At 47.2% G+C, this 143,389-nt stretch overlaps 2 protein-coding genes and 1 long non-coding RNA gene across 9 annotated transcripts in view; all 3 read right to left on the reverse strand.

The window, feature by feature from the left end:
* NEIL2 (nei like DNA glycosylase 2) overlaps positions 1–9,415 on the reverse strand; it is a 12,531-nt gene extending 3,116 nt beyond the window's left edge. Inside the window, exons 1-4 of one of the 3 annotated variants that reach the window (XM_019032848.4) lie at positions 9,235–9,415; positions 7,440–7,579; positions 4,083–4,435; positions 826–1,022 (exon numbers count right to left, since the gene is read on the reverse strand). In XM_019032848.4, the coding sequence (XP_018888393.4) occupies positions 826–1,022; positions 4,083–4,435; positions 7,440–7,579; positions 9,235–9,334 (790 nt within the window). In that variant the 5' untranslated portion in view covers positions 9,335–9,415. Of the gene's footprint in view, positions 1–825; positions 1,023–4,082; positions 4,436–7,439; positions 7,580–8,690; positions 9,213–9,234 lie in introns of those variants that run through there. The other 2 variants (XM_019032849.4, XM_004046651.5) reach the window with 2 other exon arrangements.
* A 5,854-nt stretch (positions 9,416–15,269) lies between these two features.
* On the reverse strand, positions 15,270–18,984 carry LINC02905 (long intergenic non-protein coding RNA 2905). Its single transcript, XR_008667934.2, has one exon. It is a non-coding gene; the product is annotated as a long intergenic non-protein coding RNA 2905 (long non-coding RNA).
* Positions 18,985–19,048: 64 nt separating this feature from the next.
* Positions 19,049–102,077, reverse strand: GATA4 (GATA binding protein 4). Of its 5 annotated transcripts, none has more exons than XM_031014023.3 (8): positions 101,901–102,077; positions 78,244–78,515; positions 70,131–71,203; positions 29,953–30,122; positions 28,802–28,927; positions 23,914–24,001; positions 21,969–22,117; positions 19,049–20,758 (listed from the first exon to the last, which is right to left on the reverse strand). In XM_031014023.3, the coding sequence occupies exons 3-8, from the start codon at positions 70,744–70,746 to the stop codon at positions 20,576–20,578; spliced, it is 1,332 nt and encodes a 443-aa protein (XP_030869883.1). In that variant the 5' UTR covers positions 70,747–71,203; positions 78,244–78,515; positions 101,901–102,077; the 3' UTR covers positions 19,049–20,575. The 5 variants fall into 5 exon arrangements, with proteins under 5 accessions (XP_030869883.1, XP_055205028.1, XP_055205027.1 ...); XM_055349053.2 differs by lacking the exons at positions 78,244–78,515; positions 101,901–102,077 and adding exons at positions 73,017–73,135; positions 74,727–75,751; XM_055349052.2 differs by lacking the exon at positions 78,244–78,515.
* Between the last annotated feature and the right edge of the window lie 41,312 nt (positions 102,078–143,389).

Raw genomic sequence — 143,389 nt, forward strand, 5'->3', positions numbered from 1 at the left:
TGGTCCTAACATGAAAATGCAAGGCGAGTGCCTTCTATACCACCTGGCCCCCTCCGACCCTCGTGAGGGGTGGTGAGCAGGCAGCAAGGCCATATGTTGGATATGGAGGTGACTCTGTCACCAACCTGCCTGATTGCTTCAGCAGACAATTTTGGGCACAATTATTCCCCTGCTGTGAGTAATAAGAATGGCATGCTGTCATAGTCCCACTAATTAGCTGTTATATGTATTTTTGAAACTGTTCAGCACTTCTCCCTATCCTGAAATGCTCACAGTTTCACTGCTCACGCCACTGCAATAGAGAGAGGGAAACAGCTTCTTCACTCGCGTCGCATAAGAACCCAGTGTAGACTGAGTCATCTCTGTGCCCTGGCCAGGGCAGGAAGCTCCATCCACCCAAGAGCAGCATCCCTTAGAACATGCACTCACTGCTCCGTTAGCAGCCTGCACGACTTCAGTTCCTACAGACACAGGTCAGGCACCTCCTACATGCAGGCGCTGCACTGTGCAGTGGAGGGTACAGAGGTGCCTGAGACATGACCCCACCCTTTAGGAGGTGATGCTCCAACGCTGCTGGCAGAGGGCTCACAACTGATAACACAGTTAGGGTGTGGATTCTGAAGCAGAGAGACAAGTTAAAAACTGCCTGATCTAATGCCCTCAGTCTAAAAACAAGGGAAGTAAAAGAAAGGAGATTAAGCAACTGGCACCTCAAAACCAACAACACTGGCACAACTAGGGTGGCCCTCAGGTCTTCTGACTCCCACAGCACTGACTTTTCCATGAAGCAACTCTGTGGACTCACCCCTTTCCCATGAATCATACCTAGCCCTGAGAAGTATCTCTGGTCCAGCAGTGTATAGCAGACAGGCTGAGCCTGGCCTAGAGCTTCTAAGGCTTGTCCTCGATGGAACTTCTCAGACAGGATGTCACAGGTGGGTGTGACCACTGGGGAAGAGCTCCAAGACAACTGACAATTATAAAATGCCAGGAAGCCGCCACCACCAAAGTGCAGGACCAACCTGGGAAGAAAGAACAGGTCATATGTACACATCGTCACCACAGTATAGTCAGAGCACACTCTGTGGCTGGGTCACACACACATACACACATCCCCACATCATTACCACAACATGTCAGAGCACACTCTGTGGTCGGATCATACACACATACATACATCCCCACATCGTTACAATACAGTCCAAGCACACTCTGTGGCTGGGTCATACACACATACACACATCCCCACATAGTTACCACAATATAGTCCAAGCACACTCTGTGGTTGGATCATACACACATACACACATCCCTGAGTTAACACTGGTTCATTTTTAATTTTTGATTTTATAATGGTACAAAATCAATGCACACTCAGTAAAAGCCATACTTTGAATACCTATAAAACCTTCATTTTCAGTACATTATTCAATAAATTACGTGAGATATTCAACATTTTATAAAACAAGCTTTGTGTTAGATGATTTTGCCCAACTGTAGGCTAATGTAATTGTTCTGAGCACATATAAGGTAGGTTAGGCTAAGCCCAGATGTTTGGTAGGCTAGGCATATTAAATGCTTTTATGACCTATAATTTTTTTTTTTTTTGAGATGGAGTTTCATTCTTGCCGCCCAGGCTGGAGTGCAGTGGCACTATCTTGGCTCACTGCAATCTCTGCATCCCGGGTTCAAGCGATTCTCCTGCCTCAGCCTCCCGAGTAGCTGGGATTACAGGTGTATACCACCACACCTGGCTAATTTTTTGTACTTTTAGTAGAGATGGGGTTTCATCATGTTGGCCAGGCTGGTCTCGAACTCCTGACGTCAGGTGATCCACCTGCCTCGGCCTCGTAAAGTGCTTGGATTACAGGTGTGAGCCACCACACCCGACCTAATATTTTCAATACTCCATATACCCTTTCCATATAGAAAGGATATATAAAGCTAATTTTATTTATTTATTTATTTATTTGGAAATAGGGTCTTGCTCTGTTGCCCAGGCTGGAGTATAGTGGCACAATCACAGCTCACTGCAGTCTCAACCTCCCTGGCTCAAACTACCCTCCCACTTCAGCCTCCCAAGTAACTGGGACTACAAGTATGCACCACCACAGCCGGTTAATTTTATTTTATTTTTTGTACAAACAGGGTCTTCACTATGTTGCCCAGGCTAGTCTCTTACTCCTGGGCTCAACTGATCCTCCTGTCTCAGCCTCCCAAAGTGCTGGGATTACAGACAGGAGTCACTATACCTGGCAAGCTAATAGCATTTATTTCAAAGACCAACAAAGTAGATAAAACTCAGGCCAGCCTATTAAAGAAAAAAGAGACAAAGCAAAATAAACATAAAACACGTACATGAAAAAAGAGACCTAACCAGGTAAAAAGAGATTTAAAAATAATGGCATGATACACATTCACTCTATGGCACTATATCTGAAAACCTAGGGGTGAGCCTCCTTCGGGGAGCACATTTCAATGCCTCCAGCTGGTGACTAATCCAGGACTCAGCAAAGGGCAGGCTCCTGATGATGACAGGTTTGCTGGGGGTTCTAAGAAAAGTTTCCTCTTCTGAACTTCTAAAAATGATCTTCTCTTCTTCTGGATTTTTTGGTGTGAATAAAATCCTGGAGCTGCAGTAGCCTCTTGCTGCTGGTCTAAGGACAAAACCAATGCGTGGAAAGTACAAAGCCAGGAGAATCACAAAAACAGGAAGCCAGAACCTTGGAACGGCAGCCCCAAAGCCCACCCTCCTTCTGAACTTCCAGTCATGTGAGCCCAAAATCTCCAGACCACAGAAGCTACTCTGAGTTATTTTTACAGCCCATAGCATCCTATGGTACCTACGTCAGACCACAAATAAAGACTACACTTCTAAACATTTTTACAAGTTATAAAACTTCAGAAAATAGAAGGCATGTGACTTTCTCTGGGGGCAGAAGGGGCCTTTTTTTAGCAAAAGGGGAAACCTACAAGCAACCAAGAAAAATACCCACCATTGATGATATAAAAATTTAAAATCCCAAATGCCAAGAGGCATCATAAGCACAATCAAAGGACAGAGGACAGACTTGAAACAATACTGGCAACACATGTCACAAAAACAAACAGACTTCCTGTGCAAAAGCTTCATTACATTGATAAGAAGTACACAAACAACCTAACATTCATGAGATTTCAGCTCAGCTAGCACTTTCCTAAGGCCAGAAAAATGTACAGCCCTAAGAATGTGCATTCCCTCTGACCAGCAATTACTCATCTGGGAATTGACACTGAGGACATATCCTAAACCTAGATAGAGTCTCATGCACAAAATGTTGATCTCAACATTCATAGATTATAAAAACTGGGGCCAAGCATGGTGGCTCACGCCTGTAATCCCAGCACTTTGGGAGGCAGAGGCAGGCAGATCGCTTGAGGCCAGGAGTTCCAGACCAGCCAGCCTGTTCAACATGGTGAAACCCCATCTCTATTAAAAATACAAAAGTTAGCCGGTGTGATGGCATGCACCTGTAGTCCCAGCTCCTCGGAAGCTGAGGCAGGAGAATTGCTTGAACCTGGGAGGCAGAGGTTGCAGTGAGGCGAGATCGTGCCACTGCACTCCAGCCTGGGCCAACAGAGCAAGACTCCGTCTCAAAACAAATCAAAAAAACTCATCAAGCTGAATACTTAAGATCTGCATTCTATTGAATGTTAATTATATCTCAATAAAAAATAAACACACAAACAATATACTTAAAACAAAACTGGGAAAATCTTGTCCCTAAACTCAAAGCACACTAGTCAGGAGTCAGGCAATAAAATGTTCTTCAGGGACAGTCCCCCCTCAAGTGCCACATTTGCTGGGAAAATTCTCCCCTTCTCCCAGCCGCCTCTTGGTGCACAACCCTCTCCTGCATGCAGACCACAATCTACTTCCTATCACAGGTAGATACAGAGGTGGCCTCTCTCCCCAAGACAGCAGGGCCCTGGGGGGCAGACTGGACGCCCTCAGTGTGTCCCCACTGCTGAAGTCCCAAACCCCACCAAGCAGGGCCCTATGACTATCAGAGCCCATGAGAATCAGATGGCCACACCATTACCTCGGGGAAGGGTCCCTCCAGTCCCCCCTCTTGTTGGCTTTCTTGGCTCTGGAGAACTCGTTCACCCAAACGCTGCCAAACAAACCAAAGCTGACACGCAGCCACCTCCCAGCATCTCCTGCAGGGGCGTCTCTCTCCAAATACTCAGAATCATCCTCGCCCTGGGGGACGAGCTCTGCAGACCGTGAGGATCCATCAAGGGTCTTCTGCCCGCTGGGCTCCCCGACCTGCTTTGGGTCCGCAGCCCCTTCCTTCTGCACTTCTTTTTGTGGAGGCTCTGGTGTTGGGCTGCTGCCAGGGGGCCCCATTTCTTCATCTAGATCAAATCTAAGGAATAATTTCTTTCCATGGACCTATAAAAAATGAACAGAGATCCAAGCCTTACAGACTCAGAGAGGGGAACTGGGGAATGCAGATATTAATCCTATTGCAAAGGTCTTCCTTCTCACCCCTCATGGGGGGCCTTCCCAAATGAAGTCTTTGGGCTCTGCCTTTTGCTCTTTTGCTCCAGTGGTGTGAGCAGTTCACATGTGGTTTTCAAAGTGACTGGGAGCAAGGAGACTTAGTTGGCAGTGAAACAGACCCATGCTAGATGGCAAGGCCACCCTGGAATACCTGAAGGGAATCGCTCCCAATTTTTTCATGCAGTAGCTAAGAAATGAACATAAGTTGTCATTCCTTCATTCCATTCGTAATACATTTTCTATGCCAGAAATAAGCAGTGCGTGGGTATGCACACACACAGAGCAGCTAAAGACAACACTCTGTAAAACTGGGTACCCCTCGCTACCCCCTCCACCAGCATATTGGACTTGATAAGAAAACTGTAATCAATAAAAATTAGATACTGAAACAAAAATTGATCAGTGAATCAGATCACCACTGTAAAACGTACAAGGTAAAGGACCCACCTCATCTCACTGAAAATTATTTCGGTAGAAGAAAATATAGAAAATGTGTGTTAAAGGATGTTCTGCTGCCTTTTTTTTTTTTTTTTTTTCAGATGGAGTCTCGCCTAGACTGGAGTGTAGTGGCACCATCTTGGCTCACTGCAGCCTCCATCTCCTGGGTTCAAGCAATTCTCTTGCCTCAGCTTCCCAAGTAGCTGGGACTATAGGTGCACACCACCACCCCCAGCTAATTTTTGTATATTTAGCAGAGACCAGGTCTCACCACGTTAGCAAGGCTGGTCTCGAACTCCTCACCTCAAGTGATCTGCCCGTCTTGGCCTCCCAAAGTGTTGGGATTCCAGGCATGAGCCACCATGCCCGGCCCTTGCTTTGAGTTTATTTTCATATTGCACCTCCTGATATGCAATATGTGGGCCTAGATTCCAGGATGAGTCAGTTCTACACAGCCTGAAATTCAGGCAGTCTTTCAAGGAGTATAAACCAAAGTATCTGGCATTAATACTGGAAATGCCTGTGTTACTTTTTTGACGACTACAGGTCCGTGCTTAAAGATCACTGTTCTGGTATGATCTTTAACTTGTTAATTAGTATTCAAATTAATCTTGAAGTCCTCTACCCAAAAGAGCATTACCTTTCAAAATAATCCCAGAATAGCTTATCTGTAAATCTGAGCACAGATTGTTATCTGCCACATATTAGAAATGGTTTAACTGACCTACATAAAAAAAAAAAAACTGAGCAAGGATTTAAGTGGGCATAATAGAATTTGCTGCAGAAAATATTTCTTGGTATAAACTCACCAGTGTTGATATAATTCTGATGAAAATAACTGTCAAATGCCCATCATGAACAAAACATTTACTAGGTCAAAAATGTCTAGGTAAGGATGTCCTCATAGCCTCTCCAACTATGGCAATTTCTGCTGTCCCTCTTTTGGGTTCCTGTGACATTGCAGCCACTTCAATTCACTAATCATTAATTAAGCTTATTCAATGTGCCTGGCAGTGTGCTAGGCTCCAAGGGCAAACAGATGAATAAGGCTCTGCAATGGTTTGAATGTGTTCCTCAAACAGTATGTGTTGGAAACTTAATCCCCAATGGAACAGTGGGAATTGGAACAAGATGGAAGAAAGAGAACTAGTACTTACGGAGTGCCCGTTATGTGCCAGGCATAAAGTCTACTTAAAACAACAATTTTAAGAGGTCAATGGCTTATCTCCATTCTACAATAGAAGAAAGAGCTATGAGATGAACATGCTTAAGAGCACACGGCTAAGCAGCAGCAGAGCGCGTGAGTTCATCTGCAGGCACCACCCATGCTTCCTACCTGCCGGCACTCAGCTAAGTGCTCGGGGCACAATACTGGCGAGGAGCAGCCCCTGCCCTCTGCATCTGTCCTCTCCCCTCAACAAGCAGAACAACTCAGTAAAAAGGGAAGAACAGGAGGAAGTACATGATGTCCTGGAAGCACAGAGATGGAGTCTCCTTCCCACCTAAAGCAGGTAGGGCAGGCTTCTCTGAGGATGCAATGGCCAAGTGGAAGCTGGAAGACCAGGAATTACCATTATAAATTGAGGGAACAGGGGCAGAGTTGGGAGAAAAAGGAAGAAGTGCTTGAGCAGGGGGCAGCAAGTCAAAACCACGGACAGAAACACTAAGAAGAGCCAAAGGCAGTTTCATCGATCAGAAGACAGGTTTGGGGCAGGATAAGAAGGCTAGAGAGGGAGGCAGGGGTGAGAAAACAGGGAGCTCCCTGAGCCCCTGGAAGGATGAGCTGGTTTGAACCTAGATCTGAAGGTTCTGCTCTTTTCTTTTTTTTTTTTTTTTTTGAGACGGAGTCTCACTCTGTCACTCAGGCTGGAGTGCAGTAGCACAATCTCATCTCACCACAATCTCGGCCTCCCGGGTTCAAGCAATTCTCCTGCCTCAGCTTCCCGAGTAGCTGGGATTACAGGCGCCCACCACCACACCCAGCCAATTTTTGCATTTTTAGTAGAGACGGGGTTTCATCATGTTAGCCAGGCTGGTCTTGAACTCCTGACCTAGTGATCCGCCCACCTCGGCCTCCCAAAGTGCTGGGATTACAGGTGCGAGCCACCGTGTCCAGCCAGTTCTGCTCTTTCCTTAATTCTCCACTGGCTCAGGGGAATGGAACACAGTTCCCAGCCAAAGGTGCCCATCAGCTGTGGCCGGAGAGAATAGAAGCACTCCAGACCCTCTGAATCGGGGTCTCCAGCTCATCCACATGTGTTCTTTACAGTTCTACAGTCCACAGCGATATCTACTTCTGGCTGAGACACGTGAGACTGAAAGACGAAGCTGCATGGAGTCCGAGCTTGGTGGTTCCAGACTCAGGGAAGTGACACCCTGAGACATATGGGGATAAATCCTAGGGGAGGCGCAGGATGTGCGACAGAGCCAGCCCTTCAGAGGAGGATTGCCTCACCTGGGTGTCCTGGAGCCACAGAGACTGCAGGCTGGCGGGCTGTAGCTTCTTACTGCTGCCCCCTGTCTTGACCACCTGCTGACCCACAAAGGGGGAGACCAAACGGTGAAATTTCCTCACCAACGGCCCTTCTGGCATCCCTGTGGGCAGAAATGGGCAAAAGAGGCCACCGACTTAGCTCATTTATCTCTAGCATCTTTAACAGGTGCCAAGCATCCTCCACGGCGCCATTTTTGCTGCCAACTAACTTTAAGAGCAAATATGGCCAAAAAGGGAGTGTGGCTGGGAGGCTGTCAGATCATAGAGAAGACCAGCTGTGGCAGGGTGTGGGAAACTTAGCAGGAAAGGCAGCCCCTCTTACCTTTCTTCATGCAGCAAACACTTATTAAGCACCAACAGTGTGCTAGGCAGCACATCATGAGCACCATCCACTTTATTCCTGAGCGGCACCTGCCACACCAGGAGCTGGCCTTTGTTACTTTTTGCCTGGACTGTGAACCTCTAACACCTCCTGACTTTCTCTGTTCCCCTCCTCCCGCTCTCAAAAAACAGCCATTCTGACCCACTGCTGCCGACTTATTTCCCATTTTTGAAGGGACCAGATGCCGCCCTCCAGGACCGCCGAACAGTAGCATGGGGGAGGTGTGCATGAAACGACCAACACGCGGACAGAGCTCAGAATCATAAGTGAGACCCCCAGCCACGTAGGTAAGCCCGGCTTAGCTACAGATAGTTATCTCTGATCCCCGACAAACAACTGTGGTTCTGTTCTAACCACCACGCAGGGCTCCCAGGGCCACCTCTACTCTCCCTGCCCCAAATCATCCCAGTCCACTGACAGCCGCCTACATGAGGCAGTCTGAGTGGTGTACACCCGGGCTGCTCGGGCAGAGGAGACTCCCAGCCTCACCCAGGGCAGCTGCCTAACCACCTGTTCCTGCACCAGCATCTCTATAAGTTACGAGGAAAATCGAAAAGAACTAAGTAGATATCGGGCACGGGGTAGCTATTATATTTCAGTGATTCTAAAAAACATTTTAGAATACTTTTAAAATCTCAGAAAAGGGGACGGCTCACAATCTCGGCATTCTCACAGTTTCGGCAGCAGCACATTCAATAACGCGCATCTTACACTCGCTGGTGCCGATTCCCTGAGATGTACTATTTCCCCTCATCAGGCTTTCCAGACACTCCCCAGGGAATCCTGACAAAATCGCCAGGCTGGAAGGAGACGTGCCAAACGCTGCTAACCTTAACCAGTTGGATGCCTGATCCTCTTCTACGGGGAAGCTTCTGGAAAAGCCTTCATGTGAAATGCACCAAGTCCTGAAAATCTCCGGACACGTGGGCATATTTCCTTTAGGGACTTTTATGGAGATGGACAGGTGGGAAGCAACCCGCCTCTGCAACAGCCTTGAAAGATGAGACGCGGAAGGGACTTCGAAGAGTCGCTGAGGATGCCGCGCCCACCCTCGGGCCCTCCCTGCCCGGCGGCTACCGAGGAGCTCGAGGCCGGCGCTGCGCCAGCCAGGGAAGAGGAGGGGTTGTCTCCGCCGTTCTCTTCCGAGTGCCTGAGGGGGCGGGTCTAAGACCACTGCTTTCCCAACTCTGCCTCGGGGTGCGGGGAGAGGGGCGCAGACGCGGGTCTGAGGGTCACTGGGGGCCTCCAGGCGTGGGCAGCACCTCCGCAGGCGGCTGAGACGGAGGAGGGCCCTGGGCCCGCCCTCCCTTCCTGTCCCCTCCCGACTTCTCCGCCAGGCCGCGGATCTACCGGAGGGCGGGCGGCTGCACTCACCGGCTCCGGGTGGGTGGCACCTCGACCCGACCCAGCACCGCTGCGCAGCCAGCACAGCCGCTCCAGCTGGGGGCGGAGATTTCCCGGCGCGGCGGCCCATGCGGCCTCCGTCCCCTTAGGGGACGCCCCTGTAGGTGGAGGCTACGGGGCTCCTCCCCCAAGTGGGCGTGGACTCCGGCCTGGAGGGGGTGGCGGGGTGCGCGCAGGCGCAGGGCTCATTCCCTGGAAAGTGGGTCTAGGTCGAGGCTGCTCTTTTGTGGGTGGGCGAGGGGTTCCATCCCGGGGGTCGCTGGAGGCAGGGCTGCATTAGAGGGTCGGGAGTGAAAGCAGGGATGGAAGAAGGGTGGAGGCTGGGACTAAAATTGGAGAGACGCTCTTGGAACCTTTTTTTTTGGGGGGGGAGACAGTCTCGCTGTGTCACCCAGGCTGGAGTGCAGTGGCGCAATCTCGGCTCACTGCAACCTCCGCCTCCTGGGCTTAAGCCATTCTCCTGCCTCAGCCTCCCGAGTAGCTGGGATTACTGGCGCCCGGCTAATTTTTGTATTTTTAGTAGATACCGGGTTTCACCATGTTGGCCAGGCTGGTCTTGAACTCCTGATCTCAGGTGAGCCGTCCTCCTCGGCCTCCCAAAGTGGTGGGATTACAGGCGTGAGCCACCGCACCCGGCCCTTTTGGAACATTTCTTGTCTCAAGGAGACAGTTATAGGGAAAAGTCAATGGGTGTGTGAATGGGACAGCCTGGGTGTTCCCACAATGGCAAGCCTTTCTGTGGGTTCTGCTTGGCCTCCGAGCCTAATGAAGTCGGGTGCAAAGGAAACACGTGGTCAAGACTCGTGAAATGTTGAACGGGAGGGATTTTTTTGCTTTCTATTATTTGAATTTTATTACTTGAATTTTTACTATAAGCAAATTTTGCTTAAAGTATTTGTGTATTAAATTTTTTATTTCAAAGAATAAAAGAGATAAAACAATAGGCTGTTTAAAGATACATATGTTTTCTTGTCTTTAGTTCTCGAAGGAGGATGGGGAGCCTGCGCTTTCCAGGAAGTTGGGAGGAAAGTCTGGGGAACTCCCCAGCAGGTGTTCAGGAAATAGGCTGGGGTGAAGTCACAATGGACCCTAGCTGAGGGGTCCCTGGGGAAGGACTTGGTCAGCACAGGGAAACAAGCCCGGCCCACCGTCAGAGACATGGTTGTGTCCTACTGATTGAGAGGGAGGGTACAAGTGGCCTTCCCACAGTGGTCACCTACTGAACAGGCTAGGGCAGTAGGTGAGGAGAGGGAGGCCTGGGGAGGCCTAGGGTATAGGGTCCTCATCTAGAAAGGCATCTGGAGGCAGAGGGGATGAGGTTGGAGGGCATGGGGTTTGCAGCAGGCATCCCTTGAAGAGCCTCTGGTCCCCCTCTTTCTATGTCTGGCCTTTTCTGGAGAATAACAACCCCTCCCCCCACCCCCAGGATGCCCCTGCTATAGTATCAGGCTCACCACAATGGTAGCTTCTGGGCCCCCTAGTTTCCCTTTCTGTAGACTGGCTGAGCTGGGAGGGAAGCCATAGCCACGGTCCTCGCCTTACCTGGTGGAATGAATGCCTGGTGCCTAAAGGGGTTCTTCTGAGGCTAAGGGGCTATGCAATTGAAAATCACGTGGTTCACAGCTTGGCTCTGTCATTGATTGTTATTGTTTATTGAGCACGTACTATGTGCAAAACACTGTTGTGAGCTCTTTGCATATATTGCTTCATTATTAGTTGTGGGGATAAAAGCAAGTCACAGTATCTCTGACTTCATTCATTAAATGGGATATCTATTAAGTGGTATTATAGAAATATTACAAAGCCACACTTCTCAAACTTCAATGTACCTATGAATCCCCTGGGAACCTTGTTTAAATGCAGATTCTAAGGTCTATACCAGGGCCCAAGATGTTGCCTTTCCAGCAAGCTGCTGGGTGATGCTGATGCTGTTGGTCTAGGGGCCACATTTTTGTTTTGTTTTGTTTTCCGTGACGGAGTTTCACTCTTGTTTCCCAGGCTGGAGTGCAACCCACACACGATCCCAGCTCACTGCAACCTCTGCCTCCTGGGTTCAAGGGATTCTCCCGCCTCAGCCTCCCAAGTAGCTGGGATTACAGGCGCGCACAAGCATGCCCGGCTAATTTTTGTATTTTTAGTAGAGATAGGGTTTCTCCATGTTGGCCAGGCTGGTCTCGAACTCCTAACCTAGGTGATCCTCCCTCCTTGGCCTCCCAAAGTGCTGGGATTACAGGTTTAAGCCACCGCGCCCGGCCCTAGGGGCTACATTTTGAGCAGCAAGAATTTAGAGTACAGCGATTGGCAGTTGGTAGACACTCAACAAATTGAGTGAATGATTCAATTCATCCATGTTATGTGAATGATTAAATGAGATACTAGCTAAGAAATACACATAAACTGTAAGTATATGCAAGTGCTATGCAAGCATATGCAATCATCATTCTAAGACAAAAAGGCTGAATAATCTGCCTGGAAAAGGCCAGCCTAGAATAGTGACTCCACAGAGGAGTGGCTAGAAACCTGCTCCCATACCAGGCTGCCTGGGTCCACATCCCACCACTCAGCTGGGAGAGCCTGGGCAAGTAACTCACCCTTTCTGTATCTCAGTTTCTTCATCTGTAAATTATGACCTTACTGATTTATTTTCTTTCTTTCTTTCTTTCTCTTTCTTTCCCTTTCTTTTTCTTTCTTTCTTTCTTTCTTTCTTTCTTTTCTTTCTTTCTTTCTCTTTCCTTCCTTCCTTCCTCCCTCCCTCCCACCCTTCCTTCCTTCTTTCTTTTCTTCCTTCTCTCTTTCTCTTCTTTCTTTTCTTTTTTTTTGACAGTCTCGCTCTGTCACCCAGGCTGGAGCACAGTGGTGCGATCTCTGCTTACTGCAACCTCCATCTCCTAGGTTCAAGTGATTCTCCTGCCTCTGCCTCCCAAGTAGCTGGGATTACAGGCGCCTGCCACCACACCCTGCTAATTCTTGTATTTTTAGTAGAGACAGGGTTTCAACATGTTGGCCAGGCTGGTCTCGAACTCCTGACCTCAGGTGATCTGCCCCCTCCTCGGGCTCCCAAAGTGCTGGGATTACAGGCCTGAGCCACTGCACCCGGCCTCTGTGGGATTTCTTGAAAGGATTCACTTCCATCACTGCACTGGGTCTGGTGACTGCACTGGGTCTCCAGCACTGGATCTGGTGTATAGCATCACTAAACATTTTACAAATTATTATTTGTATTATTATTAGTAGTAGTAGTAGTAATATTTGTCTGCCTCCTGGATTGGGGCAACCCCCAAGCCCACTGGAGTGGGCCTCAGCTCCGAAAGGATGGGCGCCCAGCTTTCTAGGAGGGGCAGAATCAATTGCTCCCCCTTCCTTTGTGCCCCTGTTTTTTTCCAACAGAGCTACAGTTGTAATGCACATGAAAATAGATTAAAATACAGCCGCCCCAAAGAATGCGAGGAAGGGAGTGAAAAAGAAAAATACTAGGATCCTGTAATGGATTGAATTGCTGCTGAGAGTCTGGGGATTCTGAAGCACATGGTGAGGGTCCATGTGGCTCTACGGGCACCTCAGGAGCAGGGGCTGAGTGAGGTTCCGCAGGCTCTTCCAGTTGCCCCTTTTTTGGGGTATGTGGCCATGAACAGTAAGCCCTAGTCCCCAATGTCTCTAGGTCTTTCTTTCATCACTTATAAGTTGGGAGAATTTGGAACCAAGGATTCTCCTCAACTACTAGAAAGACACTGAAAGACTCTTCCTCTTGGACTGCCGTCTAAACCCAGACTGCGCAGGGCTTCCCATTTTGTAGATTTCCACTGTTTAGGAGACACAAGAGTGGGGTGTAAAAGCCCAGATTCTGGAGTGAAATAGATGTTGTTTGAACCCTGATTTCCACTTACTAGCTCTGTGACCTTCAACAAGTGACTAAAAATCCATAGGCCATATCTTTTTTATGTGCAAAACGTGAGTGGGGGGATATGGAAGTGTTTCCTGCGGCTTTAGAAAGCTGCTAGCAGCGTTTGACATGCAGTCATGTTCGATTAGCAGCAAGTGATTTTTGTTGGCAGAATTTCGGTGCTGCTTAGGGATTGACCGCTGGAAAACTCAGGCTGTAATGGAAGCTGAAAGGGAGAACACGTGCGCCCCCGCATGGTAGGCGCATTAACTGCAAGGGCAGTACCCTAGGTCGGTCCCATGGCCCTCCTAGTGAGGGTGGGCGGTCAGTGAATGTTGCTCTTCCTCACACCAGCTCTGTGGCTTTGGGCAAGTTCCCTTGACGAAGAGACAAAAGGATTTCAACCAGGTGGTCTGGAGATCCGACATGATTTGTAAATGAGTCAGGCATGGTACCTCAATCTGGGCTTCCTTTCCTTAGCAGGGTTGAGTTTTCTTTGTTCCATTCAGTCTCTCCGGCCAGCTGTTGGAAACTTAGGGGTGCTAACTTCCCAGTCATTAGCAGCTTGTCTCCTGGGAGAAATTCAGTTTCCAAGGCTACTTTGAGGAACAATGCTCTTTGGATGTATGATTCTGGAATCATTTTTTTAAACCTCATTAACTGGGTCACAATGAAGACACTGCTTTCTATTTGAGACTCGAGACATCAATTTTTTTTTTTTTTTTGAGACAGAGTCTCGCACTGTTGCCCAGGTTGGAGTGCAATGGCATGATCTTGGCTCACTGCAACCTCCGCCTCCTGGGTTCAAACAATTCTCCTGCCTCGGCCTCCAGAGTAGCTGGGATTACAGGCGCCTGTCACCACGCCCGGCTAATTTTTTGTATTTTTAGTAGAGATGGGGTTCCGCCATGTTGGCCATGGCTGGCCTCAAACTCCTGACCTCAGGTGATCCACCCACCTCAGCCTCCCAAAGTGCTGGGATTACAGGTGTGAGCCACCGCACTTGGCCAAGACATCAATCTTGAGTCTCCAGAAAGAGCATTTTCAAATCTTGGGGCCCTGAGGTGTCATCTGTACCAATGAGAGTGTGTGAGGCCCAGAGAGAGAGGTGAGTCATTTTCCTCCAATATGTGATTCCGTAGCTGCTGGTCCAGTCTTGGACACCTGAAGCTATCCAGGCCAAACCATTTTACAGATGAGAATGCTAAGGTCAGAGCAGTTGGGTGAAGGGCCCAACAGCACACAGCCAGCCCGTGACCAAACTTGTGCCGGAAGACGAGTCTCAGAATTCCCTGTTGTGGGCACTTCCGGTCCCCTCCTTTTTTTTAAGGAGGCAGAAGCGCAGGGGGTCTATGGATACAGGATCCTTCCAGGTGTGTGTGTGCGGCAGTGGCCCCTCCTGGAGGCCCAAGGACCGGAAGGAACCCACAAGCCATTGAAAAACAGTCAGAAAACATCTAAGTAACCATCCATTTAGTATCTGTCACAAGGCCACAAAGTAAACTAAATGGAATGTCTTTGCCTTAGGCAGGAATCCAGCTTGGTGTATTGACTCTCTGGTACTTGTTAGCAGAGATGAACCGTTATGATTTTTGTTTGTTTGTTTATTTATTTATTTATTTTGAGATGGAGTTTCTTTCTGTCACCCAGGCTGGAGTGCAGTGGCGGGATCTCAGCTCACTGCAGCCTTCATCTCCCAGGTTCAAAGGATTCTCCTGCCTCAGCCTCCCAAGTAGCTGGGATTACAGGCGCCCACCACCACCCCCAGCTAACTTTTGTATTTTTACTAGAGATGAGGTCTCACCACATTGGCCAGGCTTGTCTCAAACTTCTGACCTCAAATAATCCACCTGCCTCAGCCTCCTAAATTGCTGGGATTATGGGCGTGAGACACCATGCCCGGCTTGTTCATTTTTAAATTGAGGTATAATTTTCATGCGTTTGTTTTTGATCTACAAAAAATGAGGAAAACCCCAAATGATTAGTTAAAACTACTTCAAAACATGGGACCTGTGCTGGGTGTGGTGGCTCACACCCCTAATCCCAGCACTTTGGGAGGCCGAGGTGGGCAGATCACTTAAGCCCAGGAATTTGAGGCCAGCCTGGGCAACATAGTGAGCCCCTGTCTCTACTAAAAATACAAAAAAATTAGCCAAATGTGGTGGTGGCACACATCTGTAGTGCCCAGCTGCTCAGGAGGCTGAGGTGGGAGGATCACTTGAGCCCGGGAGGTGGAGGCTGCACTGAGCTATGATTGCACCACTGCACTCCAGCCTGGAGGACAGAGCAAGACTCTGTCTCAAAAATAAAAACAAAAACAAAAATGGGGCCCATGGCAGGGGTGGGAGTGGGAAAAGGGGACTCTGCCAGTGGGAAGGTTGGAAGCCACTCTGAGGAATCCCCAAGGAAACCTATACAATGGGCGACTGTGGAGAATATCACAGAGGATTCCAGCCCAGAGTCTCCAGCAGGGCCCGGGACCCTCGGAGTTTATAGCAGCTCCTTCCAATGGAAAAGCATGTTAGGGGCACTCTGGACCCACTGCTTTGCTCAGGGCTCTGGCCCCCTTAAGGTTCTTGATTTCAGTGTTTACCGACCACATCTATCCTCCATCCCGGCTTAACGGTTTGAGATCATCAAGAACCCAAGAAGTAATGGATATTTTCCATTTTTATTAAGTTCTCAATGAAAAGGAGAGAGGAGGAATGATGAATCTCAGTTTATTATCATTATTATTATTATTTGAGACACAATTTCACTCTTGTTGCCCAGGCTGGAGTGCAATGGCATGATCTCGGGTCACTGCAACCTCCACCTCCCAGGTTCAAGAAATTCTTCGGCCTCAGCCTCCCAAGTAGCTGAGATTACAGGTGCCCACCACAATGCCTGGCTAATTTTTTGTATTTTTAGTAGAGATGGGGTTTCGCCATGTTAGCCAGGCTGGTCTCGAACTCCTAACCTCAGGTGATCCACCTGCCTCGCCTCCAAAAGTGCTGGGATTATGGGAGTAAGCCATCGCGCACAGCCAATGTTTTTTTTAACATCTCTAATTACAACCCACTTTCAGCAAATTCGTCTTGAAGAGGCAGCACAAGAGACTACAGTATCTTTGTTGTACGAGCAGTATGCTAATATTGTCCACTAGTATTGTCCATATTATTGAGTTGCTTCTGAATTAACTCCTTATGTCAGCCATTCACTTATTAGGAAGCTGCGACTCGTTCATTTGACTTGAAAAGTGATTAGAACTGGTGCATCCTGTTACAAACTGCTTATAGATCCAGCGGTGTGTGTGTGTGTGTGTGTGTGTGTGTGTGTGTGTGTGTGTGTGTGTGTGTGTGTGTGTGTGTGTTTCTGTGTCAGAGGGAGGGAGAGGGAAAGAAGTTTATCAGGCGAATAACAGCAGCCACAGCTGTAGGACGGAAGACAGTCATCCCAGAGGAAATGGAGCGAGTGTGAGTGCGAGTATGAGAAGTGACTCATTTATCACTCATCTTGGGACGGGAGAAGCCCCCTTTTTGTGTTCATCTGAAAACCCCCCAACTTGGAGCTTACGATCACGAGCACCAGTATCTCACAGGCTTTTTCAATTCTTGTGTTCTGGTTAACTTGGAGCACAGCTGTGTCATCAGTACTTTCTGCAAAACTAACCCCCCCACACACACCCCCGCCGCCCCCGGGTTTTAGCCAGAGAAGTGAGCTGGCAGTGCACGGACCAGAAAAAAGAGTGGACTTTGAAAAATGAGGGCTGTTTTACTATCATCTTCGCTTTGATGATTTTATTCTTATTTGTTCTCAAATAGCCTTTTTGCAAATGCCACTGCCACTGGTATCTGGAGGAGCAATGTAAAAGTCACAAAGGAGCCACAGCTCATAGGACAGCACCATGTCCCTGGAGGATAAGGGACAGGGCCTCAGTGACTGAAATGAGAGCAACAGTGTGAAGTGGCAGACAGACCACAGAAGGAGATTCCTGGAGATTCCACTTCCCAAGCTAAGCCTCGCAGGCATGACGCATGCTTGTGTTGTTACAGGGTGACGGGACATTTGTGCTCCAGCTTCAAGCAAGCAAGGCAAGGATGTAAACTGAAGAATAGGCGCCAACGTCACAAAATGATAAAACAAGCAAACCAAAACCAGAACACCCAGTCCCACTCCAAAAGAAAGAGCTTTCCGAATGGCTGTGTCCCATGCACTCGGTCCACGAGTGAGAGCTGGGGGGCTCTGCAGTGCGGGGCTTGTCCTAATACTCCCCACCTCTGGCTCCATTTGGTACATATTCAGAGGTTGTAAACTTATTATTGTTTTGAGATGAAGTTTCACTCTTGTTGTCCAGGCTGGAGTGCAATGGCGAGATCTCGGCTCACCACAACCTCTGCCTTCTGGGTTCAAGCGATTGTCCTCTGCTTCCCAAGTAGCTGGGATTACAGGCATGCGCCACCACACCCGGCTAATTTTGTATTTTTGGTAGAGACGGGGTTTCTCCATCTTGGTCAGGCTTGTCTCGAACCCCTGACCTCAGGTGATCCGCTTGCCTCAGCCTCCTAAAGTGCTGGGATGACAGGCATGAGCCACCGCACCCAGCCTAAACTTATTTTCATTACTGTTTAAGCCAAACGTAATCACAGCATAATCCCAGCTAAAATTAATTTTGTTACTGCTCACCTATCTTAGAGGCATATAAGTCTAATTTTAAAGATAAATGCTCTCCTTAATTGTTAAAAGACTTGATGCGGGCTTCAAAAGATTTTGTTTGTTGTTTGTTTCATTGTTTGAGACAGAGTCTTGCTCTGTTACCCAAGCTGAAGTATAAGTGGCATGAGCTCAGCTCACTGCAGTCTTGACCTCCTGGGCTCAAGCGATCCTCCCACAACCTTCTAAGTAGCTGGGATCACAGGGGCACGCCACGATATCCAGCTAATTTTCTACTTTTTTGTAGAGAGAGAGTCCCCCTCTGTTGCCCAGGCTTGTCCTCACCTCCCAGGCTCAAGCAATCCTCCTGCCTTGGCCTCCCAAAATGCTGGGATTACAGGGGTGAGCCACCGTGCCCAGCCCCACTCCACATACTTTTAAGATGAAGTGGTTAAGCACCCCTGTGGCCTGAGGAGGTGAAGACAAATGGATAAAGGAGACGAAGTGCCAGCCTTCTCTCTCATTCTTGTGGGACATAATTTGCCCCTTAGCCTGTTTGGATCAAACCATAAAATGGCAAGAGCTCCTTGTCCTGGAGGGACACACTTTTAAGTCAGACGGGGCTAGAGAGAACATTTTCTTCCAAGTAGATGGAGCCTCTTGCTCCAGACCCTGATGTCTAGAGGAGAGCTCTAAAAATGCCCTCAGATGGTTGGGAGCAGCGATCCATGCCTGTAAGCCCAGCACTTTGGGAGGCCAAGGTGGGAGAATTGCTTGAGCCCAGGAGTTTAACACCAGCCTCAGCAACAAAGCAAGATCCCATCTCTACAAAATAAAAAATTAGCTGGGCATGGTGGTGTGCACCTGTGGTCCCAGCTACTCAAGAGACAGACAGGTGGATCGCTTGAGCCAGGTAGGTCCATGACGGCACACAGCACTCCAGCCTGACCAACAGAGCAAGACCCTGTCTCAATAAACCAATAAATACATTGAGCAACTTTTGTTGGACCACAAGGAACTTTGTTTATGGATAGGTACAACCCTCTCCCAGGAAATTAAAGCCTAGCGGTGACCCCCATCTAATGTCTCATGTTAGCAGGGCTGGGATGAGTGTGCTTTTCGGGACCCACTGCTACCTAAAGAGGGAGCGTTGGCCAATGGCCAAAAATAAAGGAAGCAGCTGTAAGTGGGTCAGTGCCTCCACGGCCTCAAGATTCCCCGGGAGAGAACAGCAGTGCTGAACCTCCCAGTGAAGACCACTAAGGGACGAGGGAAAGAGGAATACAGATAAATTTATTAGTTAAATACTGATTTTCCAGCCATTTCACCTTAAGACAATGTTAACAGGTTTGTGGGTTAGGGAGGGTATACGAGGGGGCCTTTGGAAGAAAACAATGTAAATGATGATTAAAACAGAATCTTGCTTCAAAGGTATTCTCTGCTACAGCCAGTAGGATTTTGGAGTGAGGGGTCTGGGCGTGTGGGGAGGCGTAGCAATGCCACAGTCAGCTACAGCTCTGCTGAGAAAGAGGAAGGAGTCTCCATGAGCTCCAGCATCAGGGGCAGAAACAGCAATGTGCAGAGGAGAACGCGGCAGATCCCGGAGCAGCTCAGAGTCGGAGGCTCCCTCCAGGCCCCCCTGCCGTGTCTTAGCAGTTGTCCTCTTTCCAGGAATTTTGCTGTGTTGTGTTTGTTTGCTTCGAATTCGTGTTGCAGAATCTCTGGCTTTTTGCCTCCTGGACAAAAGACTTCTGCCGGGGTGAGGCTGCAGGTCCAGAGGGACTCTGGCTGCCATCTGACCAAGGGCCAGGAGGAGAAGACAGACAGCAGGTGGGCCAGCCCTTGGGACACTCCTGCCCCCTGACCAGGACTCTGTCCACTTACACTCTCCCCAGAAGGACCTCGAGGCTGGGCTGAGTGCTTGCCAGACTGGCTTGAGCAGCAGAACGTTTTATTCTTACTCAGAACCCCTCTATGTGTGACACGGTGAATGAAGGGTCTGCAGTGAACTCGAGGGGGTGCCGTCTGGCTAAACTACCCAGCTCTTGTTTTGCCAGGGGAGAGACATGTACAAGCTGCGGGCAGAGCTGAATCGCTCAGAGCAGGAAGAGGGATTTTTATTTTGAGAGATGTTGGAAGTGAAGGAGCAAAGGCCGGCAGCAGGGGGAAGGCACCTGGGGGAGAAGTTGCCAGCTGCATTTTGATGAGGCTGCGCTGTGGTGGGTGAAGTGCCCCTCTAGCTCCCCAGGAAGTGTTCAGTCACTTGTATGTCACACCCCACAGTTTTGGAGTCAGATTTGGTATTAGGGATGCAGGGCGGTGCCATGCCTCAAGCAGATGGATGGGGCAAGGGCCTGTCCCCAGGGGCCCGTCGCATCCAGGTACATGGCAAACAGATGCCGTCATTCGGGCTGGAGCAGGGGTCCCAGGGCCCGGCCCTCCGCTTGTTCTCAGATCCTCGGTGCTGGAAACACAATGCAAAACCCACGGTCTAGGCCACAGTGGTGAACGCAGGGGACAAGGACATCTTGGGAAAGAAGTCTCCAACTCACAGGAGAGATGCAGTGTTCTCGTGCTGAAGGGTGGGCTCCCTCCAGTCCCACCAGTGTGTAAAGGCATCTGAGAAAATCCAACACCTGCTTCCCCTAACCAGATTGTCGACTTCAAGTTTCTTCCCAGTTGTTGTTCTGGAGTCATTACCAGGCAGAGGAGGCCGGCCCCTGGGAGCCCAGGGCCTCCTTCTTTGCTGTCCTCCAAGTCCCAGGTCCGTGCAGGAATTTGAGGAGGGAAGAGGGAAGATTACGCAGTGATTATGTCCCCGTGACTGTCGGCCAAGACCAGGCTGTTCCAAGAGTCCTGCTTGGAGCTGGTCTGCGGAGACTGGCTGACGGGAGACGCATAGCCTTGTGGGGAGAGCTTCAGGGCCGAGAGGACCGGGTGGATGGAGGGCCCATGGCCAGACATCGCACTGACTGAGAACGTCTGAAAAGCAGAAAGCACACGATGAGGCCCATGGAGACGCTCCTGAGGGCTTGGGAGGTCTAGGCTGGGGAGGGTGCCCTGCTATGCAGATGTCCCCAGGATGGCTCCAGCCCTCAGGAAGGAACCAAGGAGCACTTCTCTCTGTTTCTCCTGATCCCGGTGATCTAGGCATGAAGGGTCTGGGTGATGCATCAGCTGCTTCTGAGCACAGTATACAACCAGGGCTATGACCCGGTGGCCCTGTGGATACTGTGGTTGCCCAGAAGGCTCTGATGGTTACAGGAGACACTTTCTACCATGCTATCACCACCACATCCACTTTCCAACAAAGAAGCCGTCCACCCAGCCCAGAAGGGGCTCCTGGTGCCCCTGGTTCTGTGGGATCACGTTCTCCCAGACAATAAGAAGCTCACTAAGACACGGCCTCTTTCACTTAAGAGCAGAGACGAGATAACAGCCAGGGCTGGTCAAAGGAGACCGTGATCAAGCTTGGTGCATCCTGGTCCCAAGAGAGGGAACTGCAGAGGGGAGGAGGCAGGGAGGCCAAGACGCCATCGTCCTCCGCCGGAGGGAACATGGGCTGCCCCAGGGCGTCCCCTGACACACGTGCAGAGCTGGGCCTCATGAAAGTGGCATCCTTCCTGTGACCTCCCCACCAGCCTGCCCTCCCTGCCCTCTGCAGGATCCAGGCTTTTCCCCATGCCAGCTTCCTCCTCCTTCCCCACCCTCTCTTGTTGAAGTCTAACCTCCCTGCACATAGGAGGCAGACTTGCCTAGAGAACCTCCGCTCGGCCTCCGACAGCGGAACCACGCCTCCCCTCGCCCCAGCATGCAGTCTCATTCAGGTTGTACTTGTGTGTTGTTTTCCGCCCCTGCCACCCATGCTGTATGCCAGCCCTGGACTCCCCTCCCTTTGTTTCCAAAGATGACGGCATAGAGGAGCTGTTAAAAAATTGTGAGTCACAGTCATGTCCACATCACCATCTTGATAAGATGTCCTGAAATACAGCCCGATGCAGATGCCCCTAGCCTCGTGCGGCCCTGAGGCCACCACACAGCTCAATGGCTGGGTCTTCCTAGCCCGGAGGGTAGCTCACTGCTTGCACCTGTGAGGCCTGGCTGCAAGTCCCACCCAATACTAGGCTGGCCTCTGGGACTCTGCAGTCGGCCTCCCCACAAACAGCCCTGGCGCCCCAGCCATGGCGCGTACCTGGGACACGGAGCTGCTGTGCCCGTAGTGAGATGACAGGCCAGGCTCTGTCTTGATGGGACGCATCTCCTCGCTGCTGCTGGTGGTGGCGTTGCTGGAGTTGCTGGAAGCACCGCTGGCGGGAGGAAGGCTCTCACTGCCTGAAGGAGCTGGAATGAAGCAGAGTCAGCACACCCAAATCAGCGGCAGGGACAAATGAACAGCCGGCAGCCTGCGAGACAGCCGGGATGGGTGCAAGCTACTGGCTTTATCTACATTTGCCGGGGACAGCAGCAGGGGTCCTTATCAGCGGAGAGCTACAGTTCTCACAGGGATGGCTTCTTCCCCCTATCTCATCTCAAACCCCTGAGGCCACATGTGTTTCAGGATTCAAAACTTTAAAAAAAGATTCTTCCTCATTCAACTTGAAGATTCAAATTTTTAAAAATCCAAATACTGTGTATTATTACAGAATACCACCAGCAGGGCCTGAGATAATACTCTATAATTAAATACAATAATATCCCCACAGCAAAACATGTGAATATCATACTGAATGGAGTAAACAGAGACTATCAACAGCCTAGTGTCTGTTCAAAATAGGTTTTGCTGCCGAATCTAGCTTCCTGGATTTGGAATTTTGGACTGGGGATTGTGCGCCTGAACCGTATGTCTTCTCTATCTGTGATTGCTACGTGAGAGGAAATAAGGTTACCCAGGGGACACAGGGGACTCGTCAGCAGTAGGGAAGCAGGAGGAGAGGTGGAAGACCACAGGTGTGAGACACTGAAAATTCCAGTAGGAAATATGCCTGCCAGAAGGGGTAAGCCATGGTTGAATGTAGAAAAGTAGAACTTTGATCATGTTCTTGGTAGTGGAAAGGGCCCATTTATCTGACTCTGTCATGCCTTAGGTTAGAAGATAAATTTTTCATCAGATCAGCCAACTCATTTTCTCTGTGACTGCAGCACCGACCAGTCAAATCTTTAACTGGGTAGCAGTACTGAGTGAGGAATGTTTTGGTAGGGAACATAAACGTATTAAAGAACAGCCCTTGTTCTGTCAGAAATTTATATATAATTTTATAAATAAATCTAATTTAAATTTAATAAATAGTTAATATATTTATTAAAAATAAATTTAAAAAAGAACAGCCCTCATTCTTTTTAAATGTATTTCTTTTTTTTTTTTAAAGACAGGGTCTTGCTCTGCTCTCCAGGCTGAAGTGCAGTGGCACGATCATACGTCACTGCAGCCTCAAACTTTTGAGCAGCCCTTATTCTTAATCTAGAAATTAAGAAGGCAGAGTGGTATATTGAAGAGAACATTGAGCCAGAAGCATAAAAACTTGGGTTTTAATTCTCTACCCATTAACAGTTGTATGACCCTCGTTAAATCATTGTCCTCTATGGCCTCAGTTTGCTTGTTAGTAAAATGGGGTCATAAACTGGTTCTCATGGAGTCTTACTTTCATGGAGATAATATTTCTGAAGGGGCTTTCTAAAGCACAGAGCACTGCATGATGTTAATTATACATTGGCTTAGAGATCAATCTGTTAGGGACATGATTAACTGGACCCTGTCCTCCTGGATCCCTGTTAGCCCAAAGAGAATTGAAAGGAACTGAGCTTTTGGGTGGCTGCAGCGCCAAAGATGAAAGGACCGAGTAAAGTTCCTCTTTCCTGCAGGACCTCGGCTGGTCCAGCCTGAGCACTGGGTCTTTGCAGTCGGCAATGATCAGGCCCCAGCTTGAGTTGAGCCTGCTTCGAAAGCTCCCAACACGTTCCATGGCAATTGTTACTTTTTTACTGGGCTCTTCATCCTGTCCTGAAAGGCCAGGGATGTCCGATGCTGTCACCACCCCCTGGCAGCCCGGGCTGGCCTGCCTAACCCGGAAGATATGATTCTTATGCACTCTGAGGGCTCCTGATGTACTCATATAATCACTCACAGATCTTTTCCTCACCTGCTGGTGTCTTAGATTTATTCAGGTTCTTGGGCTTCCGTTTTCTGGTTTGGATCCCCTCTTTCCGCATTGCAAGAGGCCTGGGGACCTGGAGGGTCACAAGTAAATATATAGGGTTTTCCATTTCTGTGTAGTCTGCTACAGCATTGAAAGACACACACCTGCTGCGAGAAGGCAACACCTAAGCAATCTCTCCACAAAGCCTGGGGCCCAGAGGGGCTGCACAGGCCCCTGGAACTCAGCGAGAAAGAAATCAATTCCGTTTTTAAAAAACTTATCGAGCACCTATGTGATGTGATGGGTACTTTACTAGAGCCTGGAGAATAGGGAACTAAAGACACACAGTGCCTACTCTCAGAAATTCACAGACAAGTAGAAATAACCAGACTCTGGTAGGTGATGTAAAAAGACAGAGAAACACTAAACTCTGTCCTGGGGTGAGGAGTGGGAAGGAGGGGCACGTGAGGATATCAAGGAAGGCTTCAGTGTGGAGGTGACACCTGAGTTTGTAAAAGGTTTTGAGTAGACAGAGGCAGGCATTTCAGGGAGCAGAGACAGACTGTTCAAAAGCCTTTATCATCCACACAAGGACCCTGAAAACAAAGTGGGTGCTAGGCCAGGCACAATGGCTCATGCCTGTAATCCCAGCACTTTGGGTGGCCGAGGTGGGAGGACTGCTTGAGCCCAGGAGTTCAAGACCATCCTTGGCAACATACTGAGACCCCATCTCTACAAAAAAGTTTTAAAATTAGCTGGGCACGGTGGTGCATGCCTGTAGTCCCAGCTACTCAGAAGGCTGAGATAGGAGGATCACTTGAACCCAGGAAGTCAAGGCTCCAGCAAGCCGTGATCATGCCACTGCACTCCAGCCTGGGTGGTGGAGCAAGGCCCTATCTTAAAAAGGTGTGAGGGTGCAGGGGTGCTATCAGTAATTGTGCTGGGAAAATTGGCCTCAACAGCAACAGTCCCAGTGAGTTGAGATGTAACATCACTCTACTTATTGCAGCTCTGTACTGCATTGGGTCTGGCTGGAGCCATTGGTGCTTCTATGAATGGTGGGGAGCAGTAAGAGACTATGCTAGAGACTGCCCTGTGACCAGGTTCTGAGATAAAATGTCCCTGGACAACACTTTGACCACAGTTCTGTTGGGAGGCAGGCCCCAGAGCCATTCATAGATGCCTAAGCCAGTCCTGGGGAGGAGGACTGCAGGGTGCCTTCCCCACATCTGGTTTCTCTTAGGCTGAGCCAAATCTTTTAGCCCCTTTTCTATGCTATGCTTGTCTACCATGTGGGATTGATAAAGGCCACACCTGCAAATACAGAAAGAAAAGCAATTACTGCTTCAGAGACACGAACATGCAATGGTCAAGCGAGAAATGCTCAGCATATGTGAACTTGAACTGGCCTCCTATTTAACTGTGGGTAGATGGGGCAGCATTTGCACCCCCCGAGCCCACCATCTGCATATCTGTCTGTGACTCTACACCCAGACCCCTATTTCCCACCTTGTGGAAGGGTGTCCTCCCCCACCCCATTCCCCTAGCTATGCCTCAAATGTTCAAACCCATTCTGGCCTCAGAAGAATCTTCCCCTCATGTTAATCTCCATTCACTTAGGTATGCTTTTTATTTTTTCAGTTGCAGTAAAATAAAATACACGTAACTTAAAATTGACCATCTTAACCATTCTGAAGTATATTGTTCTGTAGTGGTAAGCACATTCACACGGTTCTGCAACCCTGACCACCATCCCCAGAACTCTTCTCATCTTCCAAAACTCAAACTCCACACCCATTAAACATCACTCCTCATTCCTCCCCCTTTCCCCAGCCCCTGACAGCCTCCATTCTACTTTCTGTCTCTATGGATTTGACATGTAGTGTCAGGGGCCAGAATTCCCTTCCTTTTAAAGGCTGAGTAATATCCTACGTGTATGTATATCACACTTTGTTTATCCGTTCATTTCTCCACGGACACTTGGGTTGTTTACATCTCTGCAATTGTGAATCATGCCGCTATAAACAGCAGTGTACAAATAGCTCTTTGAAACCCTGCCTTTAATTCTTTTGGGTATATATCCAGAAATGGTACGCTGGATCATGTGGTAATTCTATTTTTTTATTTTCTGAGAATATAATCTTTTTAATACCTATATAATATTTCCCAATAAGTTTCTTGTACCATTCCCATATTGAAGAACAATAGTTTAACCATTTTCCTTCCAAAGGTTTTCTTTCCTCCATTTTTGCTATTACAGTGATTAACAAACATCTTTGTATATATGCTTTGTAGAAATATTTTCTTATGAATGTTCATAACTTTAGCCATTTGCTTGTTCATTATAACAAGACATCATGAAAAGATACATGAGACTCAGTTAACAACAGCCCTCTCACTCTACTCCCATCAATCCTATCCCAGTGAGGCAACTGGATTTAACAGCCTGTTATATATTCTTACATTTAAAAAAAATTCTCAAACATCTGTACACATATATATCTATTGACTTGGTTTGGCTGTGTCCCCACCAAAATCTCATCTTGAATTGTAGCTCCCATAATTCCCACGTGTTGTGGGACCGACCTGATGGGAGATAACTGAGTCACAGGGGCGGTTTCTCCCATACTGTTCTCACTATAGTGAGTAAGTCTCATGAGAGCTGATGGTTTTATAAGGGGAAACCCCTTTTGCTTGGCTCTCATTCTCTCTTGCCTGCTGCCATGTAAGACGTGCCTTTCACCTTCCGCCATGATTGTGAGGCCTCCCCAGCAATGTGGAACTGTGAGTCCATTAAGCCACTTTTTAATTTTGGGTATGTCTTTATCAGCAGTGTGAAAACAGACTAATACACTTATACGTGTATATTTGTGTGTGTGTGTTCACCCATCCACTGGTCTGTCCACCCATCCATATGTATGTGTGTTTAATGCACCTTCAACACTCATAGTATGGGGTCGTGCTACATATATTTCTTTGCAATGTGCTTTTTCATTTTCTAGATCAAGATACATGGCCCTAGATTATTATTTTTAAGTTTCTTCTCAATATTCCACATTTTGGGACATAGCAGAATTTTTTCAACCATTCCTTTATGGGGTTTTAAGGTTGTTTCTAGTTTTTGCCACCACAAACAATGCAGCAATAAATGGTTCAAAGGTCATCATGTACTGGTTATTTTTTATAGGCTAGTTTCCCAACAGTAGACCTGCCAGATACAAAGGTGTTCATGGTTTTAACCTTAAAAAATACCACTAAGTTAATAGATGCAGTAATTCAAATACAGATCAATAATATATGAGAGTATCTAATTCCCCAAATCCATAGCAGCAAACACTTTAATTTTTGCCAAATATATGGGCAAAGGGACTTTCATGGTCATTTTCAGGTACATTTCTCTGATTTTTAGTGAGATTCAGCATATGTGCACATGTTTCATGGCTATCTGGGCAGCTTCTGTGAGATGTCAGTCCATATCTTTTGCCCATTTGGGGGAAGTGGGGAAAGATCAATTGTTCTTTTCTTATTAGGCTACAAGATCTATCTGTTTCTGGTTTGGTTTGGTTTTAATTTAACTTGTATTTGAACAATTAAGACTTGCATATGTCCCGTCTAAGGTACCAAGGGGGTACACAGCAAAAAGAGTGTCCTTCCAATCCCTTCTCCCCAGGACCCCAGTTTTTCTCCTGGAGGCACCCCACGTACGTATATATGCATACATGTGACCATGTGACCAACCTCTACATATCCTACCAGAGGTGTTCTGTATATGTGGAAGCAACCACCTATAAATTATGTTCTTCCTCATATTTATAAAAATAGTGTCATAGTAGGTAGTGTTGGGCACCTTGCCTTTTTGTTAATACTGTATAATGGAGAATGTTCAATAAAAATTAAAGAGCTTTGTAGAAGCTCCTTGTAATTCTGGAAATATTAACCCTTTTTCTGATACTGTGTGTATTGGTCTTTACTTTCCCTAGGTATCATTTCCAGGCACAAATAGTAAATATTTACAAAATCAAATATATCTAACTATTCTTATATGGCTAAAAAGTTTTAAAATCTTGTTTAAGAAGTTCTCCCATCCCCAAAGTTATATAAATACTTTCCCTTACATTTTCTTCCAGTGTTTTTATTGTCTGATTTTTTTTGCAGTATTTTATTGTCTAATATTTTTATTTTTTGGAGACAGGGTCTCACTTTGTCACTCAGGCTGGAGTGCAGTGGGACAATCAGAGCTCACTGCAGCCTCAAACTCCTGAGCTCAAGCCATCCTCCTACCTCAGACTCCTGAGTAGCTGGGACTAGAGGCATGCACCACCATGCCCAGCTAGATTTTTTTTTTTTTTTTTTTTTTAGTAGAGACAAAGTTTCACCATGTTGTCCAGGTTTGTTTTGAAATCCTGAGCTCATGCAATCCTTCTGCCTCAGCCTCCCAAAGTGCTGCAATTACAGGCATGAGTCATGATGCCTGGCCTTACTTTTAGTTTATTTCAAAGATGTTTTACATTTAATATCCTTAATTCACCCAAGTTTATTTTTGTTTAAGGTAGGAGGTAGAGGTCATGCTTTCCTTCTGTTTTCCAAATGAGCAGCCAATTTTGTCAATACAACTATCCTTAAGCTTCTTATCCACTGAATCGAAATGTCACCTTTGTTACACATCAAACTGCTACATATAAATGTAGCCTGCTCATCTGTAAAACGGAAAATTCACTTATACAATGTAAAGGATGGAAGAGGCCAGCAAAGTAGTTGAAAGCCCCTTCCAAATCTAAGTATCTTTGTTAAGAAGAAAAAATGAATGCTAGTTCAAAGGAAGAAGACAAGGGAGGACTGAGAGATGGGCATCAGAAGGCAAGGATGCCACATGGGCGCAGGATCCACGTACCCCATGGAGCTTCATGTAGAGGCCGCAGGCATTGCACACAGGCTCGCCCTCCGCATTGCGGCGCCACAGCGTGGTGGTGGTGGTCTGGCAGTTGGCACAGGAGAGGCCCACTCGGCGGGAGGCGGACTGCAAGACAGGAAACAAATGCTTCGTGTCCAAGTAAAAGGTGGGCACTGCCCTTCCACCTCGCGTGTGGCTGCGGAGCTGGGCCTCCCTAACGGGAGGCAGGGCTGGGCCCTAACGACCCTGCATGAGATCTCTGACCTGTGACGGCACCTAACTCTCCTGTCACCTGAGCCACTGCGAGGAATAAATCAGAACAAGGTTTCTGCTGCCTGAGGAGAGCGAACGTGGGCATCGAGACCTGGTTTCCAGTCCTAACCATCATTCACCATCAGGCAAATAACCAGTGAGCGCCGGGCACTGCCGGCAGGAAAGCTTCTCCTGAGAGGAGAACTGACCGGGGCTGCAGGTGCCGGGAGCAGGCAGAGAGTGAGGAATCACGGTGTCCCAATGGTATCAAAGTCTGAATGGCCCTGGGACCTCAAGAAAGGGAGGCACCAGGTTTATCCCCTCTGTTCTTCCCTCCTTAATATAGTGCAAGCTGGTTGGTGTTGACCAGAATCAAATTATATTAAAAAGCAGCAGGAAGCCAGGAGCCAAGCCCCAGGCCCAAACTCCTCCTTAGCCACGGGGCCCAACACAAGCTGCTTGCACTTCTGGGCTTTGGGATTTATCAACTGATCAACTGAGGTCAGGGTAGAGACAAGCCTCTGAGGTGACCTTCCTTGCAGGGTTGGTGGGGGTGGAGGAGACACTCCAGTCAACACTGGACTGGGAACCAGGAAACCTGGATTCTGGTTCCAGAGTTCCAGATGGGAGACTCAGTACCTGAGTGGCTGTGGGCAAGGCCACTAGCTTTTCTGAGCCTCACTTTCAGTTTCTGTGTGCCGAAGACGTTGAACTAGACAGCCTGGATCATTCTGGCGGCTCCAGCTAACTCTAAAGTTGTGAGAATTATTATGGGGTTCTCACCCACGTAATCCCCGATCCACACCCTCAAGTTCCAAAATTCAAAACCAGAGGATGTCCCACCAAGGCGAGAGCTCTGCAGCCAGGTGCCCAGAGGAGGCTGCGAGGCACGTGCTTACCAGCCGGCGCTGGGGCTTGATGAGCGGCCGGTTGATGCCATTCATCTTGTGGTAGAGGCCGCAGGCGTTGCACAGATAGTGACCCGTCCCATCTCGCCTCCAGAGCGGGGTGGACATGGCCCCACAGTTGACACACTCTCTGCCTTCTGAGAAGTCGTCAAACATATCTACTGAGTTGGGGGAAACAGACAAGAAAAGACACAGAGGATTAATTCTTTCTTTATGCCCAGCTCTCACATCTGAGAATCTAGAATGCGCAGAAACAATGCCCTTTCCTTGGAAGGAGAAGACCACCTCGGGCTGCTCTTGCTCTTCCTCACTCTGACTTCAGCCCCTGCTCCCTAATCCCAGACACTGAGGGTTCCCCTGAGCACGAGAAGAGGAAAAAGTTGCAGTGATCACCCACGTCCTGGGCTGGGAGGCGGGACACCTGGATTTCAGTCCAGATATCACATTCAGAGCCTCCAGCCCTAGGCCTCTCACCTCACAGTGAGGTCCACGCAAACCTTCTTGCTCTCTCTTTTTCCCTTTCAAAGTTAGTAAGATTACTTTTCCCTTTGCATAAAAATATAACAAATATTTACCTTAGGAAAATTAGTGCCAAAATATATAAAGAAAATCCAGATTGTCACTAATGTTTTGAGCATTTGGTTCTATTGTATCCTTTGTAAGACTGTATTTATTTTATTCTTTTTATTAGAGACACGGTCACTCTGTCACCCAGGCTGGAGTACAGTGGTGCAGTCATAACTCAGTCCAGCCTTGAACCCCTGGGCTCAAGCGATACTCCAGCCTCAGCCTCCCAAAGTGCTGAGACTACATGCATTAGCCACTGTGCCCAGCCCTTTGTGAGACTTTTCTTTTCTTTTTTTGAGACGGAGTTTCACTCTTGTTGCCCAGGCTAGAGTGCAATGGTGCGATCTCAGCTCACTGCAACCTCGGCCTCCCAGGTTCACGCGATTCTCCTGCCTCAGCCTCCGAAGTAGCTAGGATTACAGGCATGCGCCACCACACACGGCTAATTTTGTGCTTTGAGTAGAGACGGGGTTTCATCAGGCTGGTCTCAAACTCCTGACCCCAAATGGTCCACCCGCCTCAGCCTCCCAAAGTACTGGGTGAGTACACCACACCCGGCCTTGTGAGACTTTCATATGTTGTTATATATTTTTGCCAAGCTATGTAATTCTGAGTCTGTGTGGGTCGTTTGCTTAATACCAAAACATTTTCCCAATGACAAATTCTTTATAAACTCATTTTATAAAATTCTTTATACACTCATATACCATTATTCCATCATATAAATGTGCCATCATTTAACTAGTATCATTCAGCTATTAATCTTCATCCAGTTTTGGATTCTTGTTTCATAAACACTGCTCCTTACTTAAGTGTGTGCATTTCTACTTATTCCTTAAGATACTCTCTGAGAAGTAGAATTTCTGAGTCAAAGGCACTAAATTTCTTTTTCAGTTCTGGAATTTGCTAATTGTCCTGCAAAAAAAAGCTTCATTCATTCATTTTTTCTGTTTTAATATACCTGTATGGGCTGCCATATCATAGTTGGACATTTTTCTTGCTTATTGGTATATAAAATAAAGGTGCATATTATAAGCAATGGCACTTTAGAGCTGCTCACATAAGTGTAGCATCTCCCCAGCTACCACAAGGCTGCTGGGGTCTGCTGCTCCCTTCACTCGCTCACCCCTCCCCGCCATCACCTTTATCATCCATGTCTACAGAATGTTACAATTGACAGATTCCACTTGTGTCCATTCTCCTCACCCTCGTGAGACAGGCTGGGCCAGTTTTCTTACTCCCCATAGTCTATATAAAGCCTGGCTCACAATCTCCAGAAGTCTCTCTGACTTCATGTTATCCTAATTTGCTGTCCCAAAACACATCTACCTTGGTCTCCAGATTCTTCCTATGCTGCTGCCAGAGGCAAGGGCAGATTTTTCTCTAGTGAAGAGGGGTGCTTTTATTGAGTTGGGAGGACAGGTGGTAAAGAGCTCTCTTTCCAACAGGACCCAGCCCGGGAGTGGGTTAAGGTTGCGCATTTTGCTATTTATGTGGCCCAGCTACTTGCTCTAGGGGAATGTGGGCCAGAGAAGAGGATGGTGGGGGACCCTCCCCACAACTCTGGGTACACAAACAGTCATTTGCACCTGCAAACAGGTAGCTGTGTGTCCACACCAAGTAAACAGTGTGCAGGTGTAAGGGGCTATTTGCTCAGGCCAGGGAGCGGAGCACAGGCGTCACAGCAGAGGCTATTTTTACACCTGGGTCACACTGACAGCCTCCACCAAGGTCGCCTGCCCTCAGAGCCGCCCATAGCTTGCTCCCAGCTGGACCACCACAATCAACACTACTGTTGCCACCTCTACAGTCCGTGCCTACGGGCTGTCAGCCCCGCTTCTTTCATCCAGGCCTGCCCATGAGGGGACTAAAGAGGCCAGGAATTTACAGAAGGACATTAGACCAAGCCCACTCCACAGCAAGAGGGAGGCGCGGGCAATGTCGTCGTTTCGTTGGGTGTTCGCAATAAACACTAGGTGGCGCTACCATCTCAAAATTGAACAAAGACACGCGGTCTAGCCTGAATCACACTTGGACATAGAGGCCTTGTAAGATCACCTTTCCATTCCAAACCTAGTGCAACCCTCTCATTCTGGTTTCCTTTTTTATTTTATTTTGCTCTTTAGAGACCGGGTTCACTCTGTCACCCAAGCTGGAGTGCAGTGGTGCAATCACAGCTCACTGCAGCCACCAACTCCTGGCCTCAAGAGATACTCCTGCCTCAGTCTATTTTTCTTTTTCTATCTTTTTTTTTTTCTTTTTTTTTGAGACAGAGTCTCACTCTGTCACCCAGGCTGGAGTGCAGTGGGCATTGCAACCTCAAGCTTCCTTAGAACCTGGGACCACAGGCACACGCTACCATCCCCAGCTAATTTTTGTAGAGACAAGGTTTCACTGTGTTGCCCAGGCTGGTCTCAAATTCCTGGGTACAAGTGATCCTCCTGCCTCGGCCTCCCAAAATGCTGGGATTACAGGCATAAGCCACTGCACCCAGCCCTATTTTTCTTTATTATGAAAAAATTTAAACATATTCAGAAGGGGACAGAATATGAAAACGAACTCTTAACTATCATCCAGCTTCCAATCATTTGTGGTCAATCTTGTTTTATCTGTACCTCCATTCACTTTCCCCCGTATTGTGTTACTGAAGAAAATCCCAGACTTCTATTATTTTATTCATAAATATCTCCGTATGTTCCTCTAACAGATAGAGTCACACTCCTAAAAATAAGCAAACTGGTTTCTCTCCTACATTCTGGTTCATTTAATTGAAAAACATCTCATAATGTGTTCCTCTTGTTCGGAGGGGAGATTCTGTTTTCTCCTCACAATTATTGTTTTATATGCAGGAATGGATTCTTTTTTTTCTTTTTCCCACACTACACTGATGTGAAGAAAAACTTTTTGTGAGACAGGGTCTCACTCTGTCCCCCAGGCTGGAGTACAGCGCTGCCATCTCAGCTCACTGCAGCCTCAACCTCCTAGGCTCAAGCAATCCTCCCACCTCAGCCTCCCAAGTATCTGGGACTACAGGTGCATGACACCATGCCTTGCTAATTTTTTTTTTTTTTTTTTTGGTGGAGACAAGCTCTCACTGTGTTGTACAGACTGGTCTTGAACTCCTAAGCTCAAGCGATCCTCCCACCTCAGCCTTCCAAAGTGCTGGGATTATGGGCGTGAGCCACCATGTCCACCCCAGAACTGTGCCCACCCCAGAATCTTATTAAAGGATGCAGGAATCCCTGGAACGTGATCTCAGCTGCCGACTCACCTCTGGCTGCCTTGAGAGCCCAACACACAGGTGTGTCTCAGCAGCTCCTGCAGGCTTACCTCAAAGTTGGGTTATGCATTCAAGCAATTATTTTACTGTCCAGGTAAAGTCACTGGAGGTTGCCAAGTATGTATTTGCCACCAACAAATATTTACTGAGCATCTGCTATTTAATCACTCTGATAGATGTCACAGGAGCTAGGAGGGAACCCAGGTCTCAGAATGCTAATGATCTATTTGGACAAATTGGATTTGAATATCAATAATGAGTAATAATATTACTCAGTTCATTTTTAGAACATACCCTCAGCAGAGTGGGGGACTCATGGCAGACCCTAATAGTCTAGGGCAGAAAGTGTGGAATTCCCACCAGCATAAAAGTCCCATTGCGATAGAAGGGTCAGGGGTTACCAAAACAGCCAAAGTAAAGGCTATGCTTCCTAAAGACATCCAATAGTCAACCTGCTACACCTCCAAATCTGCAGAAGTTTCCATATTTCCAACCACAAAATCTTGCCATCCAACCTGCTCCATGAAATGTTACACATATTTTTAAACAATTATTACCAAAACAAGGTAACCATAGAGGAAAACGTTGGCCCTACAATGTTAAATCACAAACACAGCACTAACTAAGTCCCAAACTAGCACTGACATCTGGTATGAACCTTGGTAAGCACCACTTCTCGTTCCTTCCTAGGAAAGGCACTGAGAGGAACTTCCCTGGGGGCAAGAGTGATTCTGAAGCCAGGGGGCACAGCTGTGGCCTTGGATACAGCCCCTCCCACCCAGTGCTGGCATCCCGGGAACTCCTCCAGCCACTTGGAAGGCATCACCCACGTTTGGAGGAAAGACTTGTAATAATAGTTGTAAAGTACTTTGCAAATGAGAGGAAAAACTTACAACAATGGCTGTAAAGTGCTTTGCAAACATCAAATGAGATAACAATGATGGATTATTGTTAGGAGGCTGAAGTTGGAGGGGTCAGGAGGGAGTGGGAAAGACCAGGACAAACTTTGGCTCTGGTTATTGGAGGAGGGGAGGACAGATAAAAGAGCTAGGAGACTGGGGAATCTGACCTTTCTTAAAGCACCGGGGCTATGCTCAGAGTTGTCTGTGCTCTCGGCGGTCAGGTTTGAGACTGCAAGCCAGGAACCAACAGACAGCAAGGCTGACCGCACTCACTTATTCAGTCTCCAAGTTGCTTCTCATGGGAAGTATTAATTAATGATTAGTTTAGCAATGAAAAGCACAAAATAAATTATGTCCTAACTCCAAGGATGGGGATCTTGCTCTTCACTTCCTCCCATACCTTGCTAAAAAAAGTTTTTTTTAAAGAGGAAACAAAGTCTGATAGTCTGATTTCTCAGAGAGCCAGTGCAGTATGGATATTCCTATCAATTAAGCAAGCTGCTCCCACCCTAGTGCCTGAAAGAAGAATGCAGGCCAGGAGGTTGAAACATCCCACCCCTGACTTCCTACAAAGAACTGACGCAGCCAGAGGCAAAGACACCGACCTCTCCTCTCCTCTGACCTGCTCCATCCATCTTGGGGAACCCACCCACCCCAACAAGGGGAGGCCAGTCAGGGCGGGGACAGGGAAGGCACAGGAGGAAGAAAGGGAGAGGAATCAGAGGCCAGGGTCATGGTTCCGCTCTCCACTCCCTCCCCTGGGCACTGCTGGCTGCTGGGGAGACAGCTGAGGCCACTGCTGCCGCCCCATCGGCGCCACAGAGCCTGGTCTGCTCTCCTGCAGATGCTCCCCTCAGACTTCCACCTGCTGGGGAGAGCTGGTGTTGAGCCCCAGCCTGTGTTGGAAGACCCTCACCCTCATGCCTGGAGGCAGAGTTGATGGGTCTCAGCCCCGTCACAGCAATGTCTGAAACTCAAATATTTGCCATGCGTCTGTATCGCGCCCCTGTCCAAGTGCTAGACGTAACGAACATGTTGGCAAAACCCATGCTAACTCCTTGCCCAAAGTTGTTTTGGTCTAGCTGGGGATGCACAACTCAAAAATAATCACTACCTTTGAGATGACAAACTGCAGTGGGCCTGGGCCTCACACTGGTGCCCAGTCCTCCACCTCCAGCTTCAGATCTTCAGCATCCTGGACGTTCAACAGTGGAAAGGGCCCGTGCCCAGGGCAGCTGCGCAGTGCTACACAAGAGGGGCCAGAGGGGGCCAAGGAGATGCAACACAGAAGGCTTTCTTGGAAAAGGCCAGACCCCAGCCCAGACTGGGCAGGAGGGGAGGGACCTGCCCAGAAACCATTCCCTGGGAACCAAAGGGGCTTCAGAGCAAAGCCTCAGCCCCACCCAAATGTCCCTTGCTGAACCCCAGGCCCATGTCCCATCCAGAGTTCACCAGAGATGGAGCCTGGATTTCCCGACAGGCCCGGATCTGTCCCTGCGGCTGGCGCCTGGGTGTGGGGCACGAGGCCCAAACAAAGCCTGAGGTTTTCCTGGCAGCTCTTGAGCCCTGGGTCTTCTGGGCTTCGTCAGGCTCGGCAGATGCCTGTGACAGGAGGCTGTCACGGGGAGGCCCACACAGCTCCAGCGGCGCTCCGGCCGGGGATGAAATCACCTATTTTGGAAGCTCCTGCAGCTGCTGAACAGAGGCGGTTACCAGTTACCGCCCACCTTGCAGAGTCACCCCACAGAGTCCAAGGCCTCTGCTTCTGACCCTTATAAAGGACAAGAACCCAGGACGTCGGCTGGCTGGAGTGACAGAATGTGACTCAGTTTTGTTTTGTTTTGTTTTTCCTAAATCACAGACAGGCAAGGACATTGTGAAAGGAAAAAAAAAAAAAAAAAAAACACCAAAAACAAGAACGGAGGGAGGGGGGAACGTAGAGAGACAGAGGAGGAAGAGGCTGAAGAACAAATGATAGGGGAAAATACACCCGCTCATATGCAAAGAGGTTTTACAAATGACAAAGAGAAAGATGAGCTTGAAGGCTGTAACAGGCAACCACACCTGTCACTGGAGGAACTGTGGAAAGACTCAAGCCCCTGACACCCTGGGCCCCAGCGGCTCCTCCCTGGAGGTCTAAGAACTCCCAGCACCTCCGCACCTGCCTGGTCTGTGCTCATAAGTAGGGTGAGCGTGGGAGGCTGGTCCAGGAGAGGATGGCAATGGAGGAAAGTTCATGAGCTTTAGAGAACAGATCCTGCCCAGGGCCACAGAGCTAATCAACAGCAAAGTGGGATCGAATCCAGGCTGGCCAGTCAGTCTCTTAACCGCAGGCCAGCGTCCCACCAGCGCTGCCCACAGATGCCTTGGCCATCCCTGACCCCTTCCCCAGCGGCAAAAGCTGGCAGCAGATAGAAAATCAGTCTCGATTTGGCCTGCGAGCAGCAAGGGCTGTAGGAGTTCAGAGCGCAAGCATGCTGTTTTCCCATCTTGTCTGATCTCAGAAACTTCCCAGCATCTCTGTTTCAATGCTTCTCAGCTCACCCACTTGGGAAACGCTTCCTGGCCTTCATCATTGTCAAGATTAGATTTTGAGACCTTCGAGAACCCCTACATGTGGGCCTATAATTACAGCATAAAGATTTCCCCATAAAATGCAGCATCAGTTGCTGGCTCCAGGAGAAATGTAGGATGCTTCTGAATTCAAATTTGAGCCTCTGCAATCACAATGCCATAGAGCTAAGTCCGCGAACTTGTGGACTGTTGCATTACTCTCACAGGGACTTTTTTTGCTTTTTTTTTTTTTTCAATGGGGTCTTGCTCTGTCATCCAGGCTGGAGTCCAGCAGCTCAGTCATAGCTAATTGCAGCCTTGACTTCCCGGCCCCAAGCGATCCTCCTGCCTGAACCTCCTGAGTAGCTGGGACTACAGGTGCACACCACCACGCTCAGCTAATTTTTCTAGCATTTTGTAGAGATGGGGTCTCACTATGTTGCCCAGGCTGATCTTGAACTCCTGAGTTCAAGCAATCCTCCCGCCTCAGCCTCCCAAAGTATTGGTATTACAGGCATGAGCCACCACTTCTGGCCACAAGCACTTTCTTGAAACAAATGAAACAAAAGTATCGTGGTGAATAAGACTTCATTTGCTGCATCTTGACTCTAAACATGCAGACTCCCAGAAAATGGTCACCATGGCCCCTTCCCACCAGAGAACCGCAGGCTGGGATACCATTTTAAAAATAGGCAAAGGGTCAGGTGTGGTGGCTCATGCCTGTAATCGCAGCACTTTGGGAGGCCGAAGCGGGTGGAACACTTGAGGTCAGGAGTTCAAGGCCAGCCTGGCCAACATGGTGAAAGCCTGTCTCTACTAAAAATATAAAAAGTAGGTGGGCATGTTGGTGCACGCCTGTAATTCCAGCTACTTGGGAGGCTGAGGCAGGAGAATTGCTCGAACCCAGGAGGCATAGGTTGCAGTGAGCCGTGATCATGCCACTGTACTACAGTCTGGGTGACAGAGTGAGACCGTGTCTCCAAAAAAAAAAAACGGAAAAGGAACAAAGAAAAGAAGGGAATACTGAAAGACTGCAGTGAGCTCTACATTTCTATTTGAAAACTCTCCCGAATGGCAGCATTTTTCCCCTATACCAATACATTTTTTACAAAGACTGTCTTGCCAGCTGTCACCCTCAGGTGAAAGAGCTATGGAGTTTTCATGGGGGCCTCCGTGTGGGAAGCTACGATCAGTCCCAGAGTGGAGGGGCCTGGGCCTCCCAGCTGCTGTGTTTGCAGGGACCCTGCCCAGCAGTCCCCACCCCGAAACCTGGGACAAGGTTCTCCTCTTTGTGCCGTCCGCCTCCCCAGATTAATTTGGGAGCCCTGTGACCCACCATACAAAATGGGACACTTCTGAGGGGAGGGGGCATATTACTAATTATTCTGAAAGCACAGTCTTCACACCAGGGTGTGTGGCCACCCTCTGCAGACCTCACTGTGAGACCGGCATCCGTGACATGCTGATCCCTCCTCTCTGTGTCTCCCTAGTGTCCCTGCTGACAGGCAATACGGCTGACTTGCCCCCTTCCAGACAAGCCACACGCAGCATGCCAGGAAAGAGGCCAGGACAACGCATTGGGCACTGGGTCCTGCAGCTCCTGGGGCTTCCGGCTTCAGGCTCAGATACAGCCAGGGGAGCCCTGGCTGGGGATCAGCACTTGAAAATATTTGCTCCTTCCTGGCCTCTGGGGACTGCATGCGAAGGGTGCCCCCGCCGCCGCTTCCCTGTCCACTGCCTTGTTGAGTCGGCTCGCTCTGCACATCCCCAGTCCTTCTGTGGGAGAGGCTGCGAGGGTCCAGGAGCAAGGGGCAGGTGGCACAGTGGTACAGTCTTAAAACCTGCAAGCTGGGTCTGGGCTATTTCGTGAATATTCATAAGAGGAAACCAAGGTGCAGAGCAGGCCAGGCAAGTGCCTCATCTGAGCTCCCAGTCCTCGCCTTCCGCACACGACAGAAACTCCGCACACGACAGAAGCTCCGCACACGACAGAAGCTCCGCACACGACAGAAGCTCCGCACACGACAGAAGCTCTGCACACAGAGCCATCGAGTTTCAACAAACCCAGTGCCTAGAGAGTCCCATGAGGCGGCCGAAATGACGATGGGACAGCGTCACTCCCAGGGCTCGGCTTCCGGCCAGCTGGGCTGCCCGGCCACTGAGATGCCATGTTCCTGGACACACAATATAATTCAGGTGTGAGAATTATCTATGCAGGGCCAGAAGTTTCCGTGTGTGTGTGTGTACACATACATGTGTGTATATAAAATCATATATGATGGATGTATATGGAAAATCACACCACGTTGCACTAAAAGCCAGCCCACTCTTGCTAGCAATAAAACTGCTCTAATAATTCACAGGAATAAACTTTTTTAAAGGGAAAATGTCTATTTTTCAGATATTCCTGCCAAATACTGGAAACAACCAAAATGCCCAATGGTAGAGGAATGAGTACAAAAACAAAGTTCCAGTAAAGCCATACGGAAATTGGAGTTGGTTTATTAAATGACAATTGGATAGACTATGTTCTTCAGATTTTCTCCTCCTGTAACATGGTTTAAATTAGGTAAATATGCAGTTAATTAAGCAAGCATCTCTGCCTAGGCACTGCGGGATTGGAGACGTTTATTTTCTTCAATTTCCTGGGATCCTCCTGGCCTGAAAGAAAAAATACAAAGTACTTTTTCCACCTTGGTCCCAGCTGCCTCCCACCACGGTGGCGGCCCCATCTGGGCTCAGGCATCGCTATGGCACCAACTGTTCCTCCCAACCGTACAGAAAGAAAGGGAGAGCCCCTCCCTTCGGGGTACAGTCCCAGCCAGGGTAGAATGTACATGAAGAGCTTGACAGTCACGCTGTGGACAAAGTCTGGCACTGGTCCTGGATCCTCCAAGTCACTGTGTTGTGATGATGCCCCTCTCCAGGCTCCTCCCAGCTTGCCTCAGTCATTTTAGTGTGCCCTGGGGTTGGGGGATGTGGGAAAGCAGACACCCTGGGCATTGATGGGAAGTGTGACATGCCACAGCCCCGCAGCCAGTGGGGAAAGCAATTTGGCAATATCTTATCAAAAGTATAAATGCATGTGTCACTTGATCCAGAAACTCCACTTCCAGGAATTTATCCTCCAGATGTACTTCTGTGTAAAATGGTTTATATACAAGGATATTCACTATGGCATGTTCTTCCATAGCAGAGGACTGGAAAAACAACTCTTATGTTCATCAATACGGGACTGGTTAATTCAAGTAAGGCATACTATGTAGCCATAAACAATGATCTTGATGTACTGATATGGAATTCTTGCAGTATATGCTATTAAATATTAGAAGGCATGGACATTACATTGATATTCTCTTACAAAAAGAAGGGGAGAAGAATCTATACATGGATTTGTTTATATATAGAATGAACATTTTTAGGAGGACAGACAAGAAACTGATCATACTGGTTGTTTCCAGGGAGGTGTCTTGGTGGCTCACGGAGGGACTTCTCATTGTTTTCTGTTGTGTACCTTTTAAATACTCAACTATGTTTATGTTAATGTATTTCTTATTTGTGATAGTGACTTTTTTTTTTTTTTTTTTTTTTTTTGAGACAGAGTCTTGCTCTGTCACCCAGGCTGGAGTGCAATGGCATGATCTTGGCTCACTGCAACCTCCACCTCCCAGGCTCAAGCAATTCTCCTGCCTCAGCCTCCCCAAAAGCTGGGATTACAGGTATATACCATCACGCCTGGCTAATTTTTGTATTTTTAGCAGAGACAGGGTTTCACCATGTTGGTCAGGGTGGTCTTGAACTCCTGACCCTAGGTGATCCACCAGGCTTGGGCTCCCAAAGCGCTGGGATTACAGGCGTGCGCCACCATACCTGTCCTATGATTATTTTGCATGTTAAATAAAATACATAAATATGTCAGGGGCTAGCATCATCACGCTTTCATGCAGTAACATTTTTAATTTAAAGCTGGGCAGGTTCCATTTTCAGATTTTTCCATAAAAGCATCTTTTCTCCCACCTTACTTTCCTACAAAAGCATCTTAATTCCCTTATGGTAAAATGGAACCCATTTCCCAAGCGGGTCCTCAGCTTTGCTGCACTCCTGAAGCTGTTGACCCGCTGTCATCTTTCACAGCACCCTAGCTCCTGTCCCAGCGAGCCCCAGCTTCAGCCCCAGGGAACCCTGGCCTGGCTTCTAATGCTGTGATATGGTCCTGGTTTCTTTTATTTATTAGGAAGATTTCAGTGGAGCTTTGGCCAGAGGAGACTTAAGCCGGGCTAGTCTGGGCCATTTGACTCTGCAACCCCAGTTAGGAGCTGGCAGGACGGAAAGGGAATATTGAATAAATTGCCAGGGCAGCTCCCTCAGGGACCGAGACAATGGGTCTGCAGGGAGAGGCTTTTCCTTCCAGGCCCATGGCCTGCCGTCAGGAGGAAACAACTTCCCCTTCGCCTCTGAATGGCAGCAGCAGCAGCCAGCTGGGAGATTTATGGAGATATAATGTGACCTCTTTATTGCCCTGAATGCTAGGGAGGCATTTCAGGGGAGATTTACGCCTTTCAGAAGAGGAGGCGAGCAAGGGTGTAGAAATTTATATGTAGGGACTGTTTTCCCCTCTCGGGGGTTTCTGGGGGATTACTTAATCAAACCAAGGTTAAGCTCCAATCGCCATCACTTTACATCTTCTTCTCCTGCTAATCCACCCAGTCACCCTGCTACCCTGAAAGCTTTTTGCATGAAATATGGAGTCTAAGCCAAGTTGCAAGGGATCTGTTTAGTTCTAAGTTCAGTTAACACAAAACAAAACAAAAAATAAGAACGAAGACCACATTACCAGGGCCAGGAGACAATGCCCTGCAGCCGTGGACCTGAGCAGCACACATTTTGCCTATATAGGCCTCAGATCTTCTTTGTAAAAGGAAGGTGTTACACCAGATGACTTAGGTCCTTCCTAGTGTGAAAATAATCTAGATAATATCAGATCAAATGCTAACACTATACCTTACTCTGCACCAGTGATTTTTCTGTCACTTTTTTTTTAAGCTGCAGAACTCTTTCTTCAAAGAAAATCTAATCTGAGGAAGCCCAACATTAAAGACAGGAATGCAGTTGACTGGGTGAAAGGGTGGCTCCGCCTTCTGCCCAGCACTCCTCCAGGTCTACATCCACACCCCCCGGGGTCTTGACGAAGGTCCTCCAGCCTCTAGAGGGCGCCCTGGGCTGCAGAGTTCCTGCCAAGCGCTGCTCGGGGCTCTCCTGCTGCAGTGAACGGGGTCCGCCCCTGGCTTCGCTATCAGAAGCCACGCAGACCAGACTTAAAGGCAGAGGCAGGGGCAATTCCAGACGCAAGTAGAGGTGGACGCCTTAGGCAACAGTCATTTCACCTCTCTTGGTCTGGTCTCCATAACTCAAAAGTGCAGTAGTTGGAAAAGATGATTTCTAGGCTCCTACCTGTGAAAGCATTCAACGTGGCACTGCATTCTAACTCTCATTTATGTTTTTAGTCCCTGTCCCCTTCAATTTGTGTTTAAATTACGCAGTTTTTAATTGCTACAAAAATTCAAACAGGCCAGGCATGGTGACTCTGGCCTGTAATCCCAGCCCTTTGTGAGGTCGGAGTATGGCTTTAGCTCAGGAGTTCAATACCAGCCTGGGCAACATAGTAACGCCATATCTCTTAAAAAATAATAATAATTAGCAGGGCTTGGTGGCCCTCGCCTGTAGTCTCAGCTACTCCAGAGGCTGAGGTAGGAGGATCACTTGAGCCTGGGACTTCAAGCCTGCAAGCGAGTTATGATCGCACCACCACACTCCAACCTGGGTGACAAAGCAAAACCCTATCTCAAAAAAAATTTTTTTTTTCAAACAGGCAAACGGTACAGAAGAATGTCACATAGAAACAAAAGGTCTCGGCTAGGCGCGGTGGCTCACGCCTGTAATCCCAGCATTTTGGGAGGCCGAGGCGGGCGGATGACCTTAGGTCGGGAGTTCGAGACCAGCCTGACCAACATGGAGAAACCCCATCTCTACTAAAAATACAAAATTAGCCAGCGTGGTGGCACGTGCCTCTAATCCCAGCTACTGGGGAGGCTGAAGCAGAAGAATCGCTTGAACCCGGAAGGAGGAGGTTGCAGTGAGCCGAGATTGCACCATTGCACTCCAGCCTGGGCAATAAGAGCAAAACTCCGTCTCAAAAAAAAGAAAGAAAGAAAGAAAGAAACAAAAAGTCTCCACCATCACCATTATCCCATCTCCAGGGGCAGAGGTGGCTAACAATTTTCCTATTTTTCCAGATATCTTCCACTGCATTAATTAACATTATTATTTTTAGAAATTTTAAAATTACATAAAAACACAAAGGACACTGTAACAATTCTGTTTATTCCCCCACCATCTGCTATCCAATCACGATATTGAATTTAGTGTATATCCTTGCAATTAATCTATATACTTCTACACACGGGGATAAATGTTCCTCTGAAGAACATAAGCATTGCTTTGCAATTTTAAAGATTTACATGAATGCTTTCTTTAAAAAATATGAAATATTTCAGTCACTGAGAAAAAAATATATAGCAAACACTCTTAAACCCACCACCAGCTTTTTCAAATCTTTGTTTTACCATATTTGCTTCAGATGTTTTTAAAGAAATACAACATTGCAGATACAGTAGATGCCTCTGTGTAACCCACAATTCCAGTCTCTTTTTTGCCTATTATGTTTCCCAGTTTTAATTATACGTGTGGATCTGCTTTATTTGAGTTGATTTACAGTTTTCTATTATATTAATAAATCACATTTTACTTGTTCATTTATTTATGGTTATGGACTAAATGTCTGTGAATAACCCAAATTTAGATCTTGCAATCCTAACCCACATGTGATGGTATTTGGAGGCTGGGCATTTGGGAGGTGAACAGGCCATCGGACGGAGCCCTCATGAATGGGATTAGTACCCTTATAAGAAGAGACAGAGGCTGGGCACGGTGGCTCACTCTTGTAATCCCAGCACTTTCAGAGGCAGAGGCAGGGGGATCACCTGAGGTCAAGAGTTCGAGACCAGCCTGACCAACATGGTGAAACCCCCGCATCTCTACTAAAGATACAAAAATTAGCCGAGCATGGTGGTGCATGCCTGTAATCCCAGCAACTCAGGAGGCTGAGGGAGGAGAATTGCCTGAACCCAGGAGGCGGAGGTTGCAGTGAGCTGAGGTTGTGCCATTGCATTCCAGCCTGGGCAACAAGAGCAAAACTCTGCCTCAAAAGAAAAAAAAAAAAAAGAAAAGAAAAGACAGAATAGATATCTCCCTACACCCACCCCACGCGTGGATGCAGTGAGATGATGGGCTTCTGCAAAGCAGGCTTGGGACTCTCACCAGACACCAATCTGCCAGTGCCGTGATCTTGGACTTCCTGGCTTCCAGAACTTTGAGAAATAAGCGTTGTTAAAGCCACACATTCTATGGTATTCTGTTACAGCAACCTAAACTGACTAAGACACTTACTGATATATATTCAGATTGTTTTCAGTTTTTTGCTGTAATAGCAATGCTTCATCAGGCATCCTTGTACATGTCTGTTTATACACACGAGAAAAGTGTATCTAGGATATAGGAGATATATTTTAGCCATGTTCAAATGTATATGTATAAAACACTTATGCTTGGTTTGGTGCTGTTTAAGCTGTTATGCTGTAACAAACACATACTTATTTGTTTGCTGTTCACATTACATGTCAGCTGCAAGTTGGCCGAAATTCTATATGTATGCTTCAATTGGACATGCAGGCTGAAGGCAAAACCTCTATGTGGTTCATGCCAGCCTCGTGGCAGGGGGCAAAAAGTAATGACAGAACCACGTAATGGCTCTTAATGCCTCTGTGTGGAAGTTGCATAGCGACTTCGAGTCACATGTTCTTGATCAAAGCAAGTCTCATAGCCAAGCCTGTGTCATCGGGGTGGTGGAAATAATCCTCACCAGAAATGGGCTCCCTCAGTACAGGAAAGAACAGAGCAGTGTGCTGAACACACGTGGGATCATACCATGGATACTCCTCTGCAGCTGTTTCTGCAGGGACGCATATCTGTTTAGACATTTTTCCATATCAGCACAGGTCTACTTCTCTCTTCGAAGAGGATTTATTAGGTTTGCATTGTTAAGGCACATAACATTTACATTCTACTCCATAATTCTCACAGCTGTTTAGCTGTACATGATATTTGAAAGGATTCAATGCTAATGCCAATCTTTTTATGCCACAGCCTCCCCATTCCTAATACCTTGGCTGCATTTCAGCAAGTGATTTTTCACTGCTACACACAACAGGGCTGCAACGGACATCACTGCTTTAGCTTCCGTGCCAGCGCGTCTCTAGTTTGTTTTGATTTCTGATAAGGCAAGTTCCCCTTTCTTAAGTCTCCTTTTAAAAAATTATCTTGGCTATTCTTGTACAATAACTCTTTCATATAAATTTTATAATCAGCTGGACACGTTGTATTTAAGAAATCTTGCTGGGATGTTTCCTGAGACTGTGTTAAATTTATAGATTTGTTTGAGGGAGTTTGGAATAAAGAATGCTGCCAACTTTTCCAATCCAAGGATCTAGTATCCTTCTCCATTTATTCATGTCTTCTTTTATGCCCTTCAGTAAAGCTTTATAGCTCCCTCCATAGGGAATTTACATTTGTTTACTGAAGTTGACCAGTATTTTATCTGCAAATAATGAAAACATTGCTGCTTTCTTTCCTATCTCATTCATTTTATTAACAAGGAAATTTACTCCTGGCAACCCTAACCCACATGTGATGGTATTTGGAGGTTGGGCATTTGGGAGGCGAACAGGCAGGAGAGCTGAGAGGTATGGACCAGCTCTCGAAGTCTTTCCCTCAATGTGGTCTGGATTTATATTATATTTGGCAGTTTTCTATAGTTGGGGATATGAGTTATCTGTTAATTTCACTGCAGATAAAAGTTTTACTTGATTTGGGGGGTTCTTTTCATCTGATGTGCTGGTCTTCAGGGAGGAGAGGGAGAAAGCAAACCTTTACTCTGCTAGCCTTCGCAGGAAGTCTCCACCTCTTCTTCAGACCAAACATACATCCTCCTCAAATTCCGTCAGCTCCTCTTCCTCTAGCCTTCAGATTCGGGTTCACCTGACGTGTTCATGAATCTTTATGGCAATCAATCACATCTATCTTGAATTATCTATTTTATCCTTGTTTTGCAATAGCAGTTAGTTTTTTGGTGTTACTTCACTTTTTCTTCCCAACCTCTCTCTTTCTGTTTTGTTTTGTTGCTCTAGCCTCAGAATTCTTTAGCCAAGGAAATCAAACATTTACAAATCAAATATAAAGCAGATGAAATGGAGCTTCTCTGCAATAGGGGCCCCACAGACCCTGCTCTCAGCCTTCCTCCCATTCAAAGCACCTGCACTGAAATCAGTGCTCCTGGAGAATAGTTAGATGACAATACGTCTAGTAGTTCATTCTGCCTTTTTACAAATACATTTCACTTACTTGGGAGACATCTTAGGTAGAGCATGAAGCTGCTACAAAATCTACAGTCTTTTATTACACATGGTTAATAGTTTTAATCCAATCTGATTTGCATTCCAAAGAAATTTTAAAAGTGCATTCACTCATATATTTTATGAATGTGACTTAAAATTTTAATGCAGATTATGAACATGATAGATTTGCAGATCAAAATTGGGTTGCTTGTGGTACAACATTTAAAAATCACCATTTTCCACCTCCTCACCAAGGATAACCTTCTCCTTAGTGATCAGCCCTGCTGTGATAGCAGGATAACACTGAGGCTTGGACAAAGAGAAACACTGAAGAGCCAGAAAGGCAATCTTATAGAACAAATTCTGGATGGCTAGTTCTACCTAACTGTCCATCAATGCTACTTACACCTTTGGCCAAAGAAGGAAATAGAATGAAGTGTTAGGAAAAAGGTTTTCACAATTTACTTTCTACTTACTAAGCTTGTATACTGCCTCTCCATTTTTCTCTTCTTTATTTTAAATTGTGATAAAATACATATAAAATTAGCCATCTTAACCATTTTTAAGTGTACAGTTCAGTGATAGTAAATGTGTTCACACTGTTGTGAAACTAATCTCTACAACTGTTTTCATCTTGCAAAACTGAAACTCTGCACCCATTAAACTCTAACTCCCCATCCTCCCGCACCCCGATCCCGGCCCCGCCACCTGGCAACCCCCATTCTACTTTCTGTCTTCACGAATTTGACGGCTCTGGGGGCCCCATAGAAGTGAGATCATAGAGTGTTTGTCCTTTGGTGACTGGCTTGTTTCACTTAGCGTAATGTCTTCAAGATTCATCTATGTTGTAGCAGTGCAAGACTTCCTTCCTTTTTAAGGCTGAGTAATACTCCACTGTGCACACAGACCACATCTGTTTATTCATTCATTCATTCATCCACGGATGGACACCTAGACTACTTCCACCTTTTGGATATTGTGTCTCTCTCTTTTAATCAATAATGTGCTCATTTTTACAAGAAAATAAACATTGGGAATAAATGTAACCTCAAAATGCATCAATCAAATGTGGATCACTGTGGTTTTGCTGATCCAGCCAGGAAACTCCTCAAGACCGGGTCTTCATAAGACTCAGTCTTCCAGGAGGAAACTCAGAGGCAGTGGTAGCTGCAATATTATTCTCCTGCTGACCAAGAGTGAACAGATTACAGGTAAGGAAAGGAAAAACCAGAAAAGTCAGGACCAAAGGAGAATCCTGCAGCAACAAATGGAGAGGGAAGGAAGACTGCCCGAGAAGCTCGCCCTGACAGAGCCGTCCAGGCACGCGGGCTGCACCTCAGTGGGCACTGGGCCACATGCCCTGAAATGCGAGCTCCCAAGGCAGATGACACGAGACAAACAGAGAGGGCACTGGCCGGGGAAGTCAGGCTGACCTAGGTCCCGCCAGCCTCGGGCCTTCTGTGGCCTTGGGCAGGTCCCTGTGACCTGGGTTTCTTCTCCTGCCCATTGACATTACAGTTCCTGCCCACAGGACAGTCGCTGGAATAAATAACAAAACAATGCCAGGGCAGCAGGAAACATCCTAAGTTCTCAGTGTTGGCTGGGCCTCAGTGCTACCACCAAATATCATCCCTTTTCCCACAGCTTCTCTGCTGACCAGGCTGGCCATGGCCTGAACACCCAGGAGCCATCCTCCTCTTTGCCTAGTTCTTGTCCTCAGGCCCCTACGTGGAGGCCAGACAAAGCTCCCAGCTCCTGACCAGAACAGTACAAATAATCACCCTTCAGATCCCCCTGTTTCACATTCTATTCTGATTTTTAGTAAAATCATTAAAACATCCCCGACAGTGACTGTTTACCTTCACTGAATCTCACAGATCATCAGAGGTAGAAGGGCCCATAGATCTAAGAGGTGTCTGGTTTCAGTTCACTCATATTCACAAGAATCGAAAGCCTAGGCAAGCCCACTTGGCTCCTCTGAGATGGACACCACTTCCATGTCACTCCTGCAGCGAAGACAGCTGGATCCTTACTCCAGCCCACAAAACCACTCACTGAGGACAGGCACGGTGGCTTATGCCTGTAATCCCAGCACACTGGGAGGCTGAGGCAGGAGTATCACTTGAGCTCATGAGTTCAAGACCAGCCTGGGCAACATGGCAAAACCCTATCTCCAAAAGATATAGAAGTTAGCTGGGCATGGTAGTAATTCCAGCTACTCAGGAGGCTGAGGTGTGAGGATTCCTTGAACCCTGGAGGTAAAGACTGCAGTGAGCCATGATCACGCCACTGCACTCCAGCCTGGCCAATGGAGCAAGACCTTGTCTCAAAAACAATAGAAACAACGACAAAAAATAGTAAGTGGTAGGAATATCCAGGAATTATATATTGGGTTTAAAAACCAAAAATGTATAACAACTAACTAATAAGTAACTCCTCATTTTCCTTCCTTCTCCAAACTCACTCAGAATTGAGCAACCACCATGGGTCAGATGCATTTCCAGGCAGAAATTCACAAGGCAGCGGACTTAACCCCTGCTTTTCAGCGAACACAATTTTGCATCATGATAATTCAAGCTGGAATGATTCACTTATTTCCAGAGATTACTAGAGACCAACACTGTGAGGGCTTTCTCAGAACACACACTACTGAACTACACAGTCCTTCTTCCTTTCTGCGTTCAACCTAAGTAGCTTCTGCATTTTTTTTTTTTTGAGACAGAGTCTCTCACTGTTGCCCAGGCTGGAGTGCAGTGGCACAGCAACCTCTGCGTCCTGGGTTCAAATGATTCTCCTGCCTCAGCCTCCCAAGCAGCTGGGATTATAGGTGCATGCCACCAAGCCTGGCTAATTTTTTGTATTTTTAATAGAGATGGGGTTTCACTATGTTGGCCAGGCTAGTCTTGAACTCCTGACCTCGTGATCCGTCCACCTTGGCCTCCCAAAGTGCTGGGATTACAGGCATGAGCCACCGCGCCCAGCTGCATTTTTTCTTTTTGTTCAAACATCACTGGAGAAAGTCATCTGGTCCCAACTCCCTCAGCTAGATCTTTTCTTTTTTTTCTTGCTCTGTCACCCAGGCTGGAGTGCAGTGGCACGATCATGGCTCACTGCAACCAGGTTCAAGTGATTCTCCTGCTTCAGCCTCCTGAGTAGTTGGGATTATAGGCACCTGTCACCGCACATGGCTAATTTTTCTATTTTTAGTAGAGAAGGGGTTTCACCATGTTGGTCCGGCTGGTCTCGAATTCCTGACCTCAAGTGATCCTCCCACCTCGACCTCCCGAAGTACTGGGATTACAGGCGTGAGCCACCACGCCTGGCCCTCAGCTAGATCTTTAAACTATTCTAAAGCTATGACTATAACCCCAATTAGTCTGTGCTTACCTAAATGTGCCCCCCTATGTAAGAGAAATTATAGACAGTAAGTTGGATATGGGGTCTATGACCTAAATGTAGATTAATACTGAGCAGGAAGGCAAATTCTTACTAATATAAAACCCCACTTAATTCAACTTGGCAGCCTCCTGTGCAATCTAACCCTTTACGGTATTGAATCCAGGGCTGGGCACAGTGGCTCAAACCCATAATCTCACCATTTTTGGAGGCTGAGGAAGGAGGATTGCTTGAGCCCAAGAGTTGAAGGCTACAGTGAGCCATGACCATGCCACAGTACTCCAGCCTGGGCAACAGAGCAAGACCCTGCCCCTACAGAAAGTAAAATGATAATTAAAAAAAAAAGCTGGGTATGGTGGTACACACCTGTAGTCCCAGCTACTTAGAAGGCTGAGCAAGGAGGAGTGCTTGAGCCCAGAAGTTTGAGGCTGCAGTGAGCTATGGTCACAGCACCGCACTCCAGCCTGAGCAACAGAGCAAAACCCTGTTTCAAAAATAAAACCAAAAATAAAACAAAAAAGATACTATTTTAAATATTTCCTTTAATGATAATAGCATTTATTAATGGTTGGCTTAATGACTAATATTTGGCTGGGTGCAGAAGCTCACGCTTGTAATCCCAGCACTTTGGGAGGTCAAGGGCGGTGGATCACCTGACATAAGGAGTTTGAGACCAGCTTGGCCAACATGATGAAACCCCATCTCTACTGAAAATACAAGATTAGCTGGTGTGGTGGTGGGCGCCTGTAATCCCAGCTGCTCGGGAGGCTGAGGCAGGAGAATCGCTTGAACCTGGGAGGTGGAGGTTACAGTGAGCTGAGATTGCACCACTGCACTCCAGCCTGGGCAACAAGCGTGAAACTCCAACTCTAAATAAATAAATAAGTAAATGCAGACTAACATTTATAGATACTTACTACATGCCAAGTACTATGCTTTATGAATATTATTTCTTAGCCTCTATGGAGTAGTTTCCATTCCAATTTTATGGGCATGAAAACTGGGTGACATTATACGGGGTAAAGCTGGATTTTTTTTACTTTTTTTTTGAGACAGAGTCTCACTCTGTCACCTGGGCTAGATCATGGCTCACCGCAGTCTCCATCTCCCAGGCTCAAGTGATCGTCCCACCGCAGCCTCCTTAGCTGGGGCCACAGACAGACATTACCATACCGGGCGAATTTTTTGTATTTTTAGTAGAGACAGGGTTTCACCATGTTGCCCAGTCTGGTCTCGAACTCCTGAGCTCAAGCGATCTGCCTGCCTCAGCCTCCCAAAGTGCTGGGATTACAGGTGTGAGCCACCGCACCCAGGCTAGCAGGAATTTTAAATCAGGTGCCTGACTCCAGCTTCTTTAACCACTTACTAGACTCTAGTGCCTCTCCTTATCAACTGTCAAATAAAAAGTTGGCGGTCCCCATAAGGATTATAAGCAAAATCCCTGAAAACAAATGAAAAAAGGGTCTGGCTAATGGGCTCCCCCTTCACCAGGAACAGCTGCTTATATGGCCAGCTCTCCCCACTTCCCAGCAGGCGGGTCCGTTCTCCTCTTCCTTCTCCCCCCATCCTCTGCTTTGTCCTGGGGAAAGGGTCCCCATTATTAATGCCACTCCTGGAGATGTGTTTACACAGGGGAGGAAACTCAATATCAACATTCCCAGAAGGAAAGTGTCTTGTCACTTCTGTGAAGGTTTTCAGGCAGGGAGTCACTATCCTCCAAGACTGACAGGCACTTACCGCCTTTAAACGCCTTTAAACAGGGTCTGAAGGGAGCTTGTTTCCCTGTGGCATTTGTTATGATGAGGCTGAGAGGCATGGCTGGCACGCACAGCTCTCCTGGTGCCTCAAGGAGCTCTCCAGGAAGGATCATGGAGAATCTACTCAAAGTGAGTTGGAGGGAAAAACAGTGGGCTGAGGCACCCAAGATGGGAAAGGACAAACTAGATGAGTGAAAACTCCAGAAGTCTCTGCAAGCTGGCAGGGAAAGATTGTGAGTCATCTGCTCCAGGTCCAGAACACTGATGGAATGTAAAGATGGCGGGGGGCCTTTGGAAGCCAGGAGGGCACTATCAGGGCCCAGCAGAGCATCAACGGATCAAGTGAGGAGGCAAGGGGTGTCTACAGGCAAACACGAGGGCACACGCCTATCCACTTCCTCATCTCCCTTGCCTGGCTCTGGGCCTCCCAAGGCCTCCAACTGCATCAGAAGGCAGCTCTGCAGAGCTCCTCCTCCACCCCTCTGCACCGCCCCCACTCCCCTGGGGGCCCTCTCCTGCTCTCAAGGGTTCAAATGGAGGCTGGAGTATCCCACATGTGCACCAGCCCTTAGCCCTCAGAGTCCAGCCACTGCCACCTGTCCCCCTGTCCCTGGGACATCTCCACCTGCACCTTTCTCCCTGCCTCAGACCCAGGAGGTCCCCGGTGTTGGCCACACCTCACTGCCCTGTTCCCGTGTTACTACCTTTGAGAACATAATGTTAGAACTTTCTGCGCTCTTCTCTCGCCTCCTGGCCTTCTAGGTTTTGGGCGCCTTTGCTCCCTCAATCTCCCTGGCGTCTGTCAGGGTCCTTCTCCCTGTAAAACTAGCCAGGGATCCACATGGGCTCATCCCTGGGCTTCTGTTTCTCAGGTTCCTTTTACAAGGATGGCTCCGCTCCCGCCGGAGATGTCTCAGCAGAGCCGTTCACAGAGGTCTGAATATGTGAGCCAAAGCTGCCAAATGCTTCAGGATGGATTCCGGGCTGCAACTTTTCTGTGAAGGAACACTTGCATGTGTCCTGTATGTACCAGGTGATGGTATTCCGGACCCCAAAAGGAAATGTGGCATAATTCTTGCCCTGAAAATACTTCCAGGCTAGTGGAACTATAATCCAAATAAAAGGACAGCACCAGAAGGTAGAGTGAGAACAGAGGCCACAGGGTGACGCTCAGGAATTGTGGCTGGAGATGAGTCAAAAGCTGCATGCAGAGACAAGCCACACAGAGATGCAGAGGCCAGAGGCCACCCCACCCCCCGGGCCCAGGCCCCTTTCCCGCCACTGGCTTTCATGCACTTGCAAGATGCACCTTCTGCTTCCCTCTTTGAGGCCATCAGTACCAGACAGATTGCCAAGGTGCCGAGTAATAATGGCTTAAGGTCAGCACTCGCTGTGAGCCAAGGCTGCTGGGTCCACGCTCTTCCCTGCCACGACAGGCAGGCAGCAGCAAGTCTGACCTCCAGAGTGAAGAGCGAGGGGCAGGAGTTTCACGAACCTTGGCCATCCCCACTAAGACCAAGACTCACCCCAGCCTGCGCAATAAAACCCAAGCACTCTCCAGAAATACTGTAGAATTTGCTCTTCTCCCAACAGGAAACCAGGCAAAAAGAGGCCTTCGGTTCTGCAAGTTCCCTCCCCGGCAGTGGCATCCACTTCCCAGCGTGTGCCCGGAGCCGGAGGCTTCTGAAGGTGGAGGCCAGTGCGGAATCAGATTCCCCAGCCCTCGCGTGATGCACGGGGCTTCAACGGGACTGAGGGTGAGACAGTCTTTCGTAACTTTCACAACCTACTCAAAATGTACTCAACTCCCTATTCAAAAGTTCCTCCAGACTTTCTCAACCCAGCAAATGAAGCTATTGGGAAAACATGGATCTAAGTCCCTGATCGGGAGTGTGATGACATTGGCCTGGGCCACATGACCGGATCCCATTTACTACAGGGTATCCCTCCTCCCTCATCTCTACCCCAGCCCCACAGGGACTGCGTGGGCTGCGCACGAGGCTCCAAGGACAGAGCGTGACTCCTTCCATGACAACACAGAAGGACAGCAGAGAATGAAAGGCGGTGAAGCAAACGCGAAGGCCACCCCTGAGCGGGCAACGTCAGGATGACCCACCCCCAGCCCGTGTACACTGCGGGCACGAGGGGCACATGGAAGGTGTCTTACACGTACAGCTCTTCCCTTCACACTGTGGCTACAGGAGCTCAAGAGAAAGACGATGGCCACTGGCTCCCCCATGGCCTCCCTTCCCTATTTGGCCTGTGACTTTCCCTCCCTCCATGTCCTCTGCCATCACCCACTCACTCCCAAGGCTGGGTTAGACCTCTGATCGCCTCCTCTCTCAAGACTCTGCCTTCAGCCTCCATGTGGGCAATGCATTTGATACACACACACACACACTTCTGTGTGCATGTGTCCCTAAGGCACTTATTTATTCATGCCTGCCCATGTGCCACCAGCTCACGAAAGTGATGAGGAGCCCACAGCCAACAGCTAGAAACACTGGAGGTGAGCCCAATGTCAAAAGGCAAGACAAGGCAAGCAACACAGGGCGGGTTTCAGAACTCGTACTGCTGGTGAAGTGTTGCTATTGTTACTCAGAGACGTGGATGTTATGACATAAAGAAAATGAAGAACTACGTTGGAGATGTTGAGAATGGGATTTTTGGAAAGATTGACAGATGTAAAGATGCCATGAAGGATATAAAATGGTGCAGTCTCTGGAAAACGGGATGATGGTCCCTAAAAACCACACAGCATTACCCTAGGATCCAGCAATGCCGCTTTTGGGCATATACCATGAAGAAGTAAAAGCAGGGAGGTGAATAGGTATTTGTTCACTCATGTAAAAATGGCGGCATTATTCACAATGGTCAATGGGCAGACACAACCCAATTGTCTGTGGAGGGATGAATGGATAAACAAAATACAGTATCGATCCATACAATGGAATATTATTCAGCCTTAAAAAAAAAAGACATGCTGCATCCTGACATGCTACAAAATGGAGAAACCTTGAAGACACTATGCCAAAGGAGACGAGCCCATCACAAGAGAATACTGTGTCCCTCCATCTAACTAAAGTAGTTACATTCAGAGAGACAGAAAGCAGAATGGGGGCTGCCTGAGGCTGGAGGGAAGGGGATATGGAGACATTATTTAATGGGTACAGAGTTTCACTTGGGAAGACGCAAGAGTTCCGCAGACTGCTGGGGGTGATGGTTGTACAACACTGTGGATGTACTTAATGCCACCTAACTGTACACTTAATAATGGCTAAAATGGTACATTTTATCTTATGTATAGTTTAAGATAATTTTTTTAAAAAGATGAATGAAGGAAGTAAAAGCCTTTTAGCCCTAAATTTGAATTGAAAGCATCAGTATGAAGACATGCTGTATTTTATCTTATCTTTGGGGTAGGAGGGGTACGTATTTCCTGACTCTGCATGTTGAATGACTAACCCAATAGCAATAAGCCCAGCTGGCAGAGCTAGCTCTGAGATTGATCTCCAAACACCATTCCTCACTAACAGGAGCCAGGTTTCTTGGGACAAATGGCCAAATCCAGGCCTGGCAAGAGAAAACTCATAAAAAGAGATTAGGACATTTTATAGGATGGAAAGCAAGAAACTATTAAACTAAGATTTTGTCAAAAGAGCTCAGTTTAAGCAAGTTCCCTCTAGCAAAGATAGGACAATCTGAACATCAATCAGGATATATGGATAGAAACACATCATGCTTGTTTAAACCCATGAGGTTTTTTTGGTTTGTTTTGTTTTTTTTAACACAGGGTCTTGCTGATTGCAGTGGTTGGACCATGAGTCACCGCAGCCTCGAACTCCCAGGTCAAGCAATCCTCCCATTTCAGCCTCCCAAGTATCTGGGACTACAGGCACATGCCACAACCCCTGCCTAATTTATTTATTTATTTATTTTTTTGTAGAGACAGGCTCTCACTATGTTGCTCATGCTGGCTTCAAACTCCTAGGTTCAAATGATCCTCCAGCCTCAGCCTCCCAAAGTGCTGGGATTACAAGCATGAGCCTCTATACTCAGCTGAAGTCCATGAGTTCTTAATCATGCTGAAAACAGTTTCATTTCATTGGTAATTGTTGAAGGATGCTAGATAACTAATTTGTTCTTTTGAACAATGGAAAGTAAAGTGACTGTAGCAGGCATGTATCCTGCCTTTCCTAGACAAACTGTACCTCGAAGTAACCAAATATTCAATAAGCTAAAAATGTGCTTGTTGCTATAGAAGAATTCCAGCTAACAAATGAAGAAGGAATGATGGCATTAGAATATTACCATTAGCAATGCCTAACAAAGTAAAGGGTCTAGGCAATGAGCATCCAGGGCTGCTGCCATCACAAACTTGAATTTGAGCATGCCTATTTTTCCCACCACAGACTTACATGAGCAACAGGGGACAGAGGAACATGTTCAATGTCATGAAGGGAAGGCAGTCAACAAAATCCAGTCTGCAGAAGTCGTCTGGGAAAAGCCTCATTTCTTTAGCAAACAGAATGCAAGGAGAAGAAAAGGAGATGAAAGAGAAACCCATAGATTAAAAGAAACTTAAGAGGCATAACACAGGCAATGCTTAGACCTCATTTAGATCCTGATTGGAACAAGGCATTAAAGACAATTAGACAAACTGGGAAATTGAACAGTGACTGGATATTGAATGATATTAAAGAGTGACAATTTGTTTCAGGGTGATAACATGGCACTGGGGCTGTATTTTTTTTAAATAAAAGAGTCGTCGTACTTTTCAGACATACATACAAAAGTATTTGTGGGTGAAATGACATGCTGTTTGGAATATGCTTCAAAATAACACTGTGTGGGGGAAAGTGAGTAATGTATAGATTAAACAGCTGGTCATGAAATGATATTTGTCAAAGCTGAGGGATGAATATTCTACTCTCTATTTTTATTATGTTTGACATTTTTCACATTAAAAAACTTATTTAGGTGGGGTGTGGTGGTTCACACCAGTAATCCTAGCACTCTGGTAGGCTGAGGCAGGAGGATCGCTTAAGCCCAGGAGTTAGAGACCAGTGTGGGCAACAAAGTGAGAGTCTGTCTCAAAAAAATATTTTTTAACTTATTTAAAAGGTAGAAATTGAACTTAAAATTAAAGGAAGGGTGATGGATCAAAGTGAGAGAGGTTCAAATGAGAAAGAAAGATCGGTTAATCTGAGCCCTTCCTCTTCACCTCTACACCTCCTGGGAGGTAGGTGAATCCACCCTACGGGGTCTGGCAATCCATCCTTGCATCATAGTATTGTCCCCTGTAATTATCTATATTGTAATCCTATTTCATCCCACCACCTTTAGAGAAAGTACAAGAAGAGGGCAGAATTACAAGATGCTTGACCTCCTGGATCAGACGAACACTCCTCTTCCTTCCCAGGGCAGGGATCCAGATTTGGGGACTAAAATTGGCTTGAGTTTTGTCCCCTCTTGGCCCTCAATTTGAACTCAAACCACACAGCCGCCATGCCCTACTGCCGAAGCACGTCACATAAATCCTCCAAAACTGGCCTGTGGCGTGTGGCTTCATTTTAACCAGAGTTCCTTCTCCGATGGGAAATGGGTGACTCAGCGGGAGGCGCACATCACCCTGCGTGTGTGCAAAACAAAACCAACAGCCAGGAGCTTGCGCCTTTTTATACCATAACCAAAGCGCTATATCTGAAGTGCTGCTCGAATCCTGCTCACCTTTCCAGCCTTCTAACATCCCTCAATGCCGTGCTTCTGCTTGCATTCCTGCCTCGCGCCCTCCACTCGGGACTGCAGAACAGCCTGATTCAAGCTAAGTCCTGGGCTCAGAATGGCCTTCCTATAGGCAGCAAACGCCTACTCATCCTTTAGGATGCCACAAGTCTGCCTTGCCCAGGAAGCCTGGCCTTGACTTCAGGCGCCAGGGCCAGTTTCGGTATCCTAAGGGCTCCGTAGAACCCACTTTCGCCCCCTTGCGCTTCATCCCCTGCCCCTAAGAGTGCACATCCACGTGTTCCCTCCCCTAGCAAGCTCTAAGCTGCTGGGATTCGCAGACACTTCTGTTCATTTCGTATCTTTACAGCCTGACCAGCGCCAGGCTCACAGGGAATGGGGAGAAGTATTTATTGGCTGGTGGATGGAGGAAGCAAATCACGCATGTGGAGCTGGGGTGTGAAGGGAGCTGAACTTCTATGAAATCTCCACCACTGCCTAGACCTGCAGACAACACTCAGTGGGTTTATTAACTGAAAAGCAAAGCCCAAGCAGCAGGAAACTCAGAGCACCTGAGGTCACTTTGCATAAGAAAAACAATGCAGCCGTAAAAAAAAAAACCAGATCATGTCTCTTGAGGGAACATACATGGAGCTGGAGGCTATTATCCTTAGCAAACTAATGCAGGAAAGGAAACTAACCGCATGTTCTCACATATAAGTGGGAGCTGAATGATGAGAACTTATGAACACAAAGAAGGAAACAGCAGATGCTGGTATCTAATTGAGAGTGGAGGGTGGGAGGAGGGAGACGAGTAGAAAAGATAAGCATTGGGTACTGGGGCTTCATACCTGGGTGATGAAATAATCTGTACAACAAACCCCCGTGACACGAGTTTACCTATGTAACAAACCTTCACATGCACCCCCAAATCTAAAATAAAAGGTAAAAAGAAAAGATGAGTCCATCAAACCCAAGATTTCACAGAGTTGCTTAAAACGAGGCAGGCAGCCGTGGAAACCTACCTGACACAGGCAAGCATGAATTCGAGTTTGATGTCCACGCAGGCGCAGGAAGGCTTAATGTTAATGTGGCCTCTGTGGTACCGGGAAAGACAAAGTCAGCCTGAATGACTATCACGGGGCATGCCGGAAGACACTCGATTTTAAACATCTCCAAAGGGCAGTAGAGCAGTCCTTCTCACCATTGCTGTACCTGACCTGAATTCTTCACCTTACAAATGGCCACACAAGCAGAGAGAGGCACAGTGAGTCACACGGCAGGAAGAGAAGGGTCTGGGAGAGGAGCCCAGGGTTTCTCCGCGCCAGACCAATGTGCTTTCACCTCCCTGCGGCTGCTGGGATCTTGGGTCACCCCTTTTCAAATAGCAGATTTCAGCGCTGCAACTCCCATTCCCCAGTGAGGCCTAGTAAATCACACGTCCTGGGGGCACCTCGCTGTAAGGACCCTAATTTAAAACTTACAAATATGCTTTAGTTTTAAAGTGGCTATAAATTATATATCATAAGATTAAAAAATAGGTTTTTACACCCAACTCTTCCATTCAGCTGTTATTGACAGTGCTGGTCAACTTCTCATTTCTGCTTTATTTAAAAATGGCATCAGTGTTTAAGGATCCAATCTGGGTCACTAATTTTACAGAAATTGCCATCAGTGCTGAAATGACTTTAAACAGTAACTTGCACGACTACTTAATAATGTAGTTATACACATACCTGTGTGTGTATGATAACTGGAAGTCAAGGATTAATGCCTAACAGTGGTTATCTTTGGATGGTAAGATTACCAATTATTTTTACATTGGTTTATGTGAGTTTTCCATTTTTCTGTAATAAATATACATTGAGTTTCATAAAATAAAGAAGTTTCCCTGATACTACTCGAAAAAAAAATTACTGCGTGTTTTTCTGAAGCCATTTTTGCCTGGAAAGCATTTTCTTTTTTAAAATAAGCAGTATTTTCCTACATCTGTGCACTCCGTGGGAACTACATTCTTTATTTCGGGTCAAGTTAAGTTCTCCCAAATGCTAGGGAAAGGTTTTATTTGTTGTTTGTTTTCCCCGCCTACTCAGTTTTGAGGGGCAACCTGTATTATTGCCTGTCTTTACCTGGTTTGATTTATGATCTTGGAAGTCAGGTCATTCTTTTCTAGGTCAAAGAAGGAAAAAAAAAGGACTCCCCCACCTAATACCTGATAAAATATCTGAAAAGGTCATTGCAGACCTTGACGGAGACACAATTTCAACCCAAGCTGATAAAACAACAACTAGAAAACTTTTATCACAATAAAATGTAACTTTGCCATTTCCCAGCTCAATTGATGAACTCTTTTTTATCTAAAATGACAGACATCATAAGATAGGAAAACCTCTAGATAAGAAACCAAATTGAGTTGTTTGAATCAGATCTGATTGTCTGCCCCTGGTTCAAACTCCCACACCTGCTCGGAATGGGTCAATGAGCGCCTCCTGGCATGGTCCCCGAGGGGTTTGGAAACATTGCAAAAGTGGTGAACTTTGAGACTTCAGCGTTTATTCTGCGATTATAATTAACCTGCTCACCAGTTGCTATCGATCAGTTCTAAATGGAGGCGATAAGGTTTGACTGGATTTCTAGAAGTAGAAATGGAGATTTCAACTGGGGAGTAGAAAGGAAGATTTAAAACATAACTTAAGGACTGATTAGATTTTAAGAAGCAAAACTGGATTTGCGATTAGGGGATCCCAAAACCCATGGCTTTGATTGCCTGGAAGAATCTTGAGGAAGCTTGAGTACAAAGGAAAACTCCAAAATTCAAAATTCCCACCAAATTGTGGTAGTAACTTCTTGATTTTTTATCCTCCAAAATAAAATATATCTGTAACTATTCAATGTGGGTTACAGACAGCCTCAAATTTTACTTGCAGAGGCTTTTCAATGACTTTAAACACACAGAATGGCCCACCTGTCTGGATTTTACTCCTCCTTTAGAGGGAAAATATATTTAAAAACATCAGGTCAATTCTTGGGCTCCTGCAAAATGCAGAAGGCCAGAAAACCAAATTCCCATCATTTAGATAAGAAACTTGAATATCGTGGCTCAATTCTGATTACAGAGCAGTAATAGATAAAAGCATAGGCCACCTGCCAGAAACAAGAAAACTTCCACTGATGGGCTGCTACATTCAGTTCAGACCAATTCCACGGGGCTTTTCCTGCCTGGAGTTTAAGTCACTGTCTTGATCCATGCCCCATTATTATCTTTACTAAAATCATCATTATTGTGCTTTTATTATGATTTTCTCCTCTTCTTTCTCTGCTTTTACCACAAACATATTTGCAATCTTCAGAGAAAAGGGAAGACAGAGGGTCAGTTATAGATTTCTCTTAGGAAAGGGATTTTTGAGTGAGCCATATGGTTTTGCTCTTAAGCAGCCAACAGTTCCCCTAGAGTTAGGAGAATCCTCCCATTGGAAGGGTCTGAATCCTGGGAAGTCTCTTTAATTCTCTGCACACCAGAATCCAACGGCTAAAAAGGAAGTTTGTGCGACACTGGGGTTCCTAACATTGCATTCCTCAACTGCAGAGCTTACAGTTGAGGAATGATACGGAAGGTTCCGTAGGACGACATTGCTCCTAGAGAGACAGTGATTGGTGGGAAGCAAACGGAAACTCAGACGAGAAGCTACCCTGGGGAGAGGAAGCGGATGGGAGCGAGAAGTCATGGAAAATCCTAAGGTTTAATAGAGCCCTTCAATCACACATAGCTTCTGGTTCTGAAGAGCTAAGTGCCCTCATATCAGATTTGGCAAATACAAAGTGTGGGGAAAGGGGGAAAGTACAATCCTGCAGGTTGGACTTACCTGGGTTCCAAACCAGGGCTGTTTACTACCCACGGGGACCTGAGATTACAGGCTCTTTCTGGGTATCAGCTTCCTTTCCAGCAAAACAGAGATCATCGTATCTACCTCTTGGAGAAAGACTTCAAAGTCCCTGGCATCAGATGATTTCTTCATTGACAGGGATCCACCTTACTGTTCAATGGAATGACACGCAAGATACAGGCTACTCTCGCTAAAAAGTTGTTAGCCAGTATCCAAACGTGAATGTGCCAAAACTTATAAATGTATTTTGTATAAATTAAAACAGATTCAAGATTATTCCTATTATAACCCCATTTATATTTTCTTCCCTGCCTTCTTTAGAAGGTGACAAAAGAGTAGCTCTAGAGATAGCCATTAAATTAGTCTTAGTAACCGGTTTATGTTGTATGGCATATGGGGCCATGTCATGGTCTACCAGAGGTCAATATAGCAGAGCGATACTCCTTCCCAAGAGAGCCTTATCAGCTGGTTCTGCAGGCAGGCTAGGACAAATAAGTTCCCAAAAGACAAATAGTTTCAGATGTCAGAAAAGTTGCTTCAAGTTCTTAAAGCAGCAGCTCGCGTTGGCAAGAACTGCCCTCTTCTGGAACAAGGAAAGGAAAACCAGCATACTTGCTCTTTCTTATGCAGACACAAGCAGCTACATTTGCAACTGGCTTCAGCTCTAAATTCAGTACAACTAAATTGTCTTAAAATTTGTTTAAAAGAATCACCTTGCCCTGGAGGAAGGTAACTTGTTCTTCACACAATCCCACCGCTGCAGCCGGTTAGTGGTTTTCAGGAGGTTCTAACTCCAATATAACCTGAGGGAAAACTGCCTACCTGGAGAGGTCACCATTGCCTAGTACGTGACTGTTTGTGCCCACAAGTGGGGAAGCCACAGTAGTGTGGGGCTGGGGTGTCTGCCCATTGCTGATTTAGATCCGCTACCAGCACTGAGACCAGGAGTAGAGATTTCGCCCTCTCAGTAAAGCAACCTCCTGTGAAATAAGCAAAATCAAAAGCCAAATACGGGATTGCCACTGAGGATGGTTTTGATCTGCCTTGAAGAATCTTGAGGAAGCTTGAGCATAAAGGAAAACCCCCAAAATTGTAAAAGAATAGGTAAAAGACAAATTTAATAAAAAACAACTTATGCCTTAAAGCAGTTTTCCTGTGCATCCATAAACACTAAATAGAGAATCTTCTTTAAAAAAAAAAGAAAAAGATGCTACTTTCAGGAAGTTGATTCATGAATATCATATATCTGTTTTTTAAAACTTAGTTGAATATGTTTTTAAAATTAGGTAATATAGTCACATCCTTCAAAATTCAAAAGGTTTCATTTGCATACCCATGTTCATAGCAGCATTATTCACAATAGCCAAGACGGAGAAGCAACTCAGGTGTCCATCCATGGATGAATGGATAAACAAAACGTGGTCTACACATACAATGGAACATTATTCAGCTTTAAAAAGGAAATTCTGGCACATGCTACAACATGGATGAATCATGAAGACATTATGTTAAATGAAATTAGCCAGAAACAAAACGACAAACACTGTACGATTCTACTTGTATGAGGTCCCTAGAGTGGTCAAATTCATAAGAAAAAGAAAATAGAATGGGGGTTACCAGGGGCTGGTGTGGAGAGGAATGGGAGTGGTATTTTAATGGGCAGAGTTTAAGTTCTAAAGATCTGATACACAGCAATGCGAAGGTACTTAACACTACTGAACTGTATACTTAAAAATGGCTAAGATGATTTGAGTTTTTTGTTTTTTTTTTCTGAGATGGAGTCTTGCTCTGTCGCCCAGGCTGGAATGCAGTGGTGTGATCTCGGCTCAATGCAACCTCCAACTCCCGGGTTCAAGCAATTCTCCTGCCTCAGCCTCCTGAATAGCTAGGATTACAGGCACGTGCCACCATGCCCAGCTAATTTCTGTATTTTTAGTAGAGAGAGGGTTTCACCACATTGGCCGGGCTGGTCTCCTGATCTCACGATCCGCCCGCCTCAGCCTCACAAAGTGCTAGGATTACAGGTGTGAGCCACTGCACCCAGCCGATGATTTGAAATTTTTACATTAAACTTAACTTTAACTTCCCTGTATGTTAAATGTATTTTCTTGTTATTAAATGGATTAATGAAGCACAGAAATGAATATAAAAATGATTAAGGTGGTTAAAAAATTCAAAAAGTTCCAAGGCAAACATAGTGAAAGTCCCTTTTCTACCATTATCCCTCACCTACCCGCTTTCCTCCCCACAGGCAAATCTGTGTTACAAATTTTTTGTGAGATTTTGCCTTTTCAAGTGAATATAATCTCTTTCTTTTTTTTTTTTTTAACACAAAGAGTAAAGTGCTATATACACTTCCTGCATTTATAAATGTCTTTGTGAGGATTCCTTACATTAGATAATGAACTTCATTATTTCTTGCCTACATAGCTTATAGTTTCTATGTGCCACGTGCATACAAACAGTCCCCTAAGGATGCACATTTAGATTATTTCCAATTTTGTTATTACGAGCATTGCTGAAATTACTATGTGCCGGTGTGTTTGTGGAACAAATCCCTAGAAGTGAAAATTCCGGAGTCCAGGCTGTCTACTTTGCAATTTTATGGCTACTACACCTGAGACTCTCCATAAAGGTCAGAGCAATTTACACTCCCACCCACAGGTATCAGAGTTCCTGTTTCCCCACACCTCAGTATGTTTGTTTTCTTAGTGCATTTAAGTTAGAAAAGAAATGGGGAGGGATACAGAATAAAGCGTTATCTAGAACTGTCTCCCGGGCATCATTCCACCTGAGTGCTTAGAAAGTGCCTAGCAAATGTGGCCTGACCTTTTGATGGGACACAACTGGGCAAGTGACAGGGCTCACTAGAGGTAGTGACACACCCCTGGCCACCCCAGCACACCTTTCTTATTTAATTCGTTCTCAGCTTAGCACCACAGGCCAACCCCAACTCTGACTGACCTGCTCAGGGTGGTAACCGGAAAGTTAAACAACTTTGGTTTTCCTGAAGATCGACAAATCATTCTCCAGTCTCACAAAGTTCCCTGCACAAATGAACCGTCTTTGAAAGCCACTAGCCTACGTGATAAGCAGGTCCCAAAAGATCCAGAAAACACTTCGGGGTTTTTCACTGACCTGCACCATAAACAAACTCTGAGAACACCTTGAATGCCCCCACTCCATCCCTAATGGGGCAAAACTTCTTTTAAATAAATTGTTTGAATAACACAGTGATATACTGTACATGTATTTCATTGTGTTGTTATTTTTATGGACTCTAAAAATGATTCAAACTTTTTGAAATCCTTGGAGAATATCATAATTGCTTATGTCTCCATTACACAAAATAATTGTTATTCCATAGTTAAATATATTTTCCTAGCCTTTCCAGTAACACCTACCACCATATATCCGTCAAAGGCATATTTACAATCTATTTCCATTTCGGTCTCCTTTTCAGCCTTAAGTACTCACAAGCATTAACTGGTATAAAAATCAGCTTCACTGAGGTGTAATGTACATGCAATAAAAGACTCCCATTTTAAGAGCACAGCTCCACAATTTTGCCATATGGAGATACATGTGTAACCACCGTGACTGTTTCCTTTAAAAGGAAACAGCTACATTCTCCGGCTACGTCTGTTTCACAGGCACATGCAGATCCTATCCTAGCCCTGCAAGGCAAGAACTATCCGCAGAGCTCCACCACAAGTGCTTCCAGCGCCCAGGAGTTTATGATGAAGACAAGCCATATTCTATACTGCATTTCCACACAACCACAATTGTCTAGGAGTGTTCTTCTCGCATCTAATATCTGCTCACCTTCACTAACACACAGTTAAAAGGTCATGGTCTTTTTTTTCTTTTTTTTTTGCTTTTCAGAAATTTGGACACAGTCATACTCCATCTTGCTTTCATCCACTCAGTGACTTCTCCAGCCTAAAAGCCCTGCTTTCCTCCAGTGGTTCCCTGAAGTTTCCAGAACCCTCTTCCATCCCGCCCACCGTTCCCCTAGGGCTCTCCAGTTTGCTTCTTAAAGGACTCACGCAGCCATTCTGTGTGGTTGGACCCAGGCAGGGCAGAGTCCTGGGGCAATTACCACCAAGATCCCTAGGCAAATATTTGCTAAGTGCCCAACATGTGCCAGGCACTTAAAAATGAGTAAGACTCTGTACCTGCCCTCAGTAAGGTCACATAATTCCATTCATGCAGCCTAATTAATGATTTTAACATTTGTTTTAGGGTCATAGCTCATATGGAACTTGGAGTGAATTAAAGTTCACATACATTGCAGTCAGGCCACACTTATTTCTTCCAACCTAAGTTCAGGGCTTTACAGAGGCCCCTGTTAACTTTTATTATTTATTATTATTTTGATTTTTGCCCTATTCACATAACCAACATAAGAACTATGGCAAGATATTGTTAAAACTACAGCAGTTACATAGAAAAAAAAAAGTGTTCTCTTGTTTCTCCTCATTGAAATTAAAAACAGTTTCTGAGTTAAGGGTAAATTAGTCTGTATAGTTTTACCTATTGTGACAAATATATTATTTAAACCAAAGGCCAGGTTGCATTGTATTATTTCATGGTACTACACAACATATTAGTAAAGTAGAGTATATCCTTTCTTTTTCTTTTTCTTTTTTTGAGACAGGGTCTTTGCTCTGTTCTCCAGGTAGGAGTACAGTGGTGCGATCACGGCTCACTGCAGCCTCAACCTCCCTGACTCAAGCGATCCTCCCACCTCAGCCTCCTGAGTTGCTGGAGTTATAGGCATGCATTACCATGCCCAGCTAATTTTTTTTTTTTTTTTTTTTTTTTTAGAGATGTGGTCTCACTATGTTGTCCAGGTTGGTCTCAAACTCCCGAGCTCAAGCAATCCTCCCACCTCAGCCTCCCAAAGGGTGGAATTACAGGTGTGAGCCACTGCACCTAGCCTCTTTTTCTTTGTCTTTCTTTTTTTTCCTATAAAATGGTCAATATTTCTTTTTTTAAAAAATTGCTGGTTCTTTTCCTGACAAACTCCTACTCACCCTTCAAGACCAAATGCAGCTGGCAGCACTTAAGTGACTACTTCCAGAATCTCAGCAGAGGGAAGAATGATGCTGCTTCTCCTTTGCTCTCAGCTGCTTCTCCTTTGCTCTCAGCTGCTTCTCCTCTGCTGTTTCTTCTTTGTTCTCAGCTCATTACCAAACCACAACGATGGGTAATGCACCCATTTTCACATTGAGTGTCCAACAATCTGCGTTCACTGGGGACTGTCCCAGGTTTACCACGAACAATCCCACATTCTGGGAAAACCCTCAGTCCTGGGCACACCAGCAAAATTGGTAACTCTACATGATAGTGAGTGGCTATTCAATAAAATAACCATCATTTATGAAGGGCCAAAGCCAAATTCTTCAAAAGTATTACCTTATTTTTCTAATTTAAGGCAACACTAAAAATTGTTATGATGATCCCATTTTACAGAAAAAGAGGTGAGACCGAGAGAGGTAAGTAACTTGCCCAAGATGACACGAGGCTCCTGGAACTGAATCTAGGTTTGCCCAACTTTAAAACCCTGTGCTCCTCCCACCACACTGTCTGGCCATCTTAGGGCTCAGTGGCAACTCCTCAGAAAGCTGGGGTCAGTTCTCATCTTCCCTGCATGACTCACGGTCAGCTACTATGTGATGCTGGTCCTCACTAAAGCTGCCAGGCAGGTAGGAGAGCCCAAGTGATGGGAAGAACATATAAAAAGCACATTCACATGCACTGGCTTTTTTTTTTTTTTTTTTTTGAGAGAGGGTCTCACTCTGTCACCCAGGCTGGAGTGCAGTGGCCTCGGGCTCATGTGATCCTCCTACCTCAGCTTCCGAAGCTGGGACTACAGGCATGCCACCCCACGCCTGGCTAATTTTTAAAAATGATTTGTAGGGATGGGGTCTCACTATGTTGCCCAGGCTGACCTCGAACTCCTGGCCTCAAATGATCCTCCTGCCTCAGCCTCCCAAAGTGCTGGGATTACAGGCATGAGCCTCTGCACCTGGCCACATGCACGGCTTTTAATTTCAGTTGCTTTTATGCAAGTGCCACCTGCATAACACGCTGAAGCTATGAATGCCAACAAGTTCAACATGCCCTGTGTTCCCTCACAGAGAGCCGCACCTCTCCTAAAACACTTGGCTAGGTGCAGAAGAGAAAAACCACCCTCTAGGCCAGATTCAAAGGCTGTGGACTTCATAAGCTATCCGGGAAGAGCCCAGAGAAGGCAGGTGGCATTTCTTGGCAGAGAGACGCACAGGGAGGTCAGCTTGCTATTTGCTGACATGGAAATTTGGGAAACATCACTTCATCAGCAGCCTCTACATGGCATGGCTGACATTTCAAAATCTGAATACTGTGTGCATTCACATGGTATTTCGGTTTTTTGTTTGTTTTGAGACATACTCCGTCTGTCCCCAGGCCTGGAGTGCAGTGGAGCAATCTCACTCAACCTCCGCCTCCAGGGTTCAACCGATTCTCCTGCCTCAGCCTCCCAAGTAACTGGGACTATAGGCACACACCACCAAACCCAGCTAATTTTTGTATTTTTAGTAGAGATGGGGTTTCACCATGTTGGCCAGGAACTCCTGACCTTGTGATCCGCCTGCCTCGGCCTCCCAAAGTGCTGGGATTACAGGCGTGAGACACCGCGCCTGGCGGGTATTTCGTTTTTACACTGCTGGATGTAACTCATGACTTTGAACTTCTCTCTTTTCCTTAACCAAACACCAAATTCCCTCCAGGATTGTCGGGGTTACAAAGCAAACTCTCCCTGGACCAGTCCTTTTTTTTTTTTTTTTTTTTTTTTTTGAGACGTAGTCTTGCTCTGTTACCAGGCTGGAGTGCAGTGGCGCGATCTCGGCTCACTGCAACTTCTGCCTCCCGGGTTCAAGCGATTCTCCTGCCTCAGCTTCCCCAGTAGCTGAGACTACAGGCGCGCGCCACCACGACCGCTATTTTTTTTTTTTTTTTGTATTTTAGTAGAGGCGGGGTTTCAACAGGTTGGCCAGGATGGTCTCGATCTCCTGGCCCAGTCCTCCCTATTTTAAGTGAGAGGCCCCAGAGGGCCCTGGAGAGGACCCCGTAAGCGCGCAAGGCCAGGGCGCCGCGCCCCGCCCCGCACTCCCGCCTGCGGGCTCCATTGTGTGGCCCTGTCGCCGCGCTATCTCGCAAAGGTCGCGGCGAGGCTCGGCCGGGCCCCTCCTCCCCTGGGGGTGGCCGTCTGGCTCCCCCAAGAGGGGTGAGGGGGAGGGGAACACCAAGAGCCACAGACCGGGCCTCGGCGCCACTTTCAGGGTTAATCAGTTTGCCGGCGATGTGTATTTGGCTGCACCCCCGGGAACCTTCCCTGGCCACCCAGGGCCAGAGGACAAATTAAAAGCGCTTCAAAGCCTAGGCCCTTCTCGGAGCCAGCCCAAGAGTGGAAACCTGGCAGGCGTAGCCTTTACTCTTCAAAGTGAGAACAAATGCAGAAGGATTTAGCACTTAGTAGGTGGTCAATAAACGCGAGCTTTGCTTCTCAAGCCTGGGCTTCCCCTCCCCCACAGGGTGGGCTCAATCCAAACTCACTCCTCCGTCCCTTCCCGAAATTTCAGAGGTCGTTTGCATTTTTAACTAGGGGTTGACACTTCCCTTTCTCCCCCCGCCCGTGTACTCAGGCCCCTTCTCAGATCCCGCTGCGTTTATTCGTGAATCAGTGGAGGTTGAGACACGTTTGCCGTCCCTCCCCGTCTGACATCCGATGGAAACACTGCATGGAACCTACCACAACGGTTATTTCCAACCCTGGCCCACGCGAGAAGAGGAGGCTCCACGCGTGCAAGCGACTGCAAAGTCTCCATTTAACTCGGGTGTCATGAACAAGCCCGTTTGGGGTCCCTGTGTTCCCGGACACTGACCGGGCATGTCCGCCCCCCCGCTGCCCGCATGATGCGCCCACGCGCTCGGCCCGGTGGCACCCGCACGGTGCCGGCTCCTGTTCCGCGCATCTCCCCGGCGTCTCCTTTGTCCATCCCTCCTTTGTTCTCGGTGTGAGACCCCCGACGGGAAAATCATAAGCTACCCCGAGGGATCCTCCAACTGGGCCGCCAAATGGCCCAGAAGGTCTGCAGTCCAAACCATTGTAATCAGTTCCCTGCGGAGGCCCCAGGGCGGGCGGGGAGGAAAGGGGCGCAGAAACTCAGCAATCGCCAGCACCGTCCAGGAGGAGATCCCAAGCCGCTGTCCCCGGCTCTCCAGGGAGCCCGCTGTCCTCCCGCGTCACCCACAGCGCAGCGCGGCCACGGTCTATGTCTGGGATGGCGGGGAGGCCGCACTCCGACCCTGACACCATCTCAGAAGAGGCCCCGGCGGGCAGGCCCAGCCCCTTCCACAGAAGCCGGTCTCCTGGGGCTGTGATGTCGCCAGCCCTGCACTGGCTTCTGCCTTCCCTAGAAACTCGAGGTAGTGAAGCGCCATCCCCAGCCCAACGAAGGCGTTGGTGGAAAAACAAGAGGCCCTCGACAGGGCTCAAGACGGTCCCTGTCACGGCTCTCACGCGCCCCAGCCCTCGCGCTCCTACTCACCGAGATTGGGGTGTCGGGCAGCCGGGTTGGCCCGGCCGGGCAGGCTATGCAGGACCGGGCTGTCGAAGGGGCCGGCGGAGGCGGCGGCGGCTGCGGCCCAGGACGCGCCCACGTCGGCCATGTAAGCCGGGTAGGGGCTGGAGTAGGAGCCCGCGAAGCCGGCGCGCCCGTACTGCTCGCGGCCCGCCAGGCCCGCACCCGCCGCTCCGCCGCCACTGCTGTAGGCCGCAGCTTCCCGGGCCGCGGCAGCGGCGGCGGCGGCCGCCAGGGACCCGGTGGTCCCCGGGAAGGAGAAGCGCGGCGACACCGGCGGCGGGGTGTAGGCGGCTCCGTCGGCTCCCGCCTGGCTCCAGCCCGGGCTGCCCTGCTGGGTCCCGGGCCCCGCACCAGACGCGGCCCCACCGGAGCTGCCGCCCGAGGCGCCTCCGGACGCAGAGCCCGCGCCTCCGCCCTGGAGGTAGGACAGGCCCAGCACGGAGGAGGGCACCCGCGGTGTGGGCACGTAGACTGGCGAGGACGCGGCGCCCGCGCCGTGCATGAAGGCGCCGGGGCCGCCCGCCTCGTAGGCACCGGGGGGCGGCCCGTGGTTGGCGGCCATGGCCAGGCTCTGATACATGGTCCCTGCGAGCTCCCGGCTTCGGTGTCCTCTCTCTCCCTCGCAGGTCAAGGAGCCACGCGGGGAGAGAAAACGACGGCAACAACAATAATATGCGTGGGAGGAACTGTCGCGAAGATCAAAAATCAAAGGGGAAAAAACCAACTCGCTTAAAAATATATACGTATTAAATCCAGCATTGAGCAAAGGGCTCCAGGCTCTTGTTTACTCCGGAAAATCCCAATTTGAATTTTTGGTGGTTCCGGAAGCTGATGCAGGAGCAGCTGAATTCACCCCAGGGCCTGAAGGTCCGGAGCACCTATTGGGGGCAGAAGACGGAGGGCAGCGTCCAGGCCTGGAGGTGGCGCACGAGCCTTCGGGTCCCCCACTCGTCACACCGAGAGGCCTCCAGGACACCCGCGGCCACAGGCGCAGAAGCTGCTAGGCTGGCTCCTTCCTCCTCGCCGCAGCCGGGGTCCTAAAAGAGGAACGACAGAAAGAGAGAGGGTGGTTCATCCCAGAGCTTTCAGAACCCACTCTCCACTTGCGTGGTTGCTTCTTCCACGCTGCAAATGAAGTCGCCACGGGGATTTGGGGGTGCAGCTCCGGAGGCCGCGCGGTGCCGGGAAGCAGGGGCCTTTGTTTTGTCCAGGCGTTGGGTCAGGCGGCCCAGGCAAGCCTGGGGAGAGGCGCCCCAGGGACCAGGGGCTTCCCGGGTCTTTGGTGTGCAGTTATTGGTTGTGATCTTGGTCAGTTATTTTTGTATTGCTTGTCAGGAAGGACTTTAATGTTACCTTATTCTGCAAGCATATTTTTGTAAGTCCAAAAGTTTGGGGTTAATGCAGAGTGCCTGGGACCCAAGAAATCTCTCATCTCCTCTGTTCCCCATCTCTCCCCAAGTATTACTGGCCTAGAAAGAACTTTAGATTGTCCTTGGGGGGACAAGGACAAACTTTATACAAAACAACAACCTAACGAAGTTTTGTTTGTAATTAAAAAAAAAAAACCAGAAGTAGTGTCCAAATGTTTATAAGTGAACAACGGTGTCTGCTAAGCCTCCTGAAGAGGGTTGTGAAACCCTCATCCATACACTAACCATGTGGACGTCAAATCGGACACGTTACAGGTTTCTTGCAAATAGTTACAATTTAGACGTTTTGCAAATTGTATATCAGAACCAGAAAAGTGAGAAGAATGCACAATGTCGCTCTACAGAATAACCCACTGGACCATTCTAATTCACTGAATGGGTTCTTCATATAGAATAATAAATCCACCCATAAGCAGAATCATAACACCAAGGTGGGTGCTTGGGGAAAGAGCAGTTTGTGGAACTTGATTATATACTTCCCAGCATACTGCGTTTTGTTATTATCAGGCAATTTTTCTGATACAATAAGAGCTCCACTTTTTGAATTACCTGCTGTCTGAATTACCTCCAGGTCCTTTTCTCTACAACTCTACTAAGTACAGGTGTCTCTCCTCATTTTACAAGAGGGAACTGGAGCACTGGAAAGTTTTGAAACTTGTCTAAGATCAAAGTACAATCAGAAGGGGTGGGGGAAGGGGATGGGATCAGTAGGGCTCCAGGGGCTTGAAGCTGTCCACCACACTCCATTTCTCTCTTTAAGAAGAGGCAACTACTCCCGACAAAGATTTCTTTTTTATTTCAATAGTAGATTTACAAGAATATTAACTATATATGAATCTAGGCTCTGACACTTACGGAATAAACACCTTTAGACAAATTACTTAGCCTCTCTGTGCCTCAGTTTCCTCATCTGCAAAATGCACATATTAAAGGTACTTATTTTGTAGAGTCATCGTGAAGCTTAGGAGTGAGGATTATAAATTAATATTTGTAAAACACTTATAACAGATTTTTATAAAACTGTCCTAACAGGCAAAAAGAAAGTTCTAAATAACAGTTGACTATTACTACAGATTTCTAGTATAATACAAGAAAGTACCTCAAATGTATGTACTATAATAAATGATCATCTTTATTACTGTAAAAATCTGGAAATGGAATCTTTAATACACACTACATAACGCTTTTCACCATTTTTTGCAACATCACTAGTAATAATAATGGAATAGTACTGTATTGTGTTATATAGTCACATGGTAACTCCTAAAAGCTTATTTGCTTTCAAAATATGCAATAAACTATTGGTTTGGCAAATAGTTCATTCCAGCAAGTTTGGTTAGAGAATAGATTTTAAAAAAAAATTGACCTGAGGTCACCAACTTTTCCCTTTGAAAATAAAGTTAAAGAATTATGGGTTTACCTTAATAAAAGATCCAGTATTTGACTTTTAAAATCAAGTAGCTGAACTATTTCATTGCATTTTCTGGAATACTCAACTCCTGCAGTTCTTCAAGATAATGTAATTTTTTTCTTTCATAACTTTGGAAAAGAAAGGAGATTTAGAATTTTATAATCCACCTTCCAGTATACACATAGGTAGTAACTTGCAGACTTTAAAAGGTAAATGCAAAAAATGTCATCAATCTAATATTTGTCTTTATCACATTCTCTGCCTTTTCAAATGGCTGATATAGTGCCTGAGCTGGATTACTAGAACAACAGAAGGTGGAGAAAATACTCCTCTATAACTTTCTGGAAAAACAAGGAATTAGCTACTCTTGGAAAACGCCTCTGGCTGGTTGTTGAAATTGAGCCTGGATCCTGCAGTTGGCGGAGAAAGCCCAGCAGCTCCCGAGGCTGCCAGAATCGGGGAGTTTTTGCTCTCAGTTCACCCCAAATTCGCAGGCCAACAGGAAATGCGCTCCCCTTTCAAGAATCAACCAATAGCCCTCTTCCGATCTATTTTTCAGAATGGGAGAATTGCAAGCGCCCAAAAATCCCCGTCCCTTTATAGGACACTCCTCGCTGGCCTGGGTTTACGCCTCCGCTTTCGGCCTGCAGCGAGGAGGACGGTCACACGCTAGCCGGCACAACCAAGCTGGCTGCAGCAGGGGAGGAGACACAGACGAGTGCGGAGCATCACCTCCACACCCCAGGCTTTCTTTAAAAGCCTGAAACCTGCTCTCGGTTGTCTTCCTTTTCTGGGAACACAGGAAACACTTCCCCGAGGCGCTTCCCCAACCTCGGCGGTGCGGGCCGCGCTGCCCCAGGGCTTCCACTGGCCGCGGGTCCCCCACCACGCTCTTTCCCCAACCAAAAGGCCCCTCCTTTCCTCAACCTGGTGGCAGTCCGCGACCCCGGCACCCCCCTCTGCCAACGGTGACCCCTGAGCCCAAAGCCAAGCGACATAACCCGGCGGATCCGGGCAGCGCCGTGGCCGGCGGAGGGAAGTCACGGCTCCGGTCCAGGCTCGGGCCCTTGGCCAGTTTCAGGTAGAAGCTGCGCGGGCAGGTGGGGTGGTGAGCTTCCAGAGGAGCATTCAGTCCCTGGACCCCAGCCCCGAGGGCGAGGAGGCCGGCCAGAAAGGGCATGAATAGTTCCGCCACTCAGCAGCCTCTCCGCACCTCAGAGCGCCTCCCGGGGGCCCCCGAGGCCCAGCGGCGCTGCCTGGCACCGCCACCCTGCGTCCCCGGAGTCGCTGATGGGCGACAAGCCTCCGTCTACTTCCCTCCATGTGCGAGCTGCCGTGCGGCCTGTCCCGGGTCCGTCAGTCCCGGTAACTTCACGCGGCCACCATCACCACCCAGGCCCCGGCCTGCGATATGCAAACAAGGGTTGGAGAATGTGCACACGGGGACAGGGATTGAAAGCGTTCAAGTTCACACGGAAAGAATCCAAAGGCGCTTCCAATATTTCTCTGTTTTGCCCCCAAGTCTTACTTTTACTTAAAGAAGGTGCTAAGGCAAAGTCAAAAGCAGAGCAGGGGTTGGGCAATTTCGGTGAAGTGAGTAGCGCACGTCTCTTTTCCTCCCACTAGCTACCTCTCTACCTCCAGACAAGCAAAGGCGGAGAAGCTCCGAGTTTGGGGGACCGCGGGAAGGAGCAAAGAAAGGGAAGAAAAAAGCCCTACCTGCTGGGCCTGGAGGTTCCGCGCACGCTCCCCTGGGAGCCCCCGGAGCTGCAGCGGCGACGAAGCCTCTTGCGGCCCCTGCGCCGGCCGCCTCCAAGTCCCCAGCTCGCGGCTCGGGTCCCCGGCCCTGCAACTCGGCCCTAGGGCGCTGACTGGCCTGTGGGAGTCACGTGCAAGGGCGGGGCGGGGGTGCGCGGCCCCGGCTACACCTCCGCTGGGCGCAGGCTGCGGGGCTGTGCGGAAAGCTCCCCCAGCAGGCAAAGTCCAGGCTCTGGGGTCTCCGCGGAAAATGCCCAAGTGCTACCGCCAGGGAGCGGGGAATCACCCGCAACCCAGCCGGAGGTCGATTGGGTTCGCTGTGGTGCCCAGGGTCAGCTTTATTAATGAGTTCCCTTTCTCCCTCCCCGCCCCCCCTTCCTGTGGTCCTCATCCCGCCGCGGTGGGCGAGGGGCGGGGCCAGTAGAGAAGAAGGTGACCTCTTGGGCTCAACTCTCGATCTTGTGTGGGGCACTGGGTCACCCGGGGTGCCCGGCTGGATGCTAGTTCCTGGGCAGGGGTAGTGGGGATCCTCCCAGCCCCGGATTCCTTGGAGGTTCAGGAGACACCCAGACTGCCTCCTAAAATCAGAGTGTAGAGACCGAAGCCTCCCTTTTGCCTTCCCAAAAACCCAGGGAGATGGTCGGGAGCCCAGGCCTCAGCCTCAATTTTATGTATTTATGCAATCTGCATCCCTTCCTGACGACACTTCCCATCTCCTGTGGCCTCCTCTCTTCTAATCTTTCCCCTTTTTTTCTGCAGCCTGCGGCGGCTCTGCACCAATCCAAGGGACGTGGCAAGGGCTGGGGAGCCAGGCGGTCCAGGGGAGCTTCTTCGTGGAGGGGGCTCTTCCAGGGTATGGGGGAGGGGAATGTGTCAGGCCTGAGTTGGGAGTCGGCGTCAGGGCCTGGAGGCCCCAGCGCAGCGGGGCTGCGAGCCGGAGAGTCCCTCAGACAGGTCTAAAGGTTAATAGAGCAATCACAGGGCCCTATTACCGCGTAAAAATAACCCATCGATTACCGCAGCCTTCAGCCCCAGATAACAGCCGGCGGGTGGCTCTCACGCTTTCGGTTAAACTTTTTTTTTTTTTTAAGGCCGCGTTTTTCTCTCCAGCACGGGCTTCTCAAACCAGATTAGAGGGATGGGGGAAGGGGTCGGGATAACACCCTGCACGAAACCCGTGCTGCTCCGAAAGCAGGCTGGGAACGCCACCCGCTTCCGCAGTAGGAAATCAATCGTGGATTCCCAGCCTGAGTGAAGGCAACCCGGGCGTTAAGGACGAGGCCAGGACGCGGGGCTGGGTAGAAGGAAACCCCCCATGGGATCGTGGCCAACTCCTGGGGATTCTCAGGAAAATCCCAGAGGAAGAAACGAGCGCGGCTGCGCGGGGAATTCTCTTCCCTGAATGAGAGGTGCGGAGGTTCACTGGGGCGCAAACAGAGGAAAGGAAACTGAGGCTGCGTGGGGCGCCGAGCGGCGAAAGGCCTGCGCACAGGCTGGACGCACGGCAGCCGCCCCTCTAGAACCCGGCCAGCCTGCATCCCGGAAGCTGGGGGCGACACACTTAGGGTTTCTTCTCCGACTTCCCCCAATTCCTAGCCTGCTACTTAGCAGAATTGGCGCCACGGACCCGAAACGTGGGAACTTAAGGCTGAAGGGGTGCTGGGGATCTCGGAGGCCGGCGCTGCGGAAAAGCGGTCTCCGGAGCACGCTCCAATCTGCGATCCTTCGGACGCTGCGGAGAAGGAAGCAGACTCCCTGCTCCCGGTTTGAAACCGGCAATCATCTTCGTGGGGGGTGAGCGAGAGAGGCGCGAAGCCAAGGCCTGCGGCAGGGACCTGCAAGGCCTTCCTGGAGAGTGGAAATTCTGGGCTTGGGCGAGCGGGAAGCTATCCCGGCCTTTCTTTTCTCCGAGGAAATCTGTGGCTCCAGCGCTACCCGGGGTCTCAGAGCTGCCTCCCACGCGCGACCCTTAAAGGGCGAAAAGGGCTGAGTCTGGATCAGGCAGTGAATTTTCTTAGCAACAAGCCAGGGGCTTGGGGCTTAGTGTCTGGCGGGGTGCCATCTGAGCGTCCTCCCCACAGCCAAGGACACAGGCGGCGCTCCTACGCCGGCTTCTCCTAGTAGTGCGGGATGGGCTGCAGCGGGAGGTGCGGTGCCTTGCGGCGATCCTTCACCCTCGCCCTCCCTATCCTCCCTAAACTTCAACCCCCTGCTCTGTACACTGGTGGGGCTATAACAGGCTGTGCTGTGGGTGGTGGGGCTATAACAGGCTGTACTGTGGATGGCCGCTGCCACACCGCTGGGTGGGATCGCCTGCTTTTGCTGGGTGCTTGCTTGCAAGGAACCCCAGATTACCTGAGCCGCCGCTTTCTGCCAACCCTGGGCCACCCCTACCACCTCCCACCACCCCCCACCACCCCGGTCCTTTACCCACACCTTCCGCTGGCACTCCTAGTGGACTGAAACCTGGGATCCCCTGACCCAGGAATATTCGCTGTCTCTGGAAGTCGCCTGGGACAGAGAAAATTATGTTTCTTGTGGCTTTTTCCTCTAGGTCCAGCGCCCCAACTTTCTCCCCAAGGCCTCAGCTCAAGGACAAACCAGGGGTGGTTGGCAAACGGCCTGCTTTTTTGGGGGGTGTTTCCTTTTCCCTCCTTTCCTCCTTCTCGCCGCTCGCCCCCTCCCTCCCTTGGGCCAAGCGGGAGCCTGCAGGTTGGCTGCGCGTTGCCAGGAGCGGGGAGCATTTCAAGGCCTCGCTGGGCCGCCGGCTGGAGGAGGTTTATCGGCGCCTCTCTAGGTTCCCAGGCTTCTCTATCGCTCCAGAGGCCGCTGGGAAGGGGGGCAGCGGGTGGGTGCTCTGAGGTCCGGCCTCTTGGCTATTTTTAAGGAAGATATGCCTGGGCTGGCCTGGGTAGACAGGCCCAATCCCCATTCAAGTCCTCTCTCGGGTTTCCTTTCCCATAGTCTAGGAGGAGAATTTAACACTGTGAACGTCTTTGACTTTTTTTTTTTCTAAGAACCTGGGTCTAATGACCCAGTGTCAGGTCGTCAGATTTTAGACAAATAAGAATTACTTAGGTGTACTGTACTCTTTTAAAAAATATCTCCAAGGCAAGAATAAATTGCTTTACCCTGTTCCATTAAGGCTCTTGGGACTTGAGCCGGTCCATACCCTAGAAGAGGCAAATTGTACGCTGCGTATTGTGTACAGAGGAATCTAAACACTGGTTCCCCCCCAAAATAAAAATAAACGGTGGATGCTGGAATTCACAGTGAAACCACTGATGGTTTTCCAGCGCCGAGTTTCTGCGAGTTTTTGGTGGGACCTGTCCAAGTTTGCTTTAAACCGAGTCCCACGCCTGGGTCCATGATCTTGGCCGCTACACCCGGAACAAAAGCAACGTCTGAAAAAATCTGGCGCCACCAAGGTCGCCAGAGTCTTATAATGGAAAACAAGAAACCCCAGAGAGAATCAAACCTCATTCTATGGAACGAATTCCTCCAAGATATGGACGCGCCTCTGCGGACCTGCCTCGAGGGATCCGGACAGACATGCAAGGTGACCCGCGCAGAACGAATGCCGAGCCCTGCAACACGGCCCTTGGATTACCCCGCTGGGCCTGGGCGCCGGTCTGCGATACTCCTTCCCTGCGCGGCACTCGGACCTCACCCGCGCGTCCAGCCGTGCCCTGCACGAGCCTCCGCGGGCGCAGCGCCGAGAACCAGGGTGCGGAGCAGGATGCGTCTGTGCTGAAGGAAGAATGGAGAACGAATTCAGCTGCAAGGCTACGTCGACCTACCTTCCTTCACTTGCTATGGTCCGTGCCTCGGACACTCTTTCTTGGGGATACGGAGTGGACGTAGAGCTTCCGCCCTGTTCGCCCGGAACCGTGCTCTGCAGCCGGTTACAGACGAGAGTAGAGGAAGGAGCAATTCTTGTTAATGGTCTTGCTTTCGAAATTACTACTCTGGGTTGCAAAGCGAATACATCTCCCTCGCAGACCTCCGCAAATGCTTCCTGGTGCTTCCAGCCCTGAGGACCAGAGTTTCTGGCACACCCCCTCATATTTTATAGTCACTTCCAGATTACAGAACACTTTCAAATCTCATTTTTCTCTAGGGAACAACAATATCATCAGCAAGAGGAAGGGAAAGACGGCGTTATCGCCCTCACCTTAGAAACCAGCACATGGAGGCTCAGAGAGGTTAAGGTACTTGTCTGAGGTGGCAAAGCAAGGGCGAAACTGCAGGTCTAGAACCTGGATTCCTGAATCTTAGTTCTTTTTTTTCCATTCTATTTAATATCGACTTTCTACCATGAAAACGTATTTTTAAAAACTGTCTTTTAAAAATTGTTCTGAGTTTCCTTTAATGAGCATGTTTAACAATTAAAAAATAAAATCAATGTTTAAAAAAGTTTATATCTCATAATCTAAGAGCCCACAGGAAGAGGGAAAAAAGTGAAAAGGAATCTCTGAACATTTTTGCTGAGTTCAGGACGGACACTATAGCCTTTTTGAATAGGGAGGGGCTCTTCAGGTCCAGCGTAGCTGAGGCTAGGACTGAAGCCTGGTCCAGTGCCTGCAAGTTCAGGCAGGGGCCCCAGCAGGTTGAGGAGCGCCAGCGCTGGAGGCGCAGTGGCCACGCAGGCGCCACCATGTATGTTTCTTTTCCTGCTGCCAACCTGGCTCCCTCTCTCCCTCCCCATCCAAGGACCTGGAGACAACAGCAGCCTGAAAGAGCTGCTAACACCTACTGCCCAGGCCACCCACCACCCAGACCATAGGGGGTCTGGTTCCCAGAATGGAGGTTCTTTGAGTCTGTAAGGGGTCCTTTATTCGGGGATTGCCCCCTCTGAGATCTCTCTTGGTGACACAGGCCCCAATTCTTTCACATGTGGGGCTTTGCTACTCCCCAGTTAGAGACTTTTGAAGTCACAGGGCTGTTTGTGCTGAGCCCAGAGCAAGACCAGGGTTAACATCCCTGGACTAGTAAAATGATCTTGTGCTTTATTCACTTGTCCATGCCCCCTGAAGTTATAAAGTAATTTATATGGGGTTGGCTGTCCACACACATGCACCACTCACCTCCCTTCTACACCCCCAAAAGGTATGCTCTGTGAAGGCAGTGATCAAAATCCTGGTCTGCCCAAAGCAAGGATTACAGTAGGTGCTAAATAAGTGTTGGGTGAATGATTAAAATTTTAAAAAGGGCTGTTAATAGCATCCATCAAAGTTGCTGGGAGATGGAGAATGAAACATTCCCCTCAAGGGACCTGGTGCACTGGTGGGCAGGACTGCCATTTCTCAGAGTAGAATACTGGCCAGAAGTGGAGGGAGGGGCCCACCCTGGGTGGCACAAATCTCCCTGGTGGCTTCATCTGCCTGTGGAGCTGCTATCGCCTACAAACCACCAGCTCAAATCTAGGCTGCTCCTAAGGACACCCCGGGGTCCCCAGGTCCTGGGGACTGCAGGAAGAAGGGACTTCCCTGTGCACAGCCAGGATTTGGGAAGTTGAGCTGGGAACCTGGCTAGATGCTTAGGCTGTTAGACTGGCAAGTGAGTCCCCGGGCCTCCGGGGATGAAGGCTGACCAGAAGCCAGGTGCACCCTTTCCCCTTTCTGAGGCATAGGGAGCCCAACCCATAAATTCTGGAAGGATGGAGGGACCAAGTCAGCCGGATAGAGGAAAAAATGCAGGGTGAGGAGTGGAGGCGGAGAAACAAGAGAAGGGAGAGAAAAGCGAGAGAGACAGAGGAGGACAGGCAGAGACCAGGGCAGAGAGAAATGACTGGCCAGCAGCAGAGGGAGAGATGGGGATTCATTCACTCATGCATTCACTCACTCACCCACTCATTCATTTCCCATTGACTGAGCACCTACTCTATGCCAGGAATACTACAGGCATGAGTACTCAGCATGGAACAAAGTAGAGAAGAATTCTATCCTAAGCAGCTTACATGCTATAAGAGACAAACGGACAATAAGTAAGTCAAATACAGTGTTGAATGATGAAATATTACGGAAAAACCAAAGCAGGCAATGGACGGGCAGAGAGAGCAGAGACAGAGAAAGGAGAGAGACCACAGGAAGTAAGGCGAGCTGGGGGTCAAGAGACTTGGCGACGCAGAGAGAGGCCAGGACCTCCTGGGAGAGGACGGACGCCAGAAAGCGGCCGGGCCTGGCTGGGAGGAGAGAGAACCCGACAGGGACGAGGTCAACCCGGAGTCCAGGGCTCCCCTTGCCCAGCTCCCGGGGAGGACAGTGGTTATGGTAGGGACACCCGCGGCTGGAGCGCCGCCAGGCCCAAGACCTCAACGCGCACATCAGGGAACTGGTGGGTCCCCCAGAGATCTGGCATTCCCTGAGCCAGCTCGGCCCGTTTCCGCAAAGGCCGCTCCCTCCCCCGCCCCGTGGTGGCCGGAACGCCCCACCGGCCCGGCACCCTTGCCCTCGCCCCGAGGTGACCCGGAGTTGGAGAAGACGCCCAGGCAGGCGCCGCGACCTGGCGCGGCGAGCAGAGACAGGAAAGTGTCAAGGAAGCGCGAAGCCCAAGTGCGAAAACAGCCTCTGGTCCGCAGGCGCGAAGACCCGGGGTCCTCTGAAAGGGGGGCTGTGCTGGGGCCGGAGGCCCGGCCGTCCGGCCATCCTCGGCGCAGGCGAGGACCCCTTCAGACAGACCAGGCTTCCCTGGCGGTGGAGGGGAAAGTGGCCTCCACGACCACCCCTCCCACCCCAATTGCAGCAGGTGCCCACCGAGAGCGCTGCTCCCCTCCGAACACCGCTTCCCGAGCTGGGAGGTTCCTATTGTTAGAAATCATTGGTTTCTTGTAACAACACTCTCAAGAAAGGGGAGGCACGGAGCTTGGAATAGCTAGATAGTCCTTCTTCTGTCAAAGGGTGTTCACTGTGTTCTGAACGGAATGGATTTTAAAGAAGAACCTCCCACTCCATTTCTTTGCGGCTGATTTCCACTCATCCCCCTCGTTAGTCCTGTGCGTGTGTTTGACAGAAGGACAGGGGCTCTCCGGTTAAAGTGGGACTTCTGGTGCTGCCCCCTGTTCTGCAGCAGAGGTGCTAATGAACAGCAAGTTGCCAAAGGGCAAGGAAGTGAAGAGAGAAAATCCAAGGTGCAAAGGGGCACAGTGAAATGGAGCCCTCCGCACCTAGGTGGAGGGCACTGGCAGGATGTCACTCAGGAAGGTGCAGAGCTATCCCGACCTCATCGCCTCCTCCCTCCCCTATTTCACACCATCTCCCCGGGGGGCCTCCGCCAGTGAGGGGCAAAGTCCACCCCTCCCCCAGGAAGTCTCTGCAGATGCCCAGTTCCAGGGGCCCACACTCTCTCTGAGCAAGTGGTAGGCTCAGGGGCTGGTGGGCTCAGAACAGGTAGAGTAAATGAAAGACTTACTTGCCACCTCAGTTTCTCAATCACCCTGTGAGCACTCTGTCTTTGCTGCACCTCCAAAGCTCTGAATTCATATCTTTCTTTCCACACGTCCAATGCAGATGCACACACCCCTCCATACACCACTTTTTGTCAGGGATTGTGACGTCCTCACCCCAGTCTTTGAACATGCCCCAGCAGATATACTATTTGCAGTGAGCTTCAGGACAAGAAGAGCTAAATATAAGTTGTGTTTTAAACTTTAAACTCTAAAGTAGTATTGTTGTTATTTTCAAAACCTACAGCTTTATTCATAATTGCCCCAAACGGGAAACCACTCAAATGATCCTTAAGCAGGGGAATAGGTAAACCGAGGTACATCCATACAATGGAATACTACTCAGTAACAAACAGGAATGAACAACACACACCCAGCAACACTAATGAATCTCGAATGCATTCAGCTAAGTGAAAGAATATTCAAAAGATGATAGATAAAATCCATTTTCTATGACATTCTGAAGAAGACAGAACAATAGGGGCTGAAAACAGATCAGAGTTTGCCAGGGGCTGAGGAGGGGGAAGAGCTGACTACAGAGGGGGAGGAAGAAATTTGGAGGGGCGCTGGGACTATTCTCATATCTTGTGATGGTGGTCACACAATTTGTGTGTTTGTCGAGACTCTGAAAACTGTACACTAAAAGGAGTGAATTTACTGTATATGAGTTGCACTTCAATAAATCTGGCTTTGAAAAAAGCAGAAGGAAAAAGAGCACAGGTGGAGCAGGGTAAGACTCTTCAGCTCCCATTCTCTCCAGCCCCATCCTGTCTTTAGTGCGAGTCCACATCCCTGGTACACGGTTGACTCCCACCTAAAATATGTTAGAAAAGTGATTTATATACAAAAGAAAGCCTTGCATTTCTTTTTAAAGGATCATTTTTCAAGGTTGGTCCTCCCTATTGCTCATCCTCAGTCCACAGGAATGGCCACAGTGGTCCATCGTGGGTACAGCTCCAGTGCCTATCTTGAGCATGTAAGGCACAAACACACGAGCGCCGGTGCACTCATGTTTTTGGGCAGGCTGCAGGAAGGGTGACGTCAGAGTGAGCGTTATCCTCCTCTCACATCCTGAAGGTCTTGAAGCCAAACAGCAGAAGCTCAGGGATTGCTAAGTCCCTTTCAACAACCTGATGGCTGCCTGGGAGAGGGTGGTGGGAAGCGGAGAGAACCAGTCAGTCCTTGGAAACTGAGTTTGGTCCAGGTGTTCCCCTGAGGCAAGGGTAAGCCAAGGACTGGCCTTGAAAGAGAAACGCTTTGGCCCCTTGAGAGTAGGACTGTATTTCTGAATGGACTAAGGGAAAAGTAGTCAGTGAAACATGGCCTTTTCTGTACAAGATGATATCGTTCTGCAGAACCCATTACTCTGGCTCTTATTTATTTTTTTATTTTTATTTTTTGAGATGGAGTTTCACTCTTGGTGCCCAGGCTGGAGTGCAATGGCGCGATGTTGGCTCACCGCAACCTCTGCCTCCCGGGTTCAAGCGATTCTCCTGCCTCAGCCTCCCAAGTTGCTGGGATTACAGGCATGTGCCACCATGCCCGGCTATGTATTTTTAATAGAGACGGGGTTTCTCCATGTTGGTCAGGCTGGTCTCGAACTCCCAGCCTCAGGTGATCCACCCGTCTCGGCCTCCCAAAGTGCTGGGATTACAGGAGTGAGCCACCGCGCCCCCGGCCTCTGGCTCTCATTCTTAAGTCAATTTCCGTTACGCTCAGTTGCAGGTCACAATGTTCACATGGATGGGCTACCATCAGGGCGCAAGGTAGCAGGATGAAAGTGCTCTGTGCCAGGTAAAACCACACTCCGGAATTGTATATACAGCAACTATAGTCTAGTGGACATCACACGAGAGCCCAAAGCCACTGACTGCCTGGGCCACAGGATGTCTTTGCTACCCTTGCTGTTCAATAAAAGTGAGGTGTGTGTGTGAGTGAGAGAGAGACAGAGAGAGAGAAAGAGAGAGATTGTTTCTACCTCTTCCCAGAGTTCTTGATAATATGATTGTTTCTAACTCCAGTCATACCTCTGTGATCATGGAAGAAAAATGGATGTTAAGATTAGCAGACACCCACTGGCCACTGATTTTAATTTCGTCACTTGAATTTGAATTCAAAATCCAACACCACCAACACTAAGAAAACAACACCATGAACAAAAACAAAACAATCCCCCACAAAATATTGTGTTTCCTCTTAGGAACAAAGCAGACAGTTTGGCTTCCATGATCTTCTCTGTCCCTCACCCTGGGAGAGCTTGCTAATTAAGCAGCAGAGGAACCAAAAGGTGACAAGGGAAAGAAGTGATGAGGATGCAGTCCACGGCTCGGAGAGCTGGTGGCAGCGCAATGTTCTGGGGGAAGAAAAGAAAGGATCCCTGAGGGCCACGCCAGCTCTGACCTTACAGAGGAAGGCCTTGAGTGAACCAGGCAACGGTTCAATGGGGCAATGCTGGGAGCCTCAGTCTCCCTCTTATGAAATGAGATTGGACACCTGATCTGTGAGTTCTTTCAGCCTACATGCCCTCTGATCCAGAATTATTCGAATTCCCTCATTAAGAGCTACAATTCACAAAGCAAACATTTATTGAATGTTTACTATGTGCCAGGCATCATGCAAACTTGTAGATACAAGGATGAACACAAGTTTCTACCCGCAAACCCGAGAACAAAAGCGTCCTGCAGACAGGAGCAGGAGTGAGCGCTGGCAGACACGAGCAGGAAGGGGGACCCACGGCACCTCCTTGGGGAAAAGGGCAGGTGGGAGACGACCTAAATGAATTCAAGGAACACATTGCTTTTAATGTAGAGGTGTTTCTCCCTCTCTTTTACCTAGTACTCTTTCTGGACCTTAACACACTCACACATGCACACACACGCACACACAGGCTGTGGCCTGAGTTGGGGGACAGAATGCCTGCGGACTCGGTGCTGTTCATGCACTGACACCCACACCCATAACCTACGACTTCGCCCTTTTCACACATTCGATGCCAAACACTCATATCGATCCTGGACCTGCGGAGTGCCCATTTGGAGGGCACAAGGGCTGGGAGTGGGGGTAGGGCAAGAGACGCAGGCCCCAGTACAGTTTCCATCACCACCTCCTGGTGTGGCCTCAGGCACGCCAGCCGCCCACTCTGGCCCTCGGTCTCCTCATCTGTGAAATGCACCGGTTGTGCTGAAATCAATCCTCTGTCTCTCTCTCTCTCTCTCTCTCTCTCTCTCTCTCTCTGTGTGTGTGTGTGTGTGTGTGTGTTTGTGCTGAATCAATCCTCTTTTTTTCTCTCTCTCTCTTCTTTCTCCCTTTCTCTCTTTCTCCACAGGGTCTCATTCTGTCACCAGGCTGGACTGCAGTGGTGCGATCTCAGCTCACTGCAGCCTCTACCTCCCCAGGCTCACATCTTCCCACCTCAGCCTCCCCAGTAGGACCACAGGCGCGCGCCACGACGCCTGGCTAATTTTATTTTTTTGTAGAGATGGAGTTTCGCCATGCTGCCCAGGCTGGTCTCTAACTGCTGGGCTCAAGCGATCCTGCCGCCTCTGCCTCACTAAGTGCTGGGATTACAAATATGCGCCACCGCGCCCAGCTTGCCGAATCATTTCTAAGCTTCCTTACAGCTCTTTAGGAACAAATGAACACCACATCGTTAACAGACACTGGGATTAAGAAGTGGAATAAAGCCATGTATTTGTTGCCGGGTAGAAAAACGCTGCCGGCCCACTCCACGCAGAGGCCCCGCAGGCGCTGGCAGAAGCCTCGGTGCGCGGCCGGGGGTGCAGCCCGGGTGATGGATGGCCGCGGGGCCGGCGCCTGGCAGGCCTTATTGATGAGGTGCGCGCTGACGGCCGCCGCGGAACCCCAGGCGGCTGGAGGCGAGCGCGCGGCGGCGGGCGGCGCAGACTCGGCGGCGCTCGGGGTCAGCCCCCGGCCGGCCGCCCCCGCCTCTGCCGGGCCTGGCGCCCGCTGCGCCGGCCCCGCTTCCTCCCCTCGGCAGCCTCGCTTCCCGCCCCCCGTCCGTCCGCGCCCTCGCGTGGGTCCCGGCGCCTGCTCTCCCTCCCAGCCTCCCGACGGAGCAGCCCCGCACCCCTCACCCCCGCACCCCCGCACCCACCCGCGGTGGAGGTCGGCTGAGGCGCAGAGGCCGCGGGTCCCCAGAAGCCGGTTCCCGCCCCAGCGCCAGGGCCACGCCCTCCCAGGCGGAGCCGCCGCGGCCCGAATGATCGGATTCAATCTAGATCCGCAAGAGCATAGTTACACGGGAATTACTCACGCTGTGCACGGGAGGAGAAAATTCAGGACACCGGTCAATATTCTATTAGGGTTCATTCGAATTATATAGTGATAGATAAGATAGGTAGAGAAATCAACGTAAATACACCTGCGTATAAAGACGGCGAGGTCTTGCGTGAAATTTTTTGTACGTTTCTAATGTCCTCATGGAGCAAGTGTTCTTTTATAACAGCACACACTGTCATTGCTGTGCTTGAAAAGGTGTGATGGAGCTTAGTTCATTCTCCACCCCTGCGCTCAGTTTCCCCCAGTTCCACCTTCCTCCCTCTGGTTGTTGCCTCGTTTTTCTTCTCTTGCCTTTGGGGAAGGAGGAGTGAGGCTGCTGGGCTGTTACCTGAGGCCATTAGGCTGGAGAACAGGTGGCCCGAGCTCCTGCCTGCCTCAGCTGTCACCTTCCCTTTCTACGGAAAGCACCCACGGCCACCTCTGTTGGTGACACTAAGGTGAGGATCATGAACAGATCCCCTGCGAAGCAGTCTCCTTGAATGAGAATTAAAGGAGAAAGTCAACATTGTAAGCAACATGGAGCATTTATGGTCTGAAGTGGTTTTTGATTTTTTTTTTTCTTCCCTCTTTGAGTTGAGAGCTAGCCCTGGACTGGGAAAGGTCCTAAATTCTTCCTTAGGTGTGCCGTTAAGTACTGGGAAACAGGTAGTCTTTTGTTTGGGGCGCCATAGAAAGAGGAGGGAGGGACCCCAGGTTGCTGTGGCCTGAGTGTCAGTGTAGAGCGAAGCTTAGGCCTCGAGGATCTGGATCTAGTTGAGGCTGGAGGGAGCTCCTTGGTCTGGGAGTCAGGATTCCTGGATTCTAATCCCACAACTGCCACCAGAGGAGTGCCATGCCCACAGGCGAGTCACTTAACTTTCTAAGCCTTAGTTTTCTGTCCGTAAAATGAAGAGACTACTAAACTGTCTCCCAAGTTCCTTCCTATCCCAACATTTTGTGACTTTAAGCTCTCGAAATCCAGCCTGGACAACATGGAGAAACCTCATCTCTAATAAGGAATAGAAAAACATAGCGGGGTGTGGTGGCACGTGCCTGTAGTCCCAGTTACCAGGGGGACTGAGGTGGGAAGATCATTTGAACCTGGGAGGTTGAGGCTGCAGTGAGCAGTGATGGCACCACTGCACTCCAGCCTGGGCAACAGAGTGAGGCCTTATCTCTTAGGGTGGGAACACCAGGATCCTAAGTGTGAACTCAATCTTAGCCATTCATAATGAATATGTTCAGTGAGGAACTAAAAATGGGAGGCCTATTTGAATATGCAAAATAAAAGGCTTGGATTGCAGATGAAAACTGGGATCCATTTACTAGGCAAACACTTATTGAGTAACACCGGACATTGCTATATGCCAGGCACAGCGCCAAGTATGCTGCGTGGATTGAGTATCCACACAAACAGTTATCCACACAGTCACTCTATTTCCTCCATTTTACAGATGAAGAAACCAAGGCACAAACTATTAAGTAACTTGTCCCGCTTATAAGGTGGTGGAGCCAAGACTTAAATTCAAGTAGGTTGACTGCAGAACTCAAAAACTGCTCCTCTGGGCAAGGCATTGGTATTGTGCAGGGTATCTTCTTACATAACCTTTTTTTTTTTTTTGAAGAGAGAGAGACAGGGTGTTTCTCTTTCACCCAGGTTGGAGTGCAGTAGTGCAATCATAGTTCACTAGAGCCTCCAATTCCTGGGCTCAAGCGATCCTCCCACCTCGGCCTCCGGAGTAGCAAGGAGTACAGGTGCGCACCACCAGATCTGGCTATTTTGTTTGTTTGTTTGTAAAGACGGGGTCTCGCTATGTTGACCAGGCTGGTCTGGAATTCCTGGCTGGAGTGACCCTCCCACTGCCCTCTTGCTTAGCCTCCTGAAGTGCTGGGATTACAGCCCTGAGCCAGAGCCACCACACCAGGCCACCTTTTTTTTTTTTTTAATTTCCATCCTTATTCCAGAATCAGTCTCTTTCCCCTTCTGTTTCTACAGCCTTTATGAGACTGTATTTTAGTTTAATCTGTCTATACATCTGCCTCTCTATATACCTCTCTCTCCAAAATTTTAGTCTCCTTGAAGGCAGAAATCTTATATTTGACATCTTTGTATTTTCCAGTTTCTAACATATAGTAGACATTTTTAAAAAAAGTTTGCTGAATTGAATTTTAAAAAGTGGAGTTTCCACTTTGTCCTAATACAGTGTAAATCCCCATCCTTGATGACTGAAGATGTGGTATCAGGGCTGTGGCTGAGACACGGGTGCCATGGTCTCTTCCACTGTGTGCAAACACAGAGGCTCACGTGCGGAAGATGCCACGTGGCGCCTCATCACACCTTCGTCCTCCATTGGTGGGTGATTATGGCACCAGGTACCTTTGGCCCATTTATGAGTCCTGAGACAGCCTCTCTCTGACACTGATGTGGAGCCCTGGTATTGCAAGGGACTTCAAGGATTCTGGTCCAATCCACTCATTTTGCAGAAGAGGCAAGTAGTATCCAGACAGGGCTATAGAGCCACTCACCTATTTACCAGCACAGCCAGGACAAGGTTCCCTGGCACCATGGTCATACTCTGTTTTCCATTTCAACATGCTACTATAGGAATTGATACCTCCCCTCTATACATTGACTCCTAAGGCCAAACTTCCCTCATCCTGATGTGATCAGTAGGGTGAGAGGATCAGAGATAAGGCAGCCCTGGGCTCTTGGGCAGAGCCTAGAAGTCTGGCAGCCTGGTTAGAGCTGCTGCCCACACCCTTTGCAGGGCACTGGAAACAGTGACCCTGGCCCAGCCAAGGGTGGGGGTGAGTGAGGGCTTGAGGATGAGGTAAAGGGAGGTCATAGATATTCAAAGGCACAGTCATTCCATGCACTGCTTAGAGTGGTGATAAACCAAGCCAAAATGGGCACCAGGCACATATTGCACCTCAAGGCTGAATATCTTCCTAATGGTCTTGTGGACTCAGCCTTCAAAATAAAGAAAAGAAGGTAGTCAAGTGTGTGTGGGGCATAATGGTTGGGTCCTTGTTCTGATTCTCATTGTTCATTGGGAGTGATCCAATGTCCTGGATGCCTGAAACAGGTCAGGTGCATGCTGCTGTTCTGGGTAATCATCAGTGATATACACATTCACTGATAATTTCGCATAAATTATGTGGTCACTCTATGTATAAGTCATTTGAATTTGCTGAGCCTCAGTTTCCCAATATCCCAAGTAAAGGATTTTGAGTGAATGTCTTCCCATTTCTTTTTACACTGGAAAATGCTTCAGTTTCACGGATGCAGGGCCCAGAAATAAGTGGTTACTGGCCTGAAGAAACAGGCCCCATTCCTGGGGAGGGACGGTGAATTGACCCATGGGAGGTTCCAGAAGTTGTCTTGCAGTTTCTTGTCCAGGCAGCTAAGAGCAAAGTCGCTTATTGGATTTGCCGCTGCTTTGTTATTTACATTGAACTTTGGGTCTCAGGTCCACCACTGGAAGACTGGGAGTGATAAAAATATAAGGTAAACCAACCTTTCTGAATAACACGTGAGAATTCATTAGTGCTCACCTCCCAAATAAATCATCTGTTGATTTTATTCATTTTCTGCAGACATTACAAATATTATAACTGCTATTGCCCCCATTGTTCCCTCACCCATCTCTCCACCAGTTTGTGCTTCAGGGGATTTGGGGATTAGGTTCTTAATTGGGGCCATCAATTCTTTGTCTTATTTTCTGCCTATGAATTTTCCTAACCCTATTCTCATGAGAAAGATATGTCACTGGGGAGAAGGTTGAGGCAAGGCCACCTCCTCAATGTGTTCCTAGCTGTGGCTCCCCTAGTCACACCAGGCAATCTTCCCATTCCCTCCTGTCCCCATGCACACACTCCCCTGACACCCACTGACTCTGGGCATCATATAACGTCCCCACACAAAGATTTATAGGGTTGAGATTCAAGTGTGTGTGTGTGTGTGTGTGTGTGCATGCGCACACGCGCATGCATGCATGTGTGCTTTATTTTGTCACCTCATTAGGTTTAAAAAGTTCTTGATGGCTGGAATATCATTTAGTAATTCTATAATCCCCTACAGTGGTCTGCACAGAGTAGGTACCCAATACATACTCAAAAGAATGAATTAATGATTGAATATGTCTGAGGGTCAAATATAGAGCTCTGTATAAGAAATGTGCCTATTTCTGAAATGCAAAAAATGTTCCCAAGTATTATTCTTTTTCATATTTCAGGAGACCTCAGGCATAGATGCATTATAAATGTATAGCTTTGAAAATCAATTTGTTTTTCACTGTTTTGATCTCACGTGTGTGGGGGGCTCTTGAACTGCTATTTGCTTCACTTTATAACTTGCACCTTGGAGAGGCTGGATGATAAATGAGAGATGAATAATTCCTTATTGCTACTTATCTGCTGAATCTATAAACTGGTGTCAGCATTTACTCAGTTGGGTTTAAGCTGTGCCTGGTATACTTATTAACCTGCTTAAAATAAGCCATAAAAATGGGCTTGGTAGAAGGTACTTTTAACTAATTTTTAAAAATGACATTGGTCATTTTCCATGAACTCATGGAGTGACCTTTGGCAAATCACTTAACCTCATTGAGCAACACCTGCAAAATGAAATGGGGGCAGGGTTTGATCAGCTCTAGGAGCCTTGTAGCTGTGTAATTTTTGATTTTTGGATGCGTAAGAGATCCCAATAAAACCTGTCAGAGCCATTACATATCAGCTCATGTAGACAATCTCCTGTATCCTTGGCTTTTCTCTGGAGGGTGAGGGAGGCAGCACTTGGTAGTTAGAGCAAGGCATTTTGAGTTCAATTCTGTTACTTATTAGTACTGTGACCTTTGGCTTTACAACATCTCTGAGTCTCAGTTTTCTCATCTATAAAAAGGGGGAAATGGTCTAATAATACACCAGAGAGTTGCTGTGAGGTTCAAATGTGACGTATGTGATAGCACTTTGATAAACCACAACAATTATTCCTTGCCCCCAACTCACAGATGAGGGCACAGAGCACTGTTTGGTTCAGCAGTTTGTAGCAGGGCCAAGAGGAGGATTGCTTGACCTCCCGGATTCTATTTTGATTACAGGTGGAGATTATTAGAAAATTGTACAAAGATGGAGCACCTAGGATACTTCTCTGGAGAATTCTCTGCGGGGGAGGGTGGTCTATGGATGCCTAAAAAAACCTGTGCCTGAGGAGCCATTTCTGGGGATGCTAAATGGTACAGCGATAAGAAAAGCAGTCAACAACATACTGACCCACCCATCCCAGAATGCCTAGCTAGCAGAGAATGAAGCGTTTTTCAAAGGCAAGGGAAATCTCTTCCCTCCCAGCTATGTCCTCCTCACTTCTCACATCTCTTGCTTTGGAAGTCGTCCTCTCCACATCAAGAACACAGATGTCTGCTTAGGCTTTGGAGTTAATCCCCTTCCTAGAAAAGGGGCAGATTAAACAACTGTGGTTGAGGATTTTTTTTTTTTTTTGAAACGGATTCTCACTCTTCACCCAGGCCGGAGTGCAATGGCGCAATCTCGGCTCACTGCAACCTCCGCCTCCAGGGTTCAAGTGATTTTCCTGCCTCAGCCTCCTGAGTAGCTGGGATTACAGGTGCGCACCACCACGCCCAGGTAATTTTTGAATTTTTAGTAGAAACGGGGTTTCATCATGTTGGTCAGGCTGGTCTCGAACTCCTGACCTCGTGATCTCACCGCCTCGGCCTCCCAAAGTTCTGGGATTAGAGGCATGAGCTACCGCGCCCAGCCTGAGGATTTTGTTTGTAGAGAATTAAGTCAACAAAGGTGTCTGGAACTCACGCCTGCAAGAATCATCCTTCAGGAAAGTTCCTACCACTATGCCTGTGCAGTGTAGGGGGCTGGAAAATTACATGAAGATGGCTATGGTGCCTGTCTCGGCCTTGCTTGCCTTGTAGATGAAGAAGGGGAGAGATGAGCTTAGGAGGAGCTGCCTCCAGTCTTCAGAAAATTCTGTGATTTGCAAAAATTCTATTCACACTCCATTATCAACAACCACCCACCCACCCAACCAACAAAGGCCAACCTCAAACATTTTTTTTAAATGTAGGACTTAGAGAAAGAAAACACCATTATTAAATGGTATTTTAAGTTTATATTTCATGCTATATTCAGAATGCAATTTATTTGCTATTTATTTGCTAATTAATAAAAGTGAAATTGGTCTTTATCTGGATGTTACTTTTATCTTCTGTTGACTGGGATGTGCTACATTAAGATTAAAAAAAAAACAGACGCAGTACAAGATCTTTTGAAGGTCTCCTAAGTTTATGGTGGGATCTCATTTCTACTTCCTTTTGTGACCACTCTCCCCCAGCGCCATCCCACACCCTTCTTGTAAAGCAGGAGGAAGGCATTTGCTACTTGTTTCTCTATAAGCGCAAACTACTTCAGTTTCAAAACCGGCACCTGACATTTATTAAGAGCTGTCTTGTGATTCATTCAGTCTGCAGTCCTGTCCTCCGCTTTGGCTCTCTTGCCTTCAAACGGCCTTCCTTTCTGAACACCTGGCTTCTTGGCCACCACCAAAGCTCTGACTTTCCTCCCCATCAAGTCTCCTCCTTTTCTCCCTCCCCGAGGTCTGAATAATCAGCTTCTATTTGCAGCATCCCCCATCACTACCCCACACCTGGCCTCACATCCCACCACATCCTCCTGCCAGAAAAGGGAGTCGTGGAAGAGGGAAAAGTTACAAGAACTTAGATGATTGTTTTCAATTTTAGAAACACTCAAGGTTGCAAGTGAAATTCTGAGAAAATTTGGACCTGAAAACATTTTCTAAATGGGGAGGGGAATCTCTTCCTTGTGGAAAAATCACTCCTACCAACTGTGAACATCTCTAGCCTGGAATCAGGAGTCCAGGGCTGTTCTTGGAGTTTTGAGTCCATTGAGTTTTGGGGACCCTAAAACTGAATTCTCTGGAACAAATGCTTTGCTACGAAAGTGCAACAGTCATAAACATCGTACGAAGCCTGAAGAAGGCTGACATGTCTTGGATCTGGCCAATCTTCCTCACCTCTCTCAAAATATTTGTTTATTCTACTTTCAAATAAACACGAGTTTGTCATAGTCCATTTGGAAATACAGAAAAGTATAACGGGGACAACCAAATCCATCCTTAGCCACATTAGGCAGAAAGAATTGGAAACATTAGTCTTCTCTCTTCTCTTTCTCGATTGTGGTAGAAGTTTTTCACAATCTACTTTTTCTTTCTTAAGAATCAAGATTTCCCATGTCATTGAATATCTTAAGAAAACATAATTTAATGATCGTGTAATGGATTTAATATAGTTCATGTAAGTAAAGTCTTATTGTTTAGAGTTTAGGTTATTTTCTGTTTTTCACCTCAATTCATAATGTTTGGTGCATCCTTGTCAAATCATAAATTTTGCTAAGTAAAGCATCTTGTAAATCTCTGATTATTTCCTGAGGGTAAATTTCTATTACCAGAAAAAGTGGGTCAAAGAATATGACCACTTTTTGGGTTTTGAATGTCTATTGCCAAATTGCCTTTCAGAAAGGTTAACTCACACAATTTCCACAACCACCAGCAGCAGTCAATTTTGGCTAAGCTAAATAAAAAATATATTTATCAATGTGTCAGGTAAATTTCTACCTCTTAGTAGATGTATTTAATTTCTGAAGAGTTTTGAAGTAATAGGTTAAGAAACAAAACACACAAAGCCAAACAAAAACAAGGAGAACATTAGCATCCAGCTGAACACTTGATTATCTCAGGGATGAGGGCAGTCTTTCCGTCCTCTAAGGTTTATAAGGATTTTAAAATACAAGAAACTGAAACACAGAAGCGTTAAGTAATTTGACCAAGAGAACACAGCCAGTGAGTGGAGGAGATGGAATTCAAATCACAACATTCTTACACTGGAGTCTAAACTCTTACACTGACCTAGGGACGATGTACATTTAGGATCTCAACAAATCTAAAAAGTTTCCAGAACATTCTTTGTAACGAGTTTATGGTTCAGAAATTGCCTTTTGTGAGCACAGACTAAAAGGAGAAATTTTATCTTTGAAGAAGATGTCATTTTCAACTTTTGAGAAGCACATTCCTGCACCTTATTTTTAGACTATGCTAGAAATAGAAGTGAAATAACTTACTCAAGGTCACCCAGCTTGTAGGTGTTTGTGTGGGAACTAGAATCTAGAATCTAGGCTCTGGCAATTCTTTGGCTGCTCCCTGTAGTGTTTTCTCTCACCTGGCAGCAAATATCCACCATAGCATCAGAGGAAGGTTGGCTTGACTAAGGCCCACAGCATCTTCAGGTTTCAGGGCCTTTACTTTCTAGCAGCTCAGGGATCTCCATCACCAGGGCAAGGCTGAAAGGAGCCATGGCACAGCCCAGGTCGTGGCCAGCCAGTTATGGCTGAGGACATGGGTTGCCCTTGGGCAGGGGAACTCTTACTCTTGGGGCATAAACCCGGAGACTTGGGAGTCACAGTAGCATTAAGGGCTCAGCAGTCCAAGTTTAGGTGTGGGCAGGCTAAGACCATTTTCTCCCAGGGAAATTCTTTCCCGTTCACAGAGCCACTTTCAAATGGGAAGTCCACCCGGGAGCTGTAGTTTCCTGAGGTGGCAGAGAGTACAGGTAGGGGCCTGGCCCAGGCATTGTGGGGAGGGATTCCTGCACTGAATGGAAGGTTGGCTAGATAACCTCTGGGGCCCTTCCAACGCCAAACATCTCCGATTTGTGTGTCTTGGGGCAAACAAGTGAGCAGTTGCGGGACTGAAATAGTTGATTTAGGGTCCCGCCCCAGTCTCCGGCTTTAGTCCTCATCTTGGGCAAATAATTTAACCTGTCAGTACAAGGCATAACGCCCAGCGCAGAGGAAAGCTTGGTAAATGTTTGCTGAATGAATGAATGAAAGAATGGGGGGATGGATTTAGTCTCCCTAGTCTCAGGGAATACGGTGAAAGTTGGAATCGAACCGCGCCCCTTGATGGGTGAGTTTGAATGAGACAATGTAAAGCACATTGAACTTCTTAAAAGAAAAAAAACGATACCTCCAACCCAAAGGGATTCTGCTACTTCCTAACAGTCACAATGGGTAGAATTGCTATTTACTGGCATCAGCAAGCATAATACGCAGTGGTGAGTTTTGATTTGGCACAAAACTCTCTGATTAATCCCCCTGCCACCTGTGGGGCAGCTCTGCGCCTCCCAGGGCCAGGTGGAGCACGCCAGCCCCGTCCCTCCGTCCTCCCCCGCTCCGGATAAATGCTGAGGTCTAATGGATTGTTCCTGCTGCTGTCCAGATTAGATAGCGAGCCCCTCCATTATCTCTGCTGGAGCAAACCCCAGTGGCCACCACACCAAGAGCTTTCCAAGGCAATCCGGCGAGAAGGCTGGGAAAACCTAGGGGGTAAGAGACACCAGAGAGCTGTCGAGAAACCCCCGCGCACCGAGGCTGTTTCCACCTCAAGACTCTTCCCAGAACTTTCTCTGAACCCAGTATCTTGTCCCCACACCCATAGCATTTAACAAAGCAGGTCCCCGGTGTGGAAACTAGCTACTACCTACTGAATTCTCGGGAGTAGTTCTGAGAGGGTAACTGTTAGATTCTGTGTCAACCTTTGAGAAGTGAGAAGGACTATTGGACCACACTCCCTCCCCACATCGCCACGGCCAAGAGGTGTTTTTGCACAAACGGGGACTACTACCTCTGACCAGTAGGATAGTAACTTTCCAAATTTTTGTTGTTCTGCAATCATTGCAGAGGAGACACAGCTGACTTTCACATCTTCCTTCTGAATTTCTCATGGTCAAGTTTTTCCCCGTCAAAAATTTTGTTTCTTCAAGGAAAGTTTTGTTAGAATTTTTTTTTTAAGAGTTAAAGCTTTCTTTAAGTTTCTTGAAGGGAAAAAAACTTCTTACAAGCAAAATCTTGTCTCTGTTTTGTTGGAAATGAAAAGCATCTACTATCTATCAGCACTATTCTATGAAATAAAATTCTCATGTATGATCTAACAACAAATTCTACCTAAAACAAACAATAAGCACTCGAAATCATTATTTATCTACAAAAAAGACGAATTGTTCTATCATTATTATGATAGCACTACTGTGATCTAACAGAAAGCAAATAAAATCTTAGCTAGTGAACAAGGAAAAGTTATCTATTTCTACCGTATCAGTTTCCTGTTCAATCTTTAGAGTTAGTGGAAGCTACAAATAAACGATGTAGCAGGAGAAGCCATCTGACACCGTTTTAAAAGATTCTACATTTAAGAAATTCTGCGTCGTTTTTGAGTAAATCAATCTTGTCAGACACCACCTAGTGCTTGGAAAATTATTTAAAATGTGCCATTAGTTAGAGGTAAAAACCTAAGAAATTTATTAAAGGCAAATAAAATAGCTACTGTGCAGTTTAATATCCAGAAATTAAAATAATTCACAGACAAGAAGCCTTTTGATTCATGAAACAAATCATCTTTATCGAGTAACTTCTGTATACAAACATCAGAATGAATAAAAACGAATTTATTGTGAGGGGCAAGGACCTCAGATTGGGGTGGGAAGAGACCCAGGCAGACGCGGACCACATCTGAAGGCGCAGAGTATGCCAGGGAAAAGCTGCAGTCCTTAAATCAGCCGGGTCTGCCCACGGCCAAGAACAGCGGGAAAGAAGACAGGCAGGCGAGGAGAAAAGAAGAACGAATGCTGTGGGCAAAGAACAAAGTAAGCGGGGAGGATTTTGATTAAGCAAGAAAAGGAAACTTTGCAACAGAATTAAGGAAAAAGAGAGAAATGAAGAGAGAAAGGGGATGAAAAAAGGCAAGGAGGAGACAAGAAACGTTCACAAGACAATAGTAAACCAATAAATAAAATTGTTAAGAACAGCGAGTGTGGTGGATGAGGGAGAAATTATATTCAGTATCTAAAGAAACAACAGCAGCCGTTCCCGAGAGGGACCGACCCCATCCCCCCGCCCCGCGAGCGCCGCACCCCGCGCGGGGACCGGGTCCCGGATTCCGGGGTCTGCGCGGGGATCGTAGCTACGGCCCCCGAGTTGAGCCACGCGTGGTCCCGGAAGGGTCTGCCAGGAGTTTTTATGAGACCTAGGGGGACGAGTGCTGGAAATTGGACGGTTTGGGGCGCAGGTCGAGAAGTGGTGAAGACAGTGCTCTTCCCCGGAACCTCAGCGTGCTGAGGCCTGGGAATCCAGTCGCTCCCAGACAAGCTGTAAGTCCCCAAACGTCGAGAAATCTCTGCCTCCAGATCCCGCGGGGGCCAGGGCCTGTGACTAACCCCCGAAGGTTCTGCGAACAGAAAGGAGCTGGAGATTCCCTGGGCTCGGTTTTCGGGACCACGAACCCTGCGAGCCTGGGGTGCCACCCATGCCCCTCAATGTCCCTCCAAATCCGGCCAGAGAAAGAAGGCATTAGATCTGTGCTTTGCAGCCTGGGGTATGGGATTCGGGGGTGCGGGGTCTCTCTGCAGGGGGATATTCAGATACCAGCAGCCTAACCTGGGGGACACAGTGACCGTTTTGATGAAACACCTACTGTGATCCTTGGCCTCTTTAGGGGTCTCACACAGGGGGTCGCAACTGAGAAGAAATGGGTCAGGGGCTTCGCTATGTGTCTTGCTGCCCAGAGCGTGGGGACAGAGACGTCGGGGTGAGCAGGGCTAGGGGCGGGTGAGCACCTCGCATCTGGAGAGGGGTGCGCAGAAGCCGGGCTCTCCTCGCCGCCCAGGGTATCCGTGCGCAGCGGCTGGAGGACTGCGGTCTCCCCAAGGGGGTGTCTCTGGCGCAAAGGGCGACCCGAGACACGTTCCCAGCAGCGCCAGGCCTGGCAAGAGGTCACGCCACCGACCGCGGCTCGGACCCCGCTGGGCATGGCCTGGGCTTCCTGGCCCGCCAGCATGCGACCACGAAGGACGTCGGCGCGACACCCGTCTGAGGTGACCTGGCCCATGTGGCGCCAGATTGATCGAAATGCATCCAAAGCAAACCGGCTTCGGCCTTGCCAGGAACGGAGAGGCGATGAGAGGGAGCTCCTCAGCCTCGTGGGCTGAGGGCGGGAAAGTGGCAATGAATCCGAGGGGCCTGGTTAGTTACTTGCAGAGATTCGCCTGCTCCAGGGCCCGTTGTCGCGCCTGTCCGCGGGGATCTTCCGAGCCTCGCGCTGCTGAAGTAGCCCGCTCCACCGGCACCGCCTGGTCTCCCGCCTGCCCACTCAGGCTTTGCACCAAAGATTGAGCCGGGGGCCGGACATTCCGGACGTTAAGCAGCCCCAGAGCGGCCTAGGTGGGAGCGGCGTCATTTACAGGCGCGCGTTATGTTTTCCCCGCGGGCTGCGCGCTCTGGTTGGGAATCTCTCTTGGGAAGACCTTCTCCGGCGGGAAGTCCTTTAGCAGCTGGTCCAAGCCCCCCGGCAGGAGACCCCGGCGATGTGACTTTGAGCTGATTAACTTCTCCCAATCTTTCTTTCTTCTCATCATGCGGGGAGTGGGAGAAACAATACCCCAATGCAAAAAGAGTTTGTAAACTATTCGGCGACACACAACAGGGATTAAAATTCATGGCCAGTTAACAATACTGTTGCCCTCTTCCTCATTTTCCCCTCTTAGGGACACTTCTCTGTCTGTTGCCGGTGTCTCTGAGGCTTCTGCGTTTCCATTATTCGGGGGTCTCCATCTCCCTCCCGATCCCAACCTCGCCCCTGTAAAAATGTCACTTTCCGTTCGCTTTTCCAACCTCCGTGCAGGGCTAGGACTGTTCGCCCAGGACCCGGCCCACTCAGGGCTCGCCGGGATACTTTAAAGGCCGCGGGTGCTTGGCTGCCCTGGGGTCGGGCAGGTGGGGGGCCCAGGCCGCGCGCCCAGCTCCTCTCCCCGGCTGCGCGCCCCGCACGCGGCCCAGGGCTCGGACCCCAGCAGTCCGAGTTCCTTTTCATTCCGCCGCCAGCCTGAGCGGGCTCCACTCTCCTCCCCTCCCGGCCCTCGGCCCAAGCCTGACGCCGCCTGGTTTATTGACCTTAGATCGGCTTCGGGGCTTTATCAGACCCGGCTGGGGCGTCCCGCGGCGCACGCCCTCCACCTACAGTCGTGCGGCGCGAGCCCCCTTTAAGTTTCTTCTAGAAACGTCCCCTTCCTCCCCCATCCCCGAGTCTGAGAACCTTCAGAAAAATTGCCCGAATTCGCGCGACCGTGGAGATCCGAGGCAGGGCCTTCAGGGCCACTGACATTCTCCTGTGTCGCTCTTTTATCTAGATAATTCAGGCGAAAGTGCCCCCCCCACCCCAATTATTCGGATAATTGCCTCGAATCTCCACTTCGTGTAGTGTTTAGACAATTGGAGATTGATGGCTTGAATTTAACCCTAAAACCTCTCCTCTCCTCTGCTCCAAGCTCTAAAATATCTCTGAACTTTACACACGCAAACTATAATTTTCTGTCCTATAAATCACTTGGCAAATATAACAAGACATTAGAAAGCTATTTGAAATGGATATTTTATTAGACTTGAGACTAGACCAGGGAGAAAGAGTAATTCATAAACACTTCCTCAATACTAAGCACACAAAATTGTCTTTAAGGCTCCCCCCTAATCGAACATGTGAATGCAAAATCACTTTCAGAGACAAACTCTTAGAAGAAAAAGGAAATTTGTGGCAATGATTATGTCACTAAAAATGAACTCCGAAAAAAAAAAGTTCATAAAGTGGGACTTTCAAGTATCCTTTACTGTAGACCGATTTATCAAAATGAGACCAGCAGAAACAAAACATTTGCTAGTACTACAAATACTACAACAACTACTGCTACTACTACTTAAAAAGCCAGTCCAATTTTGTGAAGATAAATCACAGGATTCTAGCCACCTTACATAATACGGCTTTCCCTCAACTCAGATTGGCCCGTCCCTGCTTTTCCCACTAAAACCCTTTCAATTTCCCTTATTTTTGGACAGCGTACAGAAGAGCAGGAATATCAGCCCTGGGAAAACATTAGCAAGGGTAAGCAAGCCAGAGAGTTGGGCAGGGGAAAGATAAGCAATGCAGATGACTGCAAGTTTTGTGACAGCTTTTCAAATCACCCCCTGGAAGCCGGCGGGGCTGCTGGAGATGGAAAGATAGTCAAAGGGAACAATTTTCTGTTCTCTGCTTCACAAAGCTAATATTTGTAACAGGTACACCAGGACTGAGAGGCTTTGCCCTCAATCCTACCCAATTCCAGAAGAGCGCTTGCTGGGTCCTCCTGAGGCTACAGAGTGAACGAATGGCATTGTCTGCCTTCAACCTGCGAGCATGTGGACGAGGCACAGGAAACTTGGGACGTTTCAAACTCTCAGAGCCTTGGTTATGATACTGACCCGTGCCTTCTCAAAGCTGCACTCCTTCTCAAAGCTGTCACTCCTATTTATTATTATTATTATTATTATTATTTTGACTCAGCCCTTTTCTCAGCTACAAATCAGATTTAAGGCTCATTTGCCCAGACTTTGGCTTTGTAGGAAGTGGAGGTAATTTCGACTTGTATGCAAAAGCGTGTGCAACCAAAAGCATTAGCGACTAAGCTCTGCAACGCACGCAGTGGGCCTGGGGAAGAAAAATACGATCTCTGTGGTCCACCTGCAAGACCCACCCCCACGCCTCCTTCCCATCACAGGTCTGGCTCCAGAATAATCGAAAATTAAACCCTATACCGAGCCTGGCTGACCCTTGATCTGCGAATAGGCAAAGAAAAGTATCCGACTCTGAGGGCTCTGACACCTAGCTACTAACTAATTAAGCCAAGCGATGGGAAACAGCACAGACTTTCTGACCCCAAAAGCAAAGTGGGCTGGGTCTGACATGGGCCAGGTTTGCCTGAAGTTTCCAAGGGCGTTCTTAAGAGGACACCAAGGGCTGCGGGGGACCCCAGGGGATTTGGGTGTGCTAAAGGAAGCAGAGGCCAGATGGTCCTGGGATACCTGGTCAGATCCATTTGATTTCTGGTGTGTATGTATTTATTTAGGTTTTTCCTGAGACACCAGGCACCCCTCTCCATTTCCAGTTGCCGGAGTGGGAAGCTGAATCGGGAAACAGAGAAACTAAAATGCCACCTCAATGTAAGAAGGAGGGACACAGAAACAAAGTGGGAAAGAAGCCCGGCGTCTGCGGCCTGGCCTTCACAGAGCCTCATCCTTCCTTCCTGTCCGCAAAGGCCTCAAAGCCTCTCCACAGCCTCCGCCTCGGCCCCACGCTGGGGAAGCCTTCCCCTCCCCTCCCCCACCTCCCTCTCCCCACAGCTGGAGATTGTGGTGAGCAAGGAGACTCCCCAAGCCTTCCATTCCCCCAGCATCCCAGCCTCCCACGGCAGAGGGGTCACCAGGAGGACCAGGAGGGCCAGGAGGGGACTCACCCGCGGTGGGGAGCGGCGTCCCTGCGGCTGCTCAAGGCCTGGTGTGAGGCAAACTCTGCACAGGGATTCCAGGCTGTTCTCAGCCGGGTGGGAGGGAGACGTTGTGAGCCGTGTCTCCCAGCTCCCTCTGAGCTCCCAGCTTCCTTCTCAGAATTAGATAACAGGAAAAATAGATAAGAGAAGTGGTTCATTAATTCAGCAAGCCTCTTTTTTTTTTTTTTTTTTTTTTTGGTGTGTGTAAAAGTGGAAGGAAACTCTGCTAGGGAATGAAGTTCTGGCTGGACAGTTTTTAAAAAGTCAGTGTTCACAAGGTTACAGAGATGCTTCTGGAAGGTCACTCAGAAGGACCCAAGGAATCGCCGTTCATGGGGAGAAATGCTCAGTTCACCGTATGTGCTTCCTGCACCCCAAGACTCCTCTCAGACTCTAGTCTTGCCTTTAGATTGAGGTAGGGAGGGCTGCTTTGTGGCATTTGCTTATGTTGTGCGATCGCCCTCTGGGCATGGGATAATAGTAACAGCAGCGCAGCTCCTCCTAGCATGCCAATTACAAATTACAATTTTTTCCAAGTACTGCTATAACAGCATTTCTGAGCTCCTTACAATAGGGTCAAGCAGGCAGATGCTATATTATTAACCTAGATGAGGTAACCGGCTCAGAGAGGTTAGGAATATGCCTGTGGTCAAGTCACACAGCAAGAAAGAAATGGAGCTGGTACTGAACTTCAGATTAAAGAAATCCATGGCTTCTTAGAATAGGAAGAGACCTCAGAATTCCAAGCTCCTGCTTAAATCAGGAATCCCCTCCAAGGCGATTATCCGTACTCTACTTGCATACTCTTGGTGATGGGGAGCTCATTCTCTGCGTGCCATGGGTGTGCAGCTCTGCTGACTACCACACTTTCCTGCTTCCCAAATGACCCAGCATCGCAGGGCTGGGAACACAGGCACAGGGAGCTGCCGCTGTCATGTGATTTGAGGAACCGGGCAAACAGATCTCCCTTGACAGGTCTGCTGTGGAATTCCCTGCTCTCCTGCCTGGTTTTATTTTGGGAAGTTGTCCCTGTTAGGAGTTGGTATCTCGCAAAGGCAGTTTGGAGGAAAGGAAGAAACACAGTACCTTTCTATTTTAACATATTTCCCAGTTCACAGTCTCATGGGATCCTTAGAACTATCTCTGCAAGGTAGGGAGAAACCAAACAAGTTAATATTTTTTTCCAAATGTAGGCCAGGAAGCTGAGCTTGGTGGCTCACACCTGTGGTTCCAGCACTCTGGGAGACTAAGGCAGGCAGATCACTTGAGGTCGGGAGTTGGACACCAGCCTGGCCAACGTGGCAAAACCCTATCTCTACTAAAAATGCAAAAATTAGCCGAGTGTGGTGGCAGGTGCCTGTAATCCCAGCTACTGAGGAGGCTGAAGCAGGAGAATAGCTTGAACCTGGGAGGCAGAGGTTGCAGTGAGCTGAGATCGAGATCATGCCACTGCACTTCAGCCTGGGTGACAGAGTGAGAGCCCATCTCAAAACAGACAAACAAACAAACAACAAAAACAAAAAACAAATGTAGGCCAGGAAACTGAAACAGAAAAGGTAAGTGAACTGCCAGAAATCAAAGAGTAAAGGTATGGTCATATGGTGGGAACAGAACTAGAGAGGTGAATCAGGCTGGGAAGAGAGAGGAAAAATATGAAGGAAACATGAATATTTTTTCCCTTCCAAGAATTTTTGGTTTTGAATATTTTTGCAAATGATGAATAAAGTGTCCATTATTGTTATCTGTCTTTATACTCTTCCCCTGCCAAATGACTCGTAGAAACTATGCCTCAGGAAGATTTTAGTGTAAAGCTCCCTGTGGTGTCAGATCATTAAAATTCCTGACGCATGAGCCCAACAGTACAAGGCACAGATGCAGAGGCCAGGGCCAGGCCTTGTCTTTCCAGGGGCCCTGTCATTTTCACCAGGGAGGAGCCTTGTTCACTTGTAGCTTTCCCTTATGGAGGGTTTTTTTTTTTTTTCTAGACAGAGTCTCGCACTCTCGCCCAGGCTGGAGTGCAGCGGCATGATCTCGGCTCACTGCAAGCTCCGCCTCCCGGGTTCATGCCATTCTCCTGCCTCAGCCTCCCAAGTAGGTGGGACCACAGGCGCCCGCCATCACGCCCGGCTAATTTTTTTGTATTGTTAGTAGAGACAGGGTTTTACCGTGTTAGCCAGGATGGTCTCAATCTCCTGACCTTGTGATGCGCCCGCCTCGGCCTCCCAAAGTGCTGGGATTACAGGCATGAGCCACCGCGCCCGGCCTTGTGGAGTTATTTTTATTACTTATGATTATTATGGTAAAATACGCATACTACAAAATTTGCCACTTGAATCTTTTTTATTTTATTTCATTTTATTTTTTTGAGTCAGAGTTTCGCTCTTCTCACCCAGGCTGGAGTGCAGTGGCCTGATGTCCGCTCACTGCAACCTCTTCTGCCTCCCAGTTTCAAGCAGTTCTCTCGTCTCAGCCTTCCGACACTTTAACCGTGGTTTAAAAAAAAAAAAAAAAACTTGCTCTGTAGCCCAGGCTGGAGTGCACTGGTGTGATCTTGGCTCACTGCAACCTCTACCTCCCAAGTCCCGGTTCAAGCAATTCTCCTGCTTCAGCCTCTCCAGTAGCTGGGATTATAGGCACGCACCACTATCTGCAGCTAATTTTTGTATTTTTTGTGTTAGCCAGGATGGTCTCAATCCCCTGACCCTGTGATTCGCCCACCTCGGCCTCCCAAGGTGCTGGGATTACAGGAGTGAGCCACCGCGCCCGGCCCCACTGTAACCGTTTTTAAGGGTACACGTCCACAGTATTAGGTACATTCACATTGTTGTACAACCACCACCACTTCCATCTCCGGAACATTTTCAGCTTTCCAAACAGAAACCCTGCACCTATTAGCACTAATTCTCCATTCCCCTCTTTCCCATAACCTCTGGTAACCCCCCTTCAACTTTCTGTCTCCATGAATGTGACTCCTCTAGGTACCTCCTATAAGTGGAATCATACAGTACGTATTCCTTTGTGGCTGGCTTATTTCACTTGGCATCCTGTCCTCAAGCTTCATCCATGTTGTAGCAGGGGCCAGAATTTCCCTCCTTTTTAAGACCAAGTGATACTCCATTGCACACAAAGACTGTATTTTGTTTATCCATCCATCTGTTGATGGGCATTTGGGTTGTTTTCACCTTTTGGTTACTGTGAATATTTCTGCCATAAACATAGGCTTGCGAATGTCTGTTTTAGTTGCTGCTTTCAATTCTTCTCGGTATATCCTTAGAAGGGGGATTGCCAGCTCAAATGGACCTATCTATGTGCAAGTTTTTTGAGGAATTGCCATACCATTTTCTACCTCTTATGGAGTTTTGACCCAAAATTTAGAGAGGAGGTCTCCATCATCCTCTTTATGTAGCAGGTAACTGGGAGCAGCAGCATCCACTTTTCCCAGTTGGGGTCATATTCAGGGGCAGATTGCCCTGCCTGCTCCAAAGTTCTGTGAGAGAGTGATGTGCAGTAAGGAAGAAGGTGGAACATGAAGTTCTCTTGAGAATTGAACTGGAGCAGAGAGAACACTCACTTCTTTATTAAAAAATTAGGAAGCATAACTTCCAGCGTTGTGGTACAGTAACAAGAGCACCTGTGTTTGACCTTCACCTCTGACATCCCATTGCCTCCCTCCTCCACATGTGCCTACAAGAATCTGGGGACCTCATGGCATTATTATTGAGGCCACCAATGTCCAGGAAAAGTATTCAAGTCCTAGAGAATACACTTTTGTGTTCCAAAATTGAAAAAATAAAAGGAATCATGGGAGTGTTAGTGAACCATCAGGTATTTTTATTTCTCCCTACGTTTCTGAATTGTTTCTTGTGAGGTGAAAGGAAGCCCATTTTTGTCCCCCATGGTTTCAGATTTTCCAGGGGTTTTATATATTTTGGGGAACCTAAAGCTCCACTGCCCTGAGGCCTAGCTCAGGGCGTTATGCCAGCCCAGGGCAGCATGAGTCTTTCCCTGGGAAAAAATCTAATGAAGCCCAGTGGCCCCTACTGCCCGGGATGGTGGAGAATGGGGCCAGGACACAGGGCCCAGGGAACCCAGGCATCATGAGCGAAGCCACCTGCTGTGACTCCTGAGTGTCTTTGTCCTGGGCAGAGGCTGGTGTGCCTCTGTGCTCCCACGTTTGTCCTGTTGAGTCAGGGGGGCCACCAGAGATGATGAGGATGATGTGACTGCTGATAACACCAGCCCAAACTCCAAAAATCACTTGGAAACCAGACCAGGGAGAGGGCCAGAGAGAGACTTTCTGGGGAGCACCTCAGAGTGTTTCTGAGGCCTGCTGTCCCTGTTCTTTAAACATACACACACACACATGCGTGCGTGCACGTGCACAAAATTTTTATTAGTTTTTCTTATCAAGGTGTTACATATTTATTGCTGAACTTAAAAGTACTGTATTTTATTTTTTATTTTTAGAGAAAATCTCTCTCTGTTGCCCAGGCTGGAGTGCAGTGGCATGATCATAGCTCACTGAAGCCTTGAACTCCTGGCCTCAAGCAGTCATCCCCCTCGGCCTCCCAAACTCCTGGGATTATAGGCATGAGCCATTGCGTCCTGCCCAAAAGTACTGCAGAAGGTAGAAAACAACAGTCTTCTGACCATCTGCCATTTCCCCGTCCGCAGCCAGCTCTTCTATTCCGACTTCCCGTCTGAGGACTGTCCTTTTTCTGAGGTGTTTGACATTAAGCATGTGATTACGAGACAGTCTCCAGAAATTACATTTCTTTCTCTAGTGTAGCAAATGAATGAACATCTTTAATCCTCAGTTTTCAAATCTGTAAAGTGACTGCAATAATAATGCTTATCTCACAGGGTCCTTGCCAAGGTTAAAATGAGATAACTATATGAGAATCACTTAGTGTGATGCCTGGTGCTAAAAGCAATTAGCTATTACTACCACTGCTAATATTATTAGTAGCTGTGGGCAAAAGGAATCTTGCATTCAGCCTGGTGACGCTGCTCTAGCCACCTAGACTGACTTGTGTTTAAGGCAGAAAACCAAAACCTGTGGACAGCTGCCTGCTGAGTGTTCACCAGCTGTGGCTGCTCCAGGCCCAGGAGCTGAGGGCTAGGGAGTGCTCAATAGGCAGCTTCTCCCATCGTGGCGACAGAACTGCTGGAGAGAGTGTCCCCTTGGGACTAGGAAGCCCTAAGTGATGCACTGCCGGTGAGTGGCACTTTATTTGCACCTGAGTCTCCAGAAGAGCTAAGGGACCCTGGAGTTACCTGAAGTCCCCACAGCATGGGCAGAAGTGAGAATAATTTGAAACCAAGTGGCCTGATGGACCAGGTTCCGACTGAACCTCTACATTTCCTTCCTGCAATGAGTGACGCTCTCTGTTCCAGCCTGTTAGGCTTCCACTGTTACGAAATGAGATAGAATTCACATAGCATCAATTTACCCTTTAAAAATGTATGAGTCAGTGGTTTTTAGTATCGCACAAGGTTATGCAACCATCATCAGTATTGAAATCTTAACATTTTCATCCCCCAAGTCTGCAATTTGATTGGATTCAGTAAATGTTTACTGGAAGTTTCTTGTGTAAAATCCCAGGTATTGTAGTTAGTGTGCTCCTTGGAGTTTGGCTGGCCCAGCTCCATGCTGGCTCACTTTTTTTGGTCCACATCTGCAACTGAGCCACACTCCCTCCCTCTGGCTTGACACATTAACATTAAACTGGGACATTGGTGAACTGGGACGTTGGTGAACTGGGACATTGGTGAACTGGGACTGTCTTGATCAATGACCACCATTTCTTGGGCTCTCCCAGTACCAGGCACTGTGCTAAGCCCTCCGTGTGCATTCTCTCTTATTATCTAATTTTACAAGAAAGCCTAGAACTGAGGTCTTCTGGCTTCCACTCTCATATTCTTGTGGCTGGGCACAGTGACTCAAGCCTGTAATCCCAGCACTTTGGGAGGCCAGAGTAGAAGGATCACTTGAGCCCAGGACTTCAAGACCAGCCTGGGCAACATAGTGAGATCCTGTCTCTACAAAAAATAAAAAAATTAGCTGGGCATGATGGCACACACCTATAGTCCTAGCTGCTCAGAAGGCTGAGGCAGGAGGATCACTTGAGCCCAAGTGTTTGAGGTTACAGTGACCTAGGATCACACCACTGCACTACATCCTGGGTGGCAGAGCAAGACCTTATCTCGAAAAAAAATTATTTCATTCTTGCTATGCCAGGCTGACTCTGACCTACTCATTAGACCAGCCCTCAAGCTCACATTCTTTGCTAAGTAATACCAACAACAATTTGTGTAGCAGCTTGCAGTTTACAAAGCATTCTCTTCTGTTGCTTCATTTGATTCTCCCATTCACCTTATGTGTATGAGGGGAGAATGTTTTCATACTTTCCGTCCTTTGACCCTGCTCCTTGGAGTCTCTCTGCACCAGGTTCATCTGATCCCAGACCCTCCAGTCACTTGGGAGACCAGCTCAACATTTCATTATTCAGCTTTTAACATCCTAGTCAGATCAATGTCTTTTCATAGGTTGAGTGCGTGCATATTTGCAATCTCCCATCTCTGGTGTTTATGTATTAATTATGTATTTGGATTCATCTTGTTGCTCCTCTTGGGACATAAGGACATAAGGTCTACAGGGCCAAGGGCCATCTGGTAATTTCATTTTTAAGGGCCAAGAGGGTTTTTTGGAGGGCTGGTCCGATCATATGGCTTCTCTCATCCCTTCTTCAAGGGACAGATCCTCTTTCCTATGGGACATCCACTCCCTGTGGCTGAGGTGCAACAGATGTCCCAAGTTTGGCCAATTGGAAGATCCACTAAGAATTTTCCTGGGACTTTTTAGCCAAGGCTAATAATGAAAAAGCTATCTGTCCAAAAATAATTCTAAAATTTGTATAGAACAACGATAACAACAAAAAACCCTGAATAACCAATGCAATCTTAAGCAAAAAGAACAAAGGTAAAGGCATCACACTACTTGTCTTCCAAATACACTACAAAGCTATAGTAACCAAAACAGCATGATACTGGTATAAAAACAGACACATAGACCGATGGAACAGAATAGAAAGCCCAGAAATGAATTCACACATCTGCAGCCAACTGATTTTTGACAAAGAGACCAAACACATGGGGAAAAGGATATTTTCTTCAATAAGTGGTGCTGGAAAAATTGGATAGCTACATGAAGAAGAATGACACTAGACCTCTATCTCTTACCAAATACAAAAATCAACTCAAAATGGATTACAGACTTGAAGATTAGGCTCAAAACTATGAAACTACTACAATAAATCGTAGCGAAAATGTTTCATGATGTTGGTCTGGGCAAGCATTTTTTGGATAAGATCTCAAAATCACAGGCAACAAAAGCAAAAAATAGACACATGGAATTACATCAAACTAAGAAGAGTCTGCACAGCAAAAGTAACAATCAATAAAGTGAAGAGACAACCCACAGAATGGGAGAAGATATTTGCAAACTCTACATCTAACAAAGGGTTAATATCCAGACTACGTCAGGAATTCAAATAATTCAATACCAAAAAAAAAATTTGATTTAAAAGTGAGCAAAATAACTGAATAGATGGAATAAATATTTCTCAAAAGAAGGCATACAAATAGCAAACAGGTATGTGAAAAAATGCTCAACATCAGTAATCGTCAGGGAAATGCAACTCAAAATGACAATGAGATATCACTTCACTCCATTTAGAATGGCTATGGTCAGACAGACAAAAGATAGCAAGTGTTGGCAAGGATGTGGAGAAAGGGAAACCCTTATACACTGTTGGTGGAAATGTAAATTAGTATAGCCACTGAGAAAACAGTATAGAGGTTTCAAAAAAAATTTAAAACTAGAATTACCTATGTAATCTGGTAATCTCACTACTGAGTAGTGAGAAAGAAAAGGAAATCAGTATGTAGAAAGGACATCTGCACTCCCATGTTTATTGCCACACTCTTCACAATGGCGAAGACGTGGAATCAACCCAAGTGTCCTTTAACAGATGAATAAAGAAAATGTGGCACATATACACAAAGGAAGACTATTCAGCCATAGAAAGAAGGAAATTCTCTCCTTTGATGAAAGGATTTACAACAGAGCATGTAAATACTTTGATGAAAAGACATCCTCCTCATGTCTTTTGCCCATTGTCTGGGTAGTTAGGTTTTACTATTGTTATTATAATTATTATTTTACTATTGAGCTTTGAGGGTTCTTTATATAGTCTAGATGTGAATCCTTGGTTTGCAAGTATTTTCTCCCCATCTGTAACTTATCTTTTTACTTTCTTAAAAGGGTCTTTCACAAAGCAGACATTTTCAGTTTGAAGCAGTTCAATTTTTTAATGAATTGTACTTTTAGTGTCATGTCTAAGCGGTTTTCATCAAACCTTAGGTTATGAAGATATTCTCCTATGTTTTCTTCTAAAAGTTTTATACTTATACATTTTATATTCAAATCTATGCTCCACTTTGAGTTGTTTTTGTATAAAGTATGAGTTGAGTTCAAGGTTTGTTTGTTTATTTAGTTTCAAGGTATCCAGTTGTTCCAGCATCATTTGTTGAAAGGACTATCTATTCTCCATTGAATTGCTTTTGCACCTTTGTCAAAAATCAGTCGGCCATACTTGTGTGGGTCTATTTCTGGGTTCTCTACTCTGTTCTACTGATGTAGTGCCTGTTGCTCTATCAATGCTACATAGTCTTGATTACTATAGCTATAAAATCTCACTTTGTTCTTCTTTTCCAGAATTGTTTCAGCTCTTCTAGTTGGGTGGGTTTTTTTAATGCTTTCTACATAATTTTTTCACCTTTCTACATAAATTTTAGAATAATCTTGTCTTTATATGAAAATCTTGCTGAGATTTTTCACAGGAATTCCATTAAAACTATATATGAATTTTGAAAGAACTGACATATTTACTATGTTGAATCTTCCAATCCATGAACGTGGTATGTCTCTCCATTTATTTAAATCTTAATTTCTTTCACCAGTGTTTTGTAACATTCAGTATACAAGTCCTATACATGTTTTGTTGGATTTACACTTAATAATCTAATTATTTGAGCAATTGTAAGTAATATTATATGGTTAATTTCATTTTCCACATGTTCATTGCTAGTATATGGAATTATAGTTTGTTTTTGTATGTTGATTTTGTTTCCTGCAGCATTGCTGAACTCATTTGTTAGTTCCAGGAGGTTTTTTTTTCTTTTCTGGTATATTTCTTGGAGGTTTTCTATGTAGATGATCACTTTATCTCCAAACAGACATACTTTAATTTCTTCCTTTCTGACCTGTATTCATTGTATTTTTATTTTTGTTACTATCTTTTAAAAAGACAGGGTCTTGCTGTGTTGCCCATGCTGGAGGTCAGTGGCTATTCACAGGTGCAGTTATGGTGTACTACAGCCTGAGCTCCTGGGCTCAAGTGATCCTGTTGCCTCAGCCTCCCTAGTAGATTGGACTACTACTGGTACATACTCCTGCACCCAGCCCTTTTATTATTATTTTCTTTACTTGCCTTATTTTCTGGCTAAAACTTCCATTACTATGTCGAATAGAAGTAGTGAGAGTGGAAATTCTTGTCTTATTCTCAGCCTTTGTGGAAAGGCTTTAGTCTTTTACCATTAATTATGTTAGCTGTTGGTCTTTTGTAAGTGCTCTTTATCAAGTTGAGGAAGTTCCCTCTATCCCTAATTTTCAGAGTTTTTATCATGAATGGGTATCAAATTTCATCAAAAGCTTTTTTCTGTACCAATTGGTATGATCACATGATTTGTTTTCCTTAGCGTGTTAAAGTGGTGGATTGCATTGATTTTAAAATAGTGAGTCAGTTATGCATCTCTGAAATAAATCTCACTAGTCATGATGTGTAATTCTTGCATATTGCTGCATTCTATTTGCTGATATTTTGTTAAGGATTTGCATCTATGTCAATGAGGGATATTGGGCCGTAGCGTTTTCTTTGTATATTAGTCTGGTTTTAGTGTTACAGTAATACTGGCCTTACAAAATGCATTGGAAAATGTTTTTTTTTTCTTGGAAAAAATGTGTTGAATTGGTATGTTTTCGGAGTTTTAATTACAGTTTCAATTTTTAAAAGAGTTATAGGGCTATTCAAATGGCCGATTTCATATTAAGTAAGTGGTTGTACTTTATACTTTTTGAAGAATTGGTATTTTTAGTAGAGATGAGATTTCATTCACCATGTTGGTCAGGCTGGTCTCGAACTCCTGACCTCAGATCCACCTGCCTCGGCCTCCCAAAGTTCTGGGATTAGAGGCATGAGCTACCACGCCCAGCCTTTTCAGCTTTTTGTTTTATTGTTTTTTTTCTGTTATTTTTCTATTTTCTATTTCATTGATATCTGCTCCTGTCTTTATTACTTCCTTCCTTTTATTTGCTTTGGACTTATTTTGCTCTTATTTTTCCAGTTTCTTGAGGTGAGAGCTTAGATAGCTGATTTGAAACTTTTCCTCTTTTTTTTTTTTTTTTTTTTTAATTGAGACAGGGTCTCACTCTGTCACCCAGGCTGGAGTGCAGTGGTGTGATCACGGCTTACTGCAGCCTCATCTTCCCTGGCTCAAGTGATCCTCCCACCTCAACCTCCCTTCCTGAGTAGCTGGGACTACAGATGTGTACCACCATGCCTGGCTAATTCTTTAAAATTTTTGTAGAGACAGAGTCTCACTGTTTTGCCCAGGTTGGTCTCAAACTTCTGGTTTCGGGTGATCCTCCTGCCTTGGCCTCCCAAAATGATGGGATTATAGGCATGAGCCACTCCACCCAGCCTGATATTTTTAGGATAAATGAAGGATAAAACTGGTATAAATTTGGAGTCATTTTAATGAAATTATTCTTCTTAATATTGATGTAACTATTCTAAATGAATAAAATATTAGCAAGCTGAATCCAGCAGTATATTAAAAGAAAATATCAATGTTCAATAGGGTTTTCCCTTAGGGAGCCAGGTCATTAATATTAGGAAACAGAGAGGCACTGTGGCTCATGCCTGTAATCCCAGCTACTTGGGAGGCTGAGGCAGGAGGACTTCTTGAGCCCAGGAGTTCAAGGCTGCAGTGAGCTATGATTATACCAGTGCACTCTAGCCTGGGTGATAGAGTAAGACTCTCATCTCTAAAAAATAAAACAAAATATTAGGAAACAATATAATTTATTACAGTATTCAGTCAAAGGAAGAAAAACTATACTATTATACCAATAGGAGTGAAAAGGCATTTAACCAAATGTAGCATCCTTTCTTGATTAAAACAAATAAAACTCTCACTAAAAAATTAGAACAGAAGGATATTCCCATAATATAATAAAAATATCTGACTCAAACAAAATAAAGAAATGGGACCTTATTAAACTAAAAGCTTCTGTACAGCAAAAGAAATAATCATCAGAGTAAACAGACAACTCACAGAGTGGGAGAAAATATTTGCAAACTATTCATTTGACAAAGGACTAATTTCCAGAATCTACAAGGAATTCAAACAAATCAGCAAGAAAGAAACAAATAATCCCATCAAAAAGTGGGCAAATGACATGAGTAGACATTCTCAAAAGAAGCTATACAAATGTCCAACCAACATATGAAAAAATGCTCAACATCACTAATTATCAGGGAAATGCAAATTAAAACCACAATAAGATACCACCTTACCCCTGCAAGAATGGCCACTATTTAACAAATTAAAAAACAATAGATGCTAGCTGCATGTGGTGAGAAGGGACCATTATACACTGCTGGTGAAAATGTAAATGAGTAGAACCTCTATGGAAAACAGTGTGGAGATTTCTCAAAGAAGTAAAAGTAGATCTATCATTTGATCTAGCAATCTCACTACCAGGTAACTACCCAAAGGAAACGAAGTAATATCAAAAAGACACCCACATGCATATGTTTATTACAATGCAATTCTCAATTGCAAAGATGTAGAACCAATGTAAGTGCCCACTGACTAATGAGTAGAGAAAGCAAATATTTATGTCATGGAATACTACTCAGTCATAAAAAAGGAAATGATATCTTTTGCAGCAACTTGACTGGAGCTGGAGGCCATTATTCTAAGTGAAATAACTCAAAGGTGGAAAACCAAACACGGTATGTTCTCACTTATAAGTGAGAGCTAAGCTACGGGTATGCAAAGGCAGACAGAGTGGTATAATGGACTTTAGAGACTCAGAAGAAAGAGGGAGGTAGGGAGGGAGGTGAAGGATAAAAAATTACTTATTGGGTACAATGTATACTACTTGGGTGACAGGTGCATAAAGATCTGACTTTGCCACTGTATAATTCATCCATGTAACCAAAAAACCACTTGTACTAAAAAAGCTATTGAAATAAAAAAAGTTTGAGATCTGACTCAAGCCAACCACTAGCATTATATAATTGTGAAAAACCAGAAGAGATATTCTCATGCTTGTTAGGAACAAAAGCAAGATGCCCAACATCAGTATTCCGGAAATGCTAGCCAATGCAATAATATAAGAAAAATATGAGACAGCAGAATTGGAAGGGAAGAAGCAAAATCATTTTTACCTACACACTGCAGAAGTCTAAGCTGTAGTCCCTGCCTCAAACCCACCTTTCTGTTTTCTGTCTTGTGCTTGTGGGGTTGAGATTCTATAAACCACCATTCTGTCTTTCTGGCTGGCTCTGTATCAGGTTCTGCCCACAGAGAACAATGGAGGGAGACTACAAGGCTTGTGGAGGTGAAGGAAATACACCTTTCGTTTGCTTCCTAGTCATAAATGCTTTTCTCTAGCCTCTCTATCATGGCAGCAACAGTTCATTCTTGTAGCAACAGCTGAATCCAGTTTTCAGGGTTTTTTGTTTTTGTTTTTTTTTTTTTGAGATGGAATCTCACTCTGTTGTCCAGGCTAGAGTGCAGTGGTACGATACTTGCTCACTGTAACCTCCGCCTCCTAGCTTCAACTGATTTTCCTGCCTCAGCCTCCTGAGTAGCTGGGATTACAGGCATGTACCACCACACCCAGCTAATTTTTGCATTTTTGGTAAAGACGGGGTTTCACCATGTTGGCCAGGCTGGTCTGGAGCTCCTGAGCTCGAGTGTTCCATCCATCTCTGCCTCCCAAAGTGCTAGAATTGCAGGTATGAGCCACCACGCCCAGCCCAGTTTTTCTTATTCTTGCAGAAACATACTCTTCAAGATGCTGTCAGAGACGCCAGTACTGTCTGTCACTCACCCCCTCTTCAGACATATGTTTCCAGCCCCATGGGCCTCTCCTCCAAGGGTCTAAATGTTAATAATTTCAACCTTTTTCTTCTGATTGCCCAACTTTACAAGTAATATCTGCCTCTGCAGTCTCTACCTTCACGATACGTTAGGATTATCTTTCTGCTTTAGTGGTTTTTCCATGCCTAGTTAACAATTCCTTTTATTAAATTATCTGTTAAAAATACTGATAAAGTTTCTGTCTCCTCACTGGTCCCTGGCTGGTACCCCAGCTCATAAGATAGTTTTATACGGTAGCTGGTTATAAAAGAAGTTTCTGAAAAAATTAACTTTCATACCAACACTAACTAGTTAAGAAACATAATTGGGTGTTTATCTGAAATTCACTTGTGACTGGGTATCCTGCATTTTTATTTGCTAAAGCTAGAAACCCTGAATATGGAGAGCCTGCTCCAAGTGTTTTGGGATCAAGGTATGGGATAAGTGTTGATGGGGATGCTGTGTCAATGTTGGGATCCTACACAGGGCTACTGGCATTATGATAGCGTCCTGTTCCAAAGCTTGGTTTAGCACACTAGGACAACCCAGGGTTGAAGATAAGTGAATGCTTTACAAAGATGGTGTCTGAAGGGTGGTGAATTTCCCGGGAATATTATCCACACACATTACAATATATTGGACATAATGTCAGCTCTACCTACTCTCTCCAGAATTCTTGTCTTATTATTTGTTTTTGTCAAGTCACTCAAATACACCAATTGGCTGCTGTCTCAGAGCCACCTCCCATTAAACTGACGTCTGACTACAATGGTACTAGTTGAGTCCATGAGGCCAATAAACTTGGGGGCCTTGTGGGCTGAGAGGGAAGGAGCCAGGCCACCCGGAGCTGGCCTGAGTCAGTCTTTCTGGGAGTAAAGTCTCTCCTGAGTGAGGTGAATGAACTCTGTTCTCACCCAGCTCACAAGCCACGTTTTCCTGGTGGCTCTAACAGTGCATTCGCCTCCCTTGAATGGCTTGGGTCACAGAACGGTTTGTTCTTGTTTGTTGAATAATAGTACCAGGGAACTACCACCACCACCACCACCATCCCCTTTAAATTACAAAACACAGAAATTCAAACATTTAGGTTCAAATTTTTATCCAAGAAAGGTCTGGAAAACCCTGCAAATGTAAAAATAGTTACTCTGGGAGAATGAGATTAGGGGGTTGGGTAGTGGGAGTAAGGCAGTGCTTTTTCTTCTTTCTTTCTTTCTTTTAAAACATTTTATTCACTGCTGCATTGCTTGAGAACAAAAGCTTTACAAACACAATGTAATATTAATAATTTGTAACAGACCAGTAACAAAGCAATAACAATAGAAACAAAATTTGAAAATAAAACCCACTTCCAAACACAACTATTTTCATGTTTTGAAATACTGTTTTCCCCCCCACACACAATTATTGCAGTTCATAGGATGTGAGCAATTTTTTTTTATTCTGCTATGTTCCTTAACATTTTACTACAATTTTTCTTTGCATTGCTAAAAATTCTCTCTGAGCACACCCTTTTCAGGGCTAGAAGGGTAGCTTTGAGGACAGCTTGTAGCAAAAGCTTGTCTTTCCTGAGCCCTGCCTTACCCAGCTAAGGAAGGTGGAGGTGGGGAAGGGGTTAGTTTATCTTGGGCAAGTTCTTTCTTTTCTCTGGGCCTCAATTTTGGTGTTTTTTTGTTGTTTTTTTTTTTCCATCTGGAAAAAGAGGCACTGGAAGCAGGTTCTCCCAGGGTCTCTTCGAGTTCTCATCTATTACCCTCACCAAGCACATCATAAATAAGGATCATTTGGACATAATTCTTTGTAAATCTTTATTTAATCCACCAGCCTTCCTGTTTCAAGATCACTTGGCGCAATGCAGTTCATTTATCCTCATGATAAATACCTGGCAGTGGACAGAATTTTCCCTTTCATAGATGGAGAAACTGAGTCCAGAGGTGTGGGATGGAGGTGTGGGATGATTTACCACAGTTTCGGCCTCTTATCAGGGCAGCCCTGGGGTTCGGCTGCCCGTGCTATGGGTGATGCATAGCAGACGGGGTCTCCGTGGTGTGGACATCATGGCGGCTTACGTATGACTATTGCACAGATTCATCATGTGCCTGCCGCCTCCCTTTTTTCTCTTTGGACTTCAAGTCACTATTTCTCTGTGACATTTCTTTGGGATCTATTCGTGAATAAACCTTTGGAGCCAACACACACACACACACACACACGACAATTTGGTCACACCTAAGAGGCAGATAAAGCTGCAGCGAGCCTGCAAAAGGAGCTGCAGATAAAAAGTCCAGTATCGGGGCAGGTAACACCCAATTACAACAGAGCAGTATTGACTTACACTTTTCCTTATCGGGGGAATCAGGTATTTGTGTAGATTTGTGTAAATCAGAGAAGGATTTGATGGATACCAGTGCATTGGAGTCTCTAGCCAACGGACAGGTTTGGTTAAACAAAATATATATTCTCCTTATCTGCAGTGGCGACTATCACTGCAACTCCCCGTCTCCCCTCTACTCCTCCGAGCTCTATAAAAACGAGGGCCTTATCTAGCGTTTGTAATAGGCTCATGTCTAGCAGGGTCTGTGCTAAAATCACTCTGACAATGCCACAGCTCAGGCCCAGCGCAAGCCATTTTGGCAGACAGATGATTTTCCCTTATCTCCAATTGTCTTGGCAATAAATGTCTTTTTCTTAAGATGCTTGTTTAGACTACCCAGGAGAAAAGAACAGGTACCGTCTCTCTCCATGGAAGAAGCCTTTAAGACGCGGAGTCTCACAAACTGATGCACTTGTTCCATGCAGTTTGAGGGCCGTGGTGCAGAGACAGCACAGACTCCAAGAGGCGGTTGTTCCTGCATCAGGTCGGCTGCAAACGCCTACAGAAAAAAATAATGCCAGTGACAATTGTGTGACACGCAGAGCTTTGGGTAAGGCAGGAAGTCTTCACTTGGATAATAAAGAAATAAGGATGGAGATGAAAGCAGAAAGGTGATGAAGGTCAAAGGAGGGAAAGTAGTTTACATGAGACATGAGGACGTTGCTGATATTTGGGGGCCACTTGTTGAAAAATCTCTGAGATGGTTGGTGTCAGGCTGAAGGTCATGAGGGGATGCAGTGTGGTGGAGTGAGAGGCCTGTGCCAGGCTCTGCCCCTAACCCGCTGAGAGACCGTGATCAAGCCCCTCCAACTCCCAGGCTTCAGAGCTGGTCTTCCATGAGTGTGGTCCACCCAGCATGGTCCCGGAGGTGCATGAAGGCAGGGACATACTCCTTCTCTGCTACTGCTGGAGCCGCGCCTCCCTGGGACCCACCCTGGGCGACCACACGGTGCTAGTCGGCCTTGAATTTGCCTTTTCTTTCACTCCTAGGTGCTCTTGGTTGAATAACAAGATGGTCAGAGTGAAAATCCTGGGAGTGGCCTTTCAGTCACCCAGTGGAACATCCTGTTTGAACTGGCATGTCACCTCTATCCACCCAGAGGAGTGTCTAATCTTATGCTTCAACCCCAAGCCCCCCCAATGAAATGGATGCCTCACTCTCCCTGGGTAACTTCTTCAGAACTGCATAGGCCTGTCCGCGTCTTCCCACCAACTATGTAGGCTAAACTCCGCTTTCTTAGTTTGATTTGCATTTCCCTAATGTTTAGTGATGTTGAGCATCTTTTCACGAGTGCTGGCCATCTGTACATCTTCCTTGGAGAAATGTCTGTTCAAGTCCTTTGCCCATTTTAAAAAATTGGGTTTTTTTTTTTTTGTGGTTGAGTTGTTGGACTTCTTTATATATTATGAATATTGACCCCTTATATGTTATATGGTTTGCAAATCTTTTCTCCCATTTCATAAGGTACATTTTTCACTCAGAGGGATGGTGAGGTGGAGTCACGTGGATCTTTTGGAGCAGACCAAGTTTGCTGGGGTGGGGACCACAGGTCTGGAAGGCTCCTCAGGGAACCAAGGAGCAGGCTGACCCTGTCACTTCCCCAAAGGTGCCCTGGGGAGAAAGTCCACCGTGCTTTCCACTGGGCAGCAGCAGGGGCAGGCGGCCTATGGTGCCAGCTGGTGCTTCTGGGGAGATGAGGAAGGTGCTTCTGGGAAGTGGGAAAGGACTCTTAGTTTCATTCTCTTTCACTTACAAAGAAGGTGAGAGGTTCTCCTTAGAGGGGAATTCTCAGGAAAGGAGGAAAAGGGTTTTGGTGGAGGGAGAAGGACTTCACCAGTCTGGGATCACAGGGAAGGAAAACAGAGAGGTGCAGGGGATTGTAGCATTCTGGGGATCTAGGGCAGCTCTGCCTAGGGACAAGTCACGAAGAGGCCGGGAGTCAGAGGGTGGAGATGGATGAGTGGGGGTTGTTGAGGGCCCTGAAGATGACTTCCTTCAGGTGGCTGCCCTCTGGAAGCACGCAGGACAGGGCTCGGAGCCCTGTGAGATTGGCAAGACATCTTGGATGCCACTTCTTATGTGGGTGAAAGGTGATATTTCCACTTCTGAACTTGGAAGGTAGGGTCCTGCCCAACCTCTTTCTTGAAAAGGGAGTGCCAACGGCTACTTGGTTATTTATTTCTTTCGAATCCTGTCATTTTATGGGGCTGTAAATGAGGATGGCAGGGAATTAATTAAGAAGGTGGAGCCCAGGCGAATAGCAGAGTCCTTGCCCATGTGGCACTTGCAGTCTAAAGGTGCAGCCAGGACAGTCCGCGGCTGTGGGAGGGACCGTGGCTCTACCCTCAAGGAATGACCAAGACAGAGATCTTCTCCGACAGCCGCCAGGGGACAGGCAGCAGAGTGACGCAGGTGGCCACAGGTCACTGGAGCAGCCAGAGTGAAGCAGGGGAGGGAGGACCCAGATTCCGTCTCCTTTGTTTAGGAGATGTGGGAGCGGCCGTGGTTGAGTGGCTGGAGCAAGTAGGCAGAAGCCTCTGTTTTCTCATCTGGAGAATGGTAGCTGTAGGACATCATTCTCTCCATAATCCCTATGACACAAGTCCTCTGTCTTCCTATCTTTCGGCATGTGGCTCCACCCCCTGGCTCGATAATCCTCAGGGGGACTTGGTGGGATGCAATCGGATGTGTCCTGGTCTCCAGGGCTTATGCTCCCATCAGTGGATCCAGATTTTCTCTGCGTTTCCCATAAATCCCCTCTTATCCCTCACCTGCCTACGCCTTGAGGTGCCTCTGCAGCCCATATGGCTGCCACCCTCTTCTGCTCTCCTTTGCCGATGCCATTCCTCTTCCTTTACACCCCAAAGCATCAGGGACATCCCAGCTTTGTGTGAGGCCGGCTTTACTAAGGTCTAGGGAGGTAACAGAGAGGGAAGCTCACCTCTCAGGACCACTCAGCACGTGGATCTAAATCGAATACTGGACATGATTGTCCTGGGGTTCGTTGGCCACCCCCCAGGTAGATTTTGCTCTGAGAACCTTTCCTCTCAGGTCCCCACTGGCTGCTGTGCTGCCCTCCCTCTCCCCAATCTCCTCCTGTTCTCACCTTTTCTCCTCCCTGGTTGAGGCTGCCTGGAAACCTGGCATTCCTACCACTTTATCACACATGACAAAGCAGGTCCGAATCAGGCTGCCTGGCGTCTGCAGACCAGGGCTGGGGAGGGAGGGAGTGCCACTCACCTTTCTCTTCCCAGAAGACCCAGGCAGGCATCTTCTGAGAAGGAAAGAAGGTCATGCGGTGAAGACTGGAGAGCGCAGAGCGCTGCTTGGACACATGAGCCTTCCTCATGTTTACCTGCCTGTGGGCTGCTCCCAGGGCTGTGTGGGCCTGGAGCTGTAGCCAGATAGCTGTGAGTGGTAACCAGATGGCCCAGGGCATTCTCCTGTCTGTCCTCAGCTCTGCTACTGGACAAGAACTGGACTAATTCTCAAAGCCTTGGGTATGATGCTCCCAGCGACCAGGCTGAAGTCACGGACTGAGAGCTCCACGGCCAAATGTGCAGATAGACATTGATTTTCCATTTGTTGCACGCTGGTTCTGGTGCCAGAATGCTGCTGGGGTGAAGGACCCAGACTCAGCAGGCAAGCTGTCAGCACATGGCTCCTGGCTCTGCCTCATATTAGCTGGGTGACTTGGGGGAGTTAGCCCCTCTATGCCTCCTGTGAAGAGTAACAGTAATAACGGCCCACCTTATGGGGTTGTTGTGAAGATTAAATGAGATACTCTATGCAAATGAATTCAGTATATAGTGAGTGCTCAACAAAACTTAGCTACTATTATACTGATGGTCCCTGGCTTGGAGAACTCATAGCCAGTGCACAGCTAGATATGTAATGTCATTAAGCAAAAAAAGCCCATTGGTCTTCACTGTGCTCCACTTCTGTCCTCTTCCGGAGAATACTCAGAAAACAGGTCTGACTCCATTCTCCTCAATCCTGCCTCCCTTCCCTCCCCTGCACCCTCTCCCTACTGGTAGCTGAGGTAGGTGTAGGGTGCTGAGGGGCTGCTGGCCTGGCTCCGACAGCACTATGATCAGGAGTCAGGGGAAGTGGGACCAGCTGGAAAGACTGTAGCAAATGACTGGCTGTAGTGGGCAAGGAGGTGGGCATAACTGAGGAGGCTGTTAGGCACTGCCGTGGGCATTTATGACTCTTCCTTGGAAGGTTTAAAGAAAAGAAGAGAGACGTCTGTCTTTTGGGGACAGGTTTAGAAATCACAGTTTCTGAGAGGTGGCTGGGAGGATGTCCCAAGTCCTCTGATTTTGTTTAATGCTTGGTAGAAAATGCCCCCCACCACTGGATACCACCTTGGACAAGGCTGTTGGTGGCATGTGGACCAAAGAAGGCTTCCTAGAGGAAGAAGTGAGTTATAAAGGATGAATAGGAGTCTGAAAATTGGATGATGCCAAAGGAAGGCATTCTGGGCACAGAGACCAGCACCTTCTCATGCAGGTGATCTGCCCCATCCTTTCTGTTTCTGGTACCACTGCACTGTGTTTGCTGCAGTCCAAGTTTCTCTAGGGCCTCTTAGTTTATTCCCACTGGCTGAGACCTGGTCTGTTCTAGGCAGTGTCACCAGGGTTGTTTTGGTGGCAGTGCTCACTGGGAAAAGTTACAGCCTTATAATCCACAAATTCAAATACTGAAGATCTTGGGGGAAGGGTGGAGAGTGCATGGATAAAGGGAATGGCAGGAAGGCACAAGATACAAACATCTCTACAGAGGGGCAGGTTGAAACATTTAGGGTATTTAATATATTTACCCTTGTGATTGTGGTGATGGTTTCATGGGTTTCTACATGTGTCAAAACTTATCAAATTGTACATTTAAATAGGTGCAGTTTATTGTATATCAGCTTTATTTCCATAAAGCTGTTAAAAAGAATATAGATCCCTCAAAAATTTTAGTTGCTTTAAAAATGCATGTTTCTAAAGCATAAAACTAATACAGGATAATCAGAAATTTAAAAATTTGTGAAAGCAGGAAAAAGAAGATAAATCACTCATTTCATTTTTGTGTATGTTGGGGGGATTGTTTTTTACCATAAAAAAGACATCCAGTGCTCACCAATGAAAAAGGCTCTAGTCCCAGCTCCAGTGGGCCAAGATGCTTCATTGAACTGAGCAGAGTCCTCTGAGGGCTTGTGTCCTGCAAATGTCCAGCTGCTCCCACTCAGTTCCTGCAGTGCAGCAGGTCTGAGAAGGAGACCCAGAATCTGATTTAAATCCAGTGACTCACGTTATTCTGTTCCAGCCAATCCACAGCCCACGCTTTGAGAAATGCTGAAGTAGGGACTGAATCACAAATCCCTTGATCTATTTTCCTTTGGCCATAACCATGCTAAAAAAACCCCTGTTTACAGATGTGGGGTTGCCACTCTGTCTTGAGATAGAACTATCTAACTCTAGTCTTGGGAAGTCTTCTAGTAACAGCAGCAGAACTGGTAGAATTATTAATAGTAGTAATGGAGGTAGTGATACTAATGGTTGTAATAATAGCAGTAATTTTTTAAAACTTTTAATTTTTGTGGGTACATAGTAGGTGTATATATTTATGGGGTACATGAGATATTTTGATACAGGAACGTAAGGCATAATAATCACACCAGGGTAAATGGGGTATCCATCACCTCAAGCATTTAACCTTTCTTTGTGTTACAAACAATCCAATTATACTATTTTAGTTAGTTTTATATGTACAATAAGTTATTGTTGACTGTAGTTACCCTGTTGTTGACTGTAGTCACCCTAGATCTTATTCATTCTAATTATATTGTTGTCCCTGCACTGCCCCCACCACACCCAGCCTCTACTCTCTACCTCATCTCATCATTCTACCTCTATCTCTATGAGTTCAATTGCTTTCATTTTTAGCTCCCACAATTAAATTAGAACATGTGAAGTTTGTCTTTATGTGCCTGGCTTATTTCACTTAACATAATGACCTCCAATTTCATCCAGTTGTTGCAAACGACAGTATCTCATTCCTTTTTAGGGCTGAATAGTACTCCACTGTTTCTATGTACCCATTTGGTCTATGCATTTGTCTGTTGATGAACAGTTAGGTTGTTTCCAAATCTTGGCTATTGTGAATAGTGCTGCAATAAACATGAAAGTGTAGATATTTCTTCAATATATTGATTTCCATTCTCTTGAGTATATACCTAGCAGTAGGATTGCTTGATCATATGGTAGTCCTATTTTTAGTTTTTCGAGGAACCTCAAAACTGTTCTCCACAGAGACTGTACTAATTTACATTCTCATCAACAGTGTACAAGGGTTCCCTTTTCTTCACATTTTTGCCAGCACTTGTTATTGCCTGTCTTTTGAATAAAAGCCATTTTAACTGGAGTAAGATGATATCCCATTGCAGTTTTGATTTGCATTTCTCTGATGATCAATGATGTTGAGCACCTTTTTATATACTTGTTTGCCTTTTGTATGTCTTCTTTTGAGAAATGTCTATTCAGATCTTTTGCCCATTTTTAATTGCATTATTATATTTTTTCCTGTAGAGTTGTTTGAGCTCCTTATATATTCTGGTTATTAATCCTTTGTCAGATAAATAGTTTGCAAATATTTTCTCCCACTCTGCAGGTTGTCTCTTCACTTTGTTGATTGCTTATTTTGCTGTGCAGAAGCTTTTTAACTTGATGTGATCCCATTTGTCTGCTTTTGCTTTGGCTGCCTGTGCTTGTGGGGTATTAGTCGAGAAATCTTTCTCCAGTCCAATGTCCTGGAGAGTTTCTCTAATGTTTTCTTGTAGTAGTTTCATAGTTTGAGGTCTAAGATTTAAGTTTTTAATTAATTTTGATTTGATTTTTGTAAATGCAAAGATAGGGGTCTAATTTCATAATTGTGCATATGAATATTCAGTTTTCCCAGCACCGTTTATTGAAGACTCTCCTTTCCCCAATGTATGTTATTGGCACCTTTATTGTAAATGAGTTCACTGTAGATGTATAAATTTGTTTCTGGGTGCTATATTCTGTTTCATTGGTCTATGTGTCTGTTTTTATGCCAGTACCATGCTCTTTTTGTTACTATATCTCTGTAGTATAATTTGAAGTCAGGTAATGTGATTCCTCCAGTTTTGTTCTTTTTGCTCAGGATGGCTTTGGCTATTCTGGGTCTTTTGTGGTTCCACACAAATTTTAGGATTTTTTTTTCTATTTCTGTGAAGAATGTCATTGGTGTTTTGATAGGGATTGCATTTAATCTGTAGATTGCTTCTGGTAATATGTACATTTTAACAATATTGATTCTTCCAATCCATGAACGTGGAATATCTTTCCACATTATGTGTCCTCTTCAATTTCTTTTGTTAATGTTTTATAATTTTCATTGCAGAGATCTTATACTTCTTTGGTTAAGTTTTGTTGTTGTTTCAACTACTCTGTCTCTATGATATCTTTGGTTAATTCCTAGGTATTTAATTTTATTTGTAGCTATTGCAAATGGAATTACGTTCTTGTTGTCTTTTTCAGATTATTTGCTGTTGCCATATAGAAATGCTATGATTTGTGTATGTTGACTTTGTATCCTGCAACTTTACTGTATTTGCTGATCAGCTCTAATAGTTTTTTTGCTGGAGTCTTTAGGTTTTTCTAAATATAAGATCATATCATCTGTAATCAAAGATAATTTGACTTCTTCCTTTCTAATTTAGATGCCTTTTATTTCTTTCTCTTGTCTGATTGCTCTACTAGGACTTCCATAGCAGTAACGTTAGTGGTAGTTGATATGGTTTGGCTCTGTGTTCCCACCCAAATCTCAGGTTGAATTGTAATCCCCATTGTTGGGTGTGGAACCTGGTGGAAGGTGATTGGATTGTGGGAGCAGATTTCCCCCTTGCTGTTCTCGTGATAGTGAGTGAGTTCTCATGAAATCTGGTTGTTTAACAATGTGTAGCACTTCCCTTTTCACTCTCTCTCTCCTGCTCCACCATGGTAAGATATGCTTGCTTCCCCTTTGCCTTCTGCCACAATAGTAAGTTTCCTGAGGCCTCCCAACCATGCTTCCTATTCAGCTTGTAGAACTGTAAGCTGAATCAAACCTCTTTTCTTTATAAATTACCCAGTCTTAGGTAGTTCCTTATAGCAGTGTGAGAACAAACTAATACAGTAATAATAGCTCACATTTATTGGACATTTACTAATAAATACATCCATGGCACTGTGTCAAGAGCTCTACATGTGTCATCTTAGTGCTAGTTGTTAGGAGCAAGTTCCTGCAGGTAAATGTTTAGGTATGAATTTGGTCCTGCCACTGCTAGTTCAATAGCCTTGGGCAAGTTACTTAAAAGACCTAAGTTTCACATTTCTCCAAAGAAGATATACGAATGTCCAGCAAGCACATGAAAAGATGCTCAAAATCACAAATCATTAGGGAAATATAAATCACAACCACAATGAGTTATTACCTTATGTCCATCTTTGGCTACTATCAACAGAAAATATGTGTTGGTGAGGATGTGGAGAAATCAGAGCCCTTGTGCATTTGGTGGCAGTGTAGAATGGTGCAGCCACTGTGAGAAACAGCATGGAGTTTCCTCCAAAAATTAAACATAGCATTACCATATAATTCAGCAATCCCACTTCTGGGTATATACCAATAAGAATTGAAAGCAGGGTCTTGAAGAGATATGTGGATACCAGGTTCACAGCTGCATTATTCACAATGGCCAAAAGGTGCAAACAACCCAAGTGTCCATTATGGGTGAATAGATAAAGAAAATGTACATAAATGGAGTATTATTCAGCCTTAAAAGGAAGGAAAATTTGACACATGCTACCACATGGATGCAATTTGAGCACGTTATGCTGAGTGAAGTAAGCAAGACACAAAAGATGAATACTGCTTGAGACACCTGGAGTAGTCAAATTCATAGAGATAAAGTAGAATGGGGACTGCCAGGGGCTGGGGGGAGGAGACATGGGAGTTAGTGTTTAACGGGTGCAGAGTTTCAGTTTGGGAACATTGGTTGTATAACAATTGGAAGGCATGTGATGCCACCGAGCTGCACACTTAAAATAGTTAATGTTCTGTGTATTTTACAACAATTTTTAAAAAGTTCCAACTTCCTTATCTCTAAAATTGGGTGAAAAAGCCTTCCCTGCCTCTGAGAGTGATGAGGGTTGAATTTGTGATATGTCCAACACCCTCAGTAAATGATCCAGCCCAAAGTCAGTGATCAGTGACACCAATGAAGAGTGTGATGGTGTTTCCTGTCCTTCTGCTGGCTCGTGCTCAGGGATGGTCAGCCCTTGGGCACAGTCCTTCACCTCTCTGGGCCTCAGTTTCCCCACACAGAACAGATATGGTGAGACCATGGCCAAGGCCCCTCTCCTTCCCTGCAGTGGTGCTCCCCACTGGTTACATGCTGGGAAGGGCATCACCCTTCCCAAGATCTGGAACAAAGATTACTTGGGGCGGGGCCTATGGATTTTATTCTGCTGCTCCGGATGATGAGGGGTAAAAGACAGGGGTGACCTGTGCTCCCCCTACTGGAGAAGCCTAACTCTGGCATTTGATGGTCCTGGCGGGTGTGCACATATGTGCATATATGACCAAGTGTGTGTATGTCCACACATGGGTGTATCCATCCACGTGGCAGGGTGTGGAGGCGGGAAGTCCTAGCGGTTTGTGCACAGAGGGAGGGGCTGCTGTGCTGAAGGCCACAGCCCTCATTTTGGTCCTCAGATGACGAATATTGAAGAGTCTTTCCATATTTGTCGATATCAGTGTTTTGTTAATCTTTTCTGCACATTGGAAAACTTTATAAGAATGTGGGTGCCTGAGGCCCACCCCAGAGGCGCTGATTTAATTGATCTGGAGGTGGCCTGGGTCCAGGCTTTCAAAGCTCCCTTGGGATTTTAATGTGCAGCCAGTTGGGAGCCACTGCTCCTTGGGGCAGACAGAGAAGGCTGCAGCCCAGACTTGCTGGGGCTGTTCCCATTCTGAGGGCTGAGGAAGCTGGTGTGTGTGTGAGGGAGGCTACCTGTAAGCTGTTTATTACCTGCTTGAATTACTGGGTAAATATTGGCCAGAGGCTCCGGTGTCCCAGGAGCTACCTGTGGTTACCACGGGTACATCCCTGGCGCAGTGGGATCGATGTGTCTGGCTGGGGCTCTGGACGGGCCACACAGAGGGAAAGGGTACCCTTGGGGGACGCAGTGGCAGGACCCTCCAGTGGAGAGCTGGGCTCTTCAGACAGGCATGTCCATGTGCACCGGAAGCCCCGGAGGTGAGGTTGGGCTGAATTTTGCTCATCTGAGCTTTGAGAGTTCTGGCAGGATTTCTAATCTATCTGAATCTCAGTCTCAACCTGTACAAAGATAGCAGCAGCTGCCTGCAGTGTTACCATGTGGATGAAACGACACCATGGTGCACAAAGCACTGTCACACAGCAGTCACTCAATAAACAGGTGTTTCTTTTTTCTGGATGAGAGATCCAGCGGGCTGCCTGGTCTGTGGGAAGGTGCCTCGGTCTTCCTGCCGTGAGTCGTGGCAATCCCACGGCTCCGGGGAAGTGTGGGGAAGAGACTGAACTCCTTTCCTTCTGGGTAGGGGCTGAATTGTGCCCACCCAAAATTCATATGTTGAAGTTCTAACTCCCTGTGTTCTTGGAGGGTCTTTAAAGAGGTAATTAAAGTTAAACGAGGTCATTAGGTTGGGCCCTAATCCAATATGCCTGGCATCCTTATAAGAAGAGGAGATTAGGGACATAGTCACACACAGAGGGAAGACCCACTGAAAACACAGGGAGGAGGCGACGGAATCTACAAGTCACAGAGAGAGGCCTCAGAAGAAACTGATCCTGCCAACCTTGACTTTGGACTTCCAGCCTCCAGGCTGTCAGGAATACTTTTTGTCGTTAAAGCTCTTGCGTCTGTGGCACTTTAGGCAGCCCTAACTGACAGATACACTTCCCCACCTCAACCCCGCTCCAGCTCTGGAGCACATCAGCCACATCAGCACTCACCCTCTTCCTGCAACGTCTAAATCCTTCGTCTCTCCCTTCTCCTTTCCCCCAAGTAACACCAGTCACCAAATCCTAAAGTCTCCCAGCTTTTCCTCCACTGTAACCGTCGGCCTCCCAGGCCTCCTTCTGTGTCATTGCCAGAGCCTGCTCCGCACCATCCTCCACCACAGGCATGTTTGTCAGCTTTGCACACGAGCACACGATGGGGTCGTGTTCAGATCCTGATGCATTAGACTCCAGGAGAGCCCAGATCGCTGGGCTGGACGGCCAGCCCTCCATGACCAGCCATGTCTCTCCTACACCACAGGCTGCGTGGACATCTGAACAGGACCCGCATAGTTTCCAGAACATGCCATGTTACTCTCACACCTCTGGGCCTCTGGGCTCCACTGCCTGAGACCTTCCTCCCTTTCCTGCCCATCAAACTCCTATTCATCCTTCAAAGTCCTCTTTCAGTGTTTCTCTCCCGGAAGCTCTTCCCTCTTTCCTTCCAGTGCTGTGCACTGGCCTGTGCCACAAGCACGCAGTGTGGCAACACGTCATCTGTGTGTCTTCCTCCCTGCCAGAGTGTGAGCTGTTGACACCAGGGGCCATGCTTTATTTATCCTCACATCCCAAGCATCTAGCCCCGCAACTGGGGGTATAGTTGGTGCTCAATAGATGCTTCTCAGATGAAGGAAATAAATGAATAGTTTAGACTAGATTTTTTTGGCCAGAGGATTCTTTGCTGGGGAGACACAAAGAAGAGATTCTTTCCTGCTGTGCAGGGTAGGCTGTTTAGCAGCATCTCTGGCCTCTGTCCATTAGACGTAGGTAGCACTCCTGCCCCCACCTCCAAGTTGTAACAACCCAAAACATCTCTCCAGAGACTGTCAAATGTTCCCTGGGGACAAAATTCCCTGGTTGAGAACCACTGATGTAGGCCTGCAGAGAGTTCAGAATCTTTTGAAATTCACTGTCGGTAGATCCAAGTTCAGTAGGACACAGATATTGATTTTATTAGAGCACGAATAAGAGATAAACAGCAATTCTGGAGGCCTCGTCCTGAAGTGGGTTCTATTACAAATGGTGGGAGGGAGGGGTCTTCTTCTAGTAATAAGGCTAGGAGGCCTTTTTTCCCCCTGAGATTTCGACTTGAATTTCCTGTTAAATGGTGTGCAAAGCCAGTGGGAGAAGATACACTTTCCGTACCAGGCAGTGGCTCTGAGAGCAGTAGGGATTACAATTTTCAGAAATCAAGTTGGCACCTCTTCTGCCTCCCTCCAATTAAATCCCCTCTTTAAAAAATCTTTAACTGATTTTCTCCAAAATCACTTTGTCCCTGAAGCTTCCCGGATGCATAAGCATCATAAAACACTTTGCACAAGCCTCCTTTGGCTGGGACCATCCACGAAGTGTCGGGAACACCAGGCATCCGTCTGCATCCTTGCCGTCCATCTGTGTCTCTCCGTGCCCAGGGCAGCAGCTTAAGGTAACGCTCCCTCTCTCCCACGTTGGTCCCCAACCACTCAGGTGACCGCTTCCCATGGGGTGAACTGGACACGTTTCTAACCTCCCTGCACTCACTTTCCCCTTTTGTAAAAGCGGATGATAATATCCCCCTCATCATGACTGTAAAGCAGTGGGCACCCAGCAATGCCATCATCCTCACAGGCCACGACACAGAGCTTGTTTAGGGACCAGATGGCCAGATAAGCTGCCCCTTCTGACACGAAGCAAATTCTTAGGTGAGGAAGCTCCTCTCATCTGTGGAACTCTCCCAGGCCCATAAGCCCTCCTTCCTAATCACAACGTTGGCTATTATTGTCTCCTGTTAGACATCAAGTTCCTTTAAAGGGTAGCACATTGGGCCTTAGCAGTAGGGCTGCCAGATAAAATACAAGATGCCCAATGAAATTTGAATTTCAGATAAACAACAAGTAATAAATTAGCTTACGTATGTTTCAAACATTGCACAGGACATACTATACTTAAAATTATTCATCATTTGTCTCAAATACAAATTCAACTGTGGAGTTTGTATTTTATGTGCGAAATCTGGCAACTCTACTTACCAACCATTTACACCTCAGGTAAGTACGCCCATTGGATCCATTTCAGAGAGGGAGTTTAGAGAGAAAGAGAATAAATATGAAGTTCATGAAACTACGTCTTGGGTGGTAACAAGTACGGTGGCCCTGGTGGGTCATTTGGTATGGATTGGCTTACCAGCTGAGTTTTATCTGTCATGAAACAGCTTAAAAAAAAATAAGGAAGCCTAGTTTCCATTGACCCTGTGGCTTCTATATGAAACATGCATGTAAGGCTTCTGTGCTGGACCCCTTCCTCAAGATTTTTGGCAAAGAGGACCAAAAAGTAGCTTCTGTGGATATTATTTATTTAGTATTAATGTGGCAAAGCTAGGTCTTAGCTAGACATTTCAAGTAAACAGGATCACGCCACATACAGTTGTTTGAAACCAGAGATTTCCTGTGACCCTCAGAGCTTTAACGAGAACCAGAGAAGTGATTCTTTATAGAAACCCGTTAATTTTCCCTCCTCCCCCGTTTAACCCCAAATACAACAAATCCCGGAACGTCTGCAGACAGTGGCTTGTTTGATAGATGAAGCCAGGAGGCCGTCCCCCGATGCAGTTGAGCTGATGAGTGGAGGCTGAGGCGGGTGCCAGTCCATATACAATAATTTCAAGAAGCTACAAACACAACTAATGATGAAAAACATTAACCCCCAGCACACGATGTCTTTCGGTCAAGTCTCTTGGAGGGCTTTGCAAATCTCTTCTGACCTCAGCAGCTTAAAAGAGTTCCCAGGCAGATATGGAATCACGGTGGCTCCTTCATGTTTCTCCTGGAGCAATCTATTGTCTCCAGACCCTGAACATTTGCTCATGCTTTGCGGAGCAGACTTTGGCGGAATTCCCTATTGGAGGGACAATGATTGTTGTAAGATGACCATAAGAAACTTTCCCTCTGTTAAACAAGAAAATCACATCAGTTATTTTGCCAGGTTGAGCATTTTCTCTTTTCGTTTTGTTTTTCTTTTTTTTTTTTTTTTTTTTGAGATAGAGTCTCCTCAGCCTCCCAAGTGCCTGGGATTGTAGGTGTCCACCACCACACCCGGCTATTTTTTTTTTTTTTTTTTTTTTGGTATTTTCAGTAGAGACAGGATTTCATCATGTTGGCCAGGCTAGTCTCAAACTCCTAACCTCAGGTGATTCACCCGCCTCTGCCTCCCAAAGTGTTGGGATTACAGGTGTGAGCCATGATGCTTGGCCTAATTTTTGTATTTTTAGTAGAGACGGGGGTTTCACCATGTTGGCCAGGCTGGTCTCGAACTGGCCTCAAGTGATTCCCCCCACCTCGACCTCCCAAAGTGCTGAGATTACTGGCATGAGCCACTGTGCCTGGCCATTCTGAGCATTTTCTATTGGGATAATATATGCAAGTAAAGTATAAATCATTGTTGCTGTAGTCAAAAGCTGTAAGAGTATCTGAGTTAAGGCATGTCCCTTGGACTTAGAATGTGAGTGTTTTAGTGGAGTGGACTGACTCATGGTCTACAGGGTCCACATAATTCCATATAACCTCACTAACGACCTGCTACCTCTTTAGGGGAATCTGTGGAGGCCACCAAGTGCCCCTGCGTCACCAGAGTTGTGATCTTTCAGCTAGAGCTTGTCCAATTACAAGCGCATTTTTCTTTTTAAGAATGATAGAGAAAGGACAAGAAGAGACAGGAAAAGAAAATACTAGATGCACAGCAAATCCTCAGGGTGAGTATTTTCTTGTGACACTTTTGTTTCAGGTACTTGATACACACATTTGTGTATTGGACCGCAGGTAAAGATATATTTGCTACTGTGAGTTGTGCTGAAAAAAATTTAAAAGAGCTGTCTTAAGCAAAGACAAATCTGATGTCATCACTTGCGCAGCTTTGAATCCAAAATCCAGCCAAGGAAGTGAGTGCTGAGAGAGTCATCAGGCGAGTTCAGGAATGCCTTCTTGATTAGAGTCACAGGATGGAGTCAGGGCACCAACATAGTGCCCTCAGGCAGGTCTAACCCCAGCTCTTCACTTAGTACATTTCAGCCTCTCCAAGCCCTACTTCCTAACCCTCAGCAAGTGGACTGGGTACCAAAAGGGCCAGGCTTTGTTCAGTGCTAACTTCCAGGGCTCTTTACCTCCTTGACTGTTTTAAGGCAGCCTTTGGCTTCCTCAGCATAGGGAGGGGCTGAGGCTAGTGCCGAGCCTGTCTTCCTTGCCCTCCTCAGGACCCCTGCTCTGACTGATCTGGGGTCCCTCCTCCTGGGGTTCCCACACAATGAATGTCCCCAACATCCTTGGCATGAGTGGAGATAGGAATGTTTTCCAAATGTTTCCCTCTCCTCCTCTGAGAGATAAGATTCCCCCTCCACGTTTTTACCCATCAGGATGACGTGGGGCACATCTTGGGCACTTCAGCCTGGGACTTTTGACAGTAGCAGGGTTGGCAAACCCATACATCTCCCTGCTGCATCCTCCGAAGGGGATCTCTAGCCACAGAGCCAATGATCCTTCCCTTTCCCAAATGCACATCATTTGAATTTGCCAACTCACAGACAGAGTGGACACTCTTCCCTCATTCTTCCCTTCTGTGTTTCCTTTCCGGCTCTTCCCTTAATTTTGTCTTTCCCCCTTTCCCTCTAAACCGTGCTGTTTCTGATGCAGCTTCCTAGTTTGTAAATAGGCACACCTACACATATATTTTTATGTTGGAGAAAGCATTTGCAGAAATTAAGTAAAGCCAGTGAAAAACTGTATGGCTTTGACAATTACATATTGTAAATATGCGTTATGTGACTCTTGTTGAAATAGAGTTTCAATCAGTCTAATGATCTTCCACTGTACTTTCTGACTTGATCCCTAATTCTGAGGCTTTTTCATCTGAAATAGTTTCTCACTTTTTGGGGGGCGGAGGTGGAGGATCATGTTTTTCCTTATAAATTGCCTTCAGTAATTGTTCAACAAAACATTTAAAGACATTGGCACTAAGTAGCACAAAAGTGATATCACTGCAGCTGGTAGGAAGGTATCTAACTAGAAATCAACAGTTTGACGGTTTTTTTTCCCTCAGGGTGTATACTTTACCACCTCCTCTTATAATCATAGTAAAGGTCATATAGCTGGAATTTAACTATTTAAAAAGCACTATGAAAATATCTTCCTCCCAAAGCCTTGCTGCACCTCGAGGGTGACCTTTGAGGAGGGAAGCATCTTGGGAAAAGCACACATGAAGCAGACCAGCCTCTTCCAACACTGCCTGGTCAGTCTTGATCCTCCCAGAAACAGATGCTAACATGGTATTAAACGTGCAAAGATTTTATTAGGGGAAATGCATGTGTGAGAGAAAATGAGGAAGGAGCAAGAGAATCTGGAACTGTCAGTCTGCAAAGGAAGTTTAAATTCGGTGAAGGAAAGAGGGAGAGACAGTTGGGTGGAAATTTCTAGACCAAGATGCCATCAAAGGCAAGTCTGGCAAAGCAGTCACGGTGTCATTGCGCTCACGCTGGCCACCGGAGCAGCCCGCCCGCTCTCCCTGCTGTACTCAGTTGTGGCTGGGAGCAGCCTGTGCATGGTGGGAAGGGAGGCCTCCCTAGAAAAGCTGCCCTGGATTTCAGAGCAGCGGTGTGGCCTGGTCCGCTAGCGCTGCCCTAGTGGGCAGGTGGGGTGGGAGGGTGTCTGTAAGGTGCATTCTAAAGGCCACGCTGCCTAACCTGGCCATTTTCCTACCTACCTGATAGGGATCATCTGGCCTCTTTACATCCATGCTTGCTTAAAGATACTTTTGCAGTGTGCAAGACTTCTCTGTTTTGTGATTAGTTACTATTCATAGGTAATCGACAGATTGATCATGCTGCTTACAGCACACAAATGTGCCTCCTCCAGAGTTTGGTTAGCAGGTTCTACAGCTGGAGAAAGCAAACAGGTCAGGGAGTGCACTGAGTTCTGATGGAGTGACTGCTGGTGCCCAGCTTGGGCCCCATGTCAGCCTGGGCTGTGTGTTCTCAAGGGAGCAGAAGCGGTAAGCTCCCTTGCAAAAAGTAATGCCCGTTGTGGGTTCCGTAGTGCATGAGAGGTTAACCCTGCACTTGGAGCCTCTCTGCCCCTTGGCAATTGAGGTGCACCTCGCTCTGATCCCGTGGCACAGACTGGGGAAGCCCTGAGGCCTCCTGGGACACCTGTGAAGGGCCAGCCTCTCTTCCTTATGGCCCTTGCCTTGGCCCCTACATCCAGATCTGTTAGCTCTGGTCAGCCTCCTGCCAGCTGGCATGATGTTGGACCCTTCACCTCTTCAAGCAGAAATCTTGCCACTCTTGTATGTCATCTGGTTAGCGAATTCACTGCAGCTTTAAGGATCACTTCAGGTACGTCCTTCTGCCACCTTGCCTCGCCTCCCTCCTCACTCCATGGCCTTTCCAAAAGCCCATGTTCCCCGGAGCCCTGGGTTCCCCCCGACTCCACACCCCCGACACTCCAGCTCTCTGGGAGTAACTGCATCTGCTCTAAGAACTTCTTTCCCAGACCCCTCCCCACCAAACCCACCTTTCCCAGGCTCCAAGAATTCTGGGGAGTAAGAATCTCCTCTCCTTATGATCATTTTTTAAAGATTTCTTTTCTGAAATAATTTCAAACTTAACAAAAAAGTTGCAAAAACAGTACAAAGAATCACCACATACCCAGATTTCCCAAAGGTTAACAGCTCACAGAACCACAGCAAAACGAGTGAAATCAAGAAACTGACCTTGAGGCACTCTATTGTCTAATCTGCAGGTCCCTTTCAAATTGCACCAGTTTCCCTTCAAATGTCCTTTTTCTGGTCTAGGATCCAATTCGAGACAGGCTCACACATTGCATTTCATTGTCACATCGCTTTAGTCTCTTTTAATCCAAATTCTGGCGGCTGGGAGGGAGAGGGTTAGCAACATTTTTCTGTAAAAGACCAAATACGAAATGTTTTAGGCTCTGCAGGCCATGTAGTCGCCCTTACAGTTATTTTTATTGTTTCTAAATGAATGTCTGGCAAATCTAGGCCAATAGATTCTGTAGATTAAAAAAACACAGTCTCTGATTTTTCTATTATTTCCTCATTTTTCCTCTAAAATTCCTCTAATATTTCCTCATTAAAAGCGTCTGACAGCCATCCGCATTTATCCAGTGTGTTTTAAGCAGTGCTCTGGTGGAGTGAGACAGTGCCCATGAGCACAGGCTCGAGGGGCCCCATCCTCGTTTGGACCAGGAGGAGTGGGCGTGTCCTGAGGTTGAGCCCTGAGCTGGGCAGATGGGCTTGCAGAGCAGCTGTGTCTGGGTTGCCGGCTCTTCCACATCATTTAGAATGGAGACTGCTCACGTCTCAGGGGGCTGGGACCCACCCAGCCTTCCCCTCAGTGCCCTCCTTCCCTCCCCCAATCGGAATGCCTGGGGAACGGGCTTCACTTCAGATTCCTTCCCAACCCAGACTCTTCTTCCCCAGTGTGAGATGCTTGGAATCCCAGACAGGCAGAATCAGCTGAGGACGGTGGGAGAAGAGGGCGGGGGCGGGGGTGGGGGCGGTGCGGAGGGGACTAAGCCTCCTCAGCAATCAAAGCTGGCATTGTTCTCAAAGAGTTAACCTGCATACCAGGCTTGTAATTAGCAGGGAATAATGGGGTGTGATGGCTGCAGAACAGCGGCTGGAACTGATTTTCAGCCTCATGATGAGAAACTGCCCTGCTGACTTCCCTGCCGTATTTCCTGGTAACTTGCTGTGGGCAAGCTCAGTAGAGCAGAAATCCTCGGGGTAGGGGGAGGGAGCAATCTGTCTTCGAATAATTTAAACAATGCAGCTCAGCCAAGCTAAATGGAGCTTATCAAATGTTACACCTCTTAAAGCTGCAATCAGAGGCGGCAGGATATTAACTGTAAAGCCTGGGTTCTGCTCGGAAAGAAGGAAAGACCAGACTTGCTACTTAACAGAAAAGAAGGAGGAGTTTGAGAGGTGACTGGAGAGAGAATGGGATCAGCTTTGAAGCCCAGATCAAGAAGCAGATATTTGAGGACGGGGCAGGGAGACAGCCTTCACGGAGCACCTACTGTGTACGGGTCTGGCAGCTCGTTTACATAGATCGCTTTCTCTAACCTTTGCCCCAGCTCTGTAGAGACATGCTGTTATTCATACGCATTTTTAAATTTCTCTAACCTCTGCCCCAGCTCGGTACACACATGCCGTCATCATATGCATTTTTAAACAGTAGAGCGAATCACTTGAGACTTGTTCGCTTGCAAAAATGTTAGAAAACCCTGACTCCAACTGACCTGAGCAAAGGGACTTTGTTTTCTTCCTCTCTGTCTCTTGTAGTTAAGAATGTAGTGAACAAGCTTGATTCACGGGTGCAAGGATGTCACCAGCAGCTGATCTCTCTCCACCTCCTGGGTCTGCCTTTTGCTGTGTTGGCTTTAGATTCAGGCTCCTTGAAGAGGTAAAATGGCAACAGCCACTCGGATCCCTGGCATCCTCTGAGGTCCAGGCCCAGGGAAGAAGAAGAGCTCTCTGTTCTAAAAGTTTAAGCAGGACTGACCTCCAGCTCCAGCCAACATGGAGTGAAAGGCCATGTTCACTCTCACCTTAAACACTCAAAACCAGTGTATGAAGCAATGGTTTTTGGACAAGAAATAGTAGTCACCTAGGGACAGGGACCCTCAAGGGAAGCAAAGGAATGAGTTGAGACCCCCATTGCCCCTGCTCTCTGCCTGGGGAGTTTCTTTTCTTTTCTTTTTTCTTGAGATGTAGTCTCACTGGGTCGCCCAGGCTGGAGTGCAGTAGGGCGATCTCGGCTCACTGCAAGCTCCGCCTCCCGGGTTCACGCCATTCTCCTGCCTCAGCCTCCGGAATAGCTATGACTACAGGCGCCTGCCACCAAGCCCGGCTAATTTTTTTGTACTTTTAGTAGAGACGGGGTTTCACCGCTTTAGCCAGGATGGTCTTGATCTCCTGACCTCGTGATCCGCCCGCCTCGGCCTCCCAAAGTGCTCGGATTACAGGCATGAGCCACTCCGCCCGGCATGCCTGGGGAGTTTCTAGGCTGCAGCACTGGGACGGGAGAGTCAGGTGGAGCCTGGTGGTCTCCACGAGCAGAGGCGGACCCGGGAATCTGGGGAGGACAGGCAGCTGCAGGTCCCTGGAGAGAGCTGCACAGAGAGAGAACTCTGGAGACCTGCAGAAGGTCCCCGCTGAACATTCAGCAGACAATGGACTGGACCAGACCGTGGCATTCACACAAGGAAACTACTGGAGACTGGAGAAACAGCCCCTTGAAGGAACAGGCATACCAATTCCCAGAGCTCACACGTATCAGGAACCTGGTCCTGCCAGCCAGAGTGGAGACAGCTTGTAAGACGTGGGGCATCAGGAGGAGCATTTAGAAAGCTGCCGCCTCAGTAGTGGCAATTAGTCCAATTAGCCCTTGACTTAAGGCTGTTCTGGTGCTAGCAGATCTCATGCAAGTCTTGAAAGGAATAAACTATTTCCAAGTGACTGAACGAGATCCCAGAATAAAAACTCGAGAACACCTGAAGAACATGTAAAAATATCCATCACCCAAGAAGGTAAAATTCACAGTGTCTGTCAGCCGAGTAGAAACTACCAAGAACACAAAGAATACAACCCTTCATGAAGAGAATTAGAAATCAATAGAAATAGAGCTAGAAGTGATACCAATGATAGTAAACAAAGACACTAAAACTGTTATTATAAGTATTTTTTTATATGTTCAAAAAGGTCGAGAAAAACATGAACACTTAAAATAGAGATATGAAAGACAGAAAAAGACCCAAATATAACTTCTAGAGATGGAAAAACAAACCTAGTTGTTATCTCAATGTCTGAGGTAACAACTAGACAGAATGGGACAGTTTTGACATTGTAGAAGAAAACATTACTTGGCTGGGAGCAGTGGCTCACGCCTGTAATCCCAGCACTTTGGGAGGCCAAGGAGGGCGGATCATCTGAGGTCAGGAGTTCAAGACCAGCCTGGCCAGTATGGTGAAACCCCGTCTCTATTAAAAATACAAAATTAGCCGGGCGTGGTGGCACATGCCTGTAATCCCTGCTACTCGGGAGGTTGAGGCAGGAGAATCACTTGAACCCAGGAGGCAGAGGTTGCAGTGAGTCGAGATCGAGCCGTTGCACTCCAGCCTGGGCAACAAGAGTGAAACTCCATCTCAAAAAAAAAAAAAGAAAACATTACTTAACTTGAAGAAATAGCAGAAGGGTGCAACAGTAATTTGCAATAACCGCAATTACTTTCGCACCAACCTAATAGCAATAGTAACTGTTCAAAATGAGAGTCCAGACAGGCCAGGCATGATGGCTCATGTCTGTAATCCTAGCACTTTGGAAGGCTGAGGCGGGATCACCTGTGGTCAGGAGTTTGAGACCAGCCTGACCAACATGGGGAAACCCCGTCTCTACTAAAAATACAAAAATTAGCTGGACGTGGTGGCACATGCCTGTAATCCCAGCTACTCGGGAGGCTGAGGCTGGAGAATCACTTGAACACGAGGCAGAGGTTGCAGTGAGCTGAGATCGCATCACTGCACTCCAGCCTGGGCGACAGAGTAAGGCTCCATCTCAAAAAAAAGAAACAAGAAAATGAGAGTCTAGGTGAGGGTGGCTGTTGCCTGTCATTCCAGCACTTTGGGCAGCCAAGGCAGGTGGGTTGCTCGAGCCCAGGAGTTTGAGACCAGCCTGGGCAACATGGTGAAACCTTGTCTATGCAAAAAGTTAAAAAATTAACCGGGTGTGGTGGCACGTACGTGTAGTCCCAGCTACATGGGAGGCTTGAGGTGGCAGGATAACTTGAGCCTGGGAGGTTGAGGCTGGAGTCAACCATGATTGTCTAGCCTGGGCGATAGAGTTAGACCCTGTGAAAGAAAGAGAGAAAGAAAGAAAGACAGAAAGAGAGAGAGAGAGAAAGAGATGAAGGAAGGAAGGAAGGAAGGAAGGAAGGAAAGAAGGAAGGAAGGAAGAAAAGGAAGGAAGGAAGGAAGGAAGGAAAGAAGAAAGGAAGGAAGGAAGACAAAATGAAACAGAGAAAAAGACTGGAAAATAAAAGCCCAAATGGAACATTAGTGAGCTATGACACTGTATGTTGGAGTCCCTGAAGAAGAACAGATGGGCAGGGTCTCTGATTTGCACACTGCCACCCTCAGGGACTTGTGTATGGGGGTGCTCTGTTGTTAAATAAATGAATGGTGCTGTTGCCTTGTGACCTTGCACTCTTCCGCTCTATGGAGTTGGTCTAATAATGAGAGTAATAGTAACGATGGTGATGATGACAGCCCTTCATTCACTGATCACAGGACATGTGAGAATACACAGAATCCTTTCTTTTCCCCTTGCAGCAGTCCTGTGAAATCAGGGTCACTATCCTCACATTACAGATGAGGAAATAAGCATATGAGGCTTCTTTGTCCCATGAAGGTTTAGCCAGGACAAGTATCTTGGGGAATCCAATTTGATTGTATAAATTCACATAGTTTTGTGAGAAGTTGAGCCCCTGGATGTGATTTGAGCTAGAGGAGAGGGGATCGGAGAACAGCCTTGGTTTAATCTTTCATTTAACTTGTGTACATGGCAAGTCTTTTTCCATCTCCAGTCCTCATGTTTTTTTCCTATGATAGGAGAATGTTTGAATAAATTGGTCTCTAGGAGCCCTTCCACTGTGAGTATTGGTTTCCATCACTTGTGTGTTGGGAATAAATTTGTCCAGGCTACTTAATGCAGTCACTTTCAGTTATGTGGCATTTGTACATGAAACATTTGTAGCATTGTCTCATAAATGACACTGAAAACAAAACTTTAACGAATGTTAGTAATGTTTGATGACTCAAAAACTGGCACATAGTTCCCTGTTTCCCTATAAAGGCTATTATAATGTATTCTTTTTTTTTTTTTTGAGACGGAGTCTCGCTCTGATGCCCAACCTAGAGTGGAGTAGCACAATCTCAGCTCACTGCAAACTCTGCCTCCTGGATTCAAGTGATTCTCCTACCTCAGCCTTCCAAGCAGCTGGGATCACAGGTGCGTGCTGCCATACCTGGCTAATTTTTGTACTTTTAGTAGAGACGGGGGTCTCATCATGTTGGCCATGTTGGTCTTGAGCTCCTGATCTCAAATAATCCACCCTCCTCAGCCTCCCAAAGTGCTTGGATTACAGGCGTGAGCCATGTCTATAGGTGCCCAGCCTATTTTAATCTATTCTTGATGACAAAGAGTAACACAGAGATGCCTCCATGACCATTGAGATGTAGAACACTATCTACCCTGAAACTATATGTCCGCATTGGTCTGCTTTAAGTAAGTTAAGTTTACTATCCCATCTTTAGGTTGTCAGCTCTCAGTTTTCACTAATATGAGCATTCCTTCCTCTTCAGGGTCTCCCTCCAGTGTGCCGTGGGCCAGACCCTGTGGCAAACACATACCCTCACATGCACACACACTCACTGGTTTACTGCAGTGTGACCACCCTTAAGCTGCAGAGTCGGTTTTTATAACTCTGATACTAACTGGACGGATGTCACACAGGCCATGAGAAAGGAGGACCACAGCATGCCTACAGCATGGTTTTGTGTGGAGCCTGTCCTAGACATCTCCCTCTGGGCTCCTCATCTTTGCAGAGTCCTTCCTCTGGGCTCATCTTGCCAGCTTTCCCTTGGTTCTGGCTTCTAAATTTCTAGCATAGCCTGGAGTATGGTTTTGGTCTTTGAGTTGGTCTTCATGGAAGTGAGCTTTACAAGTACGTGGTCTTGGTCATTGCCAAGTACCGTTTGCATATCATCCTACAGTCACTTCTCAGGCATTTGAACCCCCTCCCCCCTCAGATAACTCTCAGACTCCCCAATAATTGCACATGCATGGCCTCAGACATCCAAGGGGCTCCCCTTGTCATGAACACCATTTTGACTGAATACACTGATTTTGCTCACACCTCTACAGCTCTTTGTATGACAAAGTTATGAACAATTTGACCTGTTACACATAACATAGATAACATGACATGAAGCTATTAGCAGCATGAACTCAGGCAGTTGTAATTACTCTCATAAGATAATTGCTTAAACTCATAGTACTTCTAACTTGCAGTTTCTCACAATTGCATCTTAACCTGTAAATTGACTACGCTTTTTAAGCTGAAATATTTTAAAGTGAATTGCAGGTATATCCCCCCTAAATATTTCCAAATGTATCTCTAAAACATAGACCATTTTCTTAAACAGTCTGATATAGTTTGGGTATGTGTCCCCTCCCAAATCTCTTGTTGATTTGTAATCCCCAAGGATGGAGGTGGATCCTGGTGGGAGGTGTTTAAATCTCTCATGGTTTGGTGCTCTCTTCATGATAGTGAATTCTTGTGAAATCTGGTTATTTAAAAGTGTATGCTCTCTCTGTCTCTCTCTCTCTGTCTGTCTCCTTTCCTCCTGCTTTTGCCATGTGATGTGCCTGCTCCCCCATCACCTTCCGCCATGATCAGAAGCTTCCTGAGCCCTCCCTAGAAGCTGAGCAGATGCCAGCATCATGCTTCCTGTAAAGCCTGCAAAACTGTGAGCCAATTTGATCTCTTTTCTTTATAAATTACCCAGTCTTAGGTATTTCTTGTTTTTTGTTTGTTTTTGAGACAGTGTCTCGCTCTGTCACTCAGGCTGGAGTGCCATGGCAAAATATCAGCTCACCACAACCTCCGCCTCCCAGGTTCAAGCGATTCTCCTGCGTCAGCCTCCTGCATAGCTGGGATTACAGGTGCCCACCACCACACCTGGCTATTTTTTTTGTAGTTTTAGTAGATAGAGGGTTTCACTACATTGATCAGGCTAGTCTCGAACTCCTGACCTCAGGTAATCCACCTGCAGCCGCCTCCCAAAGTGCTGGGATTACAGGGGTGAGCCACAGCCCCAGGCCAGGTATTTCTTTATAGCGATACAAGAACGACCTAATATACATCAAAATAACAGTATAATATCAAGAAACTAATAATAATGTATTAGTATTCTCTAACCTCTATTTTGTGTTCAGTTTCTCCTGACATCCCCACCGGAACCCAATCTGTGATCGTGCGTTGCACCTGGCTGTCACTTCCCTTGTGTCTCTTTTAATTGGTGGAGCTCTATGCGCTGTCTCCCCTGCTGGGTTTTTCTGGTCACTTCCCTGACAGTGTTTCCTGGCTTGCCGCTGTGTCCCCTGTTTCTTCCGTAGCTGGCAGGTCCTGCAGCCCAAGGCTCCAGATGCCTCCACCCTTCCCCATGGCCCAGGCTATTCTGACCTATGGCTCAACACCTCCTTGAAGGGCAAGAGGACACTGGTGAGGAGCACCCCAGGGAGCAGAGGGAAATTTCTCCGTCCCCAACCTGCTAAGTCCCCTACAGCAGGGATTCTTCCTGATTTCAGAAGAAAAAAGGAAAGTGCTGACAATTGAACTTCATCACCTACACCTTGGCTCTTGTATCAGGCTCCCCGCTGTCCTCCCTGCTTCCGGGCCAATCCCTTCCAAAGCATCCTGTAGTTTGTTTAGTTCCATTGGACAGACTGTATTGAGCTTCCCCAATGTGCCAGGCATGGAGCTAGGGGACAGGGTTGCAGTGTTGTATAGGAATGAGTTCTGAGTCCCAGTCCTTCCGCCCACAGGCTAGTGGGGAAGGTGTGGCTGTCATCAGGTAACAGCATCGCAGTGCAGTGTATGGGTCTTTATATGG

The sequence above is a fragment of the Gorilla gorilla genome, chromosome 7 (genome assembly GCF_029281585.2).
Source record: "Gorilla gorilla gorilla isolate KB3781 chromosome 7, NHGRI_mGorGor1-v2.1_pri, whole genome shotgun sequence".
NCBI classification, from domain to species: Eukaryota; Metazoa; Chordata; class Mammalia; order Primates; family Hominidae; genus Gorilla; species Gorilla gorilla.

What these genes read in the sequence shown, in the direction of transcription:
- GATA4 (XM_055349052.2), bottom strand. Translation starts at nt 70,746, where the DNA reads ATGTATCAGAGCCTGGCCATGGCCGCCAACCACGGGCCGCCCCCCGGT. An exon ending in TCAAGCCCCAGCGCCGGCTG is followed by an intron (nt 28,928 to 29,952) that starts GTAAGCACGTGC and finishes CCTGTCTTGCAG; the next exon opens with TCCGCCTCCCGCCGAGTGGG. An exon ending in ACAGCAGCTCCGTGTCCCAG is followed by an intron (nt 20,759 to 21,968) that starts GTACGCGCCATG and finishes TCTGCTTTTCAG; the next exon opens with ACGTTCTCAGTCAGTGCGAT.